The sequence below is a fragment of the Sorex araneus genome, chromosome 7, assembly GCF_027595985.1.
Source record: "Sorex araneus isolate mSorAra2 chromosome 7, mSorAra2.pri, whole genome shotgun sequence".
Classification (NCBI taxonomy): domain Eukaryota; kingdom Metazoa; phylum Chordata; class Mammalia; order Eulipotyphla; family Soricidae; genus Sorex; species Sorex araneus.
Window position 1 is genome coordinate 69,947,865 of NC_073308.1, and position 144,179 is coordinate 70,092,043.

General features: G+C 43.6%; 1 protein-coding gene across 1 annotated transcript; it reads left to right on the forward strand.

The window, feature by feature from the left end:
- The first annotated feature begins 19,357 nt into the window (after window positions 1-19,357).
- Window positions 19,358-103,808, forward strand: SLC7A11 (solute carrier family 7 member 11). The gene is made up of 12 exons (XM_004606271.2): window positions 19,358-20,046; window positions 23,789-23,915; window positions 29,565-29,680; window positions 40,746-40,871; window positions 44,404-44,503; window positions 50,929-50,973; window positions 82,924-83,047; window positions 85,272-85,375; window positions 86,545-86,641; window positions 88,808-88,957; window positions 90,336-90,513; window positions 97,662-103,808. The coding sequence occupies exons 1-12, from the start codon at window positions 19,812-19,814 to the stop codon at window positions 97,727-97,729; spliced, it is 1,470 nt and encodes a 489-aa protein (XP_004606328.2). The 5' UTR covers window positions 19,358-19,811; the 3' UTR covers window positions 97,730-103,808.
- The last annotated feature ends 40,371 nt before the right edge of the window (window positions 103,809-144,179 follow it).

Sequence of the window (144,179 nt, forward strand, 5' to 3'; positions counted from 1 at the left end):
TGTTTCTTCCAGAGGCGTCTAGGTATCGGATAAACCAACAGGTACAACTTGATGCTGTGGATGAGGTCACCAAGAGACTACAAGTATCAGAGCTGTAGATTTCTGCTGACTAGGAAACCCAGAGGCATGATTAACTGGAGGAAAAGAGGATAACCAGGGTCAGGCTGCCTGGCACCATCTTGTTCGCCGGACATCGATCAGTCGTGACCTCCTCAACACTCTTGTCCAGTTCGGTCCATCTATTTTACATCTTTGTATTTATTTCATTTTAGAGATCCAGAGGAAGGATTAAATCTTGCACTCAGGTTTGGACCACTGACAACTTTGTGGTCCAGGGACTCAAATGAGCCAACAATGCTTGTCATTTTAAATGAGGCCACCAGCTGAGGAAACTCAGATTACAACTCTTGCTTCTTCTCTCTGCCAAATTGGAGGAGAATGCCAGAGTTAGACAGACGTCACTCCACATCTGGGAATAAGTAAAGTATTTCTCATCACATTAAATTCTGATTATGTTTATGTTGCACTTTGGGGTTTGCAATGGATAAATATAGTGATCACATAGATACATAGAGGTTGATGTGTATCTTTAATATGCACATAAAGTAATTCTATCTTTTCATTTTAATAAAAATAATATTATTCCTCTAAAGCTAGAACACGCCCATCCAGATATTTAAAAATGGGGACCAGAGTCAGATTATTTATGCATACATTATGACTTAGAGCACCTTGCATATTAATTATTTAATGACAACACTTCCAAGTTAAACTCAAATTCTTTAGTCATGAATGAAGGGAAAAACACAATGATGGATAAAAAGTGGAGAAAGAAATTGAAAAGAAGGTGCTTAGGGCTGCGTTTTCTAACCTCTTTGTATCTGTCCTGCATGCATAGCTGTTCACAGACAACAGTTTTGTTTTGTGCTTTTTTTTTTTTAGTTTTTTATTTGTTTGTTTGTTTTTTGGGCCACAACTGGAGATGCTCAGGAGTTACTCCTGACTTTTCATTCAGGAATTACTCCTAGTGGTGCTTAGGGGGACCATATGAGATGCCAGGGATCAAACCCGGGTTTCTGTTTGCAAGGCAGCTCTCTCCCCCCTATTGCTCCAGCCCTCACTGACACCAGTTTTAACCAAGGAGAGAGTCAAGTGGTTTTCAACCTTTCTATACCTGTCTACCAGCAGTGGTCCATGCACCAGTGACTAGAGACCACTGGCTTAGAGCACATAATAAAAACTATCTTATCTATGAGACATAATTTTTGTCACAATTATATAAGGTGGAATACCTTGGGACATTTAAAACAATGTAAGGCACTATAGCCAAGTATAATTATGTTTGTATTTTACAACATTTGTCTCTCCTTAAATGAATATTGACTCAATAATCTGTGCTTAGCTGAAGTTCTCATTTAAAAATAAGGTTTAAATAGATTTTCTAAAAATATTGGAAGCTTTGTGGTTCAGATTATTCCTATTAAGTTGAAGGTAGTTTTCTAAAAATAGTTTGCCTTGGATCAATGCAGATTTTCGCAAATCATAGGTTTAAAGACCATACCTACAGGGAAAAAGTGCCAATAGCTGCTACAGACATATTCATGGGAAGCATTGGATAATACAGTGGGATTAAAATACAGGATAAATATTTATTTCATACATTTTACCTTCCTCTCTACTTTAACCTACCTGTTTGTTATACCGAGTGATATTTGTTCCTGATATTTGTTCTGGTAGGTTCTTTTCTTTCTGTATATAGGAGGTAATATCCAATAGATGTTGGTAGTTTCATTTCTTTTTTATCTCCAAAATATACTTTCATATTCTAAATTCTAAATGAGTTCTATAAGATTACTATCAGAAAAAGGAAAAAAATATCTCCATTTATGTTCATTTATTGCCAGCTTCTGCTTTGAATGTCTATGAGTGGTTAAACTTGGTTCAGTTAATAGACTTTGAATAAAACAAAAATCACATGTGATATATTAAAATTGTGACTCATAATTTTTACATATTCAGATACAGGTGTTATATCAACAAAAAATTAAAAACCTGCCCAACTGTATTTGAAACATTGAACCTTAATGGGCAAAACTTCTACTAGGCTATTTATGATGTAATAGCTTAGTATTTTAAATAAAGACATAGTTCAAATCTATTCATTTGAATGATGAGACTATAATCTCACAACTGGGAAAAAAACAACAACAGGAGTGCACCTGTAAATATTTCTTAAGCCATAAACCCCACAAAGTCCCAAACTTCTTTGACAGCTGAAGATCAAGGGTTCGTAACAAACTAAAACGTGGACCTAACATCTGATTTTTCATTCTAGCAAGGCCCTGCCCATATTTCATTTTATGTCTGTTCTAATGGATTTTACAGACCTGGCATTGGGCGACACATAATTGCACCAGTTTGATGAGGTGGGACCTGCCCTAAGGTCAGTGGGAAACTGTAAGTGCAAAGTCACACATTTGTTCCTGAGTCTTGCAAAGTTGGACAGTTAGTCACAAATTTATTCAAGAGCAACTTTCTAGTTGCTATGAACTTTCAGGATTTACTTCACAGAAGAGAATGCTCTTTAGTATGAGCATCAATATGAAGGATGTAGTCAAGGAATCTCTTTGCATTTAAAAATATTGAATGATTGTACCACAATGATGAATTTTTCTAATTTCATCAATGAAGTCAAAATTCTTTTACTTTTAGAGGGCAAGGTAAAAAGACAATGATTTCATTTCCTGTCTAACTTTTCAAAGTCTGTAAGTGAATTCAGTAAGATATAAACCCCAGAAAAAGAAGTGAAACCAGACAGAATTTTTTACAATACTTTCTAACTGTGCACCTTCATTCTCATTTCCTTTCAGATCATGATTTCCTAACATGATTTCCATGACTCCAATATAAATATTCTAAACATGAATCACCAAACTTACACCAAGCAAAAACTTAGTGCCAAGATGAACCAGAATAAATCCAGAAAAATATCTGAAGTTTCATCCCTTACCTCCTTCATTTCAGTTTGAAAATGGATTTATTTGTATTTCGATAACACATTCCTTAGCAAAGCCCCTTCTGAATCTGCTTTATAGTGGTTAAAACAAAAAGGGGAAAAAACCTGATTTCCTTTCCCCTGATATTTTCCCTTCCATTTCAAAATTTCACTAAAAACGTTAAAAAGCTCTTGTTTCTGACAGGTACTATGGATGCAGATACTGAATGTGCGTTTTTCCGGCAGTAGAACCCAGGGGCCTTGTGCTGAATAAATCTCCAGGATTGTCTGAAATGAATTATTTGGAATAAGTCATTATTGCCCCCTGACACCCTGGTCTTGAGTGTGAAATGTTTTTCCCATCCTAAGGTATTTCTTGAAACCATTGACAAAGCAGAACTGATGTGACCAGAGATCATTATAAAGAAACATACCCTTCATAAACGCAGTGCCAACATCCATCCTTGGAAAATGGGTGTGCTTTGCTGTGATATATGTGTGTTTGCTTCTCATATGTCTCCCAGTTCAGGCAGCACTGCTCGGTTGAGAGTAGGAAGTACTTGTCCAGGAGAGAGAGAGAGAGAGAGAGAGAGAGAGAGAGAGAGAGAGAGAGAGAGAGAGAGAGAGAGAGAGAGAGAGAGAGAGAGAGAGAGAGAGAGAGAGAGAATTGGAGGCAAATTTTACCTCATAATATTAAGACAAAAACTATTTTGCTTCTCTGAAACATACTTAGTTTTTGAAATTACTTTACAAAGCTAGTTAATATTTTAAAAACACCAAGTTGAAAAGTTATATGCAGCAGTGGTATACTATCAGTTTTCTCCCTAAAGCTTTTTTTTTCCATACAGAGATTATTTCTCTATAAAGATTAAGAAAAATTTATTACAGTAACATTCTAAGTAGGCTAAATTACAAGACTTAAAAAAAGTACAGCATACAGTATAATTTTAGCAGGAGCACAGCATTAATTTTCAGCTATGAACACTGTAGATATTAAGTATACAATAAGATTTCTGAATGAAATCATTCTATTTTGAATAATGTGGTTCCAGTCTTTAGAAAATAATTCAGAACTTTTAGGAACTTAAAACCAAGTCAGGATTGTATTAACCCACTCATTTTGCAGGTAAGAAATTTAATTAAAGTGTAAACCAGAGAAGTCATTAGACTACTGTCTCATTTGTGGGCTGTTCTTCTGTCCGAGCAAGGATGCACAGCTCTGTTCTGTTTAGTGTGACTCAGACATCTCCAGGTGCTGTGGACTGATACCCCAGTGGACTTCACATTTAGTCCATTTACTTTCTTGGGTACTAATCGGTCTAGGTTGTTAGACTACTGTAGCAATACCTTGAAGGGGAGTCTAGAGTCAGGATAATTTTTTCATAATTTTATATTGAACATGTGTGTAATATTTCATAGTCTCACTGATGTAATATAAACAAAATATCTTACAATTCCAATCACAGCTTTGATTGATGATACAATCCTTTTTTGGTTCCAAGGGAATTTATTATTTGAACACTATGTACTCCTCATATAACTGTATACTCCACTTTAGTTATTAGGTTTATACTTTAACTAGTTTATACTTTATTAATGAATGAAAGGTTTGCTTTTGCTTTTGAACTTCAGACTTATTAAATGGAAGGAAGAATATTGGGGATCTAGGGAGTAGACTTTACAATTGTGCAATATTGGCGTATTTAGAAATGTGAATATTATCTCATTTTTAAATGTAATTTTGTCTGATAAGACCATCACTCTTTATAGCTCTCTGGCCAAAGATACAGCCTCCTTGGTTCAGGAATCCTTCCTTGGAAGCTAACAGTTTCTAACAAATGAATTGTTGCTTTACTGAGTCTGATAACAGACTTCAGATAAAGTTTCTACTTCTTAAGTAAGTATCTAATAGAGAGAATAACATATCTGTGTGCTCCTCAATACAAAAGAGTAAACTGCCGAATATTACAGGGTCAGAGATTATATAGGTAGGTTAGAGATTGCAAAGTGATGGGGTAAACCTTAGACCGCTTCAGGAAATAGGTAGTCCTTGAAACAAACAATTAGACACAAGATGCTATATGCTTTCTAAAGTAAGGAATAGCTTGCAGAGGGACTCAAAGGTCACAGAGAAGCAGGGCACAGGCTGCAGGAAGGGGATGGAATGGAGCCGGGAAGAGATGAGGTCAAGGGAGCCAAATTGATGGGAAGAGAATCAGACATTAAAGATTCTCTCTCCGGAACATGCTTTCTGATTTCCTAGTTTATTCTAAACACAGAATTATCGGCAAATGACTTCTGGAAGCACAAGAATGTAAAGGGTTTTCTTTTCTTTTTTCTCTCAATTGCAATAAGAATAATCTATTCTCTGAATGGTTGGTAATTCTTGCATTCTTATCGTGAACCTCAAATGACGACACTTTACATATATCAGTTTATTAGACTTCAGGATAATCCTTGAAGTAAATTCTAATGCTCTGGTGATGAAGATTAAGTGGACAGATGCCAAGCATTTAAATGAATGTAGCAAATTCTCCAAAAAGTTTGTGATTAGGATTATCTTAATGAGATGGTCTTTGAATTCAAATGAATGTAATTTTAATCCAGAGCTGGGTGAGTCATTGTTGGCCATGATTGCACCATGTCAAGAAAGTAAATGCACACTTGGAGCTGGGATTTCTTGTGAATTCATGTTTCGTTGTTGCATCTGAAGATCCAAATCAATACTCCAGTGGTGGTTGTGATGTTTCTTACTTGAAACATCAAGCTTGTTCACTTGTCCTTCAGGAAAGCCTAGTTTATGTCATACCATTATACTTGGAGAATGGGTTTCTGTGAGTGCATTCTTTTTCAACCACCTGACTGTTAAAAAGTTATTGCAATGTGATAAAATCCATTGAGGATGTGTTTATGTTTTGATTGAATTTAAGACTGTCCACCCCTTGTCTACGAGAGTTCTGGATATCTTTCCTCCACTGTGCTAAGGACTGGCCCCAGATATTATACTTTATGAATAGGGTTTTGGGACAAGTTGTTGGGACAAGGCTCTCCTATATTCAGAAGATACTGATTGCAAAAAAACAGATAAGCATAAAGCCCAAACTGGCTTCCACATCTCCTGTCTGTGACTTAAGGTAACTTGAGTTTAGTAAAATTGGTAATTGGTAAAGCACTGATTTTGCTTTATCACAAATTAACTGGTGCCTAGATCAGTTTAGAGAGAAGAAAAGGCCCAAGATTGATGTCTTATGAATATTAACCCAGATAGTGAAGAAATAGAATTGTCTTTCATACTAGATATTATGGTGTTGATCATTTTCATCTAACATATTTTTTGCTTTTTCTAATTTTGAAATATCATATTTTATTACAATAAGAAGAATCTGTTGCCAGTACTCATCAATACACTGGCTCGGCTCTTCACATGCTACCTGTCCGTATGCAAGTTTCCGTCCCAGTGGAAAACCAGCAGGACCCTTCTATTGTACAAGAAGGGAGACATCCACGACATCAGCATCAAGAGCGTCAAAGAAGTTGTTAAGAGGACAAAGAACTCTGGCTCCGGGCACATCTTTTCGACTCCACCATTCTTCCTGCACTAACATACCTCAGAGACCTGGGCCCTACGCAAAAAGGATGAGAACGCTATTCGGGTCTCCCAAAGAGGAATCGAAAAATCTATGCTTGGAGTATCACGTTTCACTCAAGTGAGAGAAGGAATCCAGAGTTAAGACCTCTGTCGAGGATCTAGAATCAGGGATGCTGTCTCATTTGCCAAGGCATCAAAAATCAGATGGGCCAGACATCTAATGCGATTTAGAGACAACCTCTGGACTAGAGCTGTTACTGACTGAATTCCATGGGATGTCAAAAGTCACCCACCTACGAGATGGTCAGACTTCATCGTCAAAAATCTGAATGAACGGTTTGAGGCTCTTTGTGTTCCTGGAGCGAGCAGATACAATTGGGCTACACTAGCACACAACAGGGACGAATGGAGATGTTACTGGCACCCGCTCAAGCAAATCAAAGATCAATGGGATGACAACTGATGCAAATAATTACAATTTAGCCAATTAAAGAATTATTAATTATCAAGTAAAATATGAAGTAAATGATAAAGTGATCTTACAATTAGAAGCATGATAAATATCTTTATAAAGCAATAATTAAGCAAACATTAGGAATATATATTTTAAAATAAAAGAATGGCATGTGTATCCAGCTTAAAAAATATCCCTAAAATTATTGCAAGTTGTGTATACAATATATTAAACTCAATATATTGGGAATTTTGCTATGATTGGGTACAATTTTCGACACAATTGTTAAAGGTAGCATGCTAAACTGAAGGGTATATTGTGAAGGAGGAGATACAGAACTCTGATACTTTTCAGAAAGCTAAAAGTAAAAGGTCAGAATGGATTAAAAAATATATTTGAGGCTAAGGACATGGTTGCAATAAAAATGCAGAAATAATATACAGGCTCTGCTCCTAGAAAGAAACCATAGCCACTGCCTGGGCCCCGGGTAAGGCTCATTCTGAATAAGGATTTTACTTTAGGAAGATGCAATATGCACAGTGATTTGTCAGGAAAATGAGCCCCTCTAGAATCCACTGACTGTGATTCAACCCTAACTCTGAGAGGATGATATGAGATCTGCTATTACTCATTCCAAAGAGTTTTCACACATGGGATGTTTGTTCCACTTTAATTTTATTTTATCCTTAGTGCAGGGACTCTGTGTTGACTCAGATATGTCCCCTATTCCCTTGTTTTGTTTTCAGTGTTGCCTATATGCTTTTGAGAGCGGTACTCTGCCAGTGTTTGAATTCATTAGGCAACTTTACAAATCAGTTTCCACTTGGATCCCACTTAAATGATAAAATGAATGTCCTGATTATTCAAATGCCATCCCTTGATCAGAAAAAGTGATGAGTGTCATTTCTGATGACAGAGATGAGGCTCGGCTGCAAAGCTTTATTTGGAGTTTGCACATATTATAAGAAACATAAAAAGAAAGCATTTGTCTTTATTGGAAATTGTACAGAGTTAGAGATTCTTTTCACATAGACTTCAAATACTAATTTGTCTCAAAGGACTCAAGAAAAGAATGTGATTTTTAGACTTCACAAGAGTCTTTGAAAATGATGGAAGATTTTCTTGCACAGTTGAAGAGGCAATAGAGCAGAGTGCTGAGAAGAGAGACTTTGGAAAGAGACCTAGCTAAGTTCAAATCACCACTTTTGGGACTTTCGAACCGATCATCAAGGTTCTTCTGCTCCCAGAGATTCTGATTCTGCATCTATAAAATGGGGGTGGTAGCATCTACTCCATAGAGAAGTGGGAGCCTTAAAGGGGACTCTGTAATTAGAAAGATAAAAATTAATGCAGAATTTAAAAACATGCTGTTATAAGGGGGGAGAAAATTTGCATCCAAGTATGAGGAATGTGTAGATTTTCTTATGGAAGATATTCTGGTCATATCTGGTCTTGCTCTGGAAGGATTGAGAGGTGGAGAAGGTCACCTGGGGTAAAAATTACAGGAAGAGGAGCTCGAGATCAGCTCTTTCTGATCGTGGAGACAGGATGGGGATAGTGAGTGTGTGGTCAGGGATGCTCCAATGGGCCATGAATGACTGGGGTCTCTCCCGCAAGGGAAGTGAAAATGACCACTTAAATGAGGACACCAACTGTCCCGCTCCGTGACTCTGTGGTCCCGTGACCTTGTGGAACCAAGAGAGATGGGACTACATCATGAATCAAAAATTTCTTGATTTCTTAGAGTTTATATATGGACTTAACAGAGATATTGCAAATGGGTGATTTATAGTATATAGTAGAAAGGGAATAAGTGGGGTGGAGAAAAATCAGGCAGAAGGTGATTGGCAAAGATATTGGGTCAGGGGTCATAGGAAGCCTTCTTTATCAAGACTGAGAAGATCCCCAGAATAGAAAGCTTCCCTTCCAAGAGAGAGAGAAAAGTCAGGGAGGTACTTGTGGCAGGTAGTAACTGCCTTTGCCCCCTGCAGGTGAGGCTGACCTTGAGCTTGTGATTCCCATGAAGTGAAAGAGAATAGATCTGTGTGACTTGATGCCTCTAAGTCTGTGAGAATTTCCTACAGCCTGAGGAAAGGAAACATACCCTGGGATCCTCAGTTCTCCACCACTGAGCATCTCCTTGGTTGTCCTAGTGGAGCAGTCATCTGTCATCTTCCCCATCCTTCTCTCATCCTTCCTTTTCCCCTTGCTCTAGTGTTCTGCTTCCAAGAGTGACTCCTTAGTACAGAATGCAAGGCATTAATTTAATGTTGGGCATCACCGCCCTTCAGCCCCATCTTCATCAGTCCCTTGCTCTCCTCCATGACAGGGAATCTTCAGAATCCACTGGCAGTGCCCAGCTGTTCCTCCACCCCCTCTGGGGTCACCCATCACTTCCTGTAGAAGCCTGGTTTCTCCAGGGCTCAGGACCCCCAAGTCTTCTTTGTTCATCTCCTACTAGGATTCTTTCCCATATTCGAGACATGTAGCAACTGGCTCACAGTTAGGAAATTGTCAGAATTATTTGCCACTTCTTTCTACTATAGTGTTTTCTGTGAGTTTAGGGTCTTTGCTGATTCAGGAGAGTTCTGCCATCCTTTCTTCCCAGAATCCCTTAATATTGAAATATTAAAAATACATTTTACAAAAAAAGACCCAAAGAAATCTTCCTCTAAAATACAAACCTGGGAATGAAGCTTTGTTTTTTTCTTAAAAATATTAACAGATAAACACAGAAGAGATGAAAACAAAAACAAAAACAATCTCTAGAGATTTTGAAATCAAGATTGTGCCTGGGTACCAAACTGGCCCATACAAATGAGACTCAGTACCTTCCTAGGACAAACACTGGAGAAGGAAAGTTTGTTGCCCAAACGGTGACATTCTAGAGTAAGTTGTGCCCATTGACCATGTGGCTAGTGTTGACAGGCGGTCAGTGTGCAGTAGGGACCATGATGGTGAAGACCCCAGTGGAGGCATCAGTGTGGTCTCCAGGTTGAGAGTAGAGTTTACAGAGCACTGGCTCCTAATTGATGAAAATTCAGGGTCTCATGGGAACACTGAAGTCTGGAGAGATGCTGAGTTACAGCAGATAAAACTGGAGAAACTGAGGCGAAACTGATTCATGTGCACCTTAAGACTTTGAACCATGGAGAATGGCGTGGTGGCCCTGGAATATAACTCCTGAGTGAGGAAGGCTGAAAATTCAAAGCCTCCTCTAGCGTACCTGGCTTGAGTAATGGCGAATGGGGGGGGGGGGAGTGACCTGAGACCGTGCAAGGCCACTGTACTGCAAACAATGACAAATTGCCCACTTTTTAGCTGCAAGAAACAACCTATTAGGAAAATCTATGGGAATATTGTATAATTATTCTGAAAACACATGGAAAAAAAAGGCCTTCTCTAGCAGAATAAGTCAGAAGTGACTGGAATGCTTCTACAGAAAAGCAAACAACTCCTCTCCCCCCGACGAGCGAACAAAATCTTGAGCAATAACATCCAATGCATATTAATTAGGAAAGATCTCCCTTAACGTATAGACTGGTATCAGTCATTCTCGCCCAGTCTAAATTTCTCCAGCAAAACTTCTTTGAGAATTTCATATAAAAGATACAGCAGTATGTGCAGAGCAATGCCAAGAATTATATATAAGAGAAAGGGCATTTTCTTTGCAGAAAAGATTATTTTGGGTTATCAAGCACTTTAGAGAAAAGTGAATTCAGTCGGATGATTTCAATAGATCAAAAAGGAAGCAAAAATCTTCAGCTAGCAGTAGTGAAAAGGATGAGTGAAAGATGCCAGCAATACGTGTTCCTCTAATCTAGCCTTCCCCTCAGAGTGCCACTGAAAATGTTCTCCCTAGAAGACTATGAGCCACAGATGGCCTGTGCTTCATCTTTTAACTTAGCAAAAATATTTTGATTCTGTCAAATCCATAATATATGGTTGTCTCCCTCTTCTTTTCCTCTTGTGTTTAAAATGTGTCAGAGAAACATGAGTTATTATAATTGGATGCTTTTTTTCCTATGGCATTTTCAATTAAAATGACCATAAAACACCCAGTGATGTACAAATATAGATGTCATCCGCTCCGCCCCCCCTTGTCTCCCCCGCCTCTTCCTCCCTTCTTTCCTTAAAAGGTGAACCAGTGTGAAATGACGGGAGATGGTACCCTCTGAACCTCCATTTCATTGGGATGTTGAAGCCTCAAAGCTCTAATCGATCCAGTTTTCATACCATTCTTATCAGGAAATCTGAGCCACAAAAGTGTGGTCCAATAGCTAGTCTTGACAAAGGCACAGAGGGTGGCAGCTGGGAACTGAACTGAAATGGCAGCCTCCAGACTTGACATTAGAGGGAAGGAAAGAGTCTCCTGGTTAGAAACTCCCAATGAGGAGCGCTGCAAATTTGTCATTGTCAATCATGTGGTGTTTGAGTGTGTAATCCCCACGCAGGGCAGAAAATGCCTGCCATGGCTTCACGGTTTTCAACACGCTCTCTTGGCACCCGCTGGACGGCGTTCCCCATCTGGCCGGCCTGCTCACGTTCACCTGTCAAGGCTTGTTGCTCTCTTGCGTTCCTCTTTTCTTTCCCCTGTGTTGGCTCCACTGCCATGTACGTTTCCCATGACACCCTGTCTGTTTGCCTGGGGTTCTTCTCAATGATACGTTGACCTTCGTGGGTTGCTGAGGAATCTGCTAGGTGGCTTTGTGCGTCTTACCTCAGTAGGTTGATGAGTTGAGAGTTTGGGGACAGGCAGAACAAAGTATTTGCTGATATGTTGTATATGTTTGCTTCATGTTTTCACTAGACACACAGATACACAGACATACAGATACACAGACACACAGACACACACACAAACACATACACACACAAACACACAGAGTCTTCTTGACTCCTCTGTATCAATACTAGTCCTGTCTTCCTGAAGTTTCCAGTATTATTCACCTGTTAGACGGTCATGACAATTTTTTTCTTTTATCTTCACTTTGTGTAATGCCACACATTGACATTTTGCCACAAGAGTAGGGACTGATGGTTTCACAGTCCTCATTCTGTACTACTTGTTAAAGAGGGTTCCCATAGAATGATCTCAATAAAGCACAGTGGCTCGAAGACCAGGTGTTTTAATCCTATTTCTCTGATAGTTTTTACCTCCCAACACTCCTTGCTCTGCTTTTATACTTGTTTGCTGGTTTGGTTTGATTTTGGACCACTTCTGATGTTGCTCAGTGCTTATTTCTGGTTCTGAGCTCAGGTTTCACTTTGGGTGGTACTCCGAGGAACCATTTATGGCACCAGGGATCAATCAGAGCTGATCTGTAACTTGCAAAACAATTGCCTACCTCTGTACTATTTCTCTAGCTACTTTGTTGTTGTTGTTGTTTATTGACTGTGAAATAGTCCCACCTTGTATAAAGTGAGACACATGGTAAATATTCACTTAATGTTTGATTATGGAAGGAAGTAGCATTCAGATGGACAGTTTAGGAAAAAGCAAAAAAGTGGAACTTAATGAATTAGGTCTGTTTTTACCAAAGTTAATGTTTTTACTTAAGGGCTATATACATTGGACAAAAGTGACTATACTGCTCATTCATATGCTTTTGATGGTTGGTCAAGTAGAAAGAAAATTTTCTTAGTGAAATTGATTCAACTCCTTAGCAACCCAACATAAAATAAAGGTCTAAATAAAATGCAGTATTAGGGAAATCATTTGAATTGATTTTTTACAACTTATTTATGATTCACTGTGATACCTGCTTTTGTGAGTTACTCATTTTGTAGAGATTTTTTTTCAAAGGGAAGAGTTTCCTGAGTGAATTTAACCAGGTTTGAACTCATGGTTTATTACTTGGTTAGTTTCTTAGACATAGTGTGTGAATGTGTTTACGTGAGAGACAGAGCTTCTCTGCTCTCCTTTCAGAGATGCTTCTTTTTTACAGTAACTATCATTTGGGAAATTCTTTGAATATGCCTTTTTCCAGTAAAAATGTGAAGTGTGTGCTCTCTAACAAATTATTCTAGTGTATGTTGACATAAGTCAAATTGTGATGGGTTCTCAGCAGCGCTGAAGAGTGTACCTTTCTCAGAGATTATAAGATTTCCTGCTTCTTTAAAGTACAAGGAGTGGGAATCCAAGTGGAAACTTGCCTCTAGTTCTATTGTGATGACTCATTATTTTGACTGAAGTCAAAACACCCAATTCCTTTTATAGCTTTTTATTTTTTTGAGGTGGAAATACCCTAAGAATCATGGTGTTTGGGCTGTATACACCAATGAACCATATTTGTATTCAAAACTTATAGATATAAGTTGCTCTTTTTGCCATTGAATATTTTCTCTGGAGTGCACACATTTCCAAAACATCCTAGTACAAAAAAAAGTTAAAGAGTCCAATTACTCTAGGTGTTGTGAAACTTCTCCTTTGTGAATGATTTTGGTAGGCTGTAACCACAACCATCTGTTTGGAGGGGACATTGTCAAGCTTTCTCTGGAAGATGGATACACATTTCTGTGATATGAGTTGATATCCAAAATCTCTTTTATGTCACCACGTGGGCTTAGCTGAGTAAAATCTTGCAGGGCAAGACTGGATGTGTTGTTGATTCCAAGGATGCCAGACTTCTCCTCGGGACACGTCCTGGGAATCCTTAAGTGAGGGAGCCCATGGGGACAGCAGGTACAGGTGGAGACGTCGTAGTCTTTGATTACATGATTCAGTTAAGTTTGATGGATGAACAAATTTAACCACGTAGGGGAGAAAGAGAAGAGAAGAGCAAACAGGGTGCAGAGATCAGACTCAACAGGTGCCCCGCTGCCAGGTTTCTTTGAGCTCATTCACACTTTATTCCAAAAAAGAATCATTTAGGACATCAGCAAGGCCTCCTCCCTACAAGAGCCTCTTGCTTCCTCATGGTAATCACTCTTCCACAAGTGCCCGGAGTGGTTTTGTCCCTTGACTCTATGGAATGGATTCACAAGCAACATGCAGAATTCTATTGCGCACCTTCAGACTTTATACAAATGGTATCATAGGGGGTCTTACTGAAAATAGCCTCCCCGCACCCCAACCTGAACTTATGTTTCTGAGCACTTCCTGTGTGCCTGAGTTCAGACAGGTGACCTGTGATTGCACGCTGCATGGAATGAATCCCCGTTTAGCCATTTCTGGCTAATGAATAGTTTGCAAGTCCCCACGCTTTTGCCGTTAAAGACATTACTGCAGGATGAAGTTCTGGGGCTTGTCTCCTTGGAGTACTTGTTTGGATATTTTTTTAAAGACAGATTTCTGGGAGTGAAAGCTATAACTCCTGGAGCAAGTATAATGTTAACTTTTCTAGACACTTCTGAGTTGTTCTCTAAATGTATTGTGTAAATTTATACTCTTGGATCAATATTTAAGCTTCTTTTCCAGTTTACTCATCAACAATGCAGATATTATCCATCTTAAATATTTGTCAACCCCATTGGGGGTGAAATGTCAACTTTGTTTATTTCACTGTGTACAGTAGCTTGACTAAGGTTTGCTGCTATGTGAAAAAAGATAAAATCACTTCTGATTATTTCGTTTAGGGTCTCAGGAATAAGTAATTATGTTCCTTTGATGCCTGGGTTCATTTTGATATGAAATTATCATAAGTTCATTGGCCATGTCTTTATTTACCTTTTTGCTTATGACTAAGATAATCGGTATTCATAGATTCTGGAGTCCTTTACCTTCACAATTTATAATTCCAAAATTTAAAATGCTTATCACTTTCTTGTCTTGTAAGAAGTGAGAGCGTGTGTGTGTGTGTGTGTGTGTGTGTGTGTGTGTGTGTGTGTGTGTTGTTTGTTTTTGAACTTCATAAAAAAGTTTCAGATTCAGTGACTTTAGGGACTGGATTTTACTTAATATTATGTCATACTCATCTGTAAGTTTACATGTTCTATAGTTTCTTCATTCTTGTCTCTACATAATTAGACATACACATGCTGTTTAAATTTTATTTTCTGTGTTTTTTAATAGTCTTTGTTTTGGTTTTCTTTTTTCCTATTATACGGAATCGCTGTGTTTAAGAGATTAAGATCTTTTTGAGATGCTGCCCAGCAGTGCTCCAAAGACCAAGGATTAACTCTCAGAAGTGCTTGTCCATTGAGCTGAACGGTTCTCAGCCAGGGCAGGTGATTCCCACATGAGGGACCATGTAGTGCTAGGGATTGAACTTGTGTTTTGTGCACACAAGAAATGAGCCCTAATGTCTGAGTTTTCTCTCCAGGCCAAGACTAGATATTTGACTATGATACAAATACTTCATTCATATTTCATTTGGGGGCTTCATACATTTCTTGTCACATGGATTTTAAAACTTAGGTCTTTTTATTTATTTATTTATTTATTTGATTTTTTTGGGTCACACCCAGCGATGCACAGGGATCACTCCTGGCTCATGAACTCAGGAATTACTCCTGGTGGTGCTCGGGAACCATATGGGATGCTGGGAATTGAACCCAGGTTGGCTGTGTGCAAGGCAAATGCCCTACCCGATGTGCTATTGCTCCAGCCCCAATTTAGGTCTTTTGAAAGTTACCGTTTTTTTATGGCTTCTGAGCTGTAGCTGTTCACTAAGCCTTTTGCACTTTCATGTTCTAAAATAAGTATGTAATGTTTCATTATTGGAGGTTTTTGGTTTCATTTTCATGTTTATCTTTTAGGATTGTATTCCTATTGTGTGGTGTGTAAAATTGACTCAACTTCATGTTTTTCTAAATGATTATAGATTTCCTACATCATTATTGAATAGTCTTCCCCTAGTTGAAATGACACTTTTATCATTTCAGAAAACCATGCATGTGTCACTTTATGGTACTTGTCTTCTGTTCTATTAGTCTGTTTTTAATATATGAATGCCATAGAGTTTTAAGCCGTAAAGCATTGCAATATATTTTGAAAATCTAGTATTCCTGAAATGTTTTTATTTCAGAATTCAAAAACAGAGTTCCTGTATAACTGCAGAATCACTTTTCCCAGTTTAAAAGTAAAGCATCAAACTAATTCTTAAAATTTTCATATGGATCATATTTCTGAATATACAATAAATTGACATCTTTGTGATTTTAATCTTCATGTCTAAGAATATAATGTGTATTTTTAGTCAAGATAATTTTGTAAAATTCACATTTTAGAAATTTCTTCTAAATTATATTTTTAATTTTAAATTCATTATGATTATGAGGCCAACACTTTCCAGAGGCAATTATTATGTATCACATCTTTTTCATGAGATGTTCTCCATGAGATGGGGCTTGTCCTAGTACACAGTGAGTGCTAAAACAATATTTCTAAGTGGCACCAGAATAATCTCTTAACTGGAGAGGATTAAAATTAGGCCTAGCATCGGAGGAATTATATAATAAATGCATTTGCCAGGAACTCATTTTTATAATATGCACATATTTGAAGACCATCTGAATTCTTAGTATGTAAGTTTGAGAATGTTGGCTGAAGGAATTGTTGGCATGGAGGATAAGTGCATTTTCTTTACAACCTACAGAACTAAAAAGAGTAAAACATTCTGGACAGAGGAATTATCTTTGGTAATTGCATCTTTGCACAACTGCAGAGTGGGGTCACTTTCTTTGATGTAAAAGTAAAATCCTTTTGGCCTATAGTCAAACCTCAACAGCTTCTTTTCACAGTATATGCTTTTAAATACTGCAAAGAAGGAAACTGTCATTTAATATTGAAATCACATTTTTAAAAACCGCCTAAAAATGTATCTAACTTCTTGTCTGGGTGGATCTTTCTCTACATTCATTAGGACACAGGTAAGTAGAGGCAGGTCTCTGTGCTAATTAGAGATGAAAAGTTGGTCCCTGGAGCCTTGATGTTCTACGTTTTTATTTGTTTGATTTTGGGGGATCTCACCTGGCAGTGCTCAGGTCTTACTCCTGGCTCTGTGCTTAGGGATCATCCCTGGTGCGGATCGAGGGACCATATGTGGTGCCGGGATCACACCTAGACCCACGCTGTGCAAGGCGGGCTCCCTGCTCGCTGCACTATTGCTCTGCTCAGTCCCTCATGGTTGTACAGAACTCACCTGTTTGCATTTTTGGGAAATAAAGGCTCTTCTCTCCCTCAGGTGCATTGATCCTAAGAATTGTCTGTGTAGTAGGAATGTAGGAAGAGAAGAGATAGAAGGAAAATCTCCCTTTGATTTTTTGCATTTTGGATTCTCAACTAGTGCAAGGAAAATTACCCATTTTTATTTTGTGAAAGACACAGCATTTGGTAATATTTTGGCTTGATAGAAATGCTGATTCAGTAAACGTGAATCCAGATTCTGTGGGTTTTAGGTGAGGGGAAATGAGTTGATGTGGCAGACTTTTGACTGCTGTCATTTATTTGATGAGCCAACATAACAGAACATGGTTCTGGCCTTTCTACGTACCTTCCTAGTTCTTTCTAATGTCATCTGGAAACTTTCCCATCCCTAACACTCACACTTAAGTTTTTTGTTTATTTTGTGTGTGTGTGTGTGTGTGTGTGTTCATGTTCAGAAGCATAATGAGTTGGTTTTGTTTTTGTAGCTCTAGAATTGTGATTATGCACATTCTTTATACAGAGCCTGAGCCACCTGTTTCCAGCACGATTTCTTTGCTTTGGGTATTTGCTATATGGACATTGGGGTAAAGTGGAAGTGAGGCTTAAAATGGTTTTGCATTTATCAGATGATACTTAAGTGATACTGCCACACCCAAGAGTACCGGCAGCTTATTTTATTTATTTGTTTGTTTGTTTGTAGCATAGTTCTCCCTCTCAGAGAACCTGGCAAGGTACTGAGAGCATCCTGCCCACACAGCAGAGCCTGGCAAGCTCTCTGTGGCATATTCGATATGCCAAATACAGTAACAATGATGGGTCTCATTCCCTTACCCTGAAAGAGCCTCCAATGAGGCACTGCTGAAAAGATTGAGTAAAGAGAGGCTGCTAAAATCTCAGGACTAGGATGAATGGAGTCGTTACTGGTGCCCGCTCGAGCAAATTGATGATCAACGGGATGACGGTGACAGTGACAGTGATGAATATATGGCTATATTAAAATGAAAGCTAAAACAAAGGAATGGTAGAAAGCAAGCCAAAATAAAGTTTTGGCCTGGCTGCAGAAAAGAGGTTAGCAGAGGGTGAAGAAACTTCAGGGGGGAGGATCTAACGGGTTATGATTGGGGGGGTATCGATGCTTTGGTGGTAGATGTGATATAACACACCTTTGAAGAGAGGTGAGTTCCTGGACCCCTAAAACACATCCAGTGTGGCACACCGAGGTTATCGCACTGGTGGAGGGATGGGTAAATGATCACTGTATGAGTGAAATGCAAACACAAAAGTTCATAAGTTTGTAACTGTACAGCACAGTGATTCTCTAATAAAAGATAAAAAATAATAAAAAAAGAAAAAAACTTTTGTGACCAGAAAAAAGGAAGGAAAGAAAGAAACCTTATCCTTCTTTCTGTTTCAAAGTAAACATTGTATTCTTAGCTTGCTCTTCTAATCCATCACAGTTATAATCATAATTTAACAATAGTTCATGCATGTTAGGAAAACATACATAGCATCATTTTCTCTAATCATACTGTCTATTCCTTTTTTTCAGCATTTGCTTTAAGACTATTTAATGTCATTGCATTTATTGTTTTAGTTTGAAATTTGTCTTTTGGGGACAATTGAATGGAATCACATGCAAATGAAGAATTCAGACTTTGACTTTATGTCAGGAGGTAACTTAGTGCTGTGGAGAATCACAAAATGATTCATTTCCAGAGTCACTGGATTTTGTTATCTGTCACATTCTGATTGTGCTTTTGGAAGCCAGCTTGCCATGGACAGGAAGAAGTAACTTTTATAATTTAATGCTGAGTCAGTCTCACACACTTACCTGATCTACGTTACACGTATCTACACCAGCTTCGTAAATATTAGATTTGACTGTGTTGCTAGGAAACACCCCTGACCCTCCTGAAAATACACAGGAAGCCTAATCAAAAATTTGACTGTAGAGAGGAACAGTGCAGCGTCGTCGGGTGAAGTTCTATGATCAAAACAGTGTGTCACGGGCACAGACGTGCATCAAAGAGAAGAGAAACTACTTACAGGGCAGCGATCATTTCCTGTTTCATTTTACATTTTCTTTTCGCTCAAGAGCTTTTGTCCCTGGCCAGGAGCTGCTTTCAAGCCCTGGGAAAGTCTGTTCCAAATTTCCTACTTGTGGATTGGTTCAGATCCTTTTTAAGTGTGGGCTTTGTTCTCTGAAAAGCTCGGGCAGTTGAGCAACATGCGGCTACTGTTATAAAAAAGAGAGAGAGCGAGAGAGGGGAAAAAAAAAGAGCTGAGTAATGCTGGAGCTTTCTGCGGCTGATGCAAACCTGGAGAATTTGCATCATCATTTATCTGGAGTAAGTTGGTGTGACAGGCAGGAGCTTAAATACAAGCCCACGAGGAGGCTGCCTGGTTTCTAATGACAGCATAGACTCAGCTGCGGCAACAGAGAGAGGAGGAGGAGGAGAGGAGGAGGAGAGGAGGAGGAGGAGGAGGAGGAGGACGGGAGCACCATGACCACACAGGTGTTTCTCAGCACTGATCACTGAGCAGGCAAGGAGCAAACTTTTACCGTCTGAGTTTTCCTCTTGCCTGCAAGGGATCACCTGAAGGTCCCAGCAAGAGACCAGCCGGTCTCAGGAGCAGTAGCCCAGGGTTGAAGTTTGGGGGGGCGTGGGGGTTTGTGGGGAGCATGGTCAGGAAGCCCAGCCTGGCCCGGGGCAGCCTCCTGGCGGGCGGCGCGAATGGGGGGCCGCCCGCCGTGGCCCTGAAGAAGAAGATCACGCTGCTGCGGGGGGTGTCCATCATCATCGGGACCATCATCGGCGCGGGCATCTTCATCTCCCCCCGGGGCGTGCTGCAGAACACGGGCAGCGTGGGCCTGTCCCTCACCGTGTGGACGCTCTGCGGGCTGCTGTCCCTGTTTGGTGAGTGTGGCCTGGGCCGGGGTGGGCGGCTGGCTGGGTGGGCGGGGGGGGGGGGGGTTGCTTGGCTGCTGCAGAGCCAAGAAGTGAGCGCATACCTCAGCCTACCGGCTGATCTTCTGTGTGTGCGTTTGGGGTGCAGGCGCCCCGCACACCCAGGATCCACAGCAGGGGGTGCTGAATGTTTTCCAGCAGGCTGTTCTCTGGCTGACTCAGATGACCCGGTACTGTAACACACGGGCCAGCCCTTGGGTGTGGGCGCGGGCACCTGCTTCAGCTGGGGTGCCCTGGCAGCTGGCATGCTGCAGGAGACCACAGGCCACTGAGTGCTGCAGCTCCAATCAAGGGACAGCGAAGGTTTCACTGGTGGGTGACTGGCAGACCCAGCTGGGGGCAGACTTCTTCAGAGGTTTTGCTCTTGCTGGCCGGTCCCTCATCTCCTCTGAAAGTCTTTGACGTGAAGAGGGCTGCAGATGCCCCAAAGGGTCCTGAGACTGGAAGGGGCTGAGCATATTTCAGACGTTTCCACCCTTTCATCTCTCCCTGGTGCCTAGAAACTTTGGCACCAAGAGGCTGTTCACACCGGGCTGGGCGTGAGCTGGCCCGGTTGGCTCAGGGCTGTTTCCTTCACCTCCGGCTCCTCTGGTCTCCAGGGACATGGATAATCTGTCCCCACATTCCCTGAGCTAAACTGCACAAAATGGGCAGATGAAGTGGAGTGGGATTATGGATTTTTGTTTGCTTCCGAAAGTCTAGTGATTTGATTCCTCATAGAAAGGAGGGAGGCAAATTCCTTCAGGAAAGTCAAATTATTAGAAACCTACCTGACTTGTCCAGGTGATTAGAACTGGTGAGTTGTTATAAGAAAGGGGGGATTTTATTGATGCCTTGGAATGAATGGTTCTAATATATTTGATCTTTGCTGGAAATAGTGGGTTTTAATTCCAAAAGACAGACCTGTTTAATGCAACTCACTTGCTCTGTGGCATTTGGGCCCATTCTAACTTTGTGAGTTTTAGTGTCTGGGTCTGAGCATACCTCTAGAGAGTCTAAATTTCCATCCTTTGGAAGAAGGCATTAGAAAAAGAATCTGCCTTAATAATCCTTATTCAAGAAAGATCTTTAGAGTTACTTTTAGGGTTTTCGAAAGAGTTAGTGATGTCCTCTATGTCCTGACACGTCCATCTAGAGAGAAAGAGAAAATGAGTTGTTTGTCTTAATGACCGTGCGGGCTCCGCTTTGAATCTTTACCACTCGGTCTGTTCAGAGAAAATGAGAGTCTGGTAGGAAAAGCGGGGACTAGTTTCCTGACCCTCCATCCTGGTCTGGGTGCAGCAGTTGTAGGGCCACCTAAGTCCAAGGTTATGGTGACATCATGAAACGGACCACTCTGAGCATTGAACAAGGGATGTGAATGTGTTATCTGAAACTTTAGTTCTACATAACCCTATCATCAAGAAAAGAACGCAGGAAAGGTGAAAGGGGTAGCTAAGTTGAGTTGGTGTTCTTGATTTGGGAGGTTGGGGTGCTCCCAAGGAATGATCAGGAAGCCCGGGGACCAGACCTAAGATTTCTGGCCATCTGGTGGCTCAGAGATGATGCTATACTACTTAGGGGGATGTCCTCCTGGACTGGGGACGACCTGAGTTATACTGGCAGTCCGAGGGGCCCTTCATGGTTATACCCCAAGATGCTTGGGGTGTCATGTGGTGCCAGGAATTGAGCCCAGGCCTGCCATGCACCCTAACCACTGGACTACCTTGAGGTTTTTGAAAGAGTGCTCTGCATTCTTTGCATTAGGAAGTAAAGCAAAATGAAAAAGGCAGAACGATTCCCTTCTCTTAAAACTCAACCCTGAAGTAAAGAGTAAAGAATCTGTATATTTGGTTTACATTTTTTTTTTTATAGTCTGGGTCAATACATTGATTTTTTTTTTTTTTACATTATGCTTTGAACTTTTTTCACTGGAGTAAAATAGGTATATAGCTGGAGACCTTTAAATGAACCTCATTCCTCCAGAACTCAATTTAAACCTGGGGCAACCATTCTGGAGTTTAAACAAAGCAGACACAGGTCTAAGTATTGATTTGTTGGCAATAAATTCTGCAGTACTTTTCAATAACATTTTATATTGGATGCTCTTCTGTGTAACCCTATAACATGGCGGGTCTCCATTAGAGAGTGATTACAATTAGTTACAATTAGTCATAAGTAGGCAAACTCTCAGTGGTTTCCAAATGTTACATCTGCGGGCGTTATTTGAGAATCATTCAGGTTTATGTTAAAGTTCCAAGTTTTCTCGGATCCTGTATTAGCATCAAGACTCTCTTGGTAAGTGTGAGGGTGTCTGGGATTGGCCTGAGTGCCTGTTTTTAATTTGATTGTTTTAAAATGTAATAATCTTCTCAGGTGATTCTGATGATGGGGTAGATAAACAAAACCAAGATTTCACTGAATTTCTGGATTATATTCATGCTGGACAGTTCTACCCAGAGCTTTACTGATGAGTGATCATTTCGCAAGTGAAGTAGCTCCGGGGAAAATCATGCGCTACATTTGAGCACTTAGCCTACGTTAGAACTTCTCACAATATATTTTTCATTCTCAGTATGTAATTGCTCATATTACTAGCATAAACATATTTAATGAACAGAACCCAGCTCTAACCTGGAATCTATGATCACGTTTCTACATATAACTTTATTAGATGAGAAATGAGTTTTCCATTTTACAGAGGAGGTTTGGGGAAGTTATAGACCTTGTTTAAGTTTATGTGACCCAACTTACTAAATTACAAAAGTTTTATTTTATAATCGAGTTTGCTAATACACATAAATGTAATAGCATCTTTCTGTGTGTTTCTTTCAACCACACAAAGCACTTCCCTTCAGAAACATTAAAGAAAAGCTTTTCTAAGAAATAATACTCGAGTCATAGTTATTTTGTTGACAGCAGAACATCCTGAAAATTAAATGAATTTTGCAAAGTCTGGAGTGATAGCACAGCAGGTAGGGCATTTGCTTTGCCCTCGGCTGACCCGGGTTTGATTCCTCCATTCCTCTCGGAGAGCCTGGCAAGCTACAGAGAGTATCCCGCCCGAGCGGGAGAGCATGGCAAGCTACCCATGGTGTATTCTATATGCCAAAAACAGTAACAACAAGTCTCACAGTGGAGACATTACTGGTGCCCGCTTGAGCAAATTGATGAACAACAGGATGACAGTGCTACAGTGACAGTGTAAAGTCTAGCATTCATACTTTTCGGGGGAAATAGATATGTATTACTGTTTTTGGTGTATCCCCAAACCATCATTTCTTAGAGGTATTCGTAATATAATAAGATGAGAACAGATAGGTTTAATTCCTCATCTTGGTGTGAAGCTATGTTCTAAAAATGGGTTAATAGAGATATCTGGCTTTATTGATGTCTGCTCTATTTTCCTTGGTCTGTGTTTGAGATTCAAACTCATCAATAATATATTATTTTAAACGTTTGTCTTTACTCTTTCAGTTTAACTTATGTTGATTGCATAAAATTAACTATTAAATAGAGGGAGTTACAGGATGGTTTTGGTGATACTGGTCAACTATATGACCATTAGTCATCTTGAAATAAGGGTATTGTCCCCACATTTGATGTCATTCCCTCCATGCAACACAAACATCTTTCTGTCAATTCTACTGCTGGATGAGTTTGTTATATTGTTATATTCTCACTGTCTCCTTGCATTGCAAACATTTCACAGGGGCCTTGTCTTATGCCGAATTGGGAACCAGCATTAAAAAATCTGGTGGTCATTACACGTATATTCTGGAAGCCTTTGGCCCATTACCAGCTTTTGTGCGCGTCTGGGTGGAGCTCCTCATAATACGGTAAGAGCATAAATCGAATAATAGGATGAAAAAATAGACCCATTCCTTGTACCCCTCTCTGGCTCAACGTAATTATTTTTCACTTACTAGAAATATGTGTTACACAGCTTTGTAGTGAACAAGTCTAAATCAGGACATGAAACCCATGATGAAATACCTTTGCTTCACGAACATCCATTGTTTTATTGCGGGAGTGAGCTGTTAAGTGGTGCTGAGGAGGCCCTGTCCCTGGGGGCTTGAGGATGCCATGCATCTTAGGGCCTCTGGTGCTAGGGATTACCTGGTACCCAGGCCAACCCTGGTGATGCTTGGGGGGACTCCAGGACTGCACCTGGTAGGTAATACTCTGGGGACCACGTGTTGCAGAAGCTAGAACAGGGTCGACTGCAAGCAAGGCAAGCGCCTTAATCTCTATTCTATATCTCCAACTCCTCTGTGAATTTCCTTCATTCTGATTTTTCCAGCAATATTTCTCCCTTGTCCAATTTTTCAAGTATATATCTTTCCTTATTCTTCCTCAGTTATTTTCTAGGACAAATTCAGGAAAGATAGTGGCTTGAAAGAGTAGGAATATTCAAGACCAACTTTGGTAGATTGTATAATCTCCTAGCAGGCCAGGGGAGACCCTGATGGCTCTCCCCCCTCACCGACCAGCTTCGGTGGTCTCGGGCCGCTCGCCAGGCAGGGGTGGCCCAGGCCATAGGGCAGACGGAGGAGGAAACGAGGGCCAAGCCGGTTGGTTGATCAGTTGCGGTTGGTTATTCCATTCTCCCCACGCGCCTGTTCCAGTCTCTCTGAGCCCCCATGCTAGTCTCATGCTGCCCCTCATTCCCATCCCCTCCTGTCTCTCCCGCTCATCTTTCCATGCTCCATCTTGCTCCCTGGTCTCTCTCCCAATTCCTCCAACTCTCTAGTCTCTCAACACCTCCTCTCCCCACCCTAGCACTCTGGGCCAACACTAAACTCAGTCTGGTAGCAAAATAAACACAAGAAAGTCCTTCCTGACTGCCCGTCAGGCTCAAGAAACACCACCTAGGGGTGTTCCTCTTCTCCTTAGTCCAATAACTTAATTAACATCTTAATATTACTTATTTTTGCATGGACACAATAAGAGATGCATTGAGGTTCATAGGGCAGCTCTCCTGAGAACATCTTGCAACAGACTCAGACTACAGTGCTCAGGCCAGATTAATCATTCCTAACCCTAACAGGGTTCGAATCTAGTTATTACTTTTTGGATGATGACAGAATTTGTCCATGATCATGCTCTTACTTATAGTTAAGCATTATGGCACTTTGGCCAGGTCCATTTCGATGCCAGGGTAGCACATAGCTCACCGCTTTCCCTGGGTCCATTCAGTCCCTTGTTGGGACCCTGCTTTTGGGGTGCCAGGAAGTAAGGGCAGCTGAGGATTAAGTTGAGAGAACAGATGCCCAGGAGATAACTGTCATTCAGAGTCAATTATCTCCCAATACAAAAGCATAGCATTTACTGTCTTCTTGTGTCCATACAAAAAAGACATTGCTCTGAATATACTATGCAAAGGACTGAAGGAGAAGAGAAAAACAATAGTTAGAAGTTAACAGAGCACAAAGAAAGAAGTTACAAATTAACACAAAGGAATGGGAGAACTGTGATGGGAGTAACCCAATAAACCTAAGCTTCCTTGTAGCAAGGCAGAAAGGACAAACCCATGTTATCCTACAGTATATAAGACCTTTTGGTAGACAAGACAAAATGAAATGAGTTGGAATTCCTCTTCTATAGATGATACCACTGAAATCTCTTGACTTCTCATATTGACTTAAAAATTTCAGTGCCTCAAGGCAGAGTGTTTCACCAAGTTCTGTGCTTTGCAGAAGAAGAAACTTGACTGGATACAAATGACTCACTTCTTCTCCTTAAATAAATCAGTGGATTATGGTTGTGAACATCTTTGTTAATCTGACTGTTGTGGGACTATGTTCCTCTTTCTGATTTTCTTGGTCTAAAGTCAATAAAATAGTGCTAAGTCATTCTGAATAGCAAATATCTTTTACTCTCTGGACGACTGGTGATGACGTCACACGGGAAGCTTCGAGTAGCTTAGTTCCTTAAGGCTGCCTGTGCCAATAAGGGTGACTTGTATTTTCTGGTTAGAGTTTGATTGAGATCACAAGAAAAATTCACTTTCACCATAGCTGAGCAGACACATTCAGCTCAGAGCACCTCTGAGCTACACCCTATCACCTGCAGCTAAGTGGCAAATGCAGAAGTGCTAAATATTGACTTAACACTAATCATTATTCTTATAGTTCTAGGAGACTTTTGCAAGAAATTTGAGGGTGGTATTTACTTCTTTGTTAAATCTATTTTTTTAACAATGTTTGCTCTTTACAACTTGTTATAATGAAATAATGTAGCACTGTTGCACTCCTCCCATTGTTCATAGATCTGCTCGAGCAGGCACCAGTAACGTCTCCATTGTGAGACTTGTTGTTACTGTCTTTGGCATATTGAATACAAAATTCTTATTTATCATTATTTCATCATCATTATTCCATTCCATAATGAAATAATGATAAATAAGAATTTTGTTCCTTTTCTGAAATCTGGGATTTTCCTGGGCTCTGCCTGTCCAATCTCTTCTGACAGTTGGAAGCTTTCTTTTCAAAAACCAACTTGAAGCATCACTTTCCCACAGTTAATCTTTCATTCACCCTAGTTTCTGACATTTCTTTGATCTCTTAATTCTTCTGAACAATGCAATCCCTCTTTTCATCTGGCATTGGCCATGATATCTTGTATTCTCACTGTTTTGGCTGTCTCTGTTTTCTTTTCCTAAGCCACAAGCATTTCAAGCATATAAGATCAGGATTTAGGATTTGGAGACATAGTACAAGGGTTAAAGTGCTTGCCTTACCAATCTTAGGGGGAAAATATACATTTCTTTTTTTTTTCTACATATACATATATAAAAAGCACACAAGTCTCAACCTTCAACAACATGTTAGTGATCTCTTACAGAAAGGTTTAATGGTCCCTGGGTGAAATACAACAATCTTCACACTCTTTCGTCTCAGGATACTTTTTTTGTAGCATTTTCAGTGGTTTTTCATAACAAACAATACAAACTATATTATTTCGGTTCTGCTTTGGGGCAGGGGTTGGGGTTCTGGATGCAAACACCCGAAATATGGTGGTGGGAAAGTGTAATAGTGGTGGGATTGGTGTTTGAATATTAAATGTAATCAAATATTGTGAACTACTTTATAAAATAAAAAAAATTTTAAAAGTGCTTGCCTTGCATACAGCCAATTCCAGTTTGATTTCTGGCACTGCATATAGTTCCCTAAGTTCGCTAGCTAGAAGCAATCCCTGAGCACAGAGAGAGGAGAAGCCCCGAGCACTGCAAGGTGTGCTCTTCACAAAGAAGAGTTAAAAGGAAACGAATATCAGGGCACGCACGTTTCATAACTCCACACTACTTCTTTCAGTGCCTAATGATCATGAATATTCATTTAGAAGTAGTGGCTGAATATTTATTTATGCTTATACGAGTGTAAATACTTATGTTCAGCTTTCAAAGGAGTACTCTGAGTATGTGTAGTTTGCCTTGGACAGTGGGATATGGGGTTTTAGATTAAAGTAGATTTGAACCCCACTGCCACCCCCATAATTATGTACCGTACGTGTGGCTAGTGTTGATGTGTGGCTTTAAGATGAGGTGACCTTTCTATTTGTAGTAGTGCATATGTGACACTCCTTCATTGATTCATTTATTTCATCAGTTGCTACTGAATGGTGAATGGCAAGTTAAAGAGATCTCAAAATGAGTCATAATTTCCAGTTCCGTATAGTTGACCTTAAGTGTTACTTTAATTGTAAGAGAGATAAGATATGGTGTTTTGGTGTGCATGTATTGACCGAGGAAATCATCTAGAGAGATATCCTCAAAGCTTTTATAGTGATTTCATGTATTTGTTTGTACTCACTCATATTGCTCTAGTGGTCTTTCAGATAGAGTAATGAATTTTTTTAGGGGTGACAAGATACCCAGACACTTAGCTCTTCTCTTCCATTATCAGTGTCCCCCACTGCTCAAACCCTTACCTTTAAAACTGCCCTTCAGACTACGTCACTCTTGCCAGAAGTTATCTGTAACACACAGATTTTAGGGAAAGAAATATCACCCCTCTAGTACATTGCAGAGGTCATTAGGTTGAATTTACACTTTCACTCCAGCTGCGGTATTTATTGGGTTGCTATTCTATGATACACACTTTACTAAACACTAGGGATAAAACCATGATGAAGATGGACATTGTCTTGAACACAGAAAGCTCAGAGGCAAGCAAGGGGAATAGTTATCAATCAAGAAATCTCACCAGTGAACATCAAGTTGCTGTTTAGGCAGTAAAAACAGTGAGGACTGGGATTCAGAGAGAATGTCAGTGGCAAGAGAGGTACTCATACAGCAACTGGGAGAAGCTTCCTTGGACAAAGGAAGATGAAGGAATTAAAAACAACTTGTCCCTGATTTGACGAAGTTCCAAGAAAAGATGATTCAGATCTTTTTATCGGGAAGAGACGAATGGAGGAGATAGGGAACACTTAGACCAGATGGAGCCTTGCATGGAAAGATCTGGGCACGTGTGTGCATGTTTTGAAAGCATCAAAATGAGATGATTAGATTTTAATTTGCACATCAAAACATTTATATAGGATGGAGGCCAGGAGGAATGTTCTCGTTTGGGGGAGGAAGCAAAGTTCTCCAGGAAAAGAAAAGCAGGAAAACGATGAGCCTGCTTAGTTTTAGCAGGTCAAGGTTGGAACATAAAGAGGGTGGAACGTAAAGACCATCTAGGGATGGAACATGGACTCCACGAAGAAAAAGAGTAGCTGAGGGGAAGATTGCCAGCAGAAATTATGATTCCACAGTTTACTAGGAGATGTGCATTTATATGTATATCCTTAAACTTACATGATGTACAATCTCCTAATAGAGATATGTGAAAAATTATAGACTAGTTTATCTGTTTTACACTATCCCCAAACTCAATTCATCTCCTTGTATTTTTTTCAGTTGTATAAAATTATACAATTATATAAACTTTAACTTTATAACTTATACATTGTATCTAAATATTTTCATGTGACAAAAATCACTCGACTCTTCCAAGTTTTGTGTAGGAGAATTAAGAATAAAATACCAAATATACTAGCTTCTATTTGCAAAGGATGCTTAATAATAATTTTTTTTAAGTTTTATATTCATGGTTTCTGACTATGCCTTGATTCATTGGTCTGTTAAATGGGTCCTTTCATGCTATGTGTGAGTCTCATTGCTGACTGAGAAAGAAGGTGCTTCCCTGGAGGCCCAGCTCTAACCAACTAGACTTTTAGAGAAAAAGCTCAAATGTGGGAGATCAGGGACAGAGCAGGTGGTACCCAGTCCCTGCTCCCTGGGACAGGCAGAGGGTTCAAAGCTGGCCACCAAAGGTTCTGGGCATTATTTGGAATATCTATGAAAGTTTGCTGACACATTCTACTTCTCATGTTCCTGAGGCTAAGTATTGTGGTAGGTCACTGAAGGCAGAAAACATTTAGTGAGGATGCTATGGATTTTTCTCCTAGTTAACCTAAATACGCTTCTTCTCTGCCCCCAGCCCTGCAGCCACTGCTGTGATATCCCTGGCTTTTGGGCGCTACATTCTGGAACCATTTTTTGTCCATTGTGAAATTCCTGAACTTGCCATCAAACTCATTACAGCTGTCGGCATCAGTGAGTATCCTGCGTGCAAAGGTGGAAAAGAGGGGGAAAGACACACACAGTTTGGAGACAGTTTCTTCAGACAGTTCCCAAACTGTCCTTTTAGCTTATAGTTCTTTGCCAAGTATGTTAGAAAAACCAAGAAAACAATGAGGATTTGGAATAATCTCTGATAGTATGCTATGTTGTCAGTATTGAATCGGGTCAAGAGATTATATGTTTCATCTTTAAAAAAGATATTGGCTCTGGGGCTGGAGCAATAGTACAGCGGGTAGGGTGTTTGCTTGGCACGGGACCGACCTGGGTTCAATTTCTGGTATCCCATATGGCCCCCCGAGCACTGCCAGGAGTAATTCCTGAGTGCAAAGCTGGGAGTAACTCCTGTGTATCCTTGGGTGTGACCCAAAGAGAAAAAAACACAAACTTTTAAAAAAAAGAGTTCTAGAAGATGGTGGTGGCCACGTGGGTGTCGCTGCCATCTCCCCCGCAGAAAGAAAGGGTTGCGAGAAAAAATCCTTGCCCCTCCTGCGCGGCATGGGGTTGTGGCTCAGTTCACAGTCTAGATGCATTTCTGTAAGAAGCCGCTGGGTGCCAAAATGGGTTAGTAGACCTCCCAGATCATAGCCTTTAAGGAGCAGAGGGACCGTGTCGTGCGCCAGTGCTCCGGGTCTCATCTGGGCCCAAAATTATACATTTAATATACAGATTCAAATTGGAGCTTTCCCCAAAAACTTTACAGATAAAAATTTCAACAAGAAGGCTAAGATTCTCTCTGAAGTGGAAAACACTCTTTGCAGTGACGTGGTGCACAAGACATCATGGGGTGGGGGTGTTACTGGCATGCTCTCCACCCAGACGAGATCTGGAGCAGCCTCGCAGGAAGCGGCCCCTCTGCTCCTTAAAGAGTATGATCTGGGAGGTCTACTAACCCAGTTTGGCACCCAGTGGCTTCTTATAGAAATGCATCGAGACTGTGAACTGAGCTAAAATATCAGAAATCCAAAACCACGCGGCCTCTGTTGTGGCCACGCGAGCTCATATAATCTTCATTCTCAGCAATGGAAAACAAATTATCAAATGATGCCTTTTCAGCAGGTTTGATTGTTGGGGGAAAACTCCAAATAATAATAGTGATTTCTCTGTTAAAATATTGAATGTATTCAAAGTATAGAGAGAATAAAGTGAAAATCATTAGCCACTCAGGTGGAGGGGTGGGTGTGGGGGGTATATCGGGGTTCTTGGTGGGGGAACAGGTGCACTGGTGAAGGGATGGGGGTTTGATCATTATATGACTGAGATTTAAACCTGAAAGCTTTGTAACTTTTTTCACAGTGATTCAATAAAATAAAAATTAAAAATAAATAAATAAAAACAACAAAAAAAGAAAAATGTTATGGGCTGAAGAGATAGTACAGATTAGAGGCACCTCTTTTGCATGTAGCCAACCCTTGGCTTGATCCTTGACACTGCATGTGGTCCATGAGCACTGAGTACAGAGCCAAGGCTAAGCACAGCCATGTATGGCTTCCCAAAATGCTGAAATGTTTCATGCATGAAAACCTACCACATTGTAAATCACAGTGCCTAAACGAAAATAGAATTTTAAGAACTCCTGTCTAAGAATGTGTTTAATTTTGGAGGGTGAAATTAAATATCTCTAATGAAAGAAGCTCCATCAATGTCGTTTTTCAGGTTGTCTTTGGACCATACCTGGCAGTGCTCAGTGCTTATTCCTGGGTCTGCACGCAGGAATCACTTATGGTGGGCTGGACCATGTGGGGTGCCAGAGATCGAACCTGGGTTGGCTACATGAAAGGCAAATGCCTTTCCTGCTGTACCTTCTTCAATGCCATGTTTTTAGACAGCTTTAATAAGTATACTTAAACAATTAAAGAAAAGCAGAGGAAAAGGACGAAAAGTAACTTTTCTGATAAAACAGTAACTGCATAAAAAGAGAGGTTGAAGGATGGAAAAACCTCATATGGAACTTTTGAATTAGAAGTTTTCCTTTGGTGACTACCCTGAATTTTACAACCCTTCAGTCCTGCTGGAGTGATGTTGACACCTTGGGTGTGTTCAGTGCTTTTACATTTTATGGCTGTAGCTGTTGTCACTTCCGCAAGGAGATATTGAGCAGCTGATTATCATGATGTTAATATCATTTCAAGATACAATCCTTTATTGAGAGTTTCCTTATGGCTTGCAAATTAGGAAGTGCTTCATTTTTATCAGAGGACACTGTGATGGACATTTAAAAAAATGAAAAGAAAAGAAGAGAGGAACATGCACTAAATTCTGTTAGTGATAGGAAGCAAATAGGATTCTTTCAGTAAGAGTCCAGATTCTAGGCCTTCAATGACCAGGTAAAATGCAGTAACTTAGTTCTCAGGCTCACCCAACTCGCAGTTTTAAGAATCAATACCATTACAGTTGACTAAATCTGAACAACTCCAAGAAGTCCTGTGCTTCTTAGCAATCTCTGAGTTGCATGCTCAGAAAGCATTTGTAGCTAGGGATGCCTAAGGGATCTGTAGAAACGGAAGAGACGGGCCTGCATCTGGCAGCGTAGAGCTGAGTATTCTGTGCAGGGTGCGTTTGGAATGACAAATGAAAATAGCTTTGCCTAGGTATGTACATTTCTGAATTGAAATGTATTCTTAGAATTCCTACTTTCTCTGCCAAAGACTTGCTCTTGATTGTTCTGTGAAATTTCTCAAGGGTGGGGGGGGAATACAAAGAAGGCGTTTTTGAATTCTGGACAGCTAACGAGGCCTGAACTCATCTTTCCCTTAATCCCTTAAACACTTTCCAGATGTGAGACTTGGGGTCACAGTGCTTAGCCTTCGTGCGCTCAATAGTCTCATCAGGTAACTATGCCCAGTCTCACGGGACATTTTGTGAGGGTCCAAAAATGCTAAGGGGACACTTTATGTTGAGTGTTTCGGTCATGCCTGCTACTTCACTGTCTCTGTCACTGTCATCCCATTGCTCATCGATTTGCTCGAGCAGGCACCAGTAACATCACCATTGTAAGACTTGTTGTTACTGTTTTTGGCATTCTGAATACGTCCCAGGTAGCTTGCCAGGCTCTGCAGTGCAGCCTAGATACTCTCGATAGCTTGCAGGGGTCCTTGAGAGGGGCGGAGGAATTGAACCTGGGTTGGCTGTGTGCCAGGCAAATGCCCTACCCACTGTGCTATGGCTCCAGCCCATGCCGGCTACTTATAAAGAGCAAATCACAAATGGTAGCTCTTCATACTCTGGCGGGAAGGCAGCACCTGAGGCTCTATAAGACCGGAGGCCTATTCCCTGCTGTTTCAGATCTCCGTTGGGCCCCCGTGTTATGCGTGCTCAGTGGATATTTGTCAGCTGACTTGTGTGAGAAGAAGTTGTAGAGTTTGTCTGTGGCAGAAAATTCTGTGGAAGGCCTACTTGTTCCGCTTGGAGGAGTCTAGGTTTTCCTGTTCCTCAGGCAGCAGGGAAATGGTGTGACTGGAAGTCAAGTCTCTTTCTCAGGTCCCTTTCTGTGAGACTGTGGCAGGGCCGTCTCACTCACAGGGTTACCATCTCAGCTCAAGCTGAGCACAAACAATGGAGTCACTTCCGGGCACTTTTTTTCTCAATTATGTCATTTGGAGATGAACATCACAACCTCCTTCCACAGTAGTTGTATGTATAGTGAGAGGCTAATCTACCTTGAATGACTGTAGGAAAATTAAATTGTGTCTGATTTTGGAAACCTTTAGAGTGCTTTGTTCATAGGAAGTCTGGAGTTTTTCTGAGGAGTTGGGTTAGCAACAATTGTACCCATTATATTTTAGTCCCTCAGTGACTGAGGCATATCTATTTAAAAAGAGAAAGGTCAGCACAGCATTTTTGAGAGCCCCGTTAGTTGACAAGAGAAGCTCTAACCAGCATAAATTCCCAGTGAACTTGGCATAGATGTTGACAAATTCACCAATATTTCCTACTTCGGATTTCATATAAGATGGACAGTAATAATACTACTATTTTTGATAAGTTTAGATGAATCTCTTCTCTGTTCTCTTCTTTAGATAGCGTGTGTGTGTGTGTGTGTGTGTGTGTGTGTGTGTGTGTCTGTGTTTTCCAAAGCTTCCCTCGTTGAGATTGGTGAGAGGAGAGTTAAAGAAAAGCCTGAGTAGTTGTTGGGTGACTACAGACATTCCCTCTCTGTTCTTTTCCTTTCCTTTTGCCATTGGTTACAACATGCGTTTACAAAATTTGATGTTCCTTTTGTAAGTTTGAGGTCTTGAGGAAACTGAGTTCCTATAATTCGAAGCATGGAGAGAGAAATCTGCACATTCTTATGACTCAGTGGTAGGTAATATAAATCAGTGGCCTAATTGGGAAAGTCAAACTGTCTTTGAGAAGAATTTTACTTTAATGGAGCAGCAGGGGGGAGGAGGATGGAGATAGAGAAGGAGAAATTTACCTGGGGGCAGATCTCTCTCCTGTATCCTTTCAAAGTGAGACTGGGTGGTTTTCTGCCTGAGAGGGGTGGAAGGTTAGTGAGCGGTAGAAAATAGAGTTTAATTGCATGGATTTCTTCCCTATATTCCCCGGGGGAAGGAAACAGTTTGTGGTAGTTTGAAATCTCTAGTTCAAGTGCAGAACAAACCTGAAGGATCTTATTAGAATCAAGTGGTGGAGAAAAGGAATGCCACGTTTTATGAAATAGCCACCAATCAACGGCACAGCGACAGTGGGCGAGATGGGGAGTTACTAATTACTCATGTGCTCCCTCCCCTCATTTAAAGCACTTGTCCTCTGACGCCTCCAATAAAGACGGAAGGTTTCACTGAGCCCAGCCCTGCCCCGCTGGTGCGCGTGGGGTGTGACATCTGTAGAAGGTGCCTTTCTCTAGTCCAACGCTGACTGTCTTCTCTTGACCTTCCACGAGCTCCCATCTTTTTCACTGCCCGTGGGGCTTCAATAAGTATCTAACAATGTTCATTATTCAAAATGGAATCTGGTCTCTCTTCTGGTCTCCTGGAACTAGAGCCTATGGAAGTCGACACTGGAATGGCAAAGTATTAGAATATTTTCATGAAAGTACTTTTTTTAAAAAAAATCTTTTTTGAGATGTTGAGCAGGGAGTGTTGTACTAGCCAGCAGGCATTACAGATGGCAGACGTGAGTTTGATCCCCAGGACTACATACGGTCCCTGAGCCCCGCCAGGAGTGATCTCTGAAGACAGAGCCGGGAGTAAGCCCTGGGCACGGGCAGGTGTGGCCCCTAATCAAACACCTAAACAAAACAGAATGTGGGGTGTCAGTGCGGCCTCATTTCCACACCCTGAGTTTTGGGTTCCCTGCTTGATGTGGGGTTCGAGATGAGAGAATGCTAGCTCTGCTTCTCAGACCTCACGAGGGCAGTCTTTGGGGGAAATAGACAACATGACTTTTGTGATTGCGTTGGGAGAAAAGAGTAGTCAATTCTACAGAGAAAATACATTGAGAAATAACGTTGTTGCAGGATTTTCATTTCAAAACAGTATTTTCCTGGTGTCATTAAAGGACCCAAAAGAAAATCTAGGATTAACTCTGGGTTGACATTTTATCAGAGCATGTGAGGTGTCTCTGTTTAAATCTCTGAAATGGACATCTCACTGTCGCTCTTTTCTTTTCTCTCAGAATGAAATCAGACAGAAAGCTCATCATTACACAGATGTGCACAGTATTAAGACAGGCACGTGCACAGATCAAAAATTATCCCATAGAATTACAAATAAAATGGGGATCTAGGTGTCCCGAAATTCCAGCCAAGATAAACCCAAATCTTAGCAAAAAGAATTTGGCATATGCGTGAAATCATCTGTCTTTGGGGCTACTTCCTCCTTGTGCTTGGCAATTCCTGCTAAAAGTTCACCCTGGAGCCAGTTTATCTGGGCTTCAATCCTATCTTCCCGGTTGCAACCTATGTGTACACAAGCAAGTTAAACAGTTGCCGGGTCTCAGGTGCTCAGTTGAAACAAGAGGGCAGTGGCTGTGAACATGGCCTGAGATAGGAGGATTAGATAAGGCAGCATTAGCCTCGGAAAATCTTTGCACTGTGTCTCTGCTGCAGTCACAATTCACACTTACTTAATGCTTCTAATTCTTATCCCCCTGCAGTCAGATCCCAGATACGGTGGGTCTCTGCCTTTTTAAAGGTGTTTGTGGCTCTACACCTGCTTTAAAATGCGTGTATCCAGGCCCTGAATGCTAATGGAGAGATAAAGGCAGCTCGAGCAGCTTCGACAGGAGCGGAATCATCTACCTGAGTGCACCTTCCGGAAGCCATATATTTTCTCAGTTTAGCACAAAGCACTCAGAAGTCAGAAGCGAGGGCGAATTGGAGCCCAGGAGAAAGACCGATATATCCAGACCCAGTAACCTCCCTCTGCAGAAACCAGAGGCAGGCGTGAGTTACCGAAGTGCAGGGAGAACTAGCTGAAGCCCTTAAATCTAAGGGGCAGCAGCCCCCAGCCCTCGTCTCAACATCCTCTTCGTATGGTGCTCCTCAGCTGCCCAGGGCTTAGCCCTGGGATTTACACACACAGCCTCCATCACTGTCTTTCCGAGCATGGCAAATGGCATCATAAATAAGTAAATAAAAACTTTCTGCTCTGTATCTCCATTTGGGCAAGATAGAAGGCACCGCCTTGAAAGAAAGCACGTAAATAAATCAACGCTGAAACGAATAGAGGTCAGTCTTAATGAGTGAAATTAGCAACTGCTACTGAAAGCGAGTGATGGATACAAAATTGGTAAATAGTGTGAGTGTGTGTGTGTGTGTGTGTGTGTGTGTGTCTGTGTCTGTGTCTGTGTGTGCATGTGGAATTATTTCCTAAACTCAGGAAGTTCTGACAGGTAGTGTATCCCAAATCCCTCTATTACATATTGGTAACTACCCACAGACTCCACGCATGACCCGGAGTCTGCATACACACGTGCCCACAGCAGGGCTTCCCGGGGCCACTGCACCAGCTGCCTGGTCTGACATGTCAAACAAACTCTGTCAGGGCCGCGGAGGCCTCTCTCTACTGGCCTCTGGCATCCCAAATAATCAGCGCAGGGGCTGGATGCTCCGAGAACACAAGGATTTGAGAAACCTCTGAGAGAATTTTGATTGCAACTGTCAGTGAGGAAAGCCAGGTAAGATGATCTGCTCATAATATTTGTTTTATTTTTATTTTTGAAAGCCTAAAGAAATTAAAGAAAATCCCCAATATTCCCCCATTTTATATATATTTCAATCGGCATCAAGTATATGCAATCTTTATGGATGTTAAAAAATGTTTTTCTCAAGTTTATAGATACATACTCCTCAAATCATAAAAGTATCTCCCTCCGTCCCTCCCTCCCTCCCTCCCTCCCTCCCCCTCCCTCTCTCCCTCCCTCCCTCTCTCCCTCCCTCCCTCCCTTCCTTCCTTCCTTCCTTCCTTCCTCCCTTCCTTCCTTCCTTCCTTCCTTCCTTCCTTCCTTCCTTCCTTCCTTCCTTCCTTCCTTCCTTCCTTCCTTCCTCCCTTCCTCCCTTCCTCCCTTCCTTCCTTCCTTCCTTCCTTCCTTCCTTCCTTCCTTCCTTCCTTCCTTCCTTCCTTCCTTCCTTCCTTCCTTCCTTCCTTCCTTCCTTCCTTCCTTCTGTTTTCCCTTTCTTCTTTCTTATCCATTTTTCTTTTTCCTTCCTCCATTTCCTCTTTCCCTTGTTATATAGCACCTCTTTTCTCTTGTGGAGTACTTTCAGAATAGTGTTTGGGGTTTGGGGACTTCTATTTAAAAGAAAACAGTACTCTTTTGTTGGTAGTAGGAATATAAGACCATTTTTTTCCCTTTCAGACTAATGCTGAACCTCCCTAAGTTTAAAAAAAAGAAAAACCTTTTCATACGATGACCCATTTATCACAGAGCCATTTGCATAGAAAAAAGTCATTGGATGAAGAAGGGGGAGGAAAGTTGCATTTTTCCCTATATAAGTGCTTTATATTGGGGAGAGATCACTTCGCCTTTTATCCTTCTGAGAACAGAATGCACTTGGCCATTAGCAGGGAACCTCATCCTTCATGTTTGCAGCTTCAAACGCAGATCAGATATTCCCGTAGTCTGGCGCCGCGTGGCTGGGCGCAGCCGTTCTGAGCTGGCACACGGCCCCTTGACCCTCGTCATCGCTCCCCTTTGCTGAACGTGCGGGATCTAGTGGCCCTTTGTGTTTGCCATCTTTGAATTTCTTCAAAAATGACTATAGCTGCATGCATGTTCATTATAAAAATTATTAAAAGAATGTAGAGTATAGATAAGAAAAATGGAAAATGATTCCATCTGTCGAAGGTACCTTGTGTTAATGTTTTAGTGAGTTTAATATCAGAATTTTCTTTCTCTGCTTCTCTCTCTAAGTTACTGTATTGGCCAATAATATATCATGAGCACGTGTGTATGAAGTGCATATATCTGTTTCATAATATTTAATGACTGCATAATAGACCATTAAAATATATATATACCAGGGGCTGGAGCGATAGCACAGTGGGTAGGGCGTTTGCCTTGCATGCAGTCAACCCGGGTTTGATTCCCAGCATCCCATATGGTCCCCTGAGCACCGCCAGGAGTAATTCCTGAGTGCATGAGCCAGGAGTAACCCCTGTACATCGCCGGGTGTGACCCAAAAAGCAAATATCTATCTCTATCTATCTATTTATCTATCTATCTATCTGAATTACCCTTCCTTTGCAGGATCTAGGTTACATGAACAGATTTTGACATATATTTATATGTTGAAAACATTTGCATTGATCCTTAAAGTTTTTTTTTTTTTAGTTTGTTTTGAGGCCACAGCTAGTGTTGTGCAGTGATCACTTTTGGCTCTGTGCTCAGGAGTCACTTCTGGTGGTGCTAGGGATTGAACTGGGGTTGGCTGTATATGCAGCAGGAAGCGCGTTATTTCTTGTATTATCTTCGGGGCCTTGATCCCTAAGAAATTAGCTGCTGGTGAAACCAAGCAATAGGAATTAGTCTAACTCATTATGGTCTATCAGGAAAGCTCCATATTATAGCTCCTGTCACTGTCACTGTCACTGTCATCCCGTTGCTCATCGATTTGTTCGAGTGGGCACCAGTAACATCTCTCATTGTGAGACTTATTGTTACTGTGTTTGGCATATCCAATACGCCACGGGTAGCGTGCCAGGCTCTGCCACGCGGGTGGAATGCTCTCAGTAGCTTGCCAGGCTCTCCAAGAGGGGCGGAGGAATCAAACACAGGTCGGCCGTGTGAAAGGCGAACACCCAACTGCTGTGCTTTCGCTCTAGCCCCAATGCTGAGAATTTTGTGTTCTGTTTCAGCCCCTGAGAGCTATATTTATCTATTTTGGTCATTTCCTTAGCCTGGGCATTCCTTTTTTTAAAATAAATTTTATTGCTGTCACAATGTCAATGTCATGTGTGTAGGAGCATTTGGGAAATTTGAGCCTTCGGGCATGAAAAGACCCTAGAGTTGAAATCCTTCCACTGAGTAACCCATGCCACCTTGGCACAGTACTGCAGGTCTAAGGGTCTCCCCGTTCATTTCCTTCCTCCCTGGCGGAAGGTGTGTTTTTCATTTGTTTGAACTTGAGTTCAGTTTAGTCATTCATTCAACAAAACCATCTGATCACCCTAGTCTAGACACGGGCTGGCTCCTCCGGTGCTAACTACAGTACGGCAGTGCAGGATCTTTCCTCCAGTTCCGAAGGGTGGGGAGAGGAGGGGCAAGGCCTGCCCAGGAGCTGGAGAAGCATCCTTAAGGAAAGGCCTTCTGGGCTGGGGGAAAGAGCTCGCACGGCTGGAGGAAACGCTTGCATGACAGAGTCCCTCGGTTCCCTTCCTCGCCCTGCATAGTCCCAGCACTGTCAGATGTGCCCACCACTCCCGCACAACCAACCCACAAAACAACCAAAAAACTGAATCCTCTTAACGTCACACCTCCTGTGCATCCCTGGAAATGATTTTGGACTCATCATTGTGACATTTCCCCTGCAAAACAGGAGCTTGGAAGTTGGCATGTTTGGGATAGGTTGAAAGTCACCTCTTGAGGGACCAAAATGATAGCACAGTGGGTAGGGCGTTTGTCTTGCACGCGGCAGACCCAGGTTCAATCCCCAGCATCCCATATTGTCCCCCAAGCACCGCCAGGAGTAATTCCTGAGTGCCGAGCCAGGAGTAACCCCTGAGCATTTCTGGGTGTGACCCCAAAAAGAAAAAAAAGAAAGTCACCCCTTGAGGTCTAGGTGGGCAGTGGAGAGAAAAGGCTGAAGTGGGCTGGGCTCGGGCTGAGAGTGAAGAGCGAGGTCCCCGGCAACCAGGCACCTCTCACTCAGTGTCTCAGCCCCCATAAGTGTGATTGCAGACCCGCAAAGTGGGCCAAGGGGTGCTCTTCCTGGGCGGTGGGAGGGGACGTGGGGTGCTGCCTTAGCCGGCGGGAGTCAGCAACTGGATTGAGTAGGGAGGATTTCTGGGTTTCCCACCTGGTGCTTCGGTGGTCCCGGGGACCTCGCCAGTGGCTCTCGGCCAGCGGCGTCATTAGCTCAGTGCCAGGCCCCGAGGATGCCGTGCGGCTGGGACCCTCCGGTGTGGCGTACACCTGGGCCACCCTGGCAGTGCTCGGAGCTCAGGCTGCAGCCGGGGGTGCTTGGACCGTGTGGTGCAGGGTGTGAGCCCGGCTCAGGCGGATGCTGGCACGTCGCTACACTGTCTCGGGCCCCCAGGCTCTATCTTCACACAGCCGTTAGGGCTCTGCGCTACGTGTCCGCGCTGACCCTCTCGCTGACATGCGCAGTGAGCAGGGTGCGACTTCCCACTGCCCTGAGTTCCCAAGGAGCCACATTTCTCAAACTTTATGTGCAGAAACATCCAGAGGCCTTGTTGAAATGCAGATTGTATTCATTAGGCCTTGAGTGGTGGGTGCTCACACGCGTTGCAAAAAAGCTCTCCCTGGCCAAGCCAACACTGCAGGTTCCTGGAAAGCACATGGGGTCCTCGGGACCGAAGAGGGGTTTGCGCCAAGGAGGATGGGCCTTTTGTAACGGCGTCTGTTTTGTTTGCAGCTGTAGTGATGGTCCTAAATAGCGTGAGTGTCAGCTGGAGTGCCCGGATCCAGATTTTTCTAACCTTTTGCAAGCTCACAGCAATTCTGATAATTATAGTCCCCGGAGTTATGCAGCTAATTAAAGGTATGGACTGAAAAGTAAATGCTTTTCCAAATACCTCTCTGCTTTCAGTCTCTCTAACTTTCGCTTGTACTAGCAGAATCCCTTAATTAGTCTCTGCTTCTAGAACTTTCACTCTTGCCTGTCATCTAAGTGATTTGGAAGGCGGCTGCTTTGGGGGGCTGTTGGGGAGGGGGTATTGACAGCTGGAAGGCAGGATTGAGAGAGGCCGAGCCCCCAAGGAGTGCAGGAGAAACTCCCCTGTCAGGACTGGGAGGGCTGCCCCGTGCGGGCCGACTCCACCTAAGTAGATGCTCACATCTTTGACTTGAGAAGCGTGCAGTGAGAGCAATTAGGATGAAAAGAGACACGTGTTATCCGAAAAATAATGAAAGATGATCAGTCATCCTTTGGCTTCCTGTTAATTATTCCTTTTACCTTGTACATCATCCATGGAAGAGTAGCCACGGGAAGGAAGAGTGCTCCTGGCGGGCAGAAAGCAGGGCCCAACAGCACAGTGCTGGGAACTTTAGTCTTTAGTCTGCGACATCCCTTGTAATGTCAGAACCTGCATCTCTAAGCCGAGGCCACGAGAGCTAAAGGCCCTTGGGTGTGCTTGTGGGGGCGTTCACTGGCTAATACCGAAAGGTGAGCCAGGAGTCCTGGCGTCCGAGGGCAGAGGTACCCTGGCTCTGAAGGGGAGTCCATCGCAGGAAGCGTTGCTGGTGTGTAAAGGAGGGATCCAGCACCTGGTACGCTCAGCTTTTCGAGTTGGCAGTGATGCCCTCTGTTCCCAGGAAAGGAGTTCATGGCAGCATTGACTGAAGTTTCCAAAGAATAACCCAAGGCCAAAGGAAATGCCAATTTACAACTAAAGCCATATCATGAAGCTGGCAGATGGCGGTCACTCCCTGGTGCCGGGGGACGGGGTTGCCGAGGTCCCTTTCCCGAGCCTCCCTCGAGAGCTGCTCTGTGGGTCACTGGTTGTATCCAGTCCAGCAGCCCTGCCAGCTCCTCTGGGGAAAAAAATAGGAAGGCTTTTTCTGCTGGAGCTTCCGCTCATGAAAAGCCTGAGCCGACTGGTCAGTCCACGCTGGCCCCCCAGGGCCCCCTGTCTGCTTCGCAGCCGATCTGAAAGACTTTGTAGGCAGAGGCCTCTCCAGCAGCGCTTCTTTGTCTGGCCGAACTCTGCTGTCTTCAAGGAGGATTTGCTTCCATTTTTGGGAATGTGCAGAAACTCTGGGTCATCGACTCTGCTTTAACCCTTGAGTAGGTTCCAAAAGATGACATTCTATTCCTCAAAACTAAGGTCCTTTGCTTCTTCCTCTGTTTGCTACAAGACTGGAGTCAGTTTTTTTGTTTTTTTTTGTTTTTTTTACTTATTTATACATGTGCACATGCTAGGGGTGTTTTGCTCAAATGTTATTGGATTGCAAATTTCTCAAGAGCTATCTTTGTTGGCTTTTAATAAGATACTTTAACGAGTCCTCAGCTAACAATGCTTAATACTATTGGGCTTTCTCATATATTTCACCAAGTGGAGAAATGCCCTCAGAGTACTCTGATATTTAAAGAAAAATTTAATATCTGGGACAACATTCGTAGCAAGTATATTTATTAATATCCACTGGTTATTTTATTTCCCTTCATCACACGTATTTTTTCTTTAATTTGAAACTCCAGCAACACAGAGGACTGGTTCAGGTTGCACATGTATTTCTGCTGTACCTTGGAAGCAGTGACATTCTGCATTCGCTCAGGGAAGGTGGCTTGGGTAAACTTTCCTTCATCCTGTGACTTTCATCTTCCTGAGACCTTGCTGGGTAGGGGGGTATCCCTAGATGTAAAAAAAATGCCTCCTGTTTGTCCTATAATGTATTCTGAAGGGCACGAGCACGGACCATGCTCAGGACTCAGACTTTGCAAAGTGGGTTTCTTCTCTGCTTTTGTTATCCAGTGCTGTGGTCTTTGGGATATTGTCCCGCCAGGCCCAGGAGACCACAGATTGAGATAATAGAATATTCAACAGATGTTTCTTATCTGAGCTCCAGCATTTGTATTTTTTTTTTCTGGGAGGACACTGAGATATTTTAGGACCATAAGATGAGTATTTCTGAATTCACCAGATCATTTTAAAAAGTGAGCTGTTTGGGGAATTGGATGCTTGGAGGAAAAAAAATCACTTAGTATGTAACTCAGCATTCTCCATTTTGGCTCAAAATTCACGAGCATTCCTGCAGGCTCTGGGGTCTTCTCTGGGCAACCCTGGCAGGCTGGCTCTGAGGCTGCAGACGGAGGCTCTTGTAGACCTCCCGCACCTCCCATATCACCTTCATTTACTCCTCTGAAGACCTGCATTGGGGAAAGTTACGATTCCTTTTGGGGGCATCTATTTTAATGTTTTCTTTGGAGAACAGAGGCTTTTTAGTGCCTCTTTTTGATCTTGGCTCATTGGCACTATCAGGATCTCTATTTTAAATTTTTGTTTGTTTTTGGGCTTTGTGACGCACCTGGCAGTGTTCAGGACTTACTCCCGGCTCTCGCCCCTGCAGTGCTGGGGCAACCGTGTGCTGTGCTGGGGATTGAGCCCAGGTAGGCTGGAATGGAAGCACCATCCCTGCTGTATTATTCCTCGAGCTCCTCACATTTGTTTTTAAATCTATAACAAATGTAAGATTAAGAGACCCATTATAATCCACACAGTAGAGAAATGCACGGTGAATAAAAGTGTTCAGTTGACACACTAATGGATACCTTGCTGCTCTTTCCTTATTTTAGAACTCAATGTGATTCTCTTTGTTTCCAGAGGGGTTAGTGCCATCTCCTAGGACAGAGGTAGGGGACTTTCACCACAGAGGGCCACAGACAGGAGATATTTTCAGCTTTGAGGGTCATCTGGTCTCTCTCAATTCCAGCTGTGCAGTTCCATGTTGGAGGGCAAAAGCAACGTTAGAGAGAAGCTATCAGCTGGGTACAGGCAATCCTGGGTGGAGCCCTGCTCCATCGAAGGTTGATTCACAAAGAACCTAAAGTTCAGGGTCAGAGTTTTCCAATTCCTGCTGGTCTCTTAAGAGAGCTTAGAGTAGAAAGCGTCCTGGAAGGAGGCAGTTCTGGGTCTCCTCCCGCCCCCCACTGGAGTAGCCGTGAGGGTGTGTCTGTGCTTGTCTTCCAAGTAACATGGTATCTCCCAGTGTTGAGAATCCTACAGCTCTCCTAGAAGCTGCGTTCACAGATGCCTCTTCATTATCTTTCAAGGCCTAACTCTCAGGCGCAGAGGCAGGCTCCAGGAAGGGTATTGTGTTAGATGCCACTTCCCACCTTGCTCTGCTTGCATTGAAGATGCGATGTGAAGTAGTGATGATGGATTCCGGCCTTCCTTCTCTAGGACAGGCATGGTTTTAACAGAGTCGGTCCTGAGCGAAGCATGACGACATCAAGCCTGGAAATGGAAAGGCACATGCCCAGTCCCTGCCTTCAAGTTCGTAGCTAGCACATGGATATGAGACAGTTTTCCCCAATTTCAGAATTTCCTGAAATCCGTCTTCTCTTGTTGCAGGGCACACCCAGCACTTTAAAGATGCCTTTTCTGGAAATGATGCGAGCATTGTACGTTTGCCTTTGGCGTTTTACTACGGAATGTACGCCTACGCGGGCTGGTAAGTGGATCTCTCCACTGGAAGGGGGGTTTGTAGGGTTTGTTCACCCCTTGAGGTCAGGAACTGAGTAACAATCAAGGTTCAGGACAGACGGGAGTCACCAGGATGATCTGCCACAATCGAGGGGAAGAAGCTTGGGGTCCTCTCCAGGAGGCCAGTTCCCATGTGCCCTGGAACCCGAACCGTGTTTTCTGTGCTGGTCTTATAGACAAGAAGCACACACTGGCTTGTCGAACCAGTTCACATTACTTAAGTACCTCGCAGTAAGGACTGAAGGGTAACACGGCCAGTGTTCAGGATGTGGACTTGACTGGCCCAAAGACCTTTCAGCCAAAGCTCCAGGCTATTCCACAACTAATAGCCACCAACTGATTTTCTCTACCTCCCTTTGGAAAAGAGTTTAGATAGAGAAATCAGATGTCTCTGGGTGGTGAGTGGTACTTAAACCACAGGGAAAGGGAGACCACAATAATGAAATCATGTGTCTGAGATCATGTGTCCTACCATAAGGACATGCCTGGTCCTTCAAAATTCCCCAATAGTTGGAAACAAAATGTGCAGGAAGATGACTCAGAGCATCTGCTCTGAGATCCATCTTGCTGTGCTGTGGTTCACGGGAAGGAGAGGCCTTGCCCTCCTGCCTGGCTTTGGTCAGGGTTCGACTCACAGAGAGGACAGCGATTTTCTTCCTAACTTTTATTCATCAGGTAGGAAAGAGTTGAAGGAACTTGCTAGAAAGCCCATTTGATGCAAGAATATCATTAAAACATCAAAACCATGTGGTGAGATTCAATTTTCTTGTTCGGGAGTAATAACTGGCAATTCTCATTTCAAAAATTATCTTCAGAGCTAATCTGTTCAATTTTTGCTGTGAGAACATTGTATGAGCCTAATAATAGTAATCATGATATGAGGAAATATCTTCAAAAATAAAATAAATGTGGACAGGAGAAATAGTATGGTGCTTGCCTTGTACATGGTTGGTCCAGATTTCAACCCCAGCATCTCACATGTCTCCTAAGCCCTGTCAGGAGTGATTCCTGAGCACAGAGCCAGGAATCAGCCCTAGTAATACTCTAGTAATAAGCCCTAGTATGGCCACTGGATGTAACCTAAAATACACACACACACACACAATCAAACATAAGTACAGTTTATTTTGTTTCTTTATGACCTTAACGTCCAACTAATGCCTGGGATGGAGATAGTCTTTCAAATAAGTGGGAACTTGATTCTGCTCTCGTTGAATTATGAAAATATACCATGAGCAGAGAATTAGAAGATGACAGAAACTTGGGATTGTCAAAGCAAAATTTGCTTGGCAGTGGTTAGAAGATTGTTACTCTGGGCAGTGTCGTGTGAAAAACTGTGTGAGTTCCTGGGATCTCTACATAGCTGCTGTGTGCAAGGGTTCATCACGGATCGCTCAGTATTTCTGGCGTCCTTTAGTGTTTGTGCAGAGCACCACGTGCTTCTGGCAGAGAGAGGGGAGGAGGGGTGATCACAGGGATTCATTTCAGAACCAGCCTTCCCGTGGCTATTTTAGCTGGATCACAGCTCAGCGCCCCGAGGCAGTGGCCAAGCCACAGCGCTGTCAGCGGGAGACCCCAGAGCAAAGCGGAGGTGGCAACAGCTTTCAGGGAGCCCGTCGTTGGGTGCCAGGCAATATGCAAGGGGGCTGTGGAATGTGCACACAGTGACAAGGGAGGTTTGATGAACTCGGCCTTGGGAAGTTGCTTTCGCCTCTGCAGCAGCCTCTGTTCCCACGAGACTAGCTAAGATCTGCTCCCACAGCCCCTCACTGAATATCCAGGCCACTGGCTTTCCGGAGGAGAGCAAATCGTCTCCACTCCGGCAGGTTTTGGGGGTCCATAATTGCGGGCATGCGCGCTCTCTTCGTTTGGTATTGATTTTCCCCTGGTTTTCCTCTTCTGTTTGGTGGGTGCTGAGCCCCTCGTGGTGGAAAGAGACGAAGTCCCAGTCCCAAACAGACACTGGCACACCATGACCAAGCTGGACACCTGCAGGGCCTGGAGTCTGCAGAGCTGCAAACTGGGTGTGGAGGGCAGGGAGATTTCTTAGAAGAAAGAAAAGGATGCAGGGCCAGATACACGAAATGCATGAGGAAGTAGGAAGTGGCTGTGGAACCCAGGGTTGGCATGGGGTCAGGGCACCGGCTGGAGAGAGGATGCTCCTCTGGGTCAAAGCAGGCCCTGAGCAGAGTCAGGGGATTCTCTAAGTCAGTATTTCTTAACCCAAAGGGCCACCTGGCCTCCTGTGGACCCCATCCCCCACCAGATACTTCAAGGGACCATTGGTGAAAAGTCATGTAATGGGGGCCATGGCATGAGACTATTGAGTCAGATAGAAGGACAAAGGGGTCACAGGAAAGCAACAATGTCATCAGAGGAGCGTGATGGGGAAAGATTGAGAAATACTGATTTAGGGACAGTGGCCAACTGCGACATGTAAGCAAGGCGGACTCCCTCTTAGGCCTAGAAACTGAGAAACGTGAGATTCCCGGGGACCTTTGCTTGTACCTTCGCCCAGAGAATCCTCGTGCCTGTATCCCATTCTAAAGACCAAGACTCTCAAGGTTCTTGTGGAAATGATGGTCCGATTTCCCACGGAGTCAGGGGCTGAGGCATGATTGACATCGTTCTGCTTCCTGAGTGAGGCGTGGTGGATGGGGAAGAAAAATCTGCCGTCCTACACCCTCGGTTGTATGAGAAACCGGCTGTCCTGGCTGGGTGTCACAGACGAAAGTGAAATCTGCATGTAGGTGGAAGAAGATGGAAAGGCAAAGGTTGACGAGGCAGGACTGGATTCTCCTTCCGAGGAGGACCAGCTGCCCGAAAAGCTCTGTCGCTTCTGCTATCAGCGATGAATCTGGGTTGGGGGTTTTTATGTGGGATCCAGGAAGTGTGCCTGCTCCTTGGGTGACTCCTGGGACTTTATTGGTGACAAAGAAAAAAAAGGCAAAGGAAAGAAGGAGGCGGGGTGTGTGTGTGTGTGTGTGTGTGTGTGTGTGTGTGTGTGTGTACGCGCACGCGTGCTCACGGAGACAACACAAGAGAAAGAGGCAGCCAGCACCATCGGAACTGAACCCCTTACAGTTGTCTGAGCCCCTCATGGGCACCTGCAGGGCAGGGCCAGAGTCTGTCCCAGTGACTCAGTAGGAAAAACACTCCCTACGCTCAGGCTGAAGAGAGGAGGCCCTTGGCGAGGAGGCAGAGCTCTCAGAACCTTCTTAGAATGATAAAAACACCATCACAGAGTCCTGATTAGGACAAAAAGGGACTCATTAAGCGGGCCGGGTCACAGAGCTGGGTCAGGAGGACTGTAATAGTACTGCCAAAGCATGTGATCAGAGAAATGGGGCTGCCAGCCGGCCAGTGGCCCTGGGGAATGCAACCAATTTCAGTCCTCTCTCCTGATCCGAAGCCCAATATTGCTTGGCGGGTTTATTTATTTATTTATTTTTTAACTGTGTGATAGAAAATAGGGGTTTTTTTTTCCAGTGTCTTTTTTTCTTTCCCTTTAAAAATCCAATCGTCAGTGGATTTACTCTTTCTAAAGCACCTGCTGGGATTATTTTGTACCATTGTGTCCAATCTAATCTAAAGAATAAGCTTCTTTTAAAAATAATTCACAGTGTTGGTTTGCGAATGCATTGCCAGCTTGCCTGAGCCTTACACACAATCCTGGAAAAGGCAGAACAATAGATCTTGGGAGGATTCTCCAGGGGCCTGAGGGGCCTGAAGCGAGAAGGATGCTCAAGCCTCACTGTTGCTGACGGGCTGGCAGGCAGGAGCGTTTCCCACAGGACCGCTCCCACAGGGGCACCCAAATCGGGCACTTTCTGCCCTCGGTCCGCTTGGCCGAGCCTGATCTCTCCTCTGGTCTCTGGAGCTATGGCGAGTGTTTGAAAGACTATTCCTCTTTCCAGAAATGCTTCCTCTCTTATTCCAACATTGTTGGAAATGACCAGTTTCTTTAAGCCGCTGTTCAGAAGGGACCATCTATTTTTGACATGAAAAGTCTGGGAACACTTGTGTGTGTGAATGTATATGCATGTGTGTGTGAGTGTGTCTGTAGTTGTGTTGTAGTTGTATGAATGTGCATAACTGCATGTGTTTTCTGAGTGTGTATCTGAGTATGTCTAAGTGCGTTTGTGTGCATCTGAGTATGTGTAACTATATCCATGTATATTTCTGTGTGTATTTAAGTGTGTATAAATATTTCTGTGTGTGTCTATGTGTAACTGTGTATATGTGTGTGTGTTTCTAAGTGTGTGTATGTGTGTCTGTCTGAGTATGTGTAACTTAATCTACGTGTGTGTTTCTGAGCGTAACTGTATGTATGTGTGATGTGCATGTATGTGTGTATGTACTGGGGCCTTGTTTTCATTTCTGTGTGCATTTTCTTCCAATGCTTCCCATGGCCTCAGGCTTATAAAAACATCAAATTTCTCCGCGCATATTCCAGACATCAGTATTGATTGTTGCTTAGTTTCTTGGTGCAGCCACAACCTCTATTTTTAGAAACTTACTTTCTAGTCATTAAGAAAAACATCCTTGGCAGCTAACATTTTACATCACCTCTATGGCTACTATTCTCTTAGTTATTCAAATAAAAAACGGTACACTTGAGAGTTAGAAATCTTAATCTTAGTAAAAGATAAAATAGAAGCATTAAAATTTTGAAAAGTATATTTGAAGGAATTTGATTTGGACCAGGAAGCATCCAATCTGCACAGAACAAAAGCCTTTTATAGACAGAGCAGGAACAGAAGACTGTATTTGGCAGGAAAGCAGGCTGGTTCCTGCAAGCTTAGCTGCCCTCAGGTAGACGGGGGCTGGCAGTCAGAGTACCTCTCCTTGATCTCTACGTGAGAGGTCCTAGTGGTCTGGCTTAAGGTTTTATTTTTGAGAGAGCTGAATTCTCAGTTTGGAGATGTGAGACTTAGCATGAGGGACTCCATTTTGGACTTGCTGTCTTATTCTAAACCACCTTGAATGGCAACCTGTGAATTTAGTTTTTGTTTTCTTTTATAAAGAAAGAGTAAGATTGATTTTTTTCCAACCGTTGTTTCTGGCAAAAGAATTGATATTTTGACCATTTGTTTTTAGATTCTAGAGAATTATTGTAATTGTAGACTTTTCTATAAAAAGGTAGGCTTTTATATAAAAATGTAGACTTTCTATGTATGTATATAAAATGATTTCATTTTCTTAGACAATGATTTACAAAAGAGTATATAAAAAGTGACTTAGAATGTATGTGTGTGTGAGTGTGAGTGTTTGTGTGTGTGAGTGTGCGTGTGCGTGTGTGTGTGTGTGTGTGTGTGTGTGTGTATTTCCTAAGTCTGTGAATTGGAGAAGTCGAAAGATCTATGTTTGGTTTAGCTTTTCCCATTTTGATCCTTTGATTTTTCCTAATTTTAAGATCTATTATTAATGTATGCTCAGATCTGCCAGTTTGATTTGAGCTGCCTCAGTCTCCATGGGACCCTGTACCTGATGAATGACCTCTTGAACCTTAGCACACTGCTCTGAGGCCCCTCCAGAAACTCAGCTCCTTGAGGAGGGAGATAGTGGACATTCCATTTTTATCATCACAGTGGCCGATACATGTGAATCTCCTCTTTTGTTGGCAAGGATACAAAAATGGTAGAATGAGTGTAGAAAATTGACAATAAACATGTATCTACCCGTTGTCCAGTGTTTTTGAGTATATCCCCAGGAGGAATGATTGTTTGGTTTCTAAAGGGACAAACACATTCACGGCATCTATGATCATAATAGCCACAATTTGGAATATATTGAGTTGCACTCCTCCAATGAACATACATGGTGAAAGTAATGAATGACTTTACTGTGCAACAGTCTGGATAGAACTCACAAAGTCCAGTAAAAAAGTCAAACACTAAATGCTAAAACATTTGTAATAGACAGGCAAATACTAATCTATTGTTATAAAATAAGCAAATGAAGCTATGATGTTAAAAGTCAAAGTAATAGTGATCTTTACAGAGGAGAGGATGGTATGAATTATAATATCATTATGGTCTTAAAGGAAAATCTGAGAGTGCTGGTAATGTTTTATATTTTGATGTGCTATCAGTTATACATGAGGATAAATTCAGAAACATGCATCCAGATATACACTAACATTGTGTACCTTGCTATTATACCTTTAATAAAGGTATGGTATACCTTTATTAAAATGTTAATGAAGAACATAAATATTTAACAGAAAAATTATTTCTGGGAGTTGTTGTTTATTGGAAACTTTCATCTTACTATAAATATTTATTTATAAAAAATTCATGAATCTGAATTCGATTTCAAATATTTCTAATTTGAATTTTTGGATTATAATATTAGCGTATTAGTAATTTGAATCCATTCCTATCTTTTTAGGTTCTATCTCAACTTTGTTACTGAAGAAGTGGATAATCCTGAAAAGTAGGTAGCCATTTTTATTCTGCAATATTTGTGATATATAAATTGTAAGTCATATAGTTGAAGATACAGAGTTAAAGATTTCAGTATAGGTTTATCAATTTTGTTATCATCTTCATCATCACCATTTCCTCTTAGGATGATGCAATTTATTTGATTTTATTATGACTAGATGTGAATAACTGCTGCATATTTTATGCCTAATACCAAATAATCTAGTAACCCAAAATAGAGGGGGGGAGGTGATAGATGCATTTTAGGTAAGTTATCACATAAAAATATGTATACAGCTTTGCATAAACTCTCTCAGAAGTCCCTACTGTCCCATAAGACATGAAATCAAATGGTTGATTATTTTTTAATCATATGTATGAGTTTTCCATAACTATCAAGTTAAAAACAGTAATTTAACTAGTGAGCAATTAATGATGAAAGCTTAGAAATAACTGCATAAAATTGTAAAAATGATAATTTTGGCTACGAGGTGATTGCTTTTAGTATTTGCTTTAACTTTTGATGAATAAATTATTTGATGATATTTTGTATGTTTGTAAAATGGACTAATTCAGAAAAGTGAACTTTATGGTATAGGTATAAACATTTGACCTTGTTTGGGAGACAAACATAATCGATGGAACAAAACAAAAACATTTGACCTTGTATGGGAGAAAACCTAATCCCTCTTCTCTAGGAGGAAAATTTAGAGAAGCCTTGTGCAATATACAGAAAGAATTAAATGGTTGTTCAGTTCATCCACTTTTTATTTAGTATACAGGATGAGTAATACTTAAATTCAGTGTCTTCAAGATTTGATTGCTGAGTGAGCCAGATGTGTGAATAAATAAATGGAACATGATGTAATTGATAACCTAACCATTTCCTGAGTTTTGCCCGGGAAGGAAAGAGGGAAAATGTTTAATTCTATGAACAGAGATATTGCTCAGGTGGGTCTTAAGTGATGGGTAGATGTTTCCTAGGCGAAAGTGGAGGGAGGAGGAGAGAAGGAGGCATAGAGCGAGCAGGGGAGTTTGTTCGAAGAAAGGGTACAAGACGCAGAAGGCAGGGGCCATTAGACGGGAATGGCCCCAACAGTGGAGATAACACCCGTGAGCTGGCAATTCAAAGGGGGATAAACTGAGGAATCTGGGGAGGGGCCACCAAGGTGGATCAGGAGAGAGTAAGATGGTTGCTGAGGAGAGCTGGCCAAGTGCCAGCACCAAAGGCAAGCATCGTGAGTGAGGTTAATGCACACACCAGAGTGAGGTTAATCGAGGTCAAACTCTGCAAATATCTGTTAATCCAAATATGTGGAGAATTATCTTGTTGAGAAGATCACAGAGTTAGGACAGTTCCACCCCATCGTACCTGGAGTTGGGGTAGAAAACATATTTATTCATTAGGAACTAGTTCCGTCTAGCATCATGTTGAAATGATAAGCTGCCTGGTAGGCCACACCCATTGTTTAGGAAGATAAAGTGGTTGGCGTGTCTTTCTCACCTTTGAAACAGTTAATGCCTAAGAGGGAACTCAGAGAAAAGCTGGATCTTTCTTGAGATTTCATATTTTATATTCTTTATATTAGATTATATATTCTTTTATGTTCTTTAGCTCTTTAGATTTTATGTTCTATTAATTCAGTTTACATTGTGTGAAAGGGAAAAACTATGATTTTTAATATCTTAGTTAAAAAATATCAAAGAGCTTGTTGTAAAAATTTGATATAAGACTTTCTTTTGGAAAAACTAGCAAGTTAAATATTGACCTATGAGATTTTGTTATGAAATTGCCAAAGAGCCTGGCAAGCTACCGAGAGTATCCTGCCCGCATGGCAGAGCCTGGCAAGCCACCATAGCGTATTGGATATGCGGAAAACAGTAACAACAAGTCTCACAATGGAGACCTTACTGGTGCCCACTCGAGCAAATAGATGAACACCAGGACGACAGTACTACAATGCGACAGTGCAGTATATCATTAGTTAAGTGTAGTTCTCATTCTATATTATTGATTTATTGGAGCAGGGGTAGCCATGCCCAGTGGTGCCCAGGGCGTGTTCTTGGTTCTGTCTCTGCAGTGCTGGGGACTGAACCTGGCTGACCACAGGCAAGGCGAGTGCCTCAACCCTGCGCTATCTCCTTGGCCCCACGTGCTCTCTTAATGTCATTAAGCCACATGAGCGCAGCCTTAATTGCTATTAAAACTATTACTATTAATGCAATTACTATTGGTAATGAGAATATTTTTTAAATATTTCATTATTATTACAACCTGGATTTCTAGCATGCCTCTATCTGGAATACCAGTCAAGGATTATCTCTCTCTCTCTCTTGTTCTCCTGTCTTCTTGATTTTAAGGTTCAGCTTCACACATGGATAATGTCCATGATTTGGTACATATAAACACCACCAAGCCATGATAATTAAGTCAGTAATTATTTTCTTCTTGCCAAAAATATTTTTATCTCCCCAAAATAATAATAATAATATCTTTTTCTCATTAGATTGTGGAAATAAATTAACATATAGGGATACTTAGGTTAGTGGCTGTCATTTTTAAATGCATTTAATTGGTTATTTTTACTATTATTTTATCATTATGTTGGGAACTAAGTAAAATGTTACTCCTGTACAGTTTTCTTAGCTTCTGATATCCTTATCATTTCTCTTCCTTCAATGTTTCATAAAGGAATAGAACACAATTATTTTATACTTTATTGAAGCCTGTTTTCCTTCTAAACCTTCAGTAGCTAAATTGATACATTTTTTATGATCACTCCACTTGTGTACAGATTTTATTGGATTTTTCTATTTAGATAGAATAAGCTGAATTTTAAAGAAGAAATCGAAAATATAAAAGTTTTATAACAATTTAAAAGTAGCTTTCAAATGAAATTTAAATGGATTATTAGCACTGGTTATATGGAATGAAATATTTTCATTGTTGAAAATCTTGATTTATTCAAATTTCTTTACAAACCTGGGATACTTTCAGCTTGATGTTATGTTTTAAGATCACAAACTGAGAAACTTCTGGAGAGATGAGGTCAAGATAAGGTGAAATTTCTAGAACTGAAGTTAAAGAAAGAAACCTCATATTTTTGTATTCTTTCTTACTAGGCACTTAGATATTTATTTTTTAAATGGAGCTTTAAAAAAATCTTGAGGTTTATTTCTTAGTCTAAGAATATGAAACATCCACAACATTTCCTTAATGGAAACAAAAGGTTAAATTCATATTACATATTTATCAACCAAGACAGTTGTAGCAATCTGTTCCATACCTCCATCTTAAAAGTAATCTCTCTGCTTTCTGTTGACAATCAGTGTAGGTTTTTTAAAGCTAACTCTTATTTTTTGAACACAGAAACTGCTTTGGGTAACATTTATCTGTTCTCAAAAAATATTAAAAACAGATGGTGAAGTTATGTGGCTCCCGTTCAGATGTGTAATTCATCGTATTTGGTAGGGAGACACCGTTCCAAGCACCTGAGGAGCCAGGCGGAGTCGTGACAATTCTCCCTCCCGTGTGGTAGGCAGGATGGATGTTTCCCGAGCACTCACAGCGCCCGTGTCCAGCTGAGACTCAGGTGCCCTGGCAGGCAGCTGGTGAAACCTCCACGGTCCACACAGTATCTCCCACTATCTTCCCCCAATACTTGAGAATTTTGCTAAATTGTGTTTTCATGGAGAAAGTGATCATTCATGTAGATGCGCGACATAGAAATGTGATGTAAGAGATAGAGAGCAAAGACCAAGGGTTCCTCTCTGTCACCTTTGACTGCTCTTCAGAAATCAGTGAATCTCACTCAGTGCAGACCTTTCCAATCTCCTCACGTTACCCTGCAGTTAACTTTGGAACTACTCTCTTGAGTGTGACACAGAGAACAGTGGGGGACAAGGTGAGAGATGAACAAGCAGCTCACGGCTTCTGTGAAGTCCCACCCACTCTCTCAAGCCCCCTAAAGTGTTAATTCAAAAGGGTTGGTGCAGCATCTGTGTGTGGCATTCCATTCATCTTGGTGGCAGTGTTCCTGAGTCTTCCCGCTGAGATGTTCTTCTCTAAGAGAAGATTCATAGAAGAAATTCCTTTAAGTGACATTTCACATTTCTATGTGAAAACACAGTGATAATCACTGAAATTTCATAATAATGTAACAATATGGCATTTAAATAATGACCCCTGGCATGTGTGGCTGACTCTACAAATGGATACATTGGAGCAGGAATTGCATTTTCTGGAACGTGAATATCCAACGTTTGAACCATGAAAGGGGATCAGGTCCCAAGGAATAAGTTGCTTTAAAAATGTCGTTTTCCTCCCTTACCCTCATGGAGTTTGTGGATAGAATGATTGCTAATGTGGGCATTTGTTTTGAACAGTAATAGTATTTTTATTTGCAAACATAATGAGTTTTGCCTTATGACATTCCTTTTGTGGTGACTATGTCATCTATCATCGTTCAAAAAGTTACACAGTGCAAAGAACATATCATTGAGATGTATAATGTTTGTGATCCAGCTCCAAGATTGATAAATCATGTCTTGTGTTGATGAGAGCCAAGAAACGAATTGCTTTTCTTTGACCTTGGGGGTCTGAGATTAGTCGGTTTGTCTATTAGACTTGTTCCAATGTTCTTCTCACTTCATTTATTCCTTCTGTTCTGAAGAGTTAGAAATAGTAGTCCTAGAGGAACTCAGTAAAGCTCGACATCATCAGTCACTTTTGAAGAGCAGGTTATCAACATGCTATGAATAATCAACTGTAATAGAAGGTTTAAATAATCAGAGTGTCATGTTTAATTAATACTTTGCCTGCTTCCAATTTATATTAATTGGTGCCTGAAAGTCATCACACCTTGAGCCAATGATAACTTACAAGAGACTTGGACTGGGCAGCATGCCCAGAGTACTCGCAGGTGGTGTGACCTGTCTCAGTGGGTCAGGATCGGGTCCCAAGAACTGTCACGCTCTGTGTTGGGTTCAGAGACCGCCCTTGGGGATCTTAGCATATGTGTTCATCTCTCTTCTTGACTTGGGTCAGGACCGCGTAAAGGCGGCTATGAACAATATTCTTTTTTTTGTGTCACTTGTTGCTTGTAGGACATAAAAAATGGCTAATCAGACAAAAACACAGCAAAACTCTTACAAATTAAAACATCTTGTCAAAAGATTTGAGTTTCATGATGAAATCTTGAGAATGATTGTATAGTCTTTTATCTTGCCTTTTTGCCATTTTAAGATGTAGGGTTTTTGTTTTGTTTTGATTTTAAATGGGAGATAAATCTTCCATTTTGGAGGAGGTGTAAGTTCATAAATGATGAGAAAGTTAGCCCATCGTTTTATAAATTTTAAAACTTTACAACTTACAAAGAAGTTGTGTAAACAATAAATTCCTAATAGATATCTTAATTACAAAAATTTGTTATATTTATTTTAGATTTCCAACTTAGAAGTCACTAAAAAATAGCATCTAATGTCTTATCAATTGTATGGGCCAATTATAGGTATATTGAATTTGTGATTTTAGTTAGAAAGCAACATTTTTAGAACATTTCTAATTTTTTATTTGAAAAATTTCTCTGTTCTAAGGCATGTAAACTCATCTTCACAGAAAACTAACTCTAAGTATATACAGAAAAATTTGGATTATTAATTAGAATTAATGTGCAGAAGTATTTCTGGATGGATCTCTTTAAATTGCTGAACTCTAGTCAAATTATTGTGCGAAATTAAATCTATGCCCAAGCTTACAGAGATCTCTTTGGCAGTGGGAGGAATCTCTTGATGAATGACAGCAGGCATGGGCAGGTAACACTGTGTCTCTTTCAATTGTTGAAAGAACTGACATCTAAATCAAAATCATTCCATTTCGTGCCTTTCTTCTGGAAATACACGTAAAGTTTAAAAAGCACATCATAAACTATTTTTTGCACCAGTAGTATAGTTTTACTGGTTGGGCCACTGTGGTAAAAACGTCCTTCTTTGGCTAGATGTCACAGAGAAGAGATGACTCTATTCAGAAGACAAGGTCACCGAATTCCTCTGCTAAGCCTTTGTTCCATCAAAACCTCCCCACTAATGGAACATGTGGTTGATGTACCCGAGGATCAAAATTCTTGCATTTCTCAGCTTCACATATGCATAAAAAATACATTTGGCTCAAACACAGCCTGTTCATGGAAACTGAGGTGTCGGAGAAGTGGAGCAGAAATTATAGGATTATATGATAATATTTTATCAGGCTGTAATCAAAGAAGACAGATATTAATCCTTCAAGTGCTTTGTGGAAGCCATTTACATTTTGTTTCAATTTTAAGAATTCTCACCCCCGTGAGGCACAAAATCGAAGGTCAGTGATTTTACGGTTTTACGGCTTCTCATATAAGTTGCTTTCAAATTTGATTCTAATTGTTCTGAAGTTTAGACTTTGAGTTTGGAATGATAAACTCCTATATTAGGGACAATAACAGTGACCGATTTGATTTTGCTCGATGGTTTTGTACCTTTAAATCATATCCCAAATAGAGATCACACAGGGTCTCAAGATTAAAAGGGATTCTTGGTGGTTGGGGTGGGGGAGGTGCATCTAACCTAATTTTCTGCCAGAATATCAAATTGACTTTAGTGTCTCCTTGAACACAAATAATTCGTGTGAAGTAAAATGAAGGACTAAACTCTGACGTCCTGAACTAGGCCAATCCTGCTCTTCCAGTTTATCCAGGCTATCATCTGTTGACTGCTTAGGTTTGGTAAATTATTTGTTAGGTGGCATCAGCCCAGCTGGTCAGACACCTTTTCTTGGGTGATTGTGGTGGTGGAGAACACAGATGAGTGCTGGTTATTGAACCCAGGCCTGCACACAAAGCCTGTGTCCAGCCTGTTGAGCTCTCTCTCCAGTGCTCGCCAGCTGTCTTGACTGTAACAGGTATGAGCCCCGGATTAATGAAATAAAACATATTCAGAAACAGAATCTTCTCTAGTAGGGGCTAAGGGGGTGACACCCAGTGGTGGTCAAGGCTTATTTCTGGCTCTGCCTTCAGGCATCATTTCTACAGGGGGGCTGGGGTGCCCTGTGTGGCACTGAGGATCCAGCCGGGGTGGGCTGCATGCAAGGCGAGGGCCTTACCTGCTGTGCCACCGCCCTGGCCCGGAGTCCCAATGGTCTGATCTGCAAGAACATATCTTCCTTCAAATTCAAAGTCCTCCCCGTTATCCTCATTTACACCCCCCACTCCCCGTGTCTGGGTTTGGAGGTTCATGCTTGTACCGCAGGAAGCTCACCATGAAAGACTTCCTTCTGGTTCTGCTTGGTACAAAAATTCTTTGACCATTGTTCATTAATTTATGGCCCACTGGGTATCACTCTCTCAGAGTGGGGGTGATTTTTAGATCCTCCTCAGGATCACATCCCATGCAGTTTCTTAGGGCTGAGACAAGCTGTTTATTGTGTTTATACTTGTCATGTGCTAAAATCATCTCGATAGTTTTGTCTTAGTCATATTCAGGCACCAACTCAACTTATCCATCTATTCAAGGAAATGAGCATGTACTGAATTTGGATGGCCGCATGCTGAAAACCATATTAGCATTGTAAACATCTGAAATGAACCGTGGGGCATTGCTACTTTGCTGAAAGAAAAGCTTCCCTTCACGTTTAGGAACTACTAATAAAAAGACTTGCTAAATCTTGAAAGTAGCACTGGTTCAGGGCATCAGAATTCTAGTCCCGTCTCCTCTTAACTAGCTGTGTGACCTTGGGCAGACCTCTAAATTGCTTCTGAATCTTTGTTTACCACTTTGAAATGGAGGGTAATAATCCCTATATTATAGTTCTCCTGGGGTTGTGAGGATAAAATATGTGAAATTCAAAAATGTTAATGAGCTCGACAAGTAATATATAAATACCATCTGCAACCAAAACCTATATTCTTCAAATATTAGAATATTTCATAATCTTTGGGAAAAATGAGAGGATTAGCATAATTGTTTTATGAACGGGATACCTTTTCCACACACATGACCTATTAATCAGCTTGAACACTTGTTCTGCACCATCAGCAATGTGCCCAGTTATTAGTAGTCCAAAGCTTCCAAAGCTGATGAGAACTGCTTTTTATTTAATCATCTGCAACTCCCTCAGGTGGTATCACACTCACACATCGACATCAGAATGAATGTCTTGGCACGTTTTGTTTCCTTCTGAAGCAAATCTCTGCCCACACCCATGCCTCCTTTGCTTTTGGCTGATGGTACTGATATCATGGGTGTTATTTTGTATTTCCACTGGAGTTGCCTATTTTTAGATCCTCCATCTTACCAAGAAACTCTGACAAACAAGATCTTGATCTTGATGGGCAGATATCGTGTGTTTGACTTTTCGTTCCAGAAAAGAAGCAATAGAGTTGGTAATGAACAGGGGAACACAGAGAGTGTGTTGACCTCCCGATGATTGCTGTGGGGTTTTGCCTGACTTAACCATCCTTCAGCATGTTCGTTTCTGAATGTGAGCGGAGGGAGGAGGAGGCTGCGATGCGGAGGGCTGAGCCTCATTCCCAAAGTTGGGACATGACTCAGTAACCAGTGGCGAGCAGGGTTGGGTGTGTTGCAGGCTTTTGGTATGTATGAAGCAATGATTGGGGACCATGAGCCGGGTGATGGGTTCAGTAGATTTTCTTTCTGTGGCATGGTGCTGTTTAAAGAGAGTTGTAATGCATGGGGTCACAGTTAAATCATTTATATTTATTTTGAATAAAAAAAGAACATTGAAAAAGTTCATTGTCATCTGGACTTAAACCATTGATAGAGACACACAAGGTGACAAAGCATGTGGCAGAAAATGCTGGCAGGTGGCACCATATTTCCATGTCTTCCCAACCCAAACCTATGAAATAAACTGCACAGTGCTAAGGGAGGGGTCAGCAGTGATCACGTAATGCCTTCAAAAATTAGTCTATTTTTGCTTTTACTGAAAATGGTACTAGTATTCTCCTTTGCCAGTGGAAGAAAAATTAAGAGTAAATTAGATCAAAGATAATTTAAAAATAAACCAAACCATATATTTTAAAAGTGTCAAAATAAAAGGATTTGGTTCGGACTTGGAGTGGATTATTTTAGGGTGCCTATCTAAGGAAAGAGATGGAGAGAAATTGTGTAATGCCTTTCAAAAATGTGCATTAATTACTTTATCAAACTATTGAATATTGGAATGTTTGTCTTGCAGAGGTTCTGTGACAAAGAACTATATCTAACCATAATGTTCTCCTATGGGCACTTAGATAATATTAGATCATTTTTTGTTGTTGTTATCAAATATCATTCTATCATTCTATTTGCTTATTTGTGACCCAGTAGCAACTTTGAACATGGGCAAGCGTTCTTCACTTTCTCTGTGGTCTCTGAGTGCTGGGTTTGAAATGTGCTCTTACAAGGCCAGAGACAGTCTTGATGGAAGGAAGCCTCTTGCGGTGGGAAGCTGGAGTTATCAGTCTCAGAATTAGGCATTTCTAATCTCTGACATGGGAGATGGTTTCCCCAAAAGCCTAGAGTATACTGTAATTGATTTCCTAAGAAATCAGGTTTATAGCTTTTTAAAATCAAGTGTTTTCCCCAGCTAGTTATAACCGACTCTTGCTCTTAAAATGACAAATGTGGAATACATAGATCTGTGACAGAAGCTTAACTCCAACCAATGCTCATGGATTGAGTTGAGAATGTCATGATCAAATACCAAACCTCTGTGTATGTTTTAAGATTAACAATAGTGTAGGAAATGGTCTTTTAACTTACCCATGGCATAGCACCTTTAATTTCATCATCTGTGACAAACCGAAAACCATAGTATCTGTCCTTGTTATATCCAGTGAGAAAGAGCATGTTTTCGGCTGGAGCAGTAATACAGCAGGTGGGGCACTTGCCTTGCATGCAGCAAACCCAGGTTCAATTCCCAGCACCACATATGGTCCCGTGTGCCACCAAGAGTGATACTTGAGAAAATGCAGAGCCAAGAATAAGCACTGTCAGGTGTGGCCCTGTGTCCCCGACCACCCATAAAAGACAGTGATGTACAACATTAATGTCCTATATATGACTTGTAAGCAGAGTCATTTCCAGGACCTGGTGGACTACTCTAAATCTGGTGCTCTTTTTGGGGCACCCCATGACCTGGCCTTTTATCAATCTTTCCTCCCTGGGATTCTTCTATCCACATTCTCTCAAGAAAAAAGAGCAACAATGTGATACTATCTCTAAATTTCTAATTCGTTTCAATCTTCATATTGCGTATCACCGCCACTGTCACTGTCATCCCGTTGTTCATTGATTTGCTTGAGCGGGCGCCAGTCATGTCTTCATTTGTCCCTGTCTGTGCTCGTGTAGCCCAATGGCATCTGCTCGCTCCAGGAACACAAAGAGCACGTTCCGCTGCATATTGCTTATACGTACAAATTAACCTTGAGAGAATAAATTACAAAGGGCTGCAGTGGGACAATTGGAAAGGAAGTAGCCTCATATTTGCTAACACTGTAAAGAGAGAGAAATGGAAACCATAGAGATCGGTTAATCCCTCTCTATTTACAAATTACAACCCTCATCCTGTTGTCCCCCTTCCAAACCCCACAGTGTGGTTGAATATAAATCTGAGAGAGATGGCTATGGCAAGATTTTAGCCTTGAAATTAGCTGGGGGAGCTTGCAATCATTAGGAATGACCTGAATGTCACTTGAGAATAGAACAAAACTGCTTTTAAAGCTGCAAAACCATTAACATTTGCCTGCATTGGACATTCCAAAGCTGTTATTTAAACAGATAATGAAAGAGGTCTTAGGGTAGCGGAATTAAGTCATCTATTCCAAGACTTTTATTGAAGGTCATTCTGTTACAAGACTAAAACAGAAAACTTTATGATTAGGAAATGCTGAAATGTTAGCGTGTTGAAGGAGAAGTTTCCTTCTCTCTGATGCTTAGACAGGACTACTCGTTCTTTAAGTGGGTCTGTGTCTCTTTGGGGAGCAATATTTAGTTTTTCTGTATTGATACTGTCAAACCATCGAAACTCCACTTCCTATAGTCTCGCCTGAGGCAAACAAAACAGAACTGATAGAAAAGACAGGATGAACTGTTTTGAGCCAGAAAATGACAAATGACAGGAGTGAGAAGCAGCAGCAGGAATAGGGCACAATTCTCAAATTCTTTACCCTCGCTGTAGGGGTTCTGGGAGAAGGGTTTTACGTGTTTTTGGTTTTTGTCTTTTTAAATATTTGTTGGTTTTGGTTTGGGTTTGGGGGCCACACCCAGCAGTGCTCAGGGCTTAGTCCAGGCTCTGCACTTAGGGGTTCCTCTTGATGGGGCTCGGGGGACCATGCATGATGCCGGGGATCAACCTGGATTGACCACACGCAATGCAAGTGCCCAGCTACTATATTATCATCCTGGGCCCTGTGGGCAAAATCTTGTCCCGTGTTTTGAAATGCGTCTACCTTGGTGCGTTTAGCTGCTGGGGCCTCCCAGTGCCTGGAATCTTGCCCAGGAGAGTCTGTCCGATCTGTGGGAGAAGGAGCTGCAAAGGGAACACGGGCTCATTCTCTGGACACGGAACAGTTTTGCTTAACTGGGACGCTCAGGTCAAAGCTTCCGTGCGCCAGGCAGGGGCTTTGGCTCCCTGGGTTTCTGAGGACCGAAGCTGGCTCCTTGGTGGAGTTGCTATTTCCTGCTTCTGCTCTGGTGTGGCTGTTTCTATGGCAACTCGGAGGAGGGTGGGTGGTATATTCCTCCACTGAGTCCTGCTGCCCAGCACCCCCTCCGAGCCAGGGCCCCTGGAAACAATCTATCCTGAAGATTTTCCCCACTCAATTGTCCTCACACAGCTTGTGTGCCACTTTCCAATGGCTGAAAACAGATCTCTACTTCGTGGTTGGGCTAAGGAATGCGTTAGGGGCCCAGGGGGACGCTCATCCGGCTTTGTGCATGCCGTGTGCACAGGAAGCCGGGGGTCCAGGTCAGCACTGCCAGGAGCGACCCCCAAGCACAGGTAGGGGCGTCCCTGAGCACCACTGGGTGTGTTCTATGCGCCCCAAAGGAAAAGAAACAGAAGAAACAAAAGAAAAAAAGTTTAAGAAATGGATGCATGGAGTAAAAAGGAAGAAACAGTGCCCTGATTGAAAACTCCAGGAAAAACCTTATAGTTTCCATTGTACTTTCAAAATTAATGTATAGTTTGGGGCTGGAGCAATGGTATGGGGGGCGGCGTGCTGTGCTCACACAAGACTCAGCGGCTTCCATCCACGGCACCCCAGACGTCCCCTGACCCTCCAGGAGTGATCCCCGGGCACAGAGCCAGGAGCAAGCCCCAAGCACTGCTGGGTGTGTCTCCCCCCACCAAAAAAATGCACATCAAAATTAATGTGTAGTGGCCCTCCATTATTTTAATTATAATAGATGATCAAAATTTAAAATGCCTGGAAGATACGTAGAACATTTACATCATCTGTAATATTCAAATCCAATTTGTTTTCAACTCCCCGTCTTCATTCCTGTTCTTTTCCTGTCAACCCACTGGTGTCTCTGTGTAGCTGATTCATATAATATTAGTTGGGACGAAACTTGACATATATATTTTTATCTTGGTATTTGTTTGCTGTTTGTTTAAATATTTAGGTCGCTTTGAGAATTCTTGATCTTCAACATTCCATTCACTATTCACTGCTGTGTGCCTGGCGCCCCCCCCCCCCGCAAAAAAAAAAAAAGGTCTTTTTTTAGTAGTGTGCCTGGTTTTGTTGTGCTTTAAGCTCACCTCTTGATTTTTTAAAATACCTATTTATCTAGATTTAGTCTGTTTTCTTTCATTTTGTTTTGTTTTCACTTCACTGGAGTTTTCTAGATCATTAAAATATTAGTAAGTACAAGAGCATTTAAAAAAATTTTTTTAGGCCTTATCAGGTGATGCTCAGGAGAAACTCCTGGCTCTGTGCCCAGCAATTACTCCTCACGGACCTCAGGGAACCATGTGGGATGCCAGGGATCCAACCAGGGTTGGCCGCATGCAAGGCAAGCACTTTACCCCAATGTACTATTGCTCTGGCCGCACAAGTGAAATTTTTAATAATGGTGTAATATTTCCCTAGTAAAGGTATAATATGCAGTCATTTTCCTGTTAGGCATTACAAATGCTTCCAATTGTTCTCAGTGTATAATGCTATGCTATACCTTTAATATATCAATCTGTATGAATATTCGATTGTTTTCTTGGATAGGTTACTAGAGAAAATTACCATGTTCAAGGCTAATGAAATCTAAAAAAGTCTCCTTTGGTATTATTAAGTTGCCTTCCAACTTATGTATATCAATTTCCTCTCCCAATAGCTACAGTTTAAAGTGCTTATTGCCACCGAGTAACATTCTTTATAAAACATTTCATTAACTGAGAAGCAAAAATGATATCTTCATTGTTTCAGATTGTATTTGTTTTGATCAGCTGGAGCTTGAGACTTCCCTCCTGCTTGGCTACCTGTGATTGCCGTTAGTAGGCATGGCTGTTGCTCTTTCAGTGGTATTCTTTAGACGGTGGAATGCCAATTTCTCTGTGTTTGCAAAAATTTCACCATGTTTTTGCACATGACTAAATTTTTCAGTTTGTGCATGTACATCTACCATGTATATATCCTATACACTTCTTACAAGTTTTTCATTTACATATAGTAACTTGATAAATTAATATTTAAAGATAAGCGGTGGGGCATTTACCTTGCACATGGCCGACCTGGGTTCGATTCCTCCATCCCTCTCAGAGAGCCGAGCAAGCTACTGAGAGTATATTGCCCATAAGGCAGAGCCTGGCAAGCTACCTGTGGCGTATTCGATATGCCAAAAACAGTAACAAGTCTCACAATGGAGATGTTACTGCTGCCCGCTCGAGCAAATCGATGAACAGTGGGATGACAGTGACAGTGACAGTGACAATACTTCCTTATTTCTGGGAAGGAAGTTAGCCTCAGTGATTAATTTTTATCCTGTATCACTAAATCAACATTGAATAGAAGTTATGTCTGTATGGGGGCAATAAAATCTGCCCCCATACAGACATTATATTTTCATTCACAATAAAATAATATGTATAATATTTAAAAATACTTTTCAAAGATTTTCAAGTAATCTTGAAATATATTTTATATTTTCTCATAATATAAAATATATATGTTACATATATAAAATATATATGTTACATGTATATGTCTATTTGTTACATATATTTATATATCTATTATATATAAAGTATAACATAAATATATATGTAAATATATTATACACATACATGTATATAATTATGTATATATTATAAAATATATGTAATAGATATACATATATTTACTTGTAAAGTATGATCTAAATATAATATATTTATATTTATTTTATACTATATACATTATAAAATATAAATGATATATAAAGATATATTCCACATATCTGGCTAACTCTTACAGAGTCCAGGAAATTTTTCTGTATTAGGATTAATTATTAGCTTGATTTTTTTCTTTCATATGTAAAAATGTTAAAGCAACCCATGAGGCATCTTCAGTTATATTAATTTTATTATTTACTTGTTGCTCTTTCTCTTTTATTTATCTGTTCATTTATTCATTCACCCATATTGTGATGTTGGAGATCAAATCCAGGGCCTCCCCGATACAAGACAGACATTCTTTGCTGACCTATATCCCTGGTTTTGGTCTTTTTTTGAGCTTAATCTCTATTAGTAATGATTTTGTTTTTCAGAAAAATTTTTAACAGAATAACAAATACCAAAATGTTAGTGGAACATTTAGGAAACATAGAAAGACTTCTTTTCTTTTTGATCCATATAATTGTTGAAACTTCTTTGTAAGGGATTAAGCATGACCAAATTTACAGTCTATATGTATCCAATTAGTTGCATTTATAGTCAGGAAAAATCATTCTTTCCCACAGAGGTTATAAAACTATCTATCTTTATATACTTATGTCTGGTACACGTGTTAGTGGATCACACAAAAACTTACTAATATTTAAATATAATAATTTACAATATGAGCAAGTAGCATAACTAAGTAACTAAGCATAACTATAACCCCTTGCATAATAATTAATTATAATTAATAATTAATAATGCGGTGTTGGTGATAGGCACTGTTCACAAGCACACATTGGGAAGAATAAGATCCCTTCTTTCCCCTTGACATCCTCCCAAGCTCCCATCCAAATGCCTGTGGGAACATGTTGAAGTCACTTGCTCTGCTTCTTAGCCACTTGCTCCCTTTCTTACTAGATGCAAGTGAGTGCTCATGGCAGACTAATTCATCTCTCGATGGTGGTTCCAATTTCCTTAGCATTTTCTAAATGTATGAATAGAAATCCACCACAACCCTAACTGCTGCTCCTTGCAATCCAGCAGCCCATCAGCAGAAAGCTCAGTAGAATGCCCCCCTCCTCCCGCCCCCCACCCCCCACCACACACACACACACACACACACACACACACACACACACACACACACATACACACACCCCTACCTCCCAGCATGCTCTCCTCTCCCTCCTTGGGGACTTCCTTTAGTCTGGATCACTTTCCTGCCTCTGCTCGCTGTGTGACCTGACGTCTTGTTTGTATGCACAGCTGCCCGCACCCCTTGCTCCTGCCCCCCACGCTGCCCGCTGATTGTGCCATGCTGGGTTCCTGGTTTATGGGGAAGTGTTCATGTGTGGCTGCTGCGTTGGATATTAAATCCGAGATGAACTTCAGGAGGTTTCCTGCTTTTTATTAAAGATGATTTCGGCTAGGGGCTGTGTTATCTGTTCATAAATCAGGTGTTCTCGGAGATTTAATAATTCAGAATTCACACGAGGTTATAGTGGAATAAACATTTCTTCTCTCTCTTAAAGCTCTGCTTAACTTTTCCCCCCCTACCCTTTTCCCTCCTTGCTACTTTCATTTATTTATTTTATTTCTTGTGGGAGGTTCGTACAGATTTATCTCATGGCTGTGAAAATAATGTGAAAGAAAGAGCCACAATGATAGCTTGGCGGAAGTTATTTTAATCTGGTAAGTTTTCATCGGAGTTGTGAAAATCTTCCCATCAACTTTGGAAACATGCTTTGATTCTAAATTTTAAAATCCCAAGATATATTTCCTAAGTAGATACTTTCTCTCTCTTATAAAATCAACCATTCCTTTTAGCAAGAGTCCTAGAAATAAAAGTTGAATGAAAAAAAAGTGTGTGGGGGGCGCAGAAAGTTTCCATATGTGGTTACAAGCCACCTGCAGGGTAGTGAAACAATTGTAGCACTTCTTTTTTTTTTAACTTTTTTTTATTGAATCACTGTGAGATAGACCCTTACAAAGCTGTTCATAATTGGATTTCAGTCATGCAGTATTCCAACACCCATCCCTCCACCAGTGTACATTTCCCAGCACCAGTGTCCCAAGGTTCCCTCCCATCACCCCCTACCCCGTGCCTGACTCTATGGCAGTAGTAGTAGTAGTTTGTTGTTGTTGTTGTTGTTGTTGTTCCTCCTCCTCCTCCTCCTCCTCCTCCTCCTCCTCCTCCTCCTCTTCCTCCTCCTCCTCCTCCTCCTTCTCCTCCTCCTCCTCCTCCTCCTCCTCCTCCTCCTCCTCCTCCTCCTCCTCCTCCTCCTCCTCCTTCTTCTTCTTCTTCTTCTTCTTCTTCTTCTTCTTCTTCTTCTTCTTCTTCTTCTTCTTCTTCTTCTTCTTCTTCTTCTTCTTCTTCTTCTCCTCCTCCTCCTCCTCCTCCTCCTCCTCCTCCTCCTCCTCCTCCTTCTTCTTCTTCTTCTTCTCCTCCTCCTCCTCCTCCTCCTCCTCCTTCTTCTTCTCCTCCTCCTCCTCCTCCTCCTCCTCCTCCTCCTCCTCCTCCTCCTCCTCCTTCTTCTTCTTCTTCTTCTCCTCCTCCTCCTCCTCCTCCTCCTCCTTCTTCTTCTCCTCCTCCTCCTTCTCCTCCTCCTCCTCCTCCTCCTCCTCCTCCTCCTCCTCCTCCTCCTCCTCCTCCTCCTCCTCCTCCTCCTCCTCCTCCTCCTCCTCCTTCTTCTTCTTCTTCTTCTTCTTCTTCTTCTTCTTCTTCTTCTTCTTCTTCTTCTTCTTCTTCTTCTTCTTCTTCTTCTTCTTCTCTTCCTCCTCCTCCTCCTCCCTCTCTCTCTCCTTTTGGGCATTTTGGTTTGCAGTATTGATTCTGAAAAGTTATCAAGAAAATCCCTTCATCTACTTTTAACACTCAGATCTTGTCCAACGGTAACACTTCTTTTAAAAAAATCTTGTATTATTTATTTGTTTTTTTGGGTCACAGGGGCTACTCCTGGCTCTGCAATCAGGAATTAGTCCTGGTGGTGCTCCAGGGACCATATGGGATGCTGGGGATGGAACCTGGGTCGGCCGCGTGCAAGGCAAAGGCCCTCCCAACTGTATTATCGCGCCAACCCCTAGCACTTATTCTTGAGGGTGAGAAAAGGCTCTGATGATTCTTCTTAAAAATGGTTGTTGGGGGCTGGAGCCATAGTACAGTGGGGAGGGCATTTGCCTTGCATGTGGCCCACCTGGATTCAATCTCCCCCATTCCAAATTGTCCCCCCGAGCATTACCAGTAAATACTTCCTAAGGGTAGAGTGAGGAATAACCTCTGAGCACTGCCAGATGTAACCCCCAAACAAACAAAAACTGTTTGTCTAGAGATTTAGAGGAAAAACTCGGACTACCCTTTGCAATGCCCAGTGAATAACTTTAATTTCTTTGCAGATTCTGTTGGGTATGATGAATTGTAAATCTGAGTCGACCATTCACACTTAGAAGAGTTTGCTTTTAATTCTGCTGAAAATAGTGTTATTTGTCACATTATTTTTAAAATAAGTCAGAGACAGACAAATACTGTAGTATCTCCATCCTATATGGAAACTATCCTCCTCTCAGAAAAACAATAACAACCTCAACAAGTTCCTTCATCACCTGGATTCCTGGTTGAAGGCGGAAGCATACTCCAGAATCCAGCATAATTCAGAGTCCAGGACGGAGGTTGGCCTCCTAGTCTTGCTTCTGAAGGACAGAGTAGAGGCAAAGATGGGCATTTCCTTACGACACTGTGGACCATGAGCTCAGCTGAGTTTTCACAGCACTCTGTTAAACAGCACTCATGGTTCAGTTTTCTTTGCCCAAATGATGGAATGATGCCTTCTGAAGTGAATTAAACTTTAGGCTTCCAGAAGAAACTGCCCTCTTCCGCAGATGAGGAAATATAAATCCCAAGGGCTCCAGTGGCATCCCGGGTCCCTGCTGGGGGCCGAGACATTGGCGCCCTTAGGGACTTTGCATAATTCCATGAGATCAAATGAAAACAAATACCAAAGGCAAATTTTCAGAGAAAAGGTATTTTGCAAAGATAGCTGATCTTTGGGGTGGTTTATGTACAAGTGTTTTCCTGGCTGGGAAGAGAGGGAGAGAGAGGCTCCAGATGAGGGGGTGGTGAGGGGCTGTACCCCCCAGGCAGGGCCCAGAACCACTGCTGGGCTTGCTGGAACTGAGAAATTAAAGGTGCCCTTGACGGGTGTTTCCGGAGTCTTTGTCAGATGAGAAAAGGCAGCAGTGAAGGCATGTGAGTGCACGAAAGCTTCCTGTCCTAAAAGGCTGAGCGTGGACACCCGGAAGAGGTCACCTATGGAATTTTTGGCTGCGATGTGAATCCTTGTTAAGAGACAGCCTGGATGTTCCCAGTTATCTTTGGCATACAGAGTCACAATGCGAGGGAATGAAAGGTATCAAACGTGGACAAACTATTGGCCCTAGGTGAAAGAAATCAGAATGCAAAGAAAGAGTTAGTGGTAACAAAAGATCCAAGTCAGACACTTTGCAGGGAACAAAAGACCATGTTGTCGGGGAGAGGTGGGCTGGCAGGAGATCGGCCCCTCCCCAGCACCCCTGACCTGGCCAGCCAGCTGGGCGTCAGCTGTTGCAACCAGGAGCCTTCATGGGCTTGTCCTGCATAGCATCTCCCTGAACCAGCCCGAGCTCAAGCCCTCAACACCCTCCCACTTCCTCTCTCTGCCTTCCCCCGCTGTCTTAGGTTCTCTGTGGTTCTTCTAAGGAATTTACCTCATGGACTAGCGCCAGGTGAAAAACATTGGCTCCCCTCTCAACTTCAGAGTTTTCCAACTAACAGCTTTCCTCTCAGTTCCTCTGAAAGTATGACTAAAGGCTGGCTAGTGAGGAAGATTATTTTTAACCTTATCCAGGCCAACAGAAAGCTTGTGCCCTTGGAAATCCACATATCAGGGTGCGGAGAGGTGGTCCTGGGGGCAAGGTGCTTGTTTTGCATGCAGCCACCAAGGTCCGAACCCAGCACCATGTATGGTCCAAGCTGAGCAATTCTAGGAGTGATCCCTGAGCACAGAGCCGGGCGGGAAAAAGCCCCGAGCACTGCCAGTCATGGCCCCTCCAAAAAAAAAAAAACATAAAAATTGCAGGTCAGCCCTTTTCTGAAATCATATCACATCATCTATTATTTTTTAATTTTTAAAAATGTTATAAAGTCGTTCATAATATTTGATTGCAGTTAATATTCAAACACCAATCCCACCACCATTGCAACTTCCCACCACCATATTTTGGGTATTTCCATCCTGAGCCCCCACCCCTTCCCCAAAACAGAACTGAAACAATATTATATTTCCCTCTACGGTTGGCTGCCTCCTACTTTGACTCCCATCAAGTGTGGCGTGGTGCTCTTGGACCACAGGCAGGGTGTGTCCTGTGAAGTGTCGAGAGGTCCAGGAAAAAGTGCACCCGTGGGTGAGGCTCGGGCTCATGGGGAGAGCGGCTGTGAGCCTGGCAGCAGTTGAGTTCTGGAGGGTTTTGGCTGCCAGGGCTGGGTCCCTTGGGGTGGGGAGGGGTCTCACCCGCCCCTCTCTGGGGCACCCTGAGTGAAACAGCCTGGCGCTGGGTCTGGCAGCGTGGTTATGGCGAGCATCACATATCATATCATCTTTCAACTCTAGGAAGCCAGGGGCTGGAGCGGTAGGTAGCACAGCGGGTAGGGCATTTGCCTTGCACGCGGCCGGCCCGGGTTCGATCCCCAGCATCCCACATGGTCCCCTGAGCACCGCCAGGAGTAACTCCTGAGTGCAGAGCCAGGAGTAACCCCTGTGCATCGCCGGGTATGACCCCACCACGCCGCCGCCAAAATAAACTCTAGGAAGCCAGAGTTGGGCCCGCACGTGAATTAAAAGACAGAGGCACTCGTGGTACATGTAGCAACCGTTTTAAAGCGTTTGAAAGCACTGTACACCTCCGGCTGCACTTTCCAGGGTGCCAGGGAAAGTCAGCTGCCCAGCTGGCCACTAAGAGACAGTGAAGGCTTCCTCCTGGCAGGCAGGCTGGCCACGTTAGTTCTGCTGGTTGGAGCTCATTTGTCATGACGGGCCGACTCCTTGCTCACCTGCGCTGTCCTTCCACTGTGACGGCTCAGAAACGCAACTGAGTCTGATTTATGTGTGTGCTGGTAGAAGTGTGATCAGTGGCCTCTAATTCATGTGTTTGTGGCCCTGGGGGAATTGTGACTCTCGCTCCCACTTTCCCCAGCTTGGCCTCTATTTATTTTCCGTGGCCTTGTTCTTAGCATCAGAGCCTGTTTATTCAACAGGGGCCCGTAGGAGGCCTTGGCGGGAACAGGGGCGGCTGCACTTTGATCTGGCTGAGCAGGGGACACAGGTGTCAACAGCAGCACATTGGAGTTCAGGATACTGAGCAATGGGGTCTCGCTGGGCTCCTGTGGGGGAAGTTGAGATTTATTTTTTTTCCACTTTGAGCTTTGTTCAGATGTAAATGTTTTCATTTGATTTGCCCCTAGGGGGCATTCTTTTAAGGATTTTCTCTCCGTGTGGTCCTTGTATAACCAATAGCGTAGTATGGAATCAGAGCCAGTAGAAAACATTCCTCTGTAAATGGGGACTTACACTGCCCACCCCCTAACAGCGTGTCCTTTGTTCTTGGACAATTTGGGGCAGTGCTCATCAGCCCTTTCATACCTGCAGACCAGGTCCGCCTTGCGTCCAGGTCCACACACGGGCAGTAGGATCAAGCGGGGGAGACTGTGGTTTTCAACCTTTCTGAACCTGTCCCTTAGCGCCACGCTGCAGATGGGGGCGGGAGTTGAAGGTCCCTGATACGGGATCACGGCCACCACAGTCACCAAACAACCGCACACCTTTCAGTAACCTAATCAGGCCTGGAGAGAGGGCACAGCAGGCGGGGCGCTTGCCTTGCATGTCGCTGACCCGGGTTTGAGTCCTGTAGGGTCCTCTTAGGGTCCCTTAGGGTCCTCTAAGAACCACTGCGAGTGAGCACTGAGGAAAGCCAAGTGTGACCCCACAACCCAAACAAATTTTCTCTCCACATTCACAACTCCCCACCCGAAGCACCTCTTGCCATAAGCCACCTCCTGCTGTCACCAGATAATCTCCTTATCCGCCACCCTCCAGAATTCACGGCTGCTTCTCCCGGAAGGGAGCATAAAATTGAGACTCCCATAACCATGCCACCAGACTCCACACCAGAGGCTGTTTCCACTCGGGGCTCCCCAGAGGGGGGTGGGTGAGAGCCCTCCCTGCCCCAGGGGACCCAGCCCCGGCAGCCGATCTCCACTGCTCAACCACCAGCACGCTCCAGGCCGATTTCCACACTCTCGTGCCGAGCCTCAAGCATGAGTGAACATATTTCTGGACCGCGCGGCCACTTTGTGGTCGCACAACACATCATAAGACACTCCCTACTCATTTTTCATAAAATCATATAGGGGAATATATATATACAACACTGTAGCACTGTCGTCCCATTGTTCATTGATTTGCTCAAGCGAGCACCAATAACGTCTCCATTGTGAGACTTGTTGTTACTGTTTTTGGCATATAGATTATGCCACAGGGAACTTGCCAGGCTCTGCTGTGCAGGCGGGGTACTCTCAGTAGCTTGCCAGGCTCTCTGAGAGGGATGGAGGAATTTAACCTGGGTTGGCCTCATGCAAGGCAAATGCCCTACCCACTATATTATCATATATATATATATATATATGCCTCTTGGAGAGCCTGGCAAGCTACCGAGAGTATCCTGCCTGCATGGCAGAGCCTGGCAAGCTCCCTGTGGCATATTTGATGTGCCAAAAACAGTAACAATAACAGGTCTCATTCCCCTGATCCTGAAAAAGCTTCCAATCGTTGGGAAAGAAAAGTATGGAGAGGCTGCTAAAATCTCAGGGCTGGGACAAATGAAGATGTTACTGGCGCCTGCTCGAGCAAATCGATGAACAACGGGATGACAGTGATACAGTGACAGGTAATCAGAATGTGACACTTTAAACCGTACAGTCAGTTGCAGGCCTCTCTGCCAGCTACACTCTCTTCCACAGGTTCCTATTTCCCGGGAATGTCTTCACCCCTCCCCACGCCCTCATCAGTCCCTAGTTGGCCATGGTGGGCAGATCCATGGTATTATCTACATTTTAACCCACGTGGCGCACGGATTGACATGCAGGAATGTGTCCCCCAGCCCTCGGGATGGAGGGGTCTGTGGGGAATGTGGCTGATGGAGAAGTGATTTCTCTATCAGAAATCACTTCTACCGTAGACAGAGGGACGCACATGTGGGAGAGGGTTGTTGATTTTCTCAGCCATGCACAGAATCTCCAGAGGGCTGAGAAAGATGCTTCACTAAGATTTTGTGTTACCTTGGCAGTTTTGCCTTTTGTTTCACCAACAAATAATGAAATTTTAAGAGGGATATTATAAAAACCACACAGCAAAAATAAGAATGGAGCATTAATGTGTGAAATCTAATTTATTGTTATTAAAGCATCCTCATTCCTTCCTTGTTTACTTGCTAACGTTCTATTGGAAACCAATTTGGGTTTGGTACCGGAGAACTTGTCTTTGTGTTTACTCCTGATGAAAATGGATAACTGGAATCTCTCTGGAAGACACCCTCGATGTCTTTCGAAAATGAGGAAAAATGAGATGCGGACAATGCAAATGTTTCGAGTTTCTATGAAATGCAAGCAAATGAGAATTTACTTTCAAGCTACTTTGGACTGGAGAATTTAATTTTGGCGTGAGTTTATTCTAATAGGAGGATGAAAGGGAGGTATCTCCAGGCGTCCTGCTGCCGAGAAGAATGTTTCTGGCTGCTTCCCGCCCTCTTTTCGGAGTTGAAAGTGTCTATTGTAGCTCACTTTTCTATGGGGCTCTGGGCACTTTTTTCCTCTCCTTGATGTGTCCGTACCTCCCCCCCCCCCCCCGCCCCCGCCCTGGGCCTGCCTCTGCCCTGCAGCCTGCCAGTCTGTGCTGGTTCCTTTCTTCCAGGTCCCGAGGGCTCTCTGTCTCCTCTCGCTGTTGGTGGCGTTCTCCCTCTGGGGACAGTGGAGAGCAGTGCGGTGGTCTTGCGCTTTCAGTGGTCCCTGCAGGCTTGCCCGAGTCCTCCCTGGTCTCGGTGCTTGCTGCCCCTGGACCTCTGTCCTCTGGGCCTGGACATGGTCAGAACGTTAGAAACAGAAGACATGTTCCTAGACAGGTTTTCAGAAGGTATTTTTCTTCCTGCAACATTTATTTTCTCTCACTCGTAACTCATGCTTCACTCACTGCTGTCTGAGTTGCCTCGTGTGTTCTGTGACATTCTTTTTTTTAATAATTTTAAAATTTTATTTTCATAAATTTGTTCACATTAATTAATTACATGAAATATTTCAACACCAATCCCATCCCCTTTACACCTTCCCACCACCATTATTTCAAATTTTCCCACCACCATTCAAGCCTGCCCGCCACAGGCAGATGCTGGATACTTTATTGTCTATTGCTTATTATGAATATGGGCTGGAGCAATAGCATAGCAGGTAGGGCGTTTGCCTTGCACGTGGCTGACCTGGGTTCGATTCCTCCATCCATCTCGGAGAACCTGGCAAGCTACCCAGAGTATCTTGCCCACACAGCAGAGCCTGGCAAGCTACCCATGGCTTATTCAATATGCCAAAAACAGTAATAACAAGTCTCACAATGGAGACGTTACTGGTGCCCACTTCGAGCAAATCGATGAGCAATGGGATGACAGTGATACACTGATTATGAATATCATGAGAGGTCGTGACTAGAATATCACGACCTGGAATTCTAAAATTGCAAATGATTGGGGTCCAGAGACATCTCTGTAGGGAGCTAGTCCATTTTGAGATTCGTTTGTGAATCGCTGGATCAAGGCCTTTAATATGCTGAGATGGTACCTGGAGGCAGTTCGTGGGCGTGACAGCCGGACCCCGAGCAGGCGGGGCGATGGGAAGGGTCACCATGTGGCCTGGCGTCTTCAGTCCCTGCTCCCCTGTACCTGGGTTTTTCTTCTGGAAGTTTGTGGCTGCCGGAGGTTCCTCTGGAGGAGGCGTTCTGCGACATTCTTAAGAGTCTTTTCCCCTCCCTTGTGCAGAACAAGGCAGAGATTTTAGCCTCCAGTGGCAATGAGACAAAGCCTCTGAAAACACACAAAGGAATTTGTGTGACTCCAGTTTTCTGTCATCCAATTGCTTCCAGTCTGGAAAACTAGCAAGAACAACACAACTTAGTCCCAGCTAGAAATACCCGGGGTCACTGCCACTGCCGGGTCGGGAAGTTGAGGTCTACGAGATCTCCGGAGAGTTTGGTAATGAGCAAGGAAGTTCAGGAAACTCAAGAGGAATGGAGAAAAGCCCACTCGAATGAAAAAATACAGATACCTTTACTTTGCAATATGTTCTTTTTTTTTATGTTTTTGTAACATGAGGCTGAAGTTTGAGGAGGGGGGTATAATGCAGAGTAGTGGTCAGAAAGAGAAATTCTGAAAAAATGGTGGGTCACAGAGAGAAGAAAAGCTCTAGACATTTCTAGGTCAGATCTGTAGGGAAGCTCTTCCATCGCTACGGAGTTGTAAAGAAAGTAAGGATGACTTCAAAATAGGTGTTAGGAATGAGGTACTGGGTAGAGTTCCATGGTAGAGTACTCGCCTCACGTGCAGGATGTGTTGGGTTTGATTATTGTGCCCCAAATACTTAGAATCAAAAGGTACTACATCAGGGGCCAGAGCAATAGGACAGTGGGTAGGGCGTTTGCCTTGCATGCGGCCGACCCGGGTTCAATTCCTGGCATCCCATATGGTCCCCCAAGCACCGCCAGGAGTAATTCCTGAGTGCAAAGCCAGGAGTAACCCCTGAGCATCGCTGGGTGTGACCCAAAAAGCAAAAAAAAAAAAAAGGTACTACATCATTTTAAAACTGTGTGCTGAGATCAGTCGTGGTTATATTTCAATGACATAGAAACAATCAGTATACTCACGAGAGAAAAAGAAATGCTTTGAACCACTTGCTTTTCTTCTCTTTTTGTATCTCATTTCAAGACATTTGACATATACTAGTCTTAATCGCTCCTTGTTTTCCTCCTCCTTTTCTCCTGAACACCAAACATACATTTTAAAATATTAATATACTTTCAACGAAAAACGTGGACCATCAGCCTCTTCTCTTAGAAGAATCCAGCACACACTGGAACAGGCTTTGCCAGACTGAGTCTGACGTGCCCATCCCCAGACTCACAGGCAGCTTGACAGCCTCCAGGGTGCAGAGGGGGCCACCGGTGTGCGTGCAGCGCAAGGGGCTGTCTGAGGACACTTTGATCCAGACGTATTTCAGAGCTTGCTCAAACCTTTTTAGTGCTGGGACCACACCCAGTAACGCTCAGGGGTTACTCCTGGATCTGCACCCAGGATTTACGCCTGTCAGTGCTTGGGAGACGGTATGGCATTTCCGGGATCAAACCTGGGTTGGCTGCATTCAAGACAAGCGCCCTACTCGCTACATCCTTGCTCAGGCCCCTGATTCTGTTTTCTAGGCAAGGTTTCTGAGTCACTAGAAGTATTGGAAGATAAGATAGTTTCTGATGCTCAGTTGCAAACGCAGTTGTAAAAAGGCAACTTAGAAAATGCACTCTAGGACTGGGGTGATAATAAAGTGGGCAAGACACTTGCTTTGCACATGGCTGTCATGGGTTCGATTCACCTGCATCCCATGTGGTCCCCCAAGCACTGCCAGGAGTGATTGCCATGTCTGTGAATAGAGTCAGGAATAAACCCTGAGCACAGATGGGTGTGGCTCGAAATAGGGAAAAAAAACCAACTAGGTGTTTCTGGAACTATGGTGTATCGGTGCACGCCTTGCAGGCGGCCAACCTGGGCTTAGTCCCCAGAATCCCATATAGTCCCGTGAGCACTGCCAGAGTGAGCCCTGAGACAGAGCCAGGAGTAAGCCCTGCGCACAGCCAGGACAGGCTCCCACAAAAATAAAACACTTGCCCTCTATGTTCCATGATCTGATGCTTCGTTTACGATAATCTCTAGGTCCAGAGGACTATATGCTTAGCATGCCATGTTGTGACAAGCCCTTGCATATTTGTCACACATTGTCACGCACCATCATCCTGTTGTTCATAGATTTGCTCGAGCGGGCACCAGTAACATCTCCATTGTGAGACTTGTTGTTACTGTTTTTGGCATATCGAATATACTACGGGGAGCTTGCCAGGCTCTGCCATTGGGACAGGATACTCGTGGTAGCTTGCATTATGTGTGTTATATGTATTATAATACATTATATGTATTATGTATTATAAATAATACATTACAATATTACATGTATATTATATAATACATATAATCTATTATATGTGTTATAAATACATATAAATATATGTTCTTATAATAACCATAAATAAAACAAATATTAACTCCTGTGAGACAGGTGATCTACAGGTGACAATTTAAAATAGACTAACAAGGAGTGAAGGTAACTCACTATCTTCTGAGAGAAAACCATTTGCAACTATTAATGCTGTGAGACTTCGGGCTGGGAATGCATATCAGTACAAGTATGAATTGTAGGTAAAGCCCAAACTGATCCTTGGCAATACAAAAACAAAACAAAGCATAAACAAACAAACAAACAAACTGCAAACAAACAACCCAGATTCTTTTGTACTGAATACCTGTACATTGAATCAACTGCTTTTTTTTTTTTTTTTTTTTTGGTTTTTGGGTCACACCTGGCAATGCACAGGGGTTACTCCTGGCTCTGCACTCAGGAATTACTCCTGGCGTTGCTCAGGGGACCATATGGGATGCTGGGATTTGAACCCGGGTCGGCCGTGTGCAAGGCAAACGCCCTACCCGCTATGCTATCACTCCAGCCCCGAATCAACTGCTTTTAATGACAAACAACTCTAAGGACCAAGTCATTCTTGTCGCATATTTGTATTGTCAATCCTAACAGAGGTGCACAACAAACTCTTGAGAACGTGGAAGTCACAGCCGTGCCGTTTTTATCCGGCGTCAGACCATGCGCTGATTTAGACTTGGTAGACACCCTCAGTAGCACAGGAGCTTTGAACTCTCAGAGGCCCTCCTCGGTCCTCTCGTTATCCCGCGTCCTTGGCCTCAGTCTCGGTTACGGTCACTCTCTGCGTCTATCAGCCCAGCACTGCGTCTATCTGCAGCGCCCAGGGAGATTGTCAGGCCTGGCCTAAGAGCTTGTGTCAGCTCACCCGGTACCTGGAAGCTTCGATGCTTGGCACTAGCTACGTGGTGCCAAGCCCTGGCGAACAAGTAAACAGCTTTCCTTGGGAAAGGTCCCTGTTCCTGCCAACACAGCCCCTCCCCTCCCCTGTCACAGTGAAAAGGGCTCTGAGGGCGGGACATCCAGGGTATTTGCCAGGTCTCTGAGCAATTCCCCGGGCTCCATGTTCCTGAGAGAGGACTGACGGCTTACCTGGGATGCCAGCTCTCTGCCTCTGTGTGTGTGTGTGTGAGTGTGTGAGTGTGTGTGAGTGAGTGTGTGAGTGTGTGTGAGTGTGTGTGAGTGTGTGTGTGAGTGTGTGTGTGAGTGTGTGAGTGTGTGTGAGTGTGTGAGTGTGTGTGAGAGTGTGTGAGTGTGTGTGTGTGAGTGTGTGTGAGTGTGTGAGTGTGTGTGTGAGTGTGTGAGTGTGTGTGAGTGTGTATGAGTGTGTGAGAGTGTGTGAGTGTGTATGAGTGTGTGTGAGTGTGTGTGTGAGTGTGTGTGTGAGAGAGAGTGTGTGAGTGTGTGAGTGTGTGAGTGTGTGAATGTGTGTGTGAGTGTGTGTGAATGTGTGTGAATGTGTGTGTGAGTGTATGTGAGTGTGTGTGAGTGTGTGTGAGTGTGTGAGTGTGTGTGAGTGTGTGTGAGTGTGTATGAGTGTGTGAGAGTGTGTGAGTGTGTATGAGTGTGTGTGTGAGTGTGTGAGTGTGTGTGAGTGTGTGTGTGAGAGAGTGTGTGTGAGTGTGTGAGTGTGTGAGTGTGTGTGAGTGTGTGTGAGTGTGTGTGAGTGTGTGTGTGAGTGTGTGTGAATGTGTGTGAATGTGTGTGTGTGAGTGTGTGTGAGTGTGTGAGTGTGTGTGAGTGTGTGAGTGTGTGTGAGTGTGTGTGTGTGAGTGTGTGTGTGAGTATGTGAGTGTGTGTGTGTGTGTGTGTGTGTGTGTGTGGTCTTATATCCATCTTCTTGTAGTGCTACGAGCCCAGGCCTCATGCACACCAGCTGTGCTCTCTCACCGAGCCGAGTCCCCAGCCCGTTCTACATTTTAAATTCCTTTCCCTTTATTTGGCCACCCTACCTCACTTATTTGGCTCGCAGCAAAATCGTCTCCTGGTTTCTGCTGATTTGACAAGCATATTATTTTTATCTTCTTGATAAATTTCCAGGGAAATGTATTAATTCTTAGACTGTCTTTTGAGTAAGAACGCCCCAGACCCATCCCCCAGAACCTAGAGGTACTTTTAAAACAATCTGAAAACAGTTTCTTGATATTGCAGTTTATGGTGAAAAGTAAAGAAAAAAATCATGAAATTTGTTTATTCTCTCCTTGATAGTAGATGAGACAGCTTTTATAATAAATTAATGCATGAAAAATAGTTCTGATTGAGCTGTACAGTAAATTCATTATTCAGTGATCGTGGTTTCTTTGAAGTTTGAGAGACAATATGTGTGTGTGAGAGAGAGACGGAGAGAGACAGAGAGAGACAGAGAGACAGAGAGACAGAGAGAGAGGGGGAGGGAGAAAGGAGAGACTAGTACTTCAGTGGTTAAATGCTTTTACTCCAAGATCGGCCGGCCCTGAGCTCCATTCCGGGGACCCCCCCACAGCCGTGCATCCTTGGGCAGATACTTACACTCCCCGAGACTTCATTCCCTCAGACATAACACGGTGCTGATGTCGCGCCCCCGAGACTTCCCGAGGAAGAAATGAGGCAAATATGTAAAGCGCCTAATCAGAGGGCCGAGAGCAGCGGCCTTCCAGCCCAGCAGCCGCCACTGTTGTTTTGGTTGTTGACACGCTGCGAAAAAGGCGCAGGGGCCGGGAGCTGGGGGCTTGGAAATTTTAGGACCCGTCTGCTAAGACCGATTTAGAAATCTGCCTTAGCAAAAGCCGCCGGCCCCGATCGGGAAACAGAGAGAGGCCTGGAGGGGCCTCGTGGGCTCTGTCCCGGCCGCGGTGGCCAGCCTCTCCCTGCATGGCGGCGTCTGTGGATGGGGATGGGACCCACCGGGGACAGTCTGATGACCCTACACTCCCCTACCAGGCCTCCGGAGCACTCAGGCTTCCTAATCCTGCTTTTGCAAGCAGTAGAATTGTGCTCTCTCTGTGTCTCTCTCTCCCTCTCTCTCCCTGTCTCCCTCTCTCCATCTCTCTCTCTCCCTTCTCTCTCCATCCCCCTCTCTCTCCATCCCCCTCTCTCTCCATCCCTCTCTCTCTCTCCCTCTTTATCGCTCCCCCCTCTCTCCCTCTCTGTCTCTCTCTGTCTCTTTCTCTCTCTTCCCCCACCCCCATTTCTCCCTCCCTTCTTGATCCTCCATCTCCTCCCATCCCCTCCTCCCCCGCCCTAATAACCCATCTGGGGATGTGGTGCTTGGTGAAAGGAGCAAGTCCAGCATCTGCCCAGCTGTTCACACCCTCCATCAACCCAGGCTTCCCGTCCAGCCCATAGCCAGAGGCCTCTTGTGTGCCCTGCGCGTCTTTCATTGTCCCACCACGTTCCTTTGCTTAAACTCAGCATGGATCAGTCACAACTAGGAGGGGTGTCGCAGAGCTAACAGAACCTTCCACGGGACGCTCTCCAGGCTGGGGCAGGGCATCCCTGCTGATGTGTGCGGGATGTTGGAATGTAGAGGTCAGTGCGGCTCCCCATCAAGGCTTCAGGCTTTGGGGGTCTGGGCAGTGTCTGGGGCCCCCGCAGCAGAGAGAGTGGCAGTCACGGGCTGGGTGGGTGGGTCCATGCTCAGGGACATTCACTCTCCCGCAGAAAGGGCCGGACACTGTGTGCAGAACAATCCCCCGAGCTTGCAGTGAGAGCCGGCGGGGCCTTGCTTGTTTGTGTTTTGTCTCTTGTTCCCGTGCTGCATTTTCATCTTGGAAGAAATTATACTGAGGTCTTCATTAGCGGCCCCCGGCTGGGGAAGGCTCCACGAGGGCTGATAAGCTACAGAAGCCGGCAGCCTGGGTGCAGGGAGCGGGAGCTTTACATTGCTTGAACCAGGAAGACCAGAGGGGTGATTATGTTAGGCAGGGATGTGCATCACTAATACGGAATCTGACGACGAGGGCCAGCGACTTCCTGGCCGACGTGCAGTGAATGGAGAGGGCTGCGGCTTCTCCGTGTCCTGGTGCATCTTAGTCACATGGTCTGCACCGGCACCCCTGATCTGGGGCTTCATTTGAACTCCCCGCTGGGCGGTGTGCGGGCCTTCTCGTGAGTGCCCGCTTCTTTTGTGTGACTTGCATATGCTTCTGCAAGCATCACTGAGGAGGGGGGATGGAGCCTGGCTCAGCTTTCCCACCCTGCTGAGGAGGAACTGGGGCAAGGGGGCGGGGAAACTCTGAACGCAAAAGATGTTTGGAGCCATCCAAAAGGCCTTAGGGTTGAGGGTTTGGATTTGAAATTGGATTCTTGGGAGTGTGGTACCTTGGTGAGCAAAATGTGGGGCACACACAGGAATTGGGTAGAAATGCAGATTCTCCTGAATCAGGGATTCCCAGCTAGAGCTGAGGAAAGCCAGCGTTTAGTCAGGCCTGGTGGGCATGTGTGCTCGGGGCCAGGAAACATGGGCGTCGCTGGGACTCACAAGGGGAGACCCAGGGGCTGGAGCAATAGCACAGCGGGTGGGGCGCTTGCCTTGCATGCGGCCGACCCGGGTTCGATTCCCAGCATCCCATATGGTCCCTCATGGGTGAGGCTCGGGCTCATGTGGAGAGCGGCTGTGAGCCTGGCAGCAGTTGAGTTCTGGAGGGTTTTGGCTGCCAGGGCTGGGTCCCTTGGGGTGGGGAGGGGTCTCACCCGCCCCCCTCTGGGGCACCCGAGTGAAACAGCCTGGCGCTGGGTCTGGCAGTGTGGTTATGGCGAGCGTCACATATCATATCATCTTTAAACACTAGGAAGCCGGGGGCTGGAGCGGTAGCACAGCGGGTAGGGCATTTGCCTTGCATGCGGCCGGCCCGGGTTCGATTCCCAGCATCCCATATGGTCCCCCGAGCACCGCCAGGAGTAATTCCTGAGTGCACGAGCCAGGAATAACCCCTGTACATTGCCGGGTGTGACCCCAAAAGCAAAAAAACAAAAAACAAAAAACAAGGGGAGACCCAGGCCCCGTGTTAAGGGAGCGGGCTGTAGATGGCCAGACCCACGCTCCTCACTGTGGAGCTCAGGCAGTCACTGACTAGGGGCGTGGGTTCTCCCCTCAGCATCTGCCAGGGTCCCGGGTACCATTTTCATCTTCCTCGGCTTTGGTCTGCTATCTCCTGCGGTCTCAGAGGCAGCCGACAAAACGCGAGTGGTGAATGAATGAAGGGCTCCTTGGTGTGTTTCAGGACCATCCCCCTGGCCATCTGCATTTCCATGGCCATCGTCACCGTCGGCTACGTCCTGACCAACGTGGCTTACTTCACCACCATCAGCGCCGAGGAGCTGCTGCTTTCGAAGGCCGTGGCCGTGGTGAGTCCGAGTTGGGCAGAGGCCAGCGGAATTTAGGGCAATGGGCTGACGCCGCTTGGTGGGGGCTCCCTCGGGCAGAAAGCGCTTTTGAAAGTCAGTGATCTTCTCCTGACCCCAGTGATCATGAGCACAGGCAGAATTTAGAACCTGCCCCTGCATATTGCAGTTAACAGATGAAGTCCCGTATGCTTTGTATTTTCGGTTTGCTGTGGAACACTTCCACACGTGCACGCTGGAAACTTCCTCAAGATCTACTGAGTAGCTGGCTTTATTTTGCAATGTATCTTTCAGAACTCCGGTGGTTATTGGATTTAGATAAATGCATCTTGGCATGTGCAAATTGCAGCTCACCCTGTGTTCTTTCTTGCTTGTAAATGTTTCAAACGCCAACTTTGAGACTCCCTTTTCCAGGTTTCTTAAGAATTTCCAAGTGCACTATCTGCATTGGTTTTTGCCTAATATCTCCATGTGATGGGCCAGTGAGACAGTCCAGGGATTCAGTTGTTTGCTGTGTCTGTGGCTGACTCTGTTTGATTCCCGTCACCACATACTGCTCCCTGAGCACTGCCAGGAGTGATATGTGAGCACAAAGCCAGGAATATGCCTTTAACACGGCCAGATACGGCCCCTAAACCAGAAACCCAACCCAGCTAAGGAATCCAACACATCTATCTGAATACTAGCCTTGAAATATAGCAAAAGCTAATTTGGGGAAATACAGAGAGTTTTTCAGAGTTACACAGTGTTGGCTGGGAATATTAAAGACGACAAAATACATTTTTAACTCCCTTCATGATTTTATGGCTTTTCCCATAATTTATTTGACTCCAGGACCATCACTGACTCTCCAAAAGTCAATGATGCAAAGTCATGTTGTGGGACTGTTAATCCATGACACACCCTTTTACCCTTATGAGAAAACAGCAAGGGGCCAGCGAGACCCTACAGCCGGGAGACCCGGCACAGCGCGGGAGTGAGCCTTGTGAACGGCAGCTGCACCGGCCTCCCTCCTCCCCTCAAAGCTAAAATACCAGTAAGCGAGCAACCTTGTAACAACAGGGGGTAAACAAAGCGTTTCCCATCACTAGGACGCCAGTAACTTTGAAAACAGTCATTTTGGACGGAAAGATTCACTCAGGGGGCTGGCCTGGGGTTTGCCTCTGCTTTGGTTGCGGTTGGACCGGGTTCAAATAAGACACCATGGGAAGCAGCCCTCCGGCACAGCAAAGTGTGTGCCCAAGAAATAAACAAACAAACTAGCCCCCGTTACTTCCTATGAGCAACGTGCACAGGGGACTTCTAGAAACTGATCTCATTTTGTACAAACCTAGGTGCAAATTCGTAGTTTTAAAGCCACCACCCAAACCAGCCCTGCCTGCAGTTGGGAGCTGAGCTGACACGCCAGTGACAGTGTCTGTCCCCTCATCTCAGCCAGCCAAGGGCGGCCCCTCACTCTCCAGGCTCCACGTGGCCCATTAACTCCAGAGCCAGGCACTCCCACATGATTCTTGGGGAGAAAATACACCCTTCGTGGAAATTTACAAGGCTGTGCATTCCAGAACTCCAGTGGACATTTTACAGGCGTTCCCTTTCATACTCTCCTCGTCTTGCTCTCCTCAGCCCTGATATCGAGCCTTTTTCTAGGAAACCACAGAAGGGCTGGGCACACAGCGGGGGAGGGACTCGGGGAGACTCTGCTAATGCCATCTTCTGGGCCAGAGATTTTCACAATGGCTTGTGTTTCTAGCGTCACCGACTCAAGCATCAATTATGTTTCGTGAGGCTTTTGTGTCCTAATGATGGGGATGGCAGGTGCAACAAATATCTGTAATAGTCCTCCAGGCGCGTTTGTAGTCTCTTCTCGAAAGGTGACTTTCTTGGCTCGAGAGGAAGCGTGCACGGGCTTCCTGGCTCCACGGGGGAACCCCAGTCGGATCAGCAGAACCCTGCGAAGATTTCCCCAGAGTAGGTGGAGAGTCAGTAATAGATCCTGGCTCTCTGAAGGCAGACAGGGGCTTGTTTAGACCTTGGTGCGGCCTTCTGCAGCAAACAGAGCCCGGGGGTCTGCCACAAGTGACCACCTGTGGGCTGAGCCTGCCCCTGACCAGAGAGGGTGAGAGAACAGACATAGTGCCAGGGAGACTCAGCGCCCGTGAGGCCCGAGCCGTCTCACCCTGTTCCCTCTCTGACCAAGCGCCCTCGCCCTGGCCCTGTCTCCCCCTAGACCTTCTCTGAGCGGCTCCTGGGCAATTTCTCCCTCGCGGTTCCCGGGCTCGTAGCCCTCTCCTGCTTCGGCTCCATGAACGGCGGGGTGTTTGCTGTCTCCAGGTAAGTGCGTGTTCGGAAATGCATCTCTGTCACTCGGGTAAGGTGTGCTAAGCCGAGCTTTAAAGAGGAAGGAGGTAGAGCCGCCCCGCCCCCGGCCCCCATCTGTGGCTTTGGAGGGATGCAGGAGGGAGGCAGACGTCCTGGTCCAGGGAGCAAAGCGTCGCCGATGCCTCCCGCTGCCCACTAGGGGGCGCTGCTCGTCTGCACAATGCCGCTCTGAACACAGGCGGGGGGCGGGGGCGCGTTTTTCTAGAGTGTGTCCACTGGGTCCAGCGGCGTTGTTTTATTTCTGGTGATAAAATATTTTGTTTCTCTAGCGGTGGCAATAAAAGAGTAGGGACATCAGAAATCTCCACTCCCAAAGCCCCGTGCCCCTTTGCCTGATGCAAAAAACCTTTTTTTTTTTTTGAGGTTTTGTTTAATGACGAGATTAAGGCATAATCAGATGAATCTGAGTGTGTGTGCGCGAGCGCATGTGTGCATGTGTGTGAGTGTGTGTGCGTTTTTTGCGCTTGCATGTGTGTGTGTTCGTTTTTATGTGTGTGTGCGTGTGTGTGAGTGCGCGTTGTGTGTGTGCGTTTTTGTGCACGTGTACGTGCATGTGTGTGTGCGTGTGCTTGTGCGCGTGCGTGTGTGTGTGTGTGTGTGTGTGTGTGTGTGTGTGTTGGGTTGAATTTCATTGCCTTCCCGCTACACATACAGTGCAGTGGTAGGAAGCAAATTCACCATCCCTCTGGGGAGAGTCGTGCTGTCAAATGATGTCACTGTTTCTCCTTAAAAAGGATGGCAGATTCTTGTTGTTATTTCATGTTTGTTTTGGGGCCACACCTGGCGGTGCTAGGGCCTACTCCCGGCTCTGACTCAGGGAATCACTCCTGGCGGGGCTTGGGGGACCGTGTGGGGTGCTGAGGATGGAACCTGGTTGGCATTGTGCAGAGCAAATGCCCTCTGTGTCGTACTGTTGCTCTCCCCATCTCGCAGATTTTAAGAAACGTAAGTCAGGTCCCAAGAGTGCTCTCTTCCATACCGGAGGAGCGACACCTCAGCAACAGCTTCTAGTGTGCCAGACCTTTCCGCGCGAGAAAGAGGCACATTTTCCTCTCAAAGGTGTGTGCCCTTTGCAGCCACCGGTCATCAGGTCGTCTCCACCCACGTTTCTCTCCCGCCAGGCTGTTCTACGTGGCATCCCGGGAGGGTCACCTGCCGGAAATCCTCTCCATGATCCACGTCCGAAAGCACACTCCGCTGCCGGCCGTGATCGTCCTGGTAATGCGTGTTGTCTGTCTGTCTGTCCAGATGGAACCTCAGGCAGCTTGGCTCAAAGGAGTCCACTCTAGATTTAGAAATCATTTTCCATTCCCAGCCTCCAGCAAAGTCTGCTGTGTGTGTGTGTCCTGTTGCTTTCCTTTAGTCAGTATTTCAGGGGCTAGTGAGAGAGGCCGGAGTGAAGGCTCTTGCTGTGTGTGTGTGTGTGTGTGTGTGTGTGTGTGTGTGTGTGTGTGTCTTCTGTTGCTTTCCTTTAGTCAGTATTTCAGGGGCTGGTGAGAGAGGCCGGGATGAAGGCTCTTGCTCTGTGTGTGTGTGTGTGTGTGTGTGTGTGTGTGTTCTGTTGCTTCCCTTTAGTCAGTGTTTCAGGGGCTGGTGAGATGGCCAGGGTGAAGGCCCTTGCTGTGCATGCGCTGACCGTGGTTTGACCCCTGAGGCTACAAGACGCTTACAGTGCTCTGAGCATCTCCAGGAGTGATCCATGGGCAGAGCCAGGAGAGAGCCCTGGGCACCCCTGGGTATGGCCCTAAAGCCAAAAACTCAACCAAAAGCTCAACCGGGGCCAGAGTGACAGACCAGTGGGGAGGGCGTTTGCCTTGCACGAAGCCAACCTGGGTTCGATCCCCGGCATCCCATCCCATCCCACCGAGCACCGTCAGGAGTAACTCCTGAGTACAAAGCTTCGCCAGGTATGACCCCCCCCCACACACACACACAAAGAAAAAACCTCAACCAAAAGAATGCTCAGAGAGGAGGTTTTGTTTTCTATTTATGGTGTGTTGTGTGTGCATGTGTGTTGGGGGGGGGGGGGAGTTAGCGGTGAGAGGAGCACCTGGCGGCGCCCCAGGTGGCCAAAGGGGGTGCTGGGGATTGGCCACAGGCCAGCAAGTGCCTTAGCCTCTGCAGTGAGTGTATTTCTGCTGCATTCTCGGTGCTTAGGGCGGGCTGGATGCTGCCGTTTCCCGTGTCGATGTTAATGCAGTCTCCGGGGAAGGGTGAGCGTGGCTTCAGCTGCCCACAGAAAGCCTCAAGGGAGAGTGGACACTTCTGTGTGGCGAGAGTCAGTGCTCTCCACGGTCATGGACCGAGCAGTTAGAATCCGCCAGCGCCCGCGGGTCTCACCCCAGAGCCAGATCGTGAAATGCCCACACGAGTAGCGAAATAAAAACCAAAAGCACCCCAGGAAATCCTAGACGGTGTCGTGGTTTGGTGATGGAAAGTGAGCCGCTTGAGAGCAGCCCTGAAGGGAAAGCAGAAAAGCTCCCCAGCGGAAAAGCTCCTGGAGCTGGGGAATTCTTTAGGCACCGCAAAGGATTTGTCAGACGTGGGCCACGGAAGACCAGCAGGTGTAAAAGTTCTCCAGCGCCCTTCGGCAATGCGACATTCATTTCCCTCCTTTTTGGAAACAGTTTGCCCAGACGAAGCCGGCCGTGGGGAGTGCTGGAGAACGCACCAAGCACGTGCTTGCATTTCATTTGATCTGAAATGTTCCCTTGAACTTCCTTTGCGAAGTCGCGGTGGCTGGTGTCTGGGACAGGCGCTTCCCTCCAGGGGACACAGTCTCTGACTGCTCTGGGGAACTCTCACGGGCCCTCGCTGTGGCCAGTCTTGCCAGCCTTCACTTTTGCAGCGACAAAAACGGGTCGGTGCTTCCATCTCGGCCCGTTTGAGGGTCAGATGTGGCAAGCGTGCAGGAGGCCATGGGGGATGCTCTGCATCAGGGCACAGCAGGGCCCCCGAAAAATTACCTGCCATGTGACGGGGGGCTGGGGTGATGCTTATCAGGAGCCGAGCAGGAGCCACCATCTGCTGTGCTACTCTGCACGCCTTCCCTTGGGGCGTGTGGCTGCTTCTCTCCCTCGCGGCTCCATCTCAGCGTCTTTGCGTTTGCTCTGGCCCCGTGGGCAGCATTTTCCTCCTTAAAAGCATCTTTCCGCTCAGAGTCAAGCAACCAGATGCCCGTAACAAAATCTCATTTGAAGCAGCAGCAGCAGTGTTCTTGCCCTGGTGGTGTTTTGGGGGCAAAGGGACCATAAGAACAGGAGTGAGTGACATGGAGGGTTTCAGGGGTCGCTCATTGTCATCACTGAGGGTATCACCTGGTGTGAGCGCTGTTGGCGCCACCTGTGCTCTCTCTGAGCTCACCCTCTTCCTCCCCTCCCCCAGCACCCTCTGACGATGATCATGCTCTTCTCCGGGGACCTCAACAGTCTTCTGAACTTCCTGAGTTTTGCCAGGTGGCTTTTCATTGGCCTGGCTGTGGCGGGGCTGATTTATCTCCGATACAAACGCCCGGATATGCACCGTCCTTTCAAGGTAAGCGCCCCTTGGCAATCATGATGGGTTTTCATAAATCTTCCTGCGAACAGCCAGTGGTCCTTTTGTCAGCTCTGACGACAGGGGGTCGGGGTAGGAGCCTCTCCAGGAATGAAATTGTTAACTCTTGCCGGCTGGCTTTCTTGGAGCAGGAAAAGATAGTTCACCGTGGTTTTATTTTGTTAGTCTGATAGAATGAACTGTATATCACATGAAAAAGGGAGACGGTATTCATGGTGTTCACATCGGCCTGATGCTGATTTCTCACAAATGTGCCCATGATTGGTACATTGAAAGGCACTGGGACTGGTGTCTCGAGGCCTGGGGAGACTGGGGTGATGTGAATCGAATCATCACTATTTAAATCTCCACGGAGGGGGAGGGCAGAGGGCCTGAAGTGCTCATGAATTATCCATCTGGGCTCAATCCTCGGTGCCACATATGGTCCTCGGGAACTTCCAGGACCAATGAGAGTTCCCTGAGCACAACTGGTGTGCCCCCTGCCCATAAATAAATAAAAAGTATAATGCTTTTCAAAGGATATTTTAGGCAGTCCTAGATAGCCCGTCTCTGTAGCATTTCTCCTTTGCTCACTGCACTCTAGAGCCGTCTTCTAAAGTGAGTCACAAAGCCTCCCCACTGGAGGGGTGCTGGAATAACGGAGGGGGTGGGGGTAGCTTCGGGTGTGACTGGGGGTGATGCCCAGGGGTGCTGAGTAGGGGAGATGGGCCAAGTCAACTTGGGCGTCTCTTCCCTGGAAGGAATAAAAATATCACACATCAGGAAAAGACGAGCTTTCTCCTCAGTGGGAAGCCCACGCAGCCCGAGGTGGCGTTGTTTCCTCTGGGGAGAGCCGACGAATCTGCTCCTCTTCTCCTTCAGCCTCGGCCGTTCAGGGGGTGATTCGCCCTCGCTACTTTTTAAAAAACAGCACATGTCTATCAAGATCGCAGGAGTCTTGCCAGTGCTCCTCAGAGCCTTGCTGGCGACCTCTCTCCACACACCACGGCAGGCGATGGTTCAGGTTAGGGCGTGGACCCCCAGCGAAGATCAACAGGCCCAGGAGGGCTTTCGCGTGTGAGGCCAATCCTGCTCCCTGCTCCGCCTGAAAGGGGTCCAAGCCCCCACGACCGGGTCAGTCTTGTGCAGTCAAACCCACAGATCCCGGCAGAGAGCATCTCTGGGGCGCGCCCTCTGGGTACTTCCTTCCCACCAAGGGCAGCGCATTGAGGAGCACAAGCCCCTGGGCTGTGTAAGTCCGGCCTGTGCCCGTCCCAGTGGCTTTGCTCCCAAGGTAGGGCAGGAGGGGACGTGCCGGCCACCCTCACTGGCCCCCCTTCAGGGGCCGTGGTCTGATGGCTGCCATGCTGCCTTGCAGGTGCCGCTCTTCATCCCGGCCTTGTTCTCCTTCACCTGCCTCTTCATGGTCGCCCTGTCCCTTTACTCCGACCCCTTCAGCACGGGCATCGGCTTTGCCATCACACTGACCGGCGTCCCCGCCTACTATCTCTTCATTATCTGGGACAAGAAACCCACGTGGTTCCGGACAGCATCAGGTAAGCCCCGGGGAGGGCCTGGGCACAGAGAACCTTCTAGAAACCCCATGTGTGGGCGCCGAAGTCTGAGCCTCTGAGTCGGCAGGCAATGTTGGGGGTCGAGCCCCCTCCCAAGCTTTTCCAGGCTGTTTAGTCTGGGGGTGTTCGAGTCGCTTCTTGCGAGAGCTGCTTCCTTAGAATTCCATCAGCCGCCTCGAAGTGATGTTTGCTCTGCCGAATCCTCTTGGACCTAATGGTTGTCTTTGGGTCGTGTGCAGTGTGGCGACTCCCATCCCCACATGCTGCTCCGTGAGCGAGACAAGTGTGGGGGCCGCGAGGGGCTGGGCAGAGACAGCGCAGAGGTTGGCAGTGCCCAGTGGCCGCTGCCCGGGTCGAGAGACAGCGTGGAGCATGAGGAACAAGAGCAGTGGAGGGAGATCACAGCTCCGTCTGCCCCGGGATGCCTCGGGCCTCGGCCTTCGCCCCTCGTAGTGCCGTGGAATCCTCCTGCCTCCTTCCGAGGCGGGAAACTCTCCCGGGCTGCAGAGACGAGCCTCAGCAGAGCCTGTGACAGTCGTGCAAACACTAGCTTGTCACTGGGGGAGCTCTGGAGCACTGATGCTCTCCCCTGGGCCACAGAGGCAGGTGGGAAAGGGGGTACGGGCTGAAGAGGAGTCTAGTTTGGGGAGTTCCGGCTGAGCTGGTGGAGGGCTCGGATGCAAGGAGAGCTGCAGGTCGCAATCGAAGGACCGTCTTGCAGAGGAAAAGTGCTCGGAGCCTGGGGAACAGCTGAGACGGGGAGGAGGAAGAGAATGGGGCCCTCTTGGTGGGGTCTCCCCGCCCTTTCTGCTACCCCTCAGCGCAGTCAGCCTCCTCAGGGCCAGGTGTGAGGGGAGGGCACGGTGCTGTGAAAGCCCAGAGCTAGGATGTGAACCCACATCAGCTGGGCTTCCTCGCCCATGATCCTTCTGATCTGGGGGCCTGCCGGGGAGGGCGGAGAGAGGCGGGCTCTGATTCTTGCTGGTTTGGTCAGTTCTGAGAATAGCTAATTTGCTTACTTCGCCCTAATTTACTGAAAAAAAAAAAACTCAACAAAAAGTTCATGGAGATTTCTGGAAAAATCAGCAATAAATCATATGTGTGTTATCTTAAAGGAAAACAGAATAATCATGTTACTTCAACTACAATAAAAACAAATAAAATTCTATTAAAAAAAAAAGAAGAAAGAAATAGGCAAACTGGTGGTGCCCCGAGGTGCCGCAGAAACGCACTTAGGAGGACGTGTGCGCGCGCGGGAGTGGGAGTGGGAGTGGGAGTGGGGGTGGGGGTGGGGGTGGCGGAGCCTTCCTGGCCCTGGGTGCTGCCGAACCAAACAGGGAAGCATTTCGCTCTTATTAATTGGTAGTAGGGCGCGGGGGAGAGAGGGTAGGGGGTGCGGCGCTGGCCTTGCACGCTGCCCGCTCAGGTCCCATCCCCGCCCCGCCCCCGTGGTCCCCTGAGCCCCGCCAGCCGAGGTCCCTGAGTGCAGAGCCAGGCGTGAGTCCTGAGCACCGCCGGTGTGGCCGCAGACCCAGATACTTGGTCCTAGGCACCTCCCGACACTGTATCCAAACCGTGTTTCCCAGCGGGCAGCGTGTCCCCCAGAGACTCATTACCGCGGCCCCGTGGACACAGCGCGGGCGCATTTGCTGGCCCTTCGCGTCACCCTCAGTAGTGCGGCCACCCCCCCTCCCTCCAGCAGTGCTCACTCCCCCGGGGTCCCCGGGCGCGGCCTGGAGCCCCCCTGCCTCCCGTGAGGCGGACGCTGCGCGCGGCCGCGGGGCTGGACTCCGCGTGTCCATCTCAGCATCTCTCGGAGTGTCTCTCGCGTCCGCCCAGCACCTTTGCGGGGGAGCCTGCGGCCAGTGCGGGGCCGCCCTGGAGAAGCGCGGGGACATCTGGCAGAAGGGCCCGTCTGTGGGCTGCCCGGCCCCTTGGCGCCCCGCACCCCTTCACGGGCGCTGCGCCCCCCCACCCCGCCCCCGCGCGGAGCGAGGTCTGCGGGGCGCGTCCCTCCAGTTCCCCACAGGGACGCACGGGGGCGCTCTCCGCTGCAGACGCCACGGAGCCCTCCCTGTGTGTGTGTGTGTGTGTGTGTGTGTGTGTGTTGTGCGTGCGTGTGTATGCGTGTCTGTGTATGTACGCGTGTATGCGCATGTGTCTGTGTGTTCGTGCGAACGTGTGTGTGTGTTTGTGAGTGTGCCTGCGAGTGTATGTATATGTGTGCGCGGGTGTGTATATGTGTGCTCGCATGCTTGTGTCCCTGTGCGCGCGCGTCTGTGTGAGCGTGCGAGTGCATTCGTGTACGCATTATGTATATGTGTGTGCATTGTGTGTGTATGTGTGCACGTGTGTGCATATGTGAATGCATGTCTGTGTGCTTGTGTTAGTGTGCTTGTTTGTGTTGTGTACATGTACGCGTGTGCATGTGCATGTGTGTGTCTGTGCATGTGTGTGTGCCTGTGTGTGTGTTTCCCTGCTCCTGCCCTGTCAGGTTTTGCTCTGCCTCTGGTGTGCAGCGTCTCCGCGGGCTGAGAGCCAGCAGGAGCCTTGGTAGCCTGGCAGCCGTGTGTAGCACCCCTCCTAGTTATTGCAGAAATGCCCCCAGGCCTTCCGGGGGCAGAGCCTGGAAACCCCCGAGGCCGGGCCAGCTCAGTCACTCTGCTAGACTGTCCTCCTAGGCCAGGCTCTCCTGGTGAAATCAAGACTGTGCATAGCGTTGAGCATTTATCAGAGTCTGTTTACCTGGCCTTGGGCCACGACAAGACCCTCACCGGCAGATACACATAGCTTGGGGGAGCCTGGCAGCCCCCACCGCCCTGTGCCCCCTAGGTCCCTCCTTGTCAGAGTGAAACCCTGGGTGGGGACCATTTGGGCAGCCTTCAGTTTTGTGGGGTAACGCCTCTGGCCTCTGGCCTCGTTTAGCCTCACCCTGTTACCCTGGAGCGTATTGGCTCCGTGGGGCCCGCGACTGCCGAGTGCAGGATAGAAGCCGCAGCGGCTCGGAGCCGCGGGGAAGGTGCAGGACCCGAAGGAGCGAGATTTCCCAAGATCCCAGGAATTTCTCTGGCCACAGGATGCCAGTGTTGAACCACGTTTTGTCGGATGGCTTCAGCGGGCAGAAAGCGTGCACTTCAAGGGAATATTCCAACGCTGCGGAGCTTTTTGCTGCCCTCCCCGGCGGAGAGCTAACTCTGTGGGCTGCTTGTCGGTCCAGCTTCCGACTGCTAAGCGGCCATCCATTATCTCTCCCTCTACCATCTGGCTATTATTTATCTCTCTGATCATCGATCAGTCATTTCTCTATCAACCAACGCTTCGCTATGGCCTTGCTCCCTCTCTGGACGTGGTCACAGCCAGGGGCATGCATCCCATGCGCGCACACACACATGCACACACACACACACACACACACACACGCATGCGCGCACCTGGAGGTGACTAGCCCTTACAGAGCAGGGCTTGCAGCCTGCGGCTCCGTCTCTCGACCCCCTCCCCGCTTGAGCCCCAGGGTAGACTCCGTTCAGCCCTGTGTCGGGTGAGCTCCGGAGGGAGACAGCTCTCTTTTGCACGGGGCTGGTGCTGCAGTTTGTGTTAACTGGACCGCTTCCAGGTGGAGTACCCAGGTGTGAATCGCGCCGGGCATCCGTGTGTTAAACCGGACTCCTCTGTTATAAATAGCCCTCTAGGCAAGGCCAGCAGGATGCTGCTGGCCACTGGGCAGTCAACAGCCTGCTCCAGAGCCCTGTCTGCACTGGGGAAGCTTCACTATGACCCCGAGGGGAAGGCGCCCAAACCAGCCTCTCTGCCGAGTCAGGCCACCAGGAGAGCAGGTCCGGGAAGGGGGCTCGAGGCTCCGAGGAACTACGTGCAGGTGTGTTCTTCCCTCGGCCGCCGGGGAAGATTGGTCCGGGGGCTTTTTCACAGGTGCATTTGGTTCTTGGCTCCCAGACCTGTGCTCGGGCCAGGTGTGGGTAAGTGCGGTGCTGTGGGTTGAACTGATTTCAAGAACAGCCGCAGCACGTGATAAAGAAGGAAGGAGATTGCTCTGGGCTCTGAACTGACAGTTCCTGAGAGCCCCAGACAGAAACGGATGCTCTGACTTTTATTTCAAGAGAGAACGTCAGGGGTGGGATGTCCCTACCTGCCAGCGCATGGTGGCCGTCGGGGGTGTGCATGCTGTGGGCACTGCGTGTTTCCAGACCTGCCGAGTGCCCGTCTCTGACCCACGGCTGCAGGGAGCCTGCCAAGAAAGGGGGCAGAGTTCCAGCAGATCCATAGACACGGTAGCTCCATTCTGAGAATGATCAACCTGGAGGTGCTCAGTGCTCAGCCAAGAGAGAGAGTCTGTGGGACTGACCTACCGTAGGGGAGAAAGGACCAGGACCAGAGAGTAGGGGGGAGAAGTGGATGGGTCTCTGAGGCAGGAGACCAGCGCAGTGGGGACAGAGCGGGACCCCTAAGTTGGTCCCGAAGGGTTGGGGTGTGTGTGTTAGGAAGGCAAAAGGCCTCTTGTGAATTAGCCCCAGCTCCTCCCTTCCATGCAAAAACAATAACATAATAGTAATAACAAAAAGCAAAAATCCCACCACTTTCTATCAATGGTACTTTTGCACACATCTGTTTTGCATGGAAAATACTGCCTTCTCCCTTTTGTATAAACAGGCACTTTAATGGTCCCCGAGAGCATCATTCTGTGCTCAGTGCTTATTTCCGTGTAAGGAGTGGGCTGGCATAGAATATCATTTATTCAAGAAGCATTTATATGCAGTTTACCATTTGCCTGGCTGGGCTGGATGCTTTATAATTAGTGTGTACTAGGAAAATAGTGTGTCGAGGAAAACAAACTTGAGGATCCATGCTAAAATAGCGAAGATTTAAACATCATTTACTCTCTTAGTAATGCTGGATAATGCTTCGGAGGGCTATCGGTGGTGGCAGGCCATAAATTCGAGAGTCTGTGTCTTTCTGTGGCCCGTTGGTGGGCTGGAACTCTCAGGACCCAAGGTCCAGAGCTTCCGGAACTGGGGTGAGTGCCAAGGGGGTCTGTCGAAGCTGACTTCGAAGAGGAGCAGCAGGCAGGGACTAGTGTCCTGAGGATGGAGAGTCCCAGAATCTCTGACTGCTGAGGTACAATGAGCCTCGAAACCACGCAGCTGCGGGCTCTGGGCTTCTGTGTCCAGCAGGATCAAGAGATGCTGACTCCTTCCTTTTTTTTTTTCTGTTTGTGTTTTGTTTGGCGTCACACTCATTGGTGCTCAGGACTGACTCCTGGTTCTGTGCTCAGGGGTCACACCTGGCAGGGCTCGGAGGACCCTGTGGCGTGCAGGGACTTGACCTTTGCTTGGCTGTGTGTTAGGCAAGTGCCCTGTGCTGTGGCTCTGGCCCCATGGCATCTTTTCTGATTGGCGGAGTCTTGGGTGAGGCTTGGAACGATGCATCGCTGATATCTTAGGCACTGCTCCCGGGGTTGGTCCAGGGATGACGTTTATGAGTCTCACTGCCACATCAAAAACATTTTTTAAAAAATTGTGATCCAATTACCTTAAGACATTTGTAAGTGAGAGGTGCTGGCTGCACAGGTTTATGTAGTGCAACGTGCTTATTGCTGTAGCCTTTCGACGTCACGCGTGTTTCAGTTCTTCTGTGTATATGGAGGACAACTAGGCCCTAGTGTCTGAGCAGCTTTGGAGTTTATAATACAGTGTTGCATGAGGTCCAGCGTTTTGTCACCTAGCTACTCACAAAACACCGAACTTACTCATCTACTCATTCCACACTTTTACCCTTAAAACCGGCTCCAGAGCCCCCCACCCTGCTTCCAGGGACCCCCTATTCTGCTTCACAGCCCAGTCTTTCACATCCCACAGGACAGGGAGACCACCCACTGGGCTTTTGTGCCTTGCCCCTGGGCCTGGGTCTTGCTGGTGCATCCCCATTGTGACAGGGACAGGATCGGCTTCTTCCTGGGGCTCAGTGGTGAGTCCTGCTGTGAGGCGTCTGTGGCACGGTGTCTTCACTCACCAGCCTCTTAGGCTGTTCCCCGCCACAGCGATGGTGAATAATCTAGCGGAGACGGCCAGAGAGGCAGGAATCCCCAGAGAGACTTTTTTCATGCCGCTGAGTGAGGCTTGCTGGACAGAGTGGGAATTCAGTGTTCCATCCGGGGGAGACCACGACCCTATTTTCCATAAGGCTACACCAGTCAGAGTGCATGTGGGGGTTCTCTCCCACACTGGTGCTTACCTTGATGATAAAAGACGACCAAGCTGGGGTGAGGCCTTAACATGCTTGGGCCTGGATGTCCCTGATGGCCGGTATTGTGCCTCATGGACCTGTTGGTCCCCTGTACATCTTCTTTGGAAAAAATGTCCCTTTCAGGGTTTGGGGGCCTGTTTTTAAATCCAGTGACTTTCTTTTGTGATTGAGTTTGGTGATTCTTAATGTATTTTCATCTATTAATTGTCCCTAATCACATGCATGTTTGGGACCTGTTTCCCCCCATACTGAGATTGTCTTTTTAATTGTTTCCCTGCTGTGCCGAAGCACTCGAGTTGATTGTAACCCGTCTAAGAGTAGTTCGTGCTGCCTAAATTTGTGCTCCCTGAGCACTTCATCTGCTGACATCACCCCCAGACCCTTCCTTCGCAGCTTCAGCAAATGAGTCTCACAGAGATAAGAGGTTTCTTAAGAATCCACTATAGGTTGGGGCTGGCAATTAGTTTCATTCTTTTCCTGTTTTTCTTAAGGAATTGATCATAATCTCTGAGGTACAAAAAAGGCAAATCTTTAAGTTGAGTATGAGGTGTAACTTTAAACATTTTTACTGTGGTCTTACTGTTTCAAAATACTTTTCAGCCTCCTTGGCTCATGAATAAAGGCTCACATTTGAATACAAAATATTAATGTATTTTCATTGAGAAACCATCAGGGGAAGTTAGGGAAGTGACAAATAAGTTAATCAAGCATGATAGGATTCTAATGAAGTAAATAATTCTTGAAAGTGCTCTATAAAATGGGTGGTTGTATGTTTTCAGAATTCTATCCCAAATAATATATATTTTGCAGGTATTTTTTTATGCATTTCTGATTGCCATGCATTTTAATGTCTCTTCTTTATTTCCCTGTAGACAGAGTAACCAGAACATTGCAGATAATACTGGAAGTTGTACCAGAAGAAGATTGTCATAAATTATGAATTATGTGAAATCTTGGCAATCTGTTTCCAGCCCGTTTCTGCCCAATGGGCAAAAATGCACTTTGGAGCTTCACTTCATTTTCTGAAAATCCGTGATTGCAACTTTGGCGATGGACAAAAGGAATCAGTTTCTATCTCTGTTCAAACTGGTTTCCCAGAGACTTAGTTGTGACTCCGTTTTCTGTCGAGTTCCTGTGCAAATGAACTATGAGTTCGCAAGGTTCTGAAGTGCCTGGCACCTCCTGCCAAGAAGAGAATGCACAAGTGTTTGAGTGGTGATTCTCTGCATCACGTTTTCCCATGGAGAAAAGCCTTTATATTGAAGATGAGGTCTTTTCTGTATGTGATGGTTTTTATAAAAACGAGCATTTGTATAGTGTGGATGACGCTACTGTGAAAAGTGTTTTCTACTCGTATTAAAAAAAAAAAAACAAGTCTATCCTCATGATGACCTCGAGGTAGGGCATTTATTTAACGTTGACATTGCTCTGCTTTGCTTTAGCAATTTAGATCACACTTACCTTTTAATGGGTGACGCCCAGAACATTTTTTGAACAAAAGACAGAGGAAACTATGCCTTATTTTCTTGAGAACATTAAACAAGAGCTTGTAGGAGCTATTCTCTAGGAGACAAAACTAGGAGAGGTGCAAATATCTTGGAGAATTAGTGATGCTAGAAGTGTTTCCACTCATTATTACCAAGTCTATGGTTTTGTGCCATTATGTTTTCATTTTGGCCCATTTGATTAGGAAAGTTAGTAACCAACTTTCTTAGAGTGAAGCAGTAGTCAGACAGTTAATCTTCTTAAGCACCTCCACCTATTTCACTACATAAACCTGAATCGTGCAATTAAAAATGGTCAAATGACAACAAAATAGAAGATTGAAGTCACCACGCTAGTAGCCCCAATGTTATATGGATTTCTGTAATCTATCTATAGGCAATTTTGTAATTCTGAACTTTAAAAAAAAAGTAGCTATTTTTACATGGTGATAAATTTTGACAGTTTGTATATTTCCTTTCTACATTTTACATTTTATATTCGGTTAAAATATCTCTGTGGCTGAAACTGTCCAGATCAATTAGGAAAAGGAATATATTTACATAAATATTGAGGCAGAAATGTCACTGCTAAGTAAGATTTACTACTGATATTTCTGAAAATTTTCCATTTGTCGAGGCTTTGTCAGTAACTTCTTCACTTTAATTATCATTCAACTTGCCAAAGAGATATCTAATACACACATTCATGCAGTTTCTCTCTCTCTCTCTCTCTCTCTCTCTCTCTCTCTCTCTCTTTATTATCAGACAGGTGGTATTTCGCTAGGTTTAGAAAATAGTGTGAACTTTTCAAAAGAGAGTAACATATATCTAAGGTTAAATGGTTCATTATGGCCAGAATATGTGTCACTCTTTAATTTTTTTCCATTTGAAATAATGTTTTAGAAGAATTATCCTGAATGAAATTATTAAGAACAGATGTGAGAGTTCATAAAAAATTGATCAGGGTAAAATTGATTTGTAATTTGAAGAAAACCCAATTAACTAATTTCAAATTTTGTGCTTGATATATGTGTGTGCATATATATGTGTGTGTATATGTATATATATACACACTATATATATATATATATAGACTTTTTAACGGGAGATTCTTTTAGGGTCTATCAATAAATTTATAAAGATTACATCCCTTTTCCCTTACTGTAGGGGTCTAAAAATTTAACCTGTATTCTCTACAACCTATATTCATTTGTCTGCATTTCTCTCTATTGTTGCTAGAGATAAAAAGAGATTTGGTTAAATTCCCATTTATAATGGTATGTGTCCATATGATTTAAATCAACAGTGATTGTGTTTGTGCCTGCCCCGTGAAACCCGATGAAGTCTCCTGGAAAAGTTTGTGTAGTTCCCAATGATTCCAGAGGTTGATGTGTTTCTAACAGCTGTGGTGGCAGATTAGGTTCCTTGTTGTAATTTTAGGTTATTTTGGTCATAATTTATATTTATATTTTATGACCTAACTAGACTATTTATTGTTCATTCCACTAATTTCAAAAATCTGTTTTGCATTGGTAATTTATGCTATCACTGAACTCTGCGCCAGGCTGTTTTCACTCGGGGCACCCCAGAGGGAGTCGGCTGAGAACCCTCCCCACCCCAAGGCCCTGGCAGCCGACCTTCACCATCCAACCGTCACCACACTCCAGGCCACTTTCCGACTGCACAGCTACAAAGTAGCTGTGTGACACATTATAAGACACTTCCTACCCATTTTCCATAATTACCACACCATATTTGGGTAATGTATATATACCTCTTGGAGAGCCCGGCAAGCTACTGAGTGTATCCGGCCCGCGCGGGCAGAGCCTGGCAAGCAACCCATTCTGTATTCGATATGCCAAAAACAGTAACGATAGGTCTCATTCCCCTGACCCTGAAAGAGCCTCCAATCATTGGGAAAGACGAGTAAGGAGAGGCTGCTAAAATCTCAGGGCTGGGAGGAATAGAAATGTTACTGGCGCCCGCTTGAGTAAATCGATGAACAACGGGATGACAGTGATACAGTGATCATTGTACTATACCTTTTCCTAAATCAGTCATTTAAGAAAAGTAATACAGATTTGAGGTATATGTCAACCTTTTATTATTTTTTTTTCTCAGCCTGTTTTTTAAAGATGAGTCATGGAAAGATGAAGTCTTCTTGCAATTGGGAATCAAAATTCATAATTTTTTTTGTAGAATGCTATCCTGCCCAATAGTTTGAAAACTCTCCTATGCACACACATGTATACTTTTATATTATATGAAATATTTGTTCAAGATCAGAGAGATCATCCAGGGGTTCTGGCACTTGTCTTGCATGCAGCTGACCTTGGTTCAGTCCTTGGCACTGTACAGGGTACCCCGAGCACCACTAGTAGAAATCCCTGGGCACAAAGCAAGCACGGAGCCCTTAGCATTGCTGCATGTGACTGAAAACCAACAAACCTATTCACTCGTTCATATATTTGGTATATAGATTTATTGTAGCACAAATGTAAAAGTGGTCATTGTAGCATAAGAAAATTAATATGCTGTTTCTAAGCATGCTGGATTTGGTGGCATAGAGAATTCCTAGTATTTAGTTAGATCAAGGTAAGACTTCCAAAACCGAAAATATTGGTAGAAATATAGACTGATAGTCCACATAGCATTATAAAGTATTTTATGGAATATTTTGGATCTTATTTTATGTATTTGCAGGAGATCAAATTGCCACTTAAAAATTCTTCCAACTATTTAAAAATCTTTCCATTATTTAAAAGATGAGGTTATATTGCTGAGATTTTTGTTGGATTAAATGAAGAAAATCTGACTTTTTAAATGGCGATTTGATCTCCTGCAAATATATCTTGGTCTTGTCTTTCTTGAGACTGGAGAGTTTTCCTGGAAAGAATGATGGTAGTCTGCAAGATAGCTAACAGGTGTGTGCATGCACTGTGTGCACACATACCTGTGTGCTATTCCTCTTCCACCCCGTGGTGAAAAAACACGAGGACAGGTGATGATTTGGTTACATAATAGTTGTTGGTAATTTAACACTAAAACATGTCTGTGCCAAATATGCATATTGTCTCATGTGCCTGGCAAAGTTGTCACCCCATTGCTGCCGTCAGGATGAGTAGCCCAAGCTTGATCATTTCTCTCACCACAATGCTCTGTGAGCTATCATCGGTCTTCAGAAAGTCCTTACCTTATCCCTGCTTGCAGGTGAATGTATTGCTCAGAAAGGGGACATCTTTGACCTGGAGTTGCTCTCTTAAAATTGAAGGATGGGTTATGAAAAGCGAGAAAACTGGAGATTAGAGTAGCTGAAATTAAAGGTGTTGTGTGATTGGAGGTGACAATATTTTGCTATAATTTATTGTGCACTGTAATCAGCTGTTATAATTGATGGGCACAGATAACTTTCCCAGGAAGCCTGTGGGACAGAAGCTCCAGGCTGCTTAACTTAGACTGTCCCTTTCAAGTCCTCTCCCTCAGTTTGCATTAGGAAGTTTTCACTAACTTTCTTCTAGACCAGCAAAATTATATTACACTCCTGGTCCTGCAAAGTCTCTATCTGACCCTCAGACAGGTAAAATGACTGCAGCTATGAGCTACATTTCTCATATGATCAGATAAGAAATAAGTAGAAAATTTTTAGGATTTTAAAAAATAATGTAGTGAGCTGATTGAAGCTTCTATGTGTAAGTATAAGTGGTTTTCTCCATAATGTGCATTATGGGATATACAAGGACAGGGTTTTACCTTTGACGTATTTTATGTGTGAGTTTTGAGCCATACTAACACAATGGGCTTTTGACCGTAGTTATTTTCATTAGTTTGTAAAAGAAAGTGATTTGGAATTTGAATGCAGATGACTCAAGAAATTTATGCTTTACTTGAGTATAATCTTTCTTCATCCTACTGTATGTAATATGGAATGTGTTAAGTGCTGGTAATGTTTACAGAGTTATATCTTTCCTAACAAAGGCAGGAATTTGATAGGAAAGATAAAGTTCTACAAATGGCACTGTAGAACTGGTAAGAAGTAGGTAGAGGGTACAAATTAGAGGAGCTAATGAATCATCTTGACAGCTTCCATTTACATTTAACATATAGTAAAAATAGCTATAATTATTTTAGGTTAATTTCCCAATAAACAGTGTTTTTAATCTTTTTCAGTATATATGCCACATAATGGTGTTATCTCTAGGTGGTATTCATACTAAAGATCTTCTTGATGGCCAATTGGAAGATTGTTCGTTTTTGCATTTTCAAAATTACTTGGCATCTAAAAATAATTCTTGGCCTATTTTTAGCACTTATAGAAAAATCACAAAGGCGTAAATCATGGTCTCATGGAGAATTAACCAATTTTCCATCTGTGGTGAAATACTTCCTTACAACCTTAAAGGGCTATTAACTCAATTTTTTTGTTGTTGAGGGAATCAACAATTCTTTTTGTTTTATTTTTAACATTTCAACATCTCCTCAGTAGAGGAGGGAGACTGCAATTTGATGCGATTAACTTGGTTCTTTGTGAAGAAGCTGCCTTTTAGAGTTACTTCCTAGGGAGGTCCCTTTTTTCTCTTCCTATTGGATGTAAAATATCACTAATAATGATGAGAGTTTCCAAATAGATAACGGTTAGATGTGCACGTCACAGATGCTTGGATCAAGGGTACATCCACAGTGTCACTGTCTCCTAGCAGTTTCGTGGATCAAAGTGCTTTCGGGAGTAACAGTTCTCTCAAGGAACTCTCAGAGCACTGGGGCTCTGCCATGTATCCCCCAAGAGGGACCCCAGAGCTTGAAAGCAGACACACTTACCCCCACCTGGGCACTCCTGCTTCTAGTTTCTCAGAATGACTTTTGACTGGATTTCCTTATTAGTTTGAAGACCTGCTTGCCGACTCCTCATGACCGCTGTGGACACCTTCGAAGGTGGCACAGAGAGCTGGAGAGGGAACATAGACTGAGAGGCACTTAGCTCTGGCAGCTGTGTCACCGGCCAGTGGTGAGCAGTGTGACTTAAGCAAGGACGTGAGGCCGGATCACAGTTCCTCCTGTGAAGCAATGCAGTGTCTTCCCTGGGTTTAGGTTGCACTGTCTTAGGCTCAGGGTTTCTGGATTATTATTATTTTTTTTTTTGGTCCTGGAATTTCCCCTTCGTTCCAATCTTGTATTTACTGACTATAATAATATAAAGTATATCGTGTTGAGAAATACTACTCTGAGCATTTAGACTTGTTCCAAATGAGTGTATGCTGCGGCAGTAGTAACCTTTGACATGAAACTACTGTGTACTTTACTGATTTCAAACACTACCATGTAGCACTTTTATTGTACTTTTGTGTGTTCTACACAGAAACAATAAGAATCATCCCAAAATTTTTAGTGTTGGATTATTTTTATCCTCTCCCTGGAGAAATGAGTTATCTAATAGTTTTTCCTTGTGAATATGTTTAACTACTGCTGAAAAATCTGTCAAGTGTTGATACTTAGATTTTATAAACAGGGGTATCTACTCAGAGAGTGTATATCAGCTTGGCGGCGCAGGGGGAGGTGGGGGGTGGGGAAGGGAAAAGCAAGGTGATGATAGTGTTGAAAATAACCAGGTACAAATGACCAGGTTATTTATTTCAAATAGTCATCGGCCCCAAATATCTCTCTGTGGATGAGTTTGTGTCTGGTGGTACGTCTCAGCCTTTTGAGGATTACGTGTACATAGACTCCAGATGGGTGAAGAGTGCATCCCTCACTAGTACGATGTTCTGTGTCTTCTCCACACTGAACAGATGAACGAGCATGTCGTTGTGTTTTACAGATGCTAATGTTGGCTCCCTGCGGTTTTATAATAAGCACAAGTCAGAGAAAGGCAAGACAAATGGTCTCTCATACCGAACGCTTGGAGGACCTAATTTGTCTTACTTTCTCTACAAAGATTTGACTCTAGTTTCTGAGGGCATGATTCCCACTTCTCATGGAGTGGAACAGATGGTGGCAATGCACTGGTAGACCAAGCTTCTCAGTTCTTGACTCAGAATCCATCTCCTGATGGGACTGTCATGCCTTTCTATGGTTTGTATAGCTGTGTTTGCTTTGGAAAGTGGTTTTAGTGAACTGTGGGGTCAAAACTTTACTAGGAAGACTAATTTATTTTTTTCATCATCAGAAGGTAGGACAACTTGTATGTGAGTGGCTATTTCGATGGTGACATGTTATTAGATACTGTGAGTGTGAGTAAGTGCCTTTTATAGTGTGTGGCAAGAACTTTTGCAGTACGATGGCAACAGTGGCCTGGATTAAATGGTCATTTGGTTGCTCCAGCAGCCTGTTTTGTCAAACACCTGTGCTAAAACAGTGATTTACAGGCCAGCTATGTCTTTTTCACATGGATCTGGGATACAGTTGCCATTACCTTGTAATGGCGTTCTCCAGAATGGAGGTGTTGGCGGGAATGGGTTGGGCCTGGTGGTCTAAAACACAGAAGCAGAGAGACCCAGCCCAGGAATCCAGAGCTTCACTGTCCTCTGTGGTGGTGGAGGGTTCCTTCATGCTGCCATTGTGATGATGTAACATTCCTCTAAGTATCAATACAAACTTCACACCAGGTCTTACATTCCTAAAACACAGAAATCCTCGGCTGTAACTACACTCCTATTATATTAGGTGTACGATATTTAGATAAGATACTTAACTATGAAAACATAAACGGTGCAAAGGGACGTTTGTTTATGATTTGTGTTGCGTTTCTTAGGGTTCTCTGGCATGGATGCCCGTGCCAGCATGTGATATGTGAAATAAAATGAATTTTTCTACAGTTTAATGATTTCCCTCGGGGGAGTGTTCTGGTGCCGCAATCACACTGCCAGATGGTGTTTATGGGCTATTTGTGTAAGTGGTAAGATGCTATGAAATAAGTGTGCTTTCATCTGATGGGAATGCTTGACGTGTGTGTTTTCATATGCAATAAATTTTGGTGCAATATGATATCACTCAATTTTGGACTGAATTTAGGTTTAGTTGTACTTACACATATGTATACCTGTCATGCTTCTAGTTGCCTTAACCTCTGTATATCTATTTTTGTACATATTTTTACTGGAAAATATTTTAATTGAATGTTTAAATAAACCTTTGATAGTTTACATAATAATATAGAAGTATTGCCTTTTTCTCAGTATACTATTTTATTGAATGTTTTGGTTTTAATGATTAGATTCATCTATCATTGAATCTGTGGATTTATTATCACCTGTTATTGATTCTGTGAGTTTGTTGGCATATTCCACTTCAGTACTAATACTTGTACTAAAACTGAGGCAGATTCAGGAAGTCCTATAGAAGAACCTCATCTTCCTCATGGCTTGCATTCATATCGCCTCTGGTTGGAAACATCTAATAACTTCTGTCTTCAATTTTCCCCTGTTCCAGTTCAACCATCTTATTTCTTTCCTCTGAACAAAACTCTTGTCTCTTGTCTAGCTCCAGTTCAGCCTCCACACATTTTCTCAGAATGTTCTTGCTGAAACACAAATACAAAACTTCAATATTGTCTGGAGTTTCTTCCCCCAAAGTTGGACCTGCTGAAAAGGAAGCATTTGATAATTTGTTTTCCATTGCTGAGAATGAAGAGATATAGTTTTTTGTTGAAATATTGAATGTAATCAAAGTGAAGTGAAAGCAAAGTGAAATTTATCAGTTACACAGGCAGGTGGGGGGCTGGGGAGGTGGGGGGTAGAGGGGGAGGTTTACTGTGGTTCTTGGTGGTGGAATATGGGCACTGGTGAAGGGATGGGTGTTTGAGCATTGTATAACTGAGTCTTAAGCCTGAAAGATTTGTAACTTTCCACATGGTGATTCAATAAAAAAAAAAATTTAAAAATAATAAAAAAATAAATAAAACTAGGATTCAGGTCAGCGGGGACCACAAATAACCACCAATAAAAAATTTGGTTCTTTCCTCAAAAAAAATTAAAAATTAAAAAAATTCAATATTTTTGTATTTATGAATAAAACTCAGGTTCATTTCTATAACATACTGAGCTTTTCCATAATGTTCCACCCCTTTTCCCTCTGTACGTGACAACTTCTATATTCTATGGCCACATCAAGTGTCTTTTTTTTTTAAATAAAAATAAATTTATTGAATGTTTTACCTTACATTCCTCACCTTTATTTATTTGTTTATTTTATTGAATCACCATGTGGAAAGTTACAAAGCATTCAGGCTTAAGTCTCAGTTACACAATGCTCGAACACCCATCCCTTCACCAGTGCACATATTCCACCACCAGGAGCCCCAGTATACCTCCCCTCTCACCCCTCCCCCCACCTCTGTAGCTGATAATTTTCACTTTACTTTCTCTTTACTTTGATTACATTCAATATTTCCACAAAAAACTCACTATTATTGTTTGGAGTTTTCCCCCCAAACTCAGACCTGCTAAAAAGGAAGCATTTGGTAATTTGTTTTCCATTGCCGAGAATGAAGAGATATGAGGTCTCTTCAAAATCGCGGCCACAGGGTTTTGGATTTCTGTATATTAGTATTTTAGTAACTAAGTACAGGGAAGTTTCTGCCAGAAATCACATCATTGCAAGCTTGTACCTCTCTTTAGTGGTCCATATAAGATGGTGGTCACCACACCTCCCCCCCGCCCCCCCCAAAGGAAAAGCCGAGAGAGAAAAACCTTTCCCCTCCTGGGGTGGCATGGGGCCATGGTTTAGTCACAGTCTAGAGACATTTCTGCAAGAAGCTGCTGGTATCAAAAGTAGTTTAGCTGGCCTCCGGGATCATGGCCATCCAGCAACGGGGAGGCCGCACAAGTGCAGCCACTCGGGTCATATCTTGGCGGAGAGCCTCAAGTGTCTTTTTAGTAAATTAAAATTAATTGCTATTTGCTTTTCTGAAAGTGTGCTTATTTGTGGGGAGGTGGGGGTGGAGGGGAACTGGAGGTGGGCGCAGGTATACCTGATGGTGCTCAGGGGATGTTCTTGGCTCTGAGTTCAGGAGAAACCCTTGGTTTGCTCAGGGGACCATATATGGAGCCTTGGATTGGAACCAGCCATTGTGGCCACATGCAAAACAAGACCATCATCAGCTCTTACTGTTGAAAGTCAGATCTTTCTCCCCTATTCCAACCTCTTATTCTCCACATGGAAAACTTATGCTTAACATTCTAGGCTAAGATCAAAAGTCACTGTTTGAACCGGCCTCTTCCCCCTAGCTGGTTCAGACCCAAGTTACTTCATCACCCAGTGATCACTTTTGTGAAGCTCATTGTTCACCATTTGAACTGATTTGCCTTTTTGTGCCTGTATTTTCACATTGCAGGGGTATTTTTCACTAAGGCATCATAGGTATTGATGTTCACCAAGTTTGTCTATTCATTATGTGAATGAATGTATCATAAGTTAGGTTTTATAACAACCTTCTCTTGGAAGCCTTTGTAAAATTATCTCTAAGCAACCCGATATATCCTATGAAGATATTTCATGAACCTCATGAATATAAAAAAATCAGAAAATTTCTGCCCTCCACCCTTCTCTTCTCTCCCTACCTCCTTCCCAACTATATTTACCCTCTTTTCCCCTCTCATCCCCTCCCCATTTGTCTTTCCCTACCCCATCCCTGGCATTGATGTCGGTACATATTGATGGGGAAAATGAACACTCATGTGAACAACTATGAACTCTTCCTGTAAAGAGACATTACGGTTCCTATATGTTCCTATATTCTGAATATGCTTTTTTTAAATAATAAAGACTTTCAAAAAGTAGTTGGAAAAATGGAACAAAAGAAAATTTAAACTGTTGACACCTCAGTATCCACTTGGAAGAGACATGGGGATATTTTGGAAGAGCAATAAATAAACTTATAACTTTGTCACCAGTTAAATTTTTGAAAACAATGTAAACCAGGTGATATATAGCACTTTAGCACTGTAGTCCCATTGTTCATGGACTTGCTCAAGCGGGCACCGGTAATTTCTCCATTGAGAGGCTTGTTACTGTCTTTGGCACATTGAATATGCCACAGTAGCTTGCCAGGCTCTGCCATGCGGGCAGGATACTCTCGGTAGCTTGCCAGGCTCTCCGAGAGGGATGGAGGAATCGAACCGAGGTCTGCCAAGTGCAAGGCAAACGCCCTACCCACTGTGCTATCGCTCCAGTCTAGGTGATATATAGGTATACTTATTTAAAAAAGTAAAGCCTAGAGCCAGGAATGTGATTAATGAAAATGTCAAAAAAGTAGATAATATACAATGGCTCATAATTTGTTTTTCAACTGCCACTGAAGTCTTAAACATGCTGGTTTAGCCTCACAAAGACTCTTGAAATTTAAATAGATCTATTAATTTTGTACTTGATATTTTAGGTTCTGCCTTACTTATAAAGATCTGAGATATTGTGTATGCAGGGTTATATTGGATAGGCCATCAGTGGATAGATTTGCCATTGCTTTTTGCTTCTTAGTACCCTGAAATTATATTTGCAGACTTCCTGGAGATCTATCTTTGAAGGTCAGGTTTCCATAGCCATTTTATTGTTTTCATGGTCTACAGCTTAAGAATGCCAGGTCATCAGCTAACACTAGCTAGAGCTGTGATCTAAAAGTGTTTGATGTTGGAAAGAATTCAGAAATAAAAATATAATTAGGATTCAATATCCTTTAAAATTGTAGCTTTGAGGATTTATTATTTTCTGTATGACATAAAACAGGATTTCAGAGGCATTAATTTGGGTTAAATATTACAGAAATTGAAATACCTGCCAGCTATAATATAATCAGTAAGTACAAATGAATAAAATCATAAGAAATGTCTTGGCAAACCAGTGATTTTCCTCTCACTTTGATTTTTTTTATACAAGAAGCTTATCTTCCTTTGTCATAGAATCTAGCATTTTGGTTATATCACAACATGCCATTATTATCATGTATTCCATTTCTTTAGATGGGAAGATACCATAAGCATTTATTTCATGTTCTAAGTTTTTGCATAGAGATATATTTCTTATCACCGCGTTGTTTCTTTTTGTTTGCTGGTTTTTATTTGTTTGTTTTGGGGCCACACCCTGCAGTGCTCAGGACTCACTCCTTTCTCGGGGACCATATGTGGTGCAGGGGATCAGCCCGGCTCAGCCGCATGCAAGGCAAACGCCCTCCCTGCTCTGCTCTCCCTTTGGCTCCACCAGTGTTCTTTTCTGGACCAGTTACTCAAATAGCTAAAGTCAGAGGCTCATTACAGCTTCAACAAAAATTAGCTAAATCCTTTCCTACCTTTCCTAATGCCAAGCACTATGGTAGCTACTAGAGAGAATGTTGAAAGTTGTGTCTGTTTTCTCAAATATATATATCATTCAAAAATAGAATAAGTCCAGTGCTCAGAGACAGGATAGCTAGATGTGCAAGAGTCTTGGAGGTTGGGGGGGTGGTTGCCTAAGGAAGGATAGATGCACATTCACCAGATGAAGTGGGCAGAGGGTAAGGAGTTAAGGGCAAAGAGAACTGTGTGATAAAACCACAGGCCAGAATAAACATTAAGGAAATAAGTAAGACCAAGAACACTGGAACAAAGTATATGATTTTTTTTCTTTTGCTTTTTGGGTCACACCCGGTGATGCACAGGGGTTACTCCTGGCTCTGCACTCAGGAATTACCCCTGGCGGTGCTCAGGGGACCATATGGGATGCTGGGAATCTAACCAGCAAGCTGGCCGCATGCAAGGCAAACATCCTACCTGCTGTACTATCGCTCCAGCCCCAGAAAGTATATGATCATTTTAAGAGAGGAAAACTGTACAAATCTTACTAGGTAAGGCTCAAGATTTGGGACCCTATCAGCTAAATGGATATGATATAGATACATGAAATTAACATGTAATATGAACATTAAACTTGGTCAAAATTTCAAGTCCTTTCTCTACACATCCTCTGTTAATACAATTTTTTTTCAAATGCTGAAAAACAATTTTTTTTTGCTTGTTTCTTATTTTACCTAATTAATTCACACTGCCAAAAGTATTTGTAAACTACAGTAGTCCCTTCTCCACACATTCGGACGAGCCTCACGCATGAAGGAACCGGCAGAGGAACCCAGGTGTGCGGGACCCGGGGCTGCGATCTCCAAGCCTGCTTGGATTGGGACTGAGCCTCTTCCACCTAGATTCCCCATTTTCCAGTAGCTAGGTGGTCACACCCAGGGACCGTCCCCCCTCCCCCGTGCCGTGTAATCCCATCAATGGCCAACATCCAGAGACTATAAAACCAAGCTCCCGAAAGTGCGCTTCCAAGTGAGACATCTGATAGCCTAGTTCTCCCTCTTGGAGAACGTGGCAAGCTACTGGAAGTTTACTGCCCGCATGGCAGAGCCTGGCAAGCTCCCTGTGCGGTGTTCGATATGCCAAATACAGTAACAATGATGGGTCTCATTCCCCTGACCCTTGAAGAGCCTCTAATGTGGCACCATTGGGAAGGACAAGTAAAGAGAAGCTGCTAAAATCTCAGGGCTAGGATGAATGGAGAGGCTACTGGGCCCGCTCGAGCAAGTAGATGATCAATGGGATGACAGTGATACAATAGGCCCAGAATATATATATTTTAAAGTAGAAAGGACTTGCATTACTCAGACAACTACAACTGAGGGAAATAATCTCAGGATTTTTACTTTCATCTCTTCTTAGCAATTTTTTCCCTCTTCTCTTCCAAGTTATATGATTTCTCATCTACACTTATTAAACAATCATTAACCATCATCTCTATAATGGTTTGTGAGAACCGTTCTTCTACTCTAAACCTATTTAAATTATTTTTTTTCCATAATAAAAAACATTAAATATTTCACGTTATGTTCACCTGATGACAGTTACCCTGGTTTTATTGTCTTATATGAAAACATAACGGCAGAGTCTGGCAAGTTCCCCATTGCATATTTGATATGCCAAATACAGTAACAATAGCGGGTTTCATTCCCTTGACTCTGAAAGAGCCTCCAATATGGCACTGTTTGGAAGGATGAGTAAGGAGAGCCTGTTAAAATCTCAGGGCTGGGATGAATGGAGACATTACTGGCACCTGCTTGAGCAAATAGATGAACAACAGGATGACAGTGATATAGTGATATAGTGATATGTTAATAGTAAAGTTATTTTCTAATAATTGAAGGTATCTTTCATTTGAGTAGAATAGCTTAACATTTAGAAAGCACTAATGCAAAAAGTATTGAATATTTATGGTTTTGTAGATTTGAGCAGAAAATTTTCATTTTCTACTCTATGATTTATAATGGGTGAAAAGTGACTCTTATAGCAAGAGAATAAGAATTTTAATTGAGTAATTGGGGACTAAAATAATGATTTGTGGAAACTTTCCAAGGAAAGTGGGGAATTTTCAGATCCAGTCTTCATCCCCTTCCATTTTATCGAGATTTAATTAACACAATTGTGTTTCACATGTACAAGATGACATGAAGAGTGGAATGATATTTGAATTTAACACATCTTTCACATTGATGTTGCAGCTTTTTTTTGTGTGTGCACTGAGATCCATTCAGCAAATTTCAAATTCGGAGTATAGTGTTGTTAACCACAGCCGCTGGACTCGCCATTCTCAGAACGTATTTGTCTTATCATTTATCACCTCCCCATCTCTCCCTTCCACCAGTCCTGGTGGCTAACAACCAAATCTATTTCTTTGAGTTGTTCAATTCCACATAAAGTCTTTAAAGAAATGATATTTCTTTGAAATATTGGTTTTATATCATTTGTATATATTCATAAGTGGGATTGTTGGATCAGAATATATTTTCAGCTTGAGTTTTTTGTGGAACCAAAACACTTTTCCATAGTGGATGCAATTTGCATTTCTATCAATCACGTGCCAGGATATCCTTTGCCCCACATTATTGCCAACACTTGTAATTTACTTTTAGTAAAAAGTATTCTAACAAATTTGAGTTAATATCTCATGCAATTTTAACTTTCATTTTCCCCAATGATTAGTAACATTGAATACTGTTTTATGTACCTGTTGGCGATTTGTATATGATTTTGAAAAGGTCTAAATTCTTTTCCCATTTTAAATATATTTTGCTATTGAGTAGTATAATTTTCCTACATATTTTAGATATAAATTCTTTATCAAATACAGTTTATGATATGTTTTTCATAAAATATATTTGCCTTTTATGCCTTTCTACTTTTTTTCTTGTTCAGAGCTTTTTTATTCCAAGTAGCTTTACTTATTTTTGCTTTTGTTGCTACTTTCATTGTCATCTCAAAAAATCACGTCCAAAACTAATATCAGGGATATTTTCTGTTATTTCTTCAAATGTTTTATGGTCGTTGTCACTACATAGAAGTCTTTTATCCATATTGAGGTAACTTTTTGTGAAGGGTAGAGGTAGGTTTGTACATTTGTGGGTTTAGAGCTTAATAATATTTTAAAGATTAAGCTCTATAAATCCCTGTCTCTTTATTAAAATGCCAATACATTACTACATGATTTTTATAACTTTGTGAAATCATTTGAAAATAGGAAATAAGATCTCTGAAGTGTTTTTTTTCCTCAGGATTTACTTTGCTATTTGGGTTCATTTGTGGTTTCATGAATTTTAAAAGTTTTTTCTTTTAAAGAAAAATGCTATTGGAATTTTGATGTGTAAAACTTTGAAGCTATGGGTTGCTTTGGTATGTGCTGATATTTTAATTCTCCCTACCTGTGTACTTTGGATATCTTTATAGGTGCATGTGTGTATGTGTGTTTGCGTGTGTATGTGTATGTGTGTGTATACATATGTGCTTGCATGTGTGCACTTGTCATGTGTTCTTTGGTTACTTCATTACCTTATAATTTTCAGTATATAGAACCATAACCTTCTTGGTTAAATTTATGTCTAATTATTTTATAATTTTGGTGATTTTGTGAATGGCATAGGATTTCTTTTTCTCAGGTTGTTGTTTGTTAGTGTGTAAAAATACAGCTAGCATTTGTATTAGCACTAGCAGTGCTCAGGGGACCAAATATGGTGCTGGGCTGGAACCAAGGTCGTTCATATGCGAGGGAAGCACCTTAACCCCTGGAGTATTTTTCCAGCCCCTGATGGCATATTTTATCATGTACATTACAATCTATCCCATCAGGCTGTGCTCCTGGCCCACTCACAGCCCAGACGGAACTCAAGTCAGGCTCCGCTGAGCTCTGTGATTGGGCGATGTCTTGGCTGCACTCTGTTTCCAGGAGAGTCTCTGGCTGGGGGTCCTGGTGGAGCAGGTCACCAGTGGAACTTGTACTTGCGCCTCATCAGACTATGCTCCATGGTTGGCTTTGCTCACCTGCCTCCCACCTGTGAAGGGATAAACAATATACTCCACCAAGCCAGGATCCTTGGCTGTCTTGGCACACACAAGATCTTGTCCAGTAGTTGAACCAGAAAGTTAGTATTTCTCTGTTCCTGGGTGTGAGTTGGTTCCTGGCCAACCAGCCTGGACGGGTGGGGCTGGCACACCTGCAGTTTTCAGGTGGAGATGCCGACGTTTCCTATCTGGGTGGGTCATGGAACAGCCCTGCCGGCTTTGGGGCCAACAAGACAAAACTGCCAACCCAGCTCTGTATCAAGTCCAGTGTGGATGAAGCCTCTAGAAAGAGTCCACCGGTGGACCACGCTTTTATCTGCTCTCTCTATTCAGACACTGCTTCCAAAAAGGAATGTTGCTTACCGATTCCTTCCAGATCATGTTTATGAATCCTGCCCCTTCTACCTCTTTAGCTGAGTTCCCCATTCATTCTCCTGGGAACTTTCCAGAACTGCTGGGGAAACTGGGTCCTCACCTGAGTTTCTCCCTTTCATTCTGCCCAGGATCCCCTGGGTGCAGCCTTGTGCCAGCCTTTGGGAGAGAAAGGCAGAGACCAAGGGAAGCCTTCTCTCTGAAACCTTTCTTGCACATTTCTTTGAGATTAGTGCTCTGAGGAGAGCACAGGTAACCCCCGGTTCTGTGATCTTCATGCTTGAAACTTATCTCCACACCATTACTCTTTCTGAGCACACAGGTGCTCTTTCTGTGAGGGGAAACTGAGGTTGAAATCATGCAGCTTGCCATTTCTTTACAGCTATGTTTTTCATTCCTGGGTTTCCCCTACCTGAAGTTGCATTATCAGATGTTTCTCATTCACTTATAGTGATGTATTGATTTCCTTAGAAGAATAATTTGCTATCATCCAGGTATGCCTAATGATAAGAAAAGGTTAATGTAGAAAGTCCATTATTATTAGTAAAATACTCTCTCAAATTAAAGCTCTCAGATTTCAGTGAGAGAATATTGAATCAAAGGACTGAAAGGGCAGAAGAAATTGAACAATGGCTCAATTTTATAATAGATGTTATGTATCATTTTTATTAAACTTTGTATTAGCCATGTGCTTTGCATTGACTGCGCTACTCTTCAGCCCTCTATGAATAAGACTGATGACAAGTCTTGCTTCCAGTTTTGCATTGATAAAATGAATCCAAAATAGCTAAAATGACTTGCCCAGAGCATCAGACAAAGTCAAAAAGGTCATAGAAGAAATTCTGATGAGAAAATCACTCTTAAATTTTATGCTATCGAATCAAACCATTACATAGGTGAAGGCAGGCACTTCATTTTATTTATAAGTCAATCAGTCATTAAATATTTATTTTTATCTACTATGTGATTAACAATGAATTTTATGATATGGGAAATGTACCATGATCCTTCAGCTTTAGAAACTCGCCATAATTCAGCTTGGATAAAGAAAAATCTATAATAAACCACAGGAAAACACAATTTAATACAGTGTGATTAACTATGAAGCGGTTATAACTGAAAATGCACTGAAGAAAAAGAAGTATTTTGTTCTGCATTCACCCATAAGCTTTTGGAGTAGATGGCCAAAGAAGTGAGCAGATGGTCTTGGGTGATGAATGATACATATGGTCCATAATTGGAGAAATGGTATGTATTAAAGATATATTGCACTTTTGGTTCATAAAGGAGTAATTTGAGAGTAGACTCAAGGAAAATGCGTTCAGAGAAGATGATTGTGTTATGTGCACCTATGCCAGAACCTTTCAATCAGGAAAATAATTTGAATTGGAGACGGATGTCCCCAAAGACTTTCAGAAGGAAATAATATGGTTGAAGAGGAAGCAGCCAGGTAAAGATATCGAGGGTTTAAGAGATAAATCTAACACCAGCAAAATTTAGCTGATGAGCTTGGCCTAGAGAAGCCTAGATTTGAATTGGAGATGAAAGACAAGATGGATGGGAAATTCTGTAAAATAAATATCAGACTTATGTTGTGTCTATCGCTGGAGCAATAGCACAGCAGGTAGCACGTTTGCCTTGCATGTAGTCGACCTGGGTTTGATTCCTCCATCTCTGTCGGAAAACCTGGCAAAGTACCAAGAGTATCCTGCCCACATGGCAGAGCCTGGCAAGCTACCCATGTTTGATATGCCAAAAACAGTAACAGGTCTCACAATGGAGACATTACTGGTGCCCGCTCAAGCAAATCAATGAACAATGGGACGACAGTGCTATCATACATGTTGTGCCTTACTGACCATACAGGATGAAATAGGAGGGTAGTCAAAGGTGCCTCTGACATTTCAAACCTGAATGAGAAATGGATTGTGGGGCATGTGGCTGTAACAGGCACATTGGGAGGTAACTTATAGTTTCCCTTTGTGTGGTGATGGAGATCGGATAAATATCCCACTTGGGAAATGCTGAATTTGAGGTGGTGTAAAACCTATGTAGATACATCCTCTGATCACGAGATTATGAACGAGAGTCCAGTTAGCGGGATGATTAAAGTCACACATCAGTGCTTTTGAGAAGTGCAAATAACTTCTCCTGTCCACTTGACTAAGAAACCAGTTTAAATCATAAGACCAAATTGTAAAGCAGATTATCACCTTTTATTCCTGATACGACTGATAAAGAATTATGCGCTTTATTGAGACGAGTAGGTGGGCTTCAATACTGGCCCCAGGAACTAGGGAGATTTGTGCATCCCATCACAGTCTCCTGTCACATCAGTTATCATCCCCTGAGTCTCTGAAGCATGAAGTCAAAGTGAAGTCAAAGTGAAGCATGAAAGAGTAGCCTAACAAAATTAGTGGCCTCTGAGTTCAGGATGGCTCCCAAGAGGAAAAAGAGCGTGTGGCCAGGTTTCTTTTGTCTTCTAAACTCACCAAGAAGATTAGAACTCTTTTAGCTGATATTGTATGTTCCTCTAACGTGACTGCTAAATGGAGTGGAGGGCAATAGAAGGTACTGGAGGAACCTCTGTCCACTCCCCCCATACCCCCGTCCCCCCATCAATCATGGCATTAAGCAATACAGTATATGGTGAAGTACCTGGAATTAAGAAAGCAGCTCTTGGGCACTTTGTTTCTCCAATTTAATTCAAGCTTGGTGCCTGGAAAATATCAAGCCCTTAACTAATCCTTTTTGATCGAATCCGTAAACAACATTGGCAGTTGAAGATGAAATAAATTGATGAGTTTCCATGGAGACAGTGAAAAGAGCTCCATGGAGTCAGTTCACGGGAGCCAAGAAGGAAATGGAATCAGGCAGGAGGACCAATGGGAGAACAGGAGTGAGCACCAACCAAGGTACTTTTGATAGAAGATTTTGTCTGTTTTGGACAAGGGCACAATATATTGTAGTTTCAGAATACTTACACTGATGTCAACCTCTATTTCCCATATTTTGTCCGAGTTGTATATACGGCAGCTTTGTGGATTTGGATATGTGCTAAGTAGAAAGATGTCAAACAATGATGAGTGTGTTATATCCTCATCCCAAATGTGGCTCGGGACACAATTTTCAGCTTTAACCAGCTTAGTAAGCTCGTTGTGATCTATCATATTCCACTGTATCAATACACTACATAAGAATAGTGGTGTGCTACTGTTGTACTCTGGATACAAGGAATAGAATCCAAGCCAAGTAATTGGAACAAAAGTAGGGTTATGAGCAGGAATAGCTATGTCCTGAAGAATCGTTGGACAGGTGGGAAGTCTGGTCTCAGAAAGGAGACCAGAGGAGATCTGGAATTGGGGAAACTCTGGGAAACAAGATGCAATTTTTCTATCTATGTCTCTTTCACTCTCTCATCTTCTATTCTTTCCTGTACTAATCCTGCTTGTACAATGAGTAGGTTTAGATACAGACAACTCTCAAGTCAAACTCTCAAGGACTCAAATATTCTAGTCCCTGTAACTGGTAGCAGATTTTAATCTTGACGAGAGCCCAATCACTGTGTTCAGGTAAAAGTGGAAGGGAAAATAGGGGAATAGTTTTGAGGAGATGGAATTCCCAAACTCTCCTGCAATTGATGTTGACCACACACACACACACACACACACACACACACACACACACATACATGTGCGCATGCGCGAACACACATACACATACACACACATGCTTATAAATACTAATACTCACCACAGACACAGACACACAAGTACATAAGACATGAGTAAATCAAGAATTGGAAACAATAAAAATGGTAAAAGCTTATGATAAGATAAAAATAGCTACTTCCCTTCCCCCTTTTATTAGTGAAGCAAGATAGTTTTTATTGAATGGAATTTGCTTAGAAAGGGGTGAGAGGAGAGAAAAAGGGGAAATGTGTTCAAGAGAGAACATGGGCTTCACCAGAATAGAACTGGGCAAAGACACATAGAGACAAGCAAGCGAGATACGTGTTGAAGGGGGATCATGGGCACGAAGAACAAGACTAGCTGCTGTTTTTTTAAAAAATTTTTTAAAATTTTATTGAATCGCTGTGAGAGAATTACAAGCTTCCATGTTTGGGTTACAATCTCACAATTATCAAATACCCATCCCTCCACCAGTGCACATTCCCCTCCATCAATATCCCGGGTATACCCCCTTTTAGCTGCTGTTTTTCAAATGCATATTCTGAGTCTTTGGCACAGGAAGACCCATTTAGCCCTCAACCAACTCTGCCAGGCCAATGTATTGGGAAGAAATGGAAGCTACTTGGAGTTAATTTTTTTTCCTAGTTCACAGATCATGTACCACACTTCAGATGTCTCTGCAATAAGGCATCACAAAATCAAGTTCTATTCTTACCCTCCAGATATTTTCATTTTAGCCTGTGTGGACTTTTTTACTGAGAAAAAGCAGAAGATGGATGAGATGATTACTAGTTCTTGGGGTTTCTGTGGGGCACAAGGAGTGCTGTGATTACCTGGGTGACACTCCCAGCTGTGGGAATATGTCGAGAATGGAGGTGTAATTTGGGGGGTTCATTTACAATCAGAAAATCCTGCAAATAGTAAGACATTTGAAGTCAAATTATAGACCTTATTTCTACTACCTCGCTTAAGGATGCAGCTGGTAAAAATCATTCTAATTCTAGTTAATGATTCCACTTTCCCTCAGTTTCAGAACATTTTATTTTAGTAGTGATAGAGTAGCTGGGTGGGGATCAATAAACAGACAACAGGGAGATGTGGATGAATTGCCAACTTTAGTTTGACATTACAACACTTCCACAGAAACTAGTTAGCTCAAACCAATAAGAATAAACATATGGGGGCTGGACAATAGCACAGCGGGTAGGATGTTTGCCTTGCACAGTGGCCGACAGGGTTCGATTCCCAGCATCCCATATGGTCCCTGAGCACCGCCAGGAGTAATTCCTGAGTACATGAGCCAGGAATAACCCGGGTGGATCGCCGGGTGTGACCCAACCCCCCACCCCCAAAAAAAGAATAAACATATGTAGAGGGCTAAAGAGATAATACAGCTGGTAGGCACTTGCCTTGTGTGCAACTTTCCCAGATTTGATCCCACATGTGGTCCCTGGAGTATCACCAGAAGTGATCCCTGAGCACAGGGGCAGGAGTAATCACAGAGCACTGCTGGACATAGCCCCAACACACAGATGTATATATGTAATGTTTAAAATAATTATTGTATATAATTATATATATCTATATATTGTACCCAGTATATATCTATATATTGTACCCAGAGAGTCTCTTGCCCGCACGCCTGGCTGTCTTCCCCGGGGCCCCTTAGAGGGGATGGGCTCCAGCTTCTCTCCCCACCCTGAGCAGAGCTCCTGGTGGCCGAAGACCACCAGAACCTAGCCACAGCCATGCTTGAGGCCCTTCTCCACACGTTCGGACAAGCCTCACGCATGAAGGTACTGGCAGAGGAACCCAGGTGTGTGTAATCCCATCAATGGCCAACATCCAGAGACTTAAAAGCAAGCTCCCAGAAGCGATATCTTGTAAGCTACTTCTCCCTCTGGGAGAAACTGGCAAGCTCCTGAGAGTTTTCTGCCCACATGGGACAGCCTTGCAAGCTTCCCCTGGTGTATTCATATGCTAAAGCCAGTAACAAGCTGGATCTCATTCCCCTGACCCTGAAGAGCCTCCAGTGTGACATCATTGGGAGGGCTGAGTTGAGAGAGACTTCTAAGATCTCAGGGAAAGGACAGACGAATGGAGAGTTTACTGAGCCCACTTGAGAAATCGACAATTAACGGGATTTCGTGATGTATTGTACCCAATAAGCAAATATTGTACTCAATAAATAAATTTTGTACCCAATAAGCAGAGCCTGACAAGCAATGTGTGGCGTATTCGATATGCCAAAAACAGTAACAATAGGTCTCATTTTCCTGACCCTGAAAGAGCCTCCAATCATTGGGAAAGATGAGTAAGGAGAGGCTGCAAAAATCTCAGGAATGGGAGGAATAGAGACATCACTGGTGCCCGCTTGAACAATGGGATGACAGTGATAGTGATATAATTAAAAATTTTAGGATATAAAATAACTGTGAAGAAACTTCTGGCTAAAAAGATTATGATGAGAATGAAGAAAACTACCAGCTAGCATTTTAAGATTACACTAAAGCATTTCTAAGAGGGCAATTCATGGTACCAGGGGAACATAGATGTGAATGTAGGGAAAAACAAGTAAACAAAATATCACAGCAACACCAGGAAACCAACTGCACAAGTTGTTGTAGATGAAAGTTCCAGAATAGAGGAACTGATTTATTCCATTTTTAAAGGAAAATGTTTCTGAACAAATTAACGGCAATAATGAGTCCATTACAAATCAGTGTGTGTTCCGAGCTCCATCTGGGCTGGGCCTCTGGGCCTAGGCTCACTGCTACTTAGGTCTGAGAATCGAACCCTTCCTCCTGCTGGCTGAGCTTTGCAGGGAGTGATTTCAGACTCTCTGAGCAGGGCTTGGGAAACCACCTACTGCCAAATCAAAAAATCAAAGAGAGATTTAGAAGGTCATAGAAATGCATGTGCCAATGAGAGAATCCTGAGTACATTTTGCAAACCATGAACACATTTATAACATTTATGAAATTCCATGAAAGATAGAAAAACTAAGAAGAAAAAGGATGGTTATTCAGTTTAGCAAGAAAATTTCATGGAACGCATAGATCAATAGAGTGATCTATGTATCTAATTGCAGTGATCCAGGTAATTCAAAATTGTTTTCTAAATTTCACAAAAAAGATAAGCATAGAACATATTTTATCACTTCTCAACGTTATTGGTGGAATCTCTGACCAAATAAAACTGAAATTTGTAGGTGGCATAATTTTTTCTATATATTTACATAGCATATATTTTACTATTATTGCTATATATACATCAGGTTACTTGAATAATTGAGTCAAATATCTGTGTACAATAAAACTATTCCTCAGTGGGCTTCTGATAGGGTTACTATTCTTTATTAAATTTAATTTTTATGATTTTTATTTTATAAAGTTTATGATGAACAAATTAACTGCAATTATGAATCCATTCAATATTCCAATATTAATCCACCACCATTGTACCACCTACCACCATTATTTTCAATTTTCCCAGCCACCTCAAACCTGCTCCTATACCAAGTCCTGAATAATTTATTTTATATTGCTTGTTATGAATAATTCACTAGAAATGATCAAAATATGTTTCCTTAGAAGAAAGTGTGTGAAGATTGTTGTATCTCACCATGGAGTCATTAAGCCCTGGTGTAAGAGGTTACTTATATGTTGTTACAGGATAAACCTTGTGTGTTCATATTTTGTTAATCGAGATTGGTTGCCTTCTGCTTGGTATCCTATCCACTGTGGTGTGCTGTTCTGGTTTATCAGTGATGCAGAGTTTGAGATGTAGAGTTTGAATGTCAGGAATTCAAAATTTTTGAATGGTGTAATACAGCTGGAGATTTTTAACTGGCTGGTGACCTTGGGGTTTCCTGGATGACTAGGCCTGGCTCCAGGTCCAAAAGATCTCTGCATTTATTTATCCATTTATTTATTTATTTATTTATTTATTTATTTATTTATTTATGAGTCTCTGGATCATGGATGAGTTTATTTGCACCAGAGGCAGTTCATGGGCATGACTGCTGAGGCTTCCAGAGAACAGGGTGATGGGGGGAGGTTGTCCATCCTGATTCTGTGAGAAATAAGTGGCATAATTTTAAATGCCAGTACCACATGACTCAGAAAATAGCACTGTAGCACTGTCGTACCATTGTTCATTGATTTGCTCGAGCGGGCACCAGTAATATCTTCATTGTGAGACTTGTTGTTACTTTTTTTGGCATACAGAATACGCCATGAGTAGCTTGCCTGGCTGCCAGGTGGGAAGGATGCTCTTGGTAGCTTGCCGGGCTTTCTGAGAGGGATGGAGGAATCAAATCTGAATTGGCCATGTGCAAGGCCAACACTCTACCTGCTGTACTATGGCTCCAGCCCTGACTCAGAAAATATTCCTCACAATTTACCTTTCACTCTAAAGCAAATGGAGCAACAAAAAGAAGGTTTGAGATGAGTTTCTTATTTTTTAGCTATATAAGAAGCTATCTGCGGCCAAAGAAAAGCATTGCAAGGGCTTAGCTTTGATTCCCGAATGAATACAAACTTCAAATCACTGCTTTATGCTATAAAATCTTTCCCCTTCATTTACTACTCATAATTCTTATTCCTATCCAACAGGGCAATGTAATTGATGCTTTTAAACTGGGAATTTACCATTACAATTCTTATTTGTTTTACACATGTCTTATATTGAATGTGATTTTCCATATGAAAGAATATGAATAAGTTGTCATATTTTTAGAGCACGCATTCAAAATTCTTTCACAGGTTACATGTTTCTTATGGTTCCCTCAATACTCTTTTTAAAATTTGTTGTTTACTTAAATGTCTTTCCTTTGCTAGAAACTGACCTTTCTATGCTATGTAATATTCTCTTTTTTTTGTGGGGGGGGCACACCTGATGGTGTTCAGGGCTTACTCCTGGCTCAGTATTCAGGGGTCACTCCTAGCAGGATGTGGGACCCTTTGGGTGCTGTACTATCTCTTCTGCCCCAACATATAATATTAGGTAGTTTTATTCAAGAATTCAATTCATTCAAAAGTTTAACCCGTAGGATGAGGAAACTCTTCCAGGGTGAGACCAAGAGGGCAGAGACAGCACAGCCAGGGAAGTGCCAGCCTTGATGCACGCAGTTTAGGTTTGATCCCACGTACCTCAGGGGGTCCCTTGAGTCCACCAGGAGTGACACTAGTGTGTAGCACCAGGAGTGAGCCTTGGACAGTGCCGGGTGTAGCCCTAAAACAAAGCAAACAAAATCCTAGAATGAGACCAAGAGTGCTTCCTTAATGTGTCGCCTTCTTCCCAGAAGTAAACCTCAGTTCTGGGAAGGAGCCCCCTTTACTCTCCACCACCTTTTGGAGTCCTCTGCAGAGGGTTTCAGTAAACAGCTCTTTGGAACTTTGTGTTCATAATCGAATTCCAGCTTGAGACCTAGAAGATGTCAGGTACTGAAATACTTCTTGATCAAATGAATAAATGAATTGGCAGTTGAAGATGGTGTGAGCTGGTGACATTCTCCCAGGACTAATTGAATGGGGTGTGTTGCTAATACTCCCATCAAAGAAAAACCCTGCACAAATGTATTACCTGGCACTTCTGGGAGTCAGAAATCTGGGATAGATCTTCCAGGGTTCAAACCAAGAGATGACAAGAGTCAGCTTCCTTTGACTGCTTAGGTGGGACTTATGTGTATATTTGTCTTTTTCTAGCTCCACTGGCCTTATGTCTTCTTCCTTCCATCAGCCTGAGTTTCCGTTGTGCCATCTTCTGGGTCAGTGACCCTCCTGTGCTCTCCGAGATATCTGTGATGACTTTACCTTTGGCCCACCTGGGTGAAACAGTACCTGGATCTCAAGGCCCTTGAACTGCTTCCTTCCATGCAAGAAATCCTTGTCTTAGGCTTGGAGGCTTTGGATGTTCTGAAGGGCTATTGTTTCCTTTCCCAGGATGAAGAACCATCAAAAGTACCTGGGAGGAGTTGGCGATTCCTGAAGTTGAAGAGAATGAGTGGAAGAGAAACAGTCCAACTCCTCCTGGGCATCTCACTGAGCTGATGGAGAGAACACACAAGGAGATGCCGATGCGGGAGAGGACCCCTGGGTTGTGGCTTCTCACTCAGGCATGGGTGTCGAGCTGTAGAGGTGTAGCTGACGGTCCAGTGGGTTTGTTGCCACCTACGCCGAGCCTGGAGGAGATCCGTGCCGTAGCCTTAGACGTGAATATTCCCGCTTTGGAAGCAGGCTGGAAACTTGTTGGATGAAAACACACGGGGCCGATGGCGAGTGAGAGGAAGGATAGGAAGTCCCCGGCAGGGTTGCCTGGAGGAAGGGAGCCCTCAACACTGAGAGGGGAGAACTTTCCAGAAGCAGGAAACGGGGAGGAGAGTGTCTGGGAGCAACATGACTCAGACCGAGCACCCCTACTCTTGCTAAGGTGACCCCATTTCCCACCAGCGGAGAGGAGTAGAGAGGTGGAACCGCATCAGAGTAATGAGGTTGTGTACTGCCCAACTCTCTGAGTGCTCACAGGGGGTGCTCGGGACTCCAGAGACAGCAATCTGAGGTGAGAGGCGGAGCTTATTGTTTAAGGATGGAGGAAGCTGTGTGCACAGGCAGATCCAGAGTCCTGGCTGGGCCGTTATTAAGAGGGGTGTATAAATACACGTGAAGAATCACAGCCAGCTTGCAATATAGGTCAAAGCCAATCATCCCAGTCTATCCTGGGCTTCCTGCCCAAGAGATTAGGGACAAGGAGCTTCATGTCCATTTCTTCAGTTACCCCATGCTCGGTTTTTAATATGGCTTTATGTCTTTGCATGGGATTTTATTTAGATCAGGGTTTTGTGATAAAAACACATTCAAATTTTGGAAATCTCCGGAGTAGAATGGAGGGAGAGAAAACCTGGTTGCTGGCCAGCAGCTACTATGGACGTGCACCCATTTCCCGGTCGCAGAGGCAGCTGCTGCAGATTTTTCTACATAGGAACGGGGCATGGTGGGCCCCAGAGCTCCCTGGGCCCCGAGACGGAGCTCAGTCATGGCACCTGCTACACTCCAGCCTCACTCTTGTTTTCCTTTGAACTCTTTGCATCCTCTTCTAGACCTCGAACCTCCCAGCATCCTCTCTGGTGATGTTCACCCTATATTGCAAGTTAAATAGATAATAACGAACTTCCTCGTCGCTCTCCTTAAGGAGAAAAGGTCTTGTCTTCAGGTAGAGGGACACTGGCCGCAAAAGCACACTCAGATTAAATTGGATGCGCATTAAATTGTTCTGCAGGAATAAAAGAAATAAATTGTTTTGTTCCCAAGGAGAGAGGAGAGTCAAAGCAAGAAGGAACAGAGAATAAAAGGGGGTAAAAAGCAGCAAAGAGAAGGCAACTTTGGCCTAGAAGTGGTCAATAATATCCCTTCACTTACAAGTTTACTGTTCACTGTCACTGTTACCTGTTGCTCATTGATTTGCTCGAGCGGGCACCAATAACGTCTCCATTGTGAGACTTGTTACTGTTTTGGGCATATCAAATATGCCACGGGTAGCTTGCCAGGCTCTGTCGTGTGGGTGAGATATTCTCGGTAGCTTGCCGGGCTCTTTAGAGGGGCAGAGGAATCAAACCCAGGTCGGCTAAATGCAAGGAAAACGCCCTACCACTGTGCTATAGTCTCACAAGTCATATTCTGTAAATTAGTAGCTGACAAAGGTTATGAATTTTGTGGCTGAGCTAAATTAGAACAAAACAGAGACAGTGTACAGAGGAGGTTTATGATGAAAATTCCATAAGAATGTAGTAACTGAGAATTTGAGATCATGAAGAGACTTTGGATCATAAGAAGTGAAGGGTATTTAAAATAGGAGCTTTCACACCCATGCCAATAGAAGCATAATGGAAGTCAAAAAAGGCAAGTCACATATGTAATTAAAAAAGTTTTTGATAGTCACATTTAAAAAGTACTAATGCATCATAGAAATAATTTTTTTGGGGGGGCGAATCACACCTTGAAGTGCTCAGTGATTACTCCTGGCTCAGCACTCAGAGATCACTCCTGATGGGACCTAGGGAAATATATAGGATATTGGGGATTGAATCTGGGTTGGCTACATACAAGGCACATGCTCTACCCACTGTATTATCACTCTGTCCCCTGTAGAATTAATAGTACATTTCTACTGAATTCAATATAGTAATTTTTTTAAGCATTTCAGCACTATAGTAATTGTTAATAAAACATCTTGCATTCCTTTCTTTCAAGTCTTTAAGACATGATGTTCACTTTTTATATACAGCCCATCTCAAACAAGCCACATCTCAAGTATGAGCTACTGGCGTTCATACTCAACTTTAGGAAATGGATCTCTAGGGTAGAGGTGATCTACAGCCAATATTAAAATTTTACTTCCTCAAATGCTCTAGGATTGATGTACTGAGACCCAATAGGGAGCTATTCCCCAGATGACTCTAATGTTTTCTCACGAAATTTGTATGGAAGTTTGATGCTTGTAAGTTAGTAGATAGCTTGGTATCAGTGAATAGTATACAGTATTTTTGAGCAGGAAGGGAATGCGAAAGCTCCATGCTTTTGGTTCACCCCCTCCCCTAGAAGATACCTCCGACAAAGAACAAAGGCAACCTGGCCATTCATCTGGTCTAGCTGCAGAATTCTTGGGACATCCTTAGCGGAGGGAGCACTTTTGAATGGACACTGTTGAGTAGATGCACTGGTGTGGTAATTACAGCTACAGTGTCTAAAGATGTGGGGTAACTACATGAGTGGATGTGGGAAAATGAATTTGTAGACTGGGACAGGCTATGGACGCTGTTTAGGCGGAAAATGGAGCCTTGAATCACTGGAGTAGACACCTGGCTATGAGTAGTGTGGTTGCAGAAATCACTGTGTCATTAACCAAGGCCAGAAAGGGAATGGGGAACTGCACGGTGGATGGGTGGCTGCTCCTTACTAGCCTGTGGATTATTCTATATTATTTCTAAAACTTGAAACTCTGATTGATAGAAGTCTGGTTTTATAATTCAGTGCTTTGTGTTTTTATTTCATATCCAGTGTGATGAAAGTGAGGTATATGAAAAGATATACTTAATAATGTGGTTAAAATGTCACATGTTAATTATTCCTGGTTTTTAATCAAGTGTTTGAATATCTGGGAAATAAACTTCATCCAGATTGACGATGTTTTATATGTTATCTACTAGATCTATGGGGCTCTACATTTAGATTGATTAAAAGTAGGTAAAAATTGGTTTCTCACTTGAATATCAGACTTAAACTAGTCATACAAGGCTACTGGATATTTTATGGAGAAACTAAATAATGGACATTTCTATTTATGCAGAAAATTCTGTTGAACAACCTAGCTCTGGAAATCAGAATTAATCTTGGAAAATAGAGTGCCACAAACTAAAGGGAAACTATTGTATATTAGAGCACTGGACCTGGAAGGGTGGTACTGGGATTAAGGCACTTGTCTTCCATGGGCTGATCCAGTTCAATCCCTGACACCAGCTACGAGCCCTTAACCTCCAGGAATGAGGTTGAACATAGAGCAAGGAGTAAGCCCCGAGTGTGACTAGGCGAGGTTCTCAAATATATTAGAGCATTCATGCAAAATAAGGCATACATGTCAGTCCTACATCTTTGAAAATAATTTGTATTAGTCTTGAGATAATTAGGAGTGGAGAAGAGGTAAGTGTGTGTGTGTGTGTGTGTGTGTGTTTGTGTGTGTAGAAAGTCAGGGAACTAGGCAGAGAAAGCTGCACATTCTGTCATGTACTTCTATACTTGAGCACTAAATTTTTAATAGCATCACTGAAATTGAGAATAGCTAGGGATTGTGTGTGTATTTTGACATTCTCACAAAGGTCTAATTTATAGACGTGGATAGGTCTGGAAGCAACGGACTCCAAAATAAAGGACTTGAGTCTCAGCAATTCTGAGAAAGGCTTTAGTCTTCCAACACTCTATAATATTGGAAGAAACCGATCAAGATAGTTTCTTGTGAAACTCAGCAAGATAGGGATGATGCACTTTTAAATTGTATTAGCATATGACATACTGTTTGACTTAAAGTAAAACCTCAATAAAATGGCCTTATAAACGGATTAATCTTGTGTCAACTGACTTTCTTGAAACAGCTTTTCAAGAAAGCTGTATGTATATCGTGTACGTAGACGATATACACAATCTTTGACTTTCTTTCATTTTCCCAGTGACATTATAAGCATATAGTTCAGATATAACTAAACGGTAAAATACATAAACACTTCCTTTCCTGTAGGGAAGCCTATATATTTTATTAAGTTGGATTTATTATTATTTTCAAATCTCCAAGGTAATTTAATGTAAACTGCAGTACTTTTTCAACTCCAGAATAAATATTACACATCAAAAAGGTTTTGAAGGTTTTCTACGTTTTAAAATAACGCGAAAAACATATCCCTGTCACTGAATGTGGAGCCTGAGCTCTGCCGGTGGTGATCTCTGAGCACAGACCCAGGAGTAATCCCCAAACACAGCTGGTTGTGTCTCAAGCCCCTCTCCCTGAGACATAACACAGAGAATTGACCCTTCTCATTTGTTCTAATGAAGATGATTCTAGAAGTGCGTTTAAGTTTGATCCCAGCAAATCAATCTTGTGGACTGACTTGAGGCTGAAGCTTCCCTGTCTAGAAACTGGATTAAATTCACTCTCCTTAAAGTGAATAAAAAAAGACTTCATTAAGTTGCCTTTCCTGCTATCTATGCCTTTGTCATTTCCTTCTATGTTTAAGTTAAAATAACACACAAGAAATCATTGCTGACAGGCCTGGAATTTATCTTCTATTATTTATTGTGATATCCTCTCTCCACCCACCATTGCACTCCAGTAAGTCAACTCTCAGTTCGGGGATGGCTAAGACCCTGTAATTCACAGCACGCTATCTCTTTTGACTATATTTAATGACCAGCACTTACTCCAAATGAGTTAAAGCATATTATTGTGTAAGCATTTATTTTCACTACTTTACTGCTGTAGCAAAACATTTTCCTCTCTTTCCACTGCTGCTCTCTTCTCTCTTAAGTTTAAATCACAGGGTGTAGCCAGCTAATGAACAACATTAGATATTAATCAACAAGGATGATGAGTGAAGAAAATCACCACCACAGACAAATGGACAGATATATTGAGACGCAGCACGCTTCTGGTTCCACATTTTCCCATCACAACATGATATATTTTCTGTTTGACTTGGGCCCCTCAACTTACCACCCCTCCTCCCCGTCTCTCTTAGTAATGAAATTGTCCTTTATCTTGTGTTCAAGAAGAAACTTTGACTGTCATCTTCAACTATTGTTCCCCGCCCCCACCCCCACCCCACATTCATACATCAGGCTAATGTAAAGAACAACTTTACGTTATATATAGAATAATGTATAGGATATATTATATATATTATGTATAGAGTATATTTATATATAATATAAATAATATATAGAATACAGCTCATTTGGTGGGAAGCTCCGTTGACTGCCCTTATTCCTCTTTAAGAATTATTTCAATGGAAATGGTGTTGGAATGATCACTGTCATCCCGTTGCTCATCGATTTGCTCGAGCAGGCACGTAGGAATGATATGCATGAGAAACCATTATGAGTAGTATACTGTAAACCAAAGAATCTCAACAACTAAAAATATTTTTTTAAAGAATTATCTGGGTGCTCTGCATAAATGTGAATAATTTAAAGATGACTAATTTATAGACTTCAGTTTTTATTTTATTAATAGAATTTCTCTGCTGAATTAGTAAATCTTGTATTGAATAGCTTTTAGTTATTGAATAAGAGACTTGGGATTTGAATACATTAAAGTATTTTTTTTCATTTTCCTTAAATTATCTTCTGAAGAACTCTGAGGTGAGTTTGGCCACCTCCATCACATAAAACCAATTTTACATGCTAGCATTTGCAGTTTTTCTGTAAATAATGTAGTTAGCTTATTCACCCTGTGGGGCTCTCAAGAAAATGTCCTACTATTCTGCCAGTTATTTCTTTAAGAGTCAGAGAAAAGCTATTTGGCTAGTTGGCTAGTTATAATGATTATGTTTCAGCTCTGTGTAATGCACCAAAATAAGTATCAAGGGAAATTAAGAGAAAATAATAAACATAATAATAAACATTGTACGTATAATGAGCTACAATCAAATACATGGAACAAAATAAAAGCATATTTTAAATAAGTAAAATTCATTCATAGTCCAGGGATGTGGTAAAATTGCTCAAATTTTGAGATTCAAGGTGAAAAGTTTTTGTAAAATTTCAGTGATAATGGAAAACATAGATAATATGAATGGCAATGCCACAGAAAGTAAAGAAATAGGTTAGAACATAAACATTAAAAATGTAAATTTACAAAAATGTAAAAAACTTTAAAAATGCTTCCCTATATTATAGTTGTAGAAATACAGTATGAAATCATAGATGTTGATGAAAATCAAATGCATGGTGAGAAAATGGAGTCTTAAACACCCTCCAGAAATTTGCCTTCCACTTTTTGTATAAAATAGAAAGTCAATCTTTTTCAGCCTTCTCTGAATGGTGGTTTCTTTTTCTTCTGTCTTTGATTACTTCTATCCGTTAGAAGAAGCATCAGGAACTGATATACTCACAGAATAGATTATCTCCCATTGCAGAACACCAAGTCACATAAGCCTGTTGATAGATGCTTGCCTTTTTCTTTCATTTTTGCTCTTTGGGTCACACCCGGCAATGCACAGGGGTTACTCTTGGCTTTGCACTTAGGAATTATTCCTGGCGGTGCTCAGTGGACTGTACAGGATGCTGGAGAATGAACCCAGGTTGGCCGTGTGCAAGGCAAATGCCCTACCCGCTGTCCTCTGGCTCAAGCCCCGATGCTTGCCCTTTTCAGCCGTGGAGATATTTAGCTCTGTCCCCAGTCCCTGCCATTCCCAAAGTCAGGTGACAGAACCTCTGTCTCTGGAACATTATCACTGCAGAGTTCAGCAGGATGGGAGCTCGAAAGCAATCCTCCAGGAAGGTCTCGTAAGGAAGGGAAGAGACATCTTGGTTGGCACCACCCCCACCGACACCTTCCAGTTCCTCTTCAATCTATTGTATCACTGTATCACTGTATCACTCTCATCCCATTGCTCATCGATTTGCTCGAGCGGGCTCCAGTAGCATTTCCATCGTGAGACTTGTTACTGTTTTTGGCATATCAAATATGCCTTGGGGAGCTTGCCAGGTTCTGCTGAGCGGGCGGGATACTCTTGGTAGCTTGCTGGGTTCTCCAAGAGGGGTGGAGGAATTGAACCCGGGCCAGTCTTGTGCAAGGCAAACACCCTACCTGCTGTTCTACTTTAAATAATTTCCAGATCTGCTCCATGTTAGCCAAGCTTATACATTTCACGGCCTGGCTGATGATTTTCCCCTCCAGTGTTCAAATCTTGTTTCCCTGCACAGCCTTCTTTCTCCTTATAAATAGTCACTTCATGACCCTTTCGGCAATATGTTACTCAAAATGAAAATTGCATTACCATTCACTTAAAAGATGACAGTAGCATTCTGTGGCCTGAGCTCCAAAATTTTGAAGCTTTCTGCCCGGAAGTTGGTGGCCTGAAGCATCCTCTAAGGCAATTGTGTTTGTCCTTCCTCCCCCCAATTCTCCCTTTTGGGTCATTTCTCCTGTGGTTGTAGTTAGGTGAGTGGAATGAGGATTTGGTGATTCCCCTCTTAACAAAAACCTAGGTAACTATTCTCTGTCTCTTGATAATATTTGATGTAAGCTCTTCTCGCTAGTTTCGAAATGGTAGCCTCTTTTATGGGATATGAAAAGCATGACACCAATATATGTCTTTCGTCTAAAGTAGAATGATAATTCTCATTTAATGGATTGATTCTAGAACATTTAGACTTATCTAGAAGGCTCAGTCTCAAATAAAGTGTTTGTTTTTGCTTAGTGGAGTTAAGCAGGTTTTATCATTTTATTATTGTAGTTAGCCAATTTTTCCAAACTTTAATTTTTTGCAAAGCCACACTTGGCGGTGCTCAGAGATCACTCCTGGTGGGGCTTAGGTGACCATATGGGGTACCAGGGATCGAACTTGGGTCAGCTGTGTGCAAGTCAAGTGCCTGACCTGCTATACCATTTCTCTGCCCCCTCAATTTTTACAATAATCAGAAATTGTAATACTTACACAAATTACAGTGAAATTATTTTCGATGAGAATCATGACACCAGCCCAGAGCAAGACTAGAGAAAACTTGCACCACAGGAGTCACGGCCAATCCACGCATGCCCGGAATTTGTGTCATGGCTGAATCATTTTTGTATTTTCTTTGTTTTATATTTGTACTTTTGTATTTCTAATAGCTCCCACTGTTTCAAGGTGTTGGTGTGAATTTTGGTGATAGTCGTTCTAAGCACCTACAGACGACCAAATATGCAACAGCCCTAATCTGCCGCTATGGTTGGCTTTGGTTCGCCTTCCTGAACAAAGCTGGAGGGAGAAGGTACGGCGGGATACGGACACTACAGAATTCTCTGGCGCTTCAGTTTCCTACTTCAATAGAAAACTCTGGGGAGGTGTCTGAGCCCAAAGGATGGAGGACATTTTAGACAGATTTCTTGATCTGAGCCGTCTAGGGTATGAATACCAAGACGCCAAGCAGATACTCCTGTTCGAGATTGGTGTTTCTCTACCAAAACGCAAATGTGTAAGTGTTGGGGACGGGCCTGGACATCCCCTGCCTCTGTCCCTGTAAACGGGGACTGGGTGTGGGGGAAGCCTAAGCACCCCCTACCTTAGTTCCTGTAAACGGGAATGAGGATGGAGAAGCTTGGCGTGAGGGCGAGTCATCCCCGACAGCCGACCTTGGCAGGTGGCAAGCCTGGAAAGGGGGTCGAAGGGCCACCATGCTCTGGCGACCTGCCTCGTGAGAAAAGTTGAAGGGCCACCATGCTCTGGCAGCTGGACTCAAGAGGAGGCCGAAGGGAGGATTGACTCGCGTCTGCCTTGGCCATGCTCAAGGCCACATCTGCTTTCCCATGTTTCTCAAGGCTGAGAGAAGGAACCGAAAAACAAGTAATATTGGCAAAAATAAAGTTGCCTGCACCACTTGATCAATAATGTTTATGCCACTTATGTAACCTGCTCATCATTGCTAAAATAAGACTATATAAACCCACTTGGATTCAATAAACTTGCTGTATGCCGCATATTGCATGCAGTCCTCCCTAGCCCACTCAACTCTCATTCCCTCTCTCCGGACGAGGTTCAAGTTGGCCGCGCGGAAAGATTAGTAAGAACTTCTAATTCCAAACTTAGGCAGCAGTAAGCAGGTGAGCGGTCAGGAGTGAGCAGCCAGGAAAACCCTGCCAAGCATGGCCAGTGTTCTCGGAGAGAAGCTTGACACCTTGGGCCCATTTATCTGCCAGGGAGATAGAGGCACAGAAAAGCAGATTAACCTATGATGACTGGTATGACATGAGAGAGAGAGAGAGAGAGACAGACAGACAGACAGACAGACACAGCGACAGAGAGAGACAAAGAGAAACAAAGAGAGAGAAAACAGACTTTTCAAAAGTTCTAGGTCATGGATGATTATTCCCCAATTCTAGAAAGGGTCTGAAGGATGCCAAGGAATCCACTAGTAGAATGCCTTCTACAGTGTGAGATGATTTGAGCATTTCATACAACACCCATTTTTGTTAAAAAAAAAAGAGTAAATCTTATTTTGGGAATTTGGTGGCCAGTACTTTACAGTAAAGTGCAGGGCTTGCCATGAATACTGAAAGGAGCGATGGGTGTGATGAAGCAAGAACCTTTGGACGTTCCCGTGACTAGATGGCAGACTGTGGTCTCAAGATATCCTTAAAGATATTTTTATAGAGATACAATATTTAATCTTTACTTATTACTATACTAAGTTTTACTCCAACCAAATGAATAGCCTCTCATCAAATTTCTGTACAAGATCAGGAGGGCTTGGGTGACACCTCGTGGTATTTGGAAGCTGCTCAGGTTTCAGTGCTCAGGAGTCCTCATGGTGCTCAGATACTGGGGATTGAACCTCGGACCGTGTAATGCAAGGTAACCCCTCAGCCTCTTGTACCACCTCTCCCATAAAGACTACCCATACGTAGTTTTTATTTTTGTTTTTGGGCCACACTTGGAGGTGTTCAGGGGTTATTCCAGCTCTTCACTTAGGAATCACTCCTGGCAGTGCTCAGGCAGACATTATGGGATGCCGGATACTGAACCTGGGTTGGCTGTGTGCAAGGCAAATGCTCTCCCCACTATATTATCTCTCTAGTTCTCTGCAAACAAATTTAATAAATTCTAACATGTAACAGATCTTCTAGGAAGCATGCATTTTAATTTTCAAATTGATAGTCACAAAATGGTAAAACCTATCACTTCAAACCTATAATTTTTTGTCATAGTGACACCTTTATGAAATATTATTTGCCTTATTTTTCAAATAGTTTTTAGGTTATTGCAGGTTTGCTGGAGCAATACATTATATCATCATGGCATTTCTGGCTGTTACAAAATTTTCTTCTGAAAATACTTCAAAAGATATTTTTGATTAAGTAGAAGTCAGGTCAAATTATAAACATGAAGTGATTCTAAAATCAAGCATCACTCACCTTGTAAGGAGCAAGTGAAATTTGAGAACAGAAGGAAAGTTAAAGCAATCTCCAAAAGTTTAAAAGAAAATAATGCGTTTTGTATAAAATAAAAATTCTTTACCACCCTAATCCATTATTAAGGGTGACCATTCATCCCTAGCAATCAGATCAATTTGGGCTAAAAATTTAGTTCTATATGTGTGAATTGGAAGTGATCTTATTAGTGTTCTACTACATCAAGTCTGATAAAATCCCCAATCCATTTCGGTTAAGTTTCTATTGATCCATTTAAAAGATCAATTTGGACTTGTTCGATTCTTTTGTCAAGAGATTTCATCTAGCTTGAGTTTAACGTTATGAAATAAATGTGATTTAGAAATGTAAGATGGAATATAAAAGTTCAGCTGAGTGTTGACAATTATTTGCACTCAAATTTTTGGATTTGAGCACCTGATAGGGGGTTGCCATTTAGAAAAGGACTTGAAAAACAGCCGGATAAAAGAGTCGGCATGGCTCTCCAAGTGGGTTAACAGGTATGCCCTTCTACTTGTGGTTCTATTTCCAGGTGGCACTGGGAAATCTGAAACTACTTGTCAATCAAAATTAATATTTGGTTTGATTCTTAACTGCGCTTTACCTCTGTTCATGCTGACCTTCGTTGATTTTATATTCCTTTATTATTACCTTTCAATTTCTTATGCTCACTCTAGTTGTTCTTGGAAGAAGGATGGATTTTCAATCTCATGGTCAGGTCAGAGAGACAGTGCGGAGAGGAGTCAGGCCCTTCCCTCTCGGGCAGTCACCACATCAGCTCCCCTGAGCACCAGCTGGGGTCTGTTAAGCGTACAGAGCCAGGAATAGCCCCCGAATACCACCAGATGTGGCTGCTGAATCCCCAACCCTTCCCTTCAAAAGTCTCATGTTCTACCAACTGAGTTAGGGAAAGGGTTTTAAAATGTGTGAAGGTCGTGGGAACAATGGACTCTACACAATAAATGTTTTTTCTCTCTCATCAGGAAGTGTTTTAGAAGGGGCTTTAGAACAGAGCTCCTTTCATTCTAGTTATATTCTTCCAGAATAATCCAAGAGGAGCTTTTAGCAGGAAGTAGTCCCCAGGCCTCTTGCTTTGCCTGGTTCAGGGTAGGTTTGCAAGATGCTGTAAGTCTACATTAGATTTCAAGGTGAAGTAAGGTCAGAGTTGAAGGTAGAGATTAAAGAGGATGTGATGAAGTCTGAGACTCAGTTGAACATCGCATGTGCCTCCAGCCTCCACGTTAGGTTGAGGTAGGAGAACTGAGCCACCGCAGCTCTGTTGGAATAACTCATTTATTAGAATCGTGGAAGAAACGGACTCCAGAAAATATAGACTTGCCAGGAAGCGCTGTTCTGGAAGAGAGGATGCTGCGGGTGTAGGGAAACAGTTACTCAATCATGAAAATTCGGCGCCAGTCAGGCAGATGGGATCTAGCAGGAAATCTAAAAAACTAAACCTGCCTGTTAACCAAAGTGGAACCAGAGAGACGCTCTCACACTTACAGGGTTGACAGCGTAAGTCAGAGGAGGAAGAAATGAAGAAAGGAGAGTGAAGTGAGACACAATTCTGGCCATATTTTTACTTGAATTTATTATTTAATACTATGCAAGTAAATCTTCAAGACCTTACTTATGCCCTTTCTCTAGTTTGTTTACTAGATGAAAGGCAATACATCAGTTGTAAAATTCGTCCTGACATACATAGAAGACCTGGGAATTCAGTTTGCCTCATAGCAATGATGAGTTGATCAAAGCTAGTAAATTGAAGATGCTCATTCCAGCGACACACTGTGTCTAGCTAGAGCTCTGCAGGCTAGCTTTGGCCTCGCCTTCTCACGTCTGCTGACTTCATCGTGCTGGCTATGCCCCTCTTGAGTACTTGGGTCCTGGAGCAGTTCTGCCTTTGCTGACTTTGCTTCAAAGCTCAGTACTGAGAGGCAAGGTGGGACTCTTGCTTCTCTGAGACCAGAAAGTAGGAGAAAGGTCACAAGACACGATGGACAGTATTCTGATGCCATAAAATGCTCATTTTTTCATGTCTCTCTCTTTCTCTGTGTGTGTATGTGTGTGTGTATGTGTGTGTGTGTGTGTGTGTGTGTGTTGGTTGTTGGTTGTTGGTGGTGATGAAGGGCACTCTTGGCAATGCTTGGGCTTACTCCTGATTCTGTATTCAAGAATCATCCTAGTAGTGCCGGGGGATTATGTGGGATACCAGGGATTGAAGTCCGTCAGCGTCTTGCAAGGTAGGTACCCATCAGCTGCTCTCTCTCTAGCAGGGTCTTTGGTTTGTGTTTGTTCCTCACCCAGCGGAGCTCAGGGGGCTCCTCTAACCCTCCTACACCTACTCTGGGTCTGTGCTCAGGAATCACTCCTGGTGGTGTTCAGGGGACCCTAGACTATGTTGGTGGTCTAACTGGGCCAGCCATAGGTAATGGAAGTACCTTACTCCCCTTGCTACCTCTCTGACCCAGAATCTTTTTTTTTTTCAATGTGATGTGCTGGTTTAGAACATTACTAGGTTTCAGGAGTACAGATTTATAGATGCCTCACTAACACCAGTTTCATCCATCATCATACAATTGACCTTTTTTATTTTATTGAATCACCATGTGGAAAGTTACAAAGCTTTCAGGCTTAAGTCTCAGTTATACAATGCTCGAACACCCATCCCTTCACCAGTGCACATATTCCACCACCAAGAATCATAGTATACCTCCCCCCCACTCCCGACCCCAAAGTCAGACCTGCTGAAAAGGAAGCGTTTGATAATTTGTTTTCCATTGCTGAGAGTGAAGAGGTTTTGGATTCCTGTATTCTAGTATTTTAGTAACTAAGTCCAGAGAAATTTCTGCCAGAAGTTGCATCATTGCAAGCTCGTATCTCTCTGCTACTTTATATTCCACATATGAGTGAAATCTTTCTATGTCTGTCTCTTTCTTTCTGACTCATTTCACTCAATATGATACTTTCCATGTTGATCCACTTATATGCAAATTTCATGACTTCATCTTTTCTAACAGCTGCAGAGTATTCCATTGTGTAGATGTACCAAAGTTTCTTTAACCAAAGTTTTTGGGCACTCCATTTTTTTCCAGATTATGGCTATTTTAAACAGTGCTGCCATGAACATAGAAATGCAGATGTCATTTCTACTATACCTTTTTGCCTCTCCGGGATATATTCCTAGGAGTAGTATTGCTGGGTCAAATGGAAGCTCAATTTCTAATTTTTTGAGAATCGTCCATATTGTTTTCCAAAAGGGCTGAACCAGTCGGCATTCCCACCAGCAGTGAAGGAGAGTCTCTTTCTCCACACATCCACGCCAACACCGGTTGCTTTTGTTTTTCTGGATGTGTGCCAGTCTCTGTGATGTGAGATGATATCTCATTGTTTTTTTGATTTGCATCTCCCTGATGATTAGTGATGTCAAGCATTTTCTCATGTGCCTCACAGCCATTTAGATTTCTTCTTTGGGAAAGTTTCTGTTCATTTCATCACCCCATTTTTTGATCGGGTTGGCAGTTTTCTTCTTGTGGAGTTCAACCAGTGCCTTGTATATCCTTGATATCAACCGTTTATCGGATGGGTACTGGGTAAATATCCTTTCCCATTCTGTAGACTGTCTTTATATTTTGGTCACTGTTTCTTTTGAGGTGCAGAAGCTTCTTAGTTTAAGATAGTCCCACTTATTTATCTCTGTTTTCACTTGCTTGGCCAGTGGCGTGACAATTGACCTTTTTTGCCCTTTACACCCTATCTTTCTCTCCTGGTAACTCTACTTTCTTTTTAAAATTTTGTTTTGCTCATCCATTTGTCTCTTGTATTGAACTCAGAAGTAGTGATTTTTTTTTCTTTTAGCATCTGTGTTATCTCACTTAAAAATTCAACAACTTATTCCATGATAACCAAAAGCTCTAACAGGGGAGCTGATGAGTTGCAAAAGAAATCTGAGATTGTCCTTCTGTTTTGGGAAGATGTGAGTTCTGGATTATCCTACAGGGTTATTCTTGTATTATACTCACTTTCCATCACATCAGCTTTAATAATGATAAAAAAGACCTAACAAAATGAATGGGTTAAATATAAACTAAAATATATTCCTCTCGGATGAAAAGATGGAAGGTGAAAAAAGGTGGTAAATTAAATTTTTTTCAAAGATACATTTAGGGAAGGGAAAAACTAGTTGCATTCGTTGCAAGCTATGGTTGGCATTTGAAAACTTTCAGACTTTGCAAACTAGAACATGTGATGGACCAAAGTCTACTCTAAAATTTTATAGAACTTGAAATCAAACTCCACTGGTGCGAAGATAATGAACAAAGAATGCCTAGATTCCTGTAGCATCCAACACCTACTTTGACTTCCATTTTCTTTCTAGGATTCTGAGCTGCTTTACAAGGATCTTGAGTGGTGATTGCTAGCTTTGCACTTTTGCTCTGCTCCCAGGTGTGGGAAATTGTAAGTTGTTGATTCTCTTGATGAGTCGTGAGAGCAGGAGATGGTCTGGAGACGTCATCAATCTCCAGAATACTTTATGAATCGGGCAGTTGACTGCCGGATCTGCAGCAGAGATTTTCTCTTCAGACCCTCATGGTCACAGAGGAGACAGGGCCTTCCTCCCTCGGGTTGGTGGGCTGTCCACATGTCTCTTTCTGGAGGCGTTGGTGGGGATGAGTTACAGCAAACCCTCCACAGACTTCATAGGGTGGCGTTTGCTCAGGAGAACAGAGACCGTCTCCTCTCCTTATTTCTTATGTCAGTAGCTTTGCCGGCAGGATCACTGTCACTGGCACTGTCATCCCGTTGTTCATCAATTTGCTCAAGCAGGCACCAGTAACATCTCCATTGTGAGACTTGTTACTGTTTTTTGCATATTGAAATCGCCACGGGTAGCTTGCCAGGCTCTGCCATGCCGGCGGGATACTCTCAGTAACTTGCCAGGTTCTCTGAGAGGGATGGAGGAATCGAACCTGGGTCAGCTGCATGTAAGGCAAACATCCTACCCACTGTGTTTTGGTAAATGAGGTGGATCTTGTGGAAGGGCCCCAATCTCCTCTCTGTCTCCAAATGAATGGAGGCCTTAGCCTGGAGCTCACGAGTCCAGACTTGAGGCAGTTGCCTGGTCTTGGCTGCTCCACCTAAGAGGAGACGCACAGGGACAAAGGGGGGAGTGTCCCCTGTGACCAGAACCTTCCTCTTTCCTCTGTCTCTTGGAATCATTTCAGCTGGCTTTGTGGCACTTCTGTGGTATCTTCTCAGAACTTTGCAGGATGTTTAACTATGCTTTGTACAAGGAAAAGGGTAACCAGTGTTTTGATTTTGTTTGTTTTGGTTTTCTTTTGTGGGGGGAGGCGGCCACCCCCAGGTCAGTGCTAAGGAGTTGCTTCCTTGAGTGCTCAGGAGACCACATAGGTTCAGGGATTAGACCTGGGGTTCCTGCACGCAAAGCCTGCACTCCAGCCCTCTCGGTCATCTTCCTGACCTGGGGGAGCCAACTCTCAGGTTTCCGTTTGATTATTTTAAAATTTATATTTCTTAGTACAGGAGCTAAGTCATGAATATGCCTTTGACACAGCGAATCCCAACTCAATCCCCTGGCATCCCACGTGCTTCCCCGGGGTCACCCAAGGGTCCCTTCTGAGCACAGAGCCGAGAACTGTCCCTGATTACCGATGGATGTGGCACAAAAGCAAAACCAAACAACAAAATTTGCTCTTTCCCTTATTTCCTTTCCCCTTTAGGATTTTGTTACTCGTCCAGAGATCACGTTCTTCGTTCATTGTGCCGTTTGTCCTGTGGGCATTTCAGGATCTGATTTTAGCCTCATGCTTACAAGGCAAGTACTCTACGGTGGAGACACATCCTTGGACTCATTTTGTTTCTGCATAGCTGGCAGTTCTCAGGGTTCTTGGTGTGACTCCTTAGAGAACACACACCACTGCAGTGAGCTTGGACAGCTTATGAGTGCTTCTAGAAATGGAGTCGTTAACGCCGCACAAATGAATGAAGAGCACGGGTGACAAACTCATGATCATAAAGACGCCCAACAGCCACTCGATCATGCAGAGACACACAGCTAGAAGCGCACAGAACGCAGCTAGAACCCCAGATGCATTTCAGTTACTGAGGTTACTGAAGGGACCCTGGTTCTCACACGCCAAATTACATAACATTTTACATTTTGCAAATTATATGTATTTTTTTATATATCTCCAGGAATCAGACTCAAGTTTCCTGCCTGCAAGAAATGTGCTCTACCTCTCAGCATATCCCCAGAAAAATGTATGTGAAATTATCACTTTTCCAGCTTCCCTCCAATGCTCCTTCCCTCAGCTAGCCTTCCATCTTACGTCTTGAGGCTCTTTCATCTCTTCTACTTCAATCAATCCCTGGTAGTCACAGCAAATTCTATTCATAAGTGTTGCTTTCAAATTCAGTGTGATTTTAACAAGCACCCTGGTTTTTTGAAAGCAGGCATCATATATTTTTAATGGCTTTACCATTGAAATTATAGCACATAATTGCCCAGTGTTTAATTGGTACTCAATTGGTGGACTGACATTCCAAGTCATCTGATGGGGCCTCTGGATGAGTCTTACTGTGCACTGAAGATGTTTGCAGGAAAGGTGTAATGAGCGTTGGTCTCTGCGGCGAGAGCAAAGGAACAGCCAGCTCGTTCCACCCAAGTCACAGCTCTGCCCCCACCCCTGCTTCTGGCTCCTCGTCCATAGTTCTGTCTGTGATAGAAACATCATCGCTGGCCACCAGGATGTCTCCGGCCACTCACTTCCAAAGCCCGTGTAAAGACTCAGAGTAGGAAGACGGTGGCTAGATCTCCTGCTATTCACTGACTCGATTCCTTGATATTTTGGCGGCCTCTAGATGTACAGAATGAGCAAGTTCCCAGCCTCATGACCTCCGAGAACAAGCAGTCCCTGGCAGGTTTCCATGGAAGACTGGTCCAGGAGGTCAGAAAGTGCCCGCTGGTTCCCAATTCAGTTTTATTTGGCATGTGTGTGTGTGTGTGTGTGTGTGTGTGTGTGTGTGTGTGTGTGTGTGTGTGTGTGTAGGAATGCAGTGATATCCTGGCCCTGCAATGCTGGAGATCCCCCAGAGCCACACCTGGTGATGCTTGAAGGACTCTGTGACGCAGGGAACAGGACTCAGACCAGCTTACCCCCTGGGAAAGTGCTCTAATCGCTTTAGCTAACTCCTGCGCCTCCCCTTCTGGTTATTTTTATGACCAACCCTGCGTGTAGCCATAGCCAACCTAAATATTCAGAAAGCGGCCTCTCATCCTTCCCCAGGACCCAAGGAGGGTGCTGCCATCAGCAACAGCCAAGGAGAGACCAAAGGCACTGACCCGTGGAGCGTGTCTCAGGCAAATGTCAGTACCTCCTTTCTCTGATATTCCCCACTTCGGTCCTCCTGTTCTTACAAACTTGGCCACCCACCAGCATGAAAGCAGAATCTTTTTGCATAAAGCGGTTTAATCCTGAGGTCTTATTGAGCAAAGATCTGTCCTATTCCTTTGTAAAGGATTTTGGGTGAAGAATGAAAGAATTCAGCGTTCTGGGAACACACAAAGGAGGAAACAGCTTCCTGCCTCGGGGTGAGGCGCTGATGCCACACAGCTCTGAAGAATGCCCGTGGAGGTGAGCCCCAGGCAGGCTGGACATTTGCCCGCAGAGGACCCAGAAAAAGGCGTGATTTTGGAATATTTGTTCCCATTTAATGGCTGATTCATTGCCCTGAATAATTGGTTTCTTAAAGAAGGTTTTCATCTGAGTCTTATTGTATCCTGACATGAAGGGCTGCGAGCCCCCTGGTAGATAAATAGTCTTCCTGAGCTTGCGGGGAGTGGAGTATTGACCCCGACTCCCTCCAGTGGGGCGGCGGAGCCCGGCGCCGGCGATGACTTATGAGGCGAGTCGACCACATTAATTTAGGTGACACTCTCTTCCTTCACAAGCAGCTCCCGGCCCTCTGCCCACACAGCCAGGGCCCTCTCCGCAGTCAGCAGTTCCCCGCCCATCCCCCCGGCCTCACGTCTCAGCAGCCGCTGCTGGACAAGCCGAGTCGACTCTTATTTACCTATATTCAAAGCAGCCCAGGCGTGGCTGAAGTTCCCTCTTGGCTCTGACTTTTCCACGCCCCACTGAGGTTTGACTCTGTGTGGGGGTCGGGTGAAGGCTCGGCCTGGCAGTGCTCAGGACTGCCTGTTTCTGGCTCTGAGCTCAGGGGTCGCTCCCGGTGGTGTTTGGGGGCACCTTAGGCAGTGCTGGGGATCAAACCAGGCTTGGCTGCACGCAGGGCTAGTGCTATGTTGCTGACACGGCCTCATTTTTTTTTTTTACAGCCAATATATTAATTTTGGGAAATTTTACTTGGAAATGAGAATACACAAATAAAACAAAACTACATGCCATGACATTACGGAGACCGTGGGCGTTGTGGAAACAAAATAAGGGAGCTGGCAGAGGCTGCTGGAGGGGTATTCTGTGCAAGTACGGGGTGCTTGTGCCGTGCTCGCAAGCTACGTGCTCCCCTGAACACCCCCAGATGTAGCCCTCGGTGAGGGGGGGTCTGAGCACTGCTGGGCATGGAGGAGCCCGAGCATCCTGGAGTACGGCCCTGGCGATTCCCAGCACTAATACGGGTGCTTAGAACCGAGTATTGAACCACCAGGACTCTGGCCGCTCCCCTAGAAGTAGCCCCCGGGCCCCTGAGCACTGCTGGGGAGAGGCTCCCCCAAAAAAAGCTCTGACAGAATTTCATTGCATTTGCAATTACACTGGTGTTAATCAGCTTTTATTCTCAGTGCTAATTTTATTCTAGAGAAATAACTACACGTTTTAGAAATATAGTCCTCCAGGAAAGCCTGTGGAGCGCTGAGTAGTCAGCCATGTATCATGTTTATGCTTCTCTTCTCGCAGCCTTCCTGGAGCTGGGGACAGCCAGCTCCTTAACCAACACGACCACTCTGCGCTTCCTACGTCCTTCTACCTCTGCAAAGAGCTGGAGGTATTTGGGGAGCCAAGACTTTTCACTTCTTCCACAGTTTGTGATGGAATTATAACAGTGAGGTAGGAGGGCAAGCAAGACTTTTACTTTCCTGACAGTTCGCAGGAGGAAATAAGAAATAAAATGAATAAGTGGTTCCCTCAACATTAGGAGCAAATTAGAAGATAGATTCCACTCCCCCCACTTTCGTTAGTTTTGAAATCTTCCGCTTTAAAGAAAATGTATCTAAAAATGGCAATTTCTTTTTTATCTCACAATACTCCTGTGCAACATATTTGACTTAGGATATTGAAGTATAAATCGAGTGGACCACTTTAATTTTATGTGTTTATTATTTATATTTTGCATTGTTAAAATGGAAATGAATGTAAGGGGGCTCATATGATAGCATCTTTGAAAATGAGAAGATTGCAGAAGAGGAAAATAAGAATAAGTCTGGGGATCATATTTAACAGATTTTTTTCATATATTGAGAATGTTCAATAGATTTTGCTATAGCTTGACTGAAAATTTCACCTCAATCTTCCCAGCAGCTAATATAGATAACATTCAAAGACTATTTTGATTCCTGATGTAGAGAGATTTTTTTCCTGTTATGATTAGTTTAGACGAAAGATTCATTTCAATCACATATTTCCAAAGTGATGACCTTCACAATGGGATAATATTGTTAAATTAAGAAGACAAACTAAATTTTCATCAAAGCAGACTGTAAATTAATCTTGGTATCAAACTTATTGGTGGGATAAAATAATACTTTCCTGGTTGTAAACAAAACTGAAGAGAATATTAAAATGGAC

What these genes read in the sequence shown, in the direction of transcription:
- SLC7A11 (XM_004606271.2), top strand. Translation starts at nt 19,812, where the DNA reads ATGGTCAGGAAGCCCAGCCTGGCCCGGGGCAGCCTCCTGGCGGGCGGC. An exon ending in CGGGCTGCTGTCCCTGTTTG is followed by an intron (nt 20,047 to 23,788) that starts GTGAGTGTGGCC and finishes AACATTTCACAG; the next exon opens with GGGCCTTGTCTTATGCCGAA. An exon ending in ATGTACGCCTACGCGGGCTG is followed by an intron (nt 44,504 to 50,928) that starts GTAAGTGGATCT and finishes CTATCTTTTTAG; the next exon opens with GTTCTATCTCAACTTTGTTA.